Source organism: Stigmatopora nigra, chromosome 2 (assembly GCF_051989575.1).
Source record: "Stigmatopora nigra isolate UIUO_SnigA chromosome 2, RoL_Snig_1.1, whole genome shotgun sequence".
Classification (NCBI taxonomy): domain Eukaryota; kingdom Metazoa; phylum Chordata; class Actinopteri; order Syngnathiformes; family Syngnathidae; genus Stigmatopora; species Stigmatopora nigra.
The window spans coordinates 15,051,487-15,190,049 of NC_135509.1; the positions used below are offsets into that span (position 1 = coordinate 15,051,487).

At 40.0% G+C, this 138,563-nt stretch overlaps 16 protein-coding genes, 1 non-coding gene and 1 pseudogene across 29 annotated transcripts in view; 7 read left to right on the top strand and 11 right to left on the bottom strand.

Annotated features, from left to right (window-relative positions):
* Nucleotides 1–1,498: 1,498 nt before the first annotated feature.
* Nucleotides 1,499–7,116, top strand: LOC144186758 (chemokine-like protein TAFA-5). 2 transcript variants are annotated; one of them, XM_077710572.1, is made up of 4 exons: nt 1,499–1,775; nt 4,964–5,113; nt 5,835–5,962; nt 6,938–7,116. In XM_077710572.1, exons 1-4 carry the CDS (start codon nt 1,634–1,636, stop codon nt 6,944–6,946), a joined length of 429 nt encoding a protein of 142 aa, XP_077566698.1. In that variant the 5' UTR covers nt 1,499–1,633; the 3' UTR covers nt 6,947–7,116. The 2 variants fall into 2 exon arrangements, with proteins under 2 accessions (XP_077566698.1, XP_077566699.1); XM_077710573.1 differs by having other exon boundaries at nt 1,499–1,724.
* A 7,683-nt stretch (nt 7,117–14,799) lies between these two features.
* Nucleotides 14,800–18,926, bottom strand: LOC144184759 (PC-esterase domain-containing protein 1A-like). Of its 3 annotated transcripts, none has more exons than XM_077710429.1 (12): nt 18,885–18,926; nt 18,682–18,747; nt 18,372–18,450; nt 18,110–18,189; nt 17,810–18,042; nt 17,500–17,650; nt 17,151–17,391; nt 17,026–17,082; nt 16,294–16,428; nt 15,796–15,894; nt 15,556–15,714; nt 14,800–15,474 (listed from the first exon to the last, which is right to left on the bottom strand). In XM_077710429.1, exons 2-12 carry the CDS (start codon nt 18,682–18,684, stop codon nt 15,353–15,355), a joined length of 1,359 nt encoding a protein of 452 aa, XP_077566555.1. In that variant the 5' UTR covers nt 18,685–18,747; nt 18,885–18,926; the 3' UTR covers nt 14,800–15,352. The 3 variants fall into 3 exon arrangements, with proteins under 3 accessions (XP_077566555.1, XP_077566553.1, XP_077566554.1); XM_077710427.1 differs by having other exon boundaries at nt 16,294–16,431; XM_077710428.1 differs by lacking the exon at nt 18,885–18,926 and having other exon boundaries at nt 16,294–16,431; nt 18,682–18,878.
* A 368-nt stretch (nt 18,927–19,294) lies between these two features.
* On the bottom strand, nt 19,295–28,750 carry LOC144213589 (protein fantom-like). The gene is made up of 31 exons (XM_077742132.1): nt 28,592–28,750; nt 28,295–28,418; nt 28,160–28,213; nt 27,980–28,097; nt 26,719–26,924; nt 26,498–26,600; nt 26,296–26,430; nt 26,005–26,110; nt 25,911–25,934; nt 25,684–25,830; nt 25,545–25,618; nt 25,265–25,467; nt 24,264–24,349; nt 24,135–24,185; nt 23,899–24,072; nt 23,708–23,825; nt 23,465–23,628; nt 23,041–23,380; nt 22,777–22,934; nt 22,473–22,705; nt 22,282–22,397; nt 22,020–22,186; nt 21,901–21,957; nt 21,722–21,828; nt 21,022–21,088; nt 20,868–20,949; nt 20,709–20,776; nt 20,438–20,627; nt 20,266–20,350; nt 20,057–20,184; nt 19,295–19,986 (listed from the first exon to the last, which is right to left on the bottom strand). Exons 2-31 carry the CDS (start codon nt 28,380–28,382, stop codon nt 19,760–19,762), a joined length of 3,876 nt encoding a protein of 1,291 aa, XP_077598258.1. The 5' UTR covers nt 28,383–28,418; nt 28,592–28,750; the 3' UTR covers nt 19,295–19,759.
* A 1,061-nt stretch (nt 28,751–29,811) lies between these two features.
* On the bottom strand, nt 29,812–41,521 carry LOC144213565 (bromodomain-containing protein 1-like). Of its 2 annotated transcripts, XM_077742097.1 has the most exons (12): nt 41,219–41,521; nt 36,906–38,280; nt 36,540–36,699; nt 36,328–36,456; nt 35,945–36,073; nt 35,453–35,765; nt 34,600–35,295; nt 33,829–33,958; nt 33,503–33,633; nt 32,342–32,436; nt 31,921–32,081; nt 29,812–31,057 (listed from the first exon to the last, which is right to left on the bottom strand). In XM_077742097.1, the coding sequence occupies exons 2-12, from the start codon at nt 38,267–38,269 to the stop codon at nt 30,868–30,870; spliced, it is 3,498 nt and encodes a 1,165-aa protein (XP_077598223.1). In that variant the 5' UTR covers nt 38,270–38,280; nt 41,219–41,521; the 3' UTR covers nt 29,812–30,867. The 2 variants fall into 2 exon arrangements, with proteins under 2 accessions (XP_077598223.1, XP_077598231.1); XM_077742105.1 differs by lacking the exon at nt 32,342–32,436 and having other exon boundaries at nt 30,900–31,057.
* A 184-nt stretch (nt 41,522–41,705) lies between these two features.
* Nucleotides 41,706–45,812, bottom strand: LOC144213578 (tRNA (cytidine(32)/guanosine(34)-2'-O)-methyltransferase-like). Of its 2 annotated transcripts, none has more exons than XM_077742124.1 (11): nt 45,668–45,812; nt 45,256–45,387; nt 44,372–44,441; nt 44,164–44,275; nt 43,916–43,994; nt 43,776–43,828; nt 43,638–43,691; nt 43,142–43,244; nt 42,971–43,054; nt 42,328–42,431; nt 41,706–42,258 (listed from the first exon to the last, which is right to left on the bottom strand). In XM_077742124.1, exons 2-11 carry the CDS (start codon nt 45,374–45,376, stop codon nt 42,097–42,099), a joined length of 942 nt encoding a protein of 313 aa, XP_077598250.1. In that variant the 5' UTR covers nt 45,377–45,387; nt 45,668–45,812; the 3' UTR covers nt 41,706–42,096. The 2 variants fall into 2 exon arrangements, with proteins under 2 accessions (XP_077598250.1, XP_077598243.1); XM_077742117.1 differs by having other exon boundaries at nt 45,587–45,682.
* A 335-nt stretch (nt 45,813–46,147) lies between these two features.
* Nucleotides 46,148–49,704, bottom strand: LOC144193325 (serine/threonine-protein kinase pim-3-like). Of its 4 annotated transcripts, none has more exons than XM_077712155.1 (7): nt 49,507–49,704; nt 48,505–48,576; nt 48,233–48,342; nt 47,811–47,861; nt 47,139–47,502; nt 46,899–47,075; nt 46,148–46,687 (listed from the first exon to the last, which is right to left on the bottom strand). In XM_077712155.1, the coding sequence occupies exons 2-7, from the start codon at nt 48,563–48,565 to the stop codon at nt 46,524–46,526; spliced, it is 927 nt and encodes a 308-aa protein (XP_077568281.1). In that variant the 5' UTR covers nt 48,566–48,576; nt 49,507–49,704; the 3' UTR covers nt 46,148–46,523. The 4 variants fall into 4 exon arrangements, with proteins under 4 accessions (XP_077568281.1, XP_077568279.1, XP_077568278.1 ...); XM_077712153.1 differs by having other exon boundaries at nt 48,505–48,580; XM_077712152.1 differs by having other exon boundaries at nt 48,505–48,611.
* Nucleotides 49,705–49,781: 77 nt separating this feature from the next.
* Nucleotides 49,782–49,855, bottom strand: trnan-guu (transfer RNA asparagine (anticodon GUU)). The gene has a single exon. It is a non-coding gene; the product is annotated as a tRNA-Asn (tRNA).
* Nucleotides 49,856–51,037: 1,182 nt separating this feature from the next.
* LOC144209485 (kelch repeat and BTB domain-containing protein 13-like) lies at nt 51,038–52,552 on the top strand. Its single transcript, XM_077735822.1, has one exon. The coding sequence runs from the start codon at nt 51,038–51,040 to the stop codon at nt 52,436–52,438; it is 1,401 nt and encodes a 466-aa protein (XP_077591948.1). The 3' UTR covers nt 52,439–52,552.
* Nucleotides 52,553–52,805: 253 nt separating this feature from the next.
* Nucleotides 52,806–57,777, top strand: LOC144214479 (peroxisomal succinyl-coenzyme A thioesterase-like). Of its 2 annotated transcripts, none has more exons than XM_077742865.1 (11): nt 52,806–53,114; nt 53,901–54,102; nt 54,506–54,605; nt 54,823–55,010; nt 55,328–55,497; nt 55,695–55,814; nt 55,881–55,963; nt 56,051–56,144; nt 56,682–56,762; nt 56,849–56,990; nt 57,487–57,777. In XM_077742865.1, exons 1-11 carry the CDS (start codon nt 53,112–53,114, stop codon nt 57,585–57,587), a joined length of 1,284 nt encoding a protein of 427 aa, XP_077598991.1. In that variant the 5' UTR covers nt 52,806–53,111; the 3' UTR covers nt 57,588–57,777. The 2 variants fall into 2 exon arrangements, with proteins under 2 accessions (XP_077598991.1, XP_077598999.1); XM_077742873.1 differs by lacking the exon at nt 52,806–53,114 and adding an exon at nt 53,510–53,703.
* LOC144214489 (uncharacterized) lies at nt 56,545–61,186 on the bottom strand. 2 transcript variants are annotated; one of them, XM_077742899.1, is made up of 4 exons: nt 60,934–61,185; nt 59,900–60,053; nt 59,346–59,492; nt 56,545–56,969 (listed from the first exon to the last, which is right to left on the bottom strand). In XM_077742899.1, the coding sequence occupies exons 1-4, from the start codon at nt 61,086–61,088 to the stop codon at nt 56,964–56,966; spliced, it is 462 nt and encodes a 153-aa protein (XP_077599025.1). In that variant the 5' UTR covers nt 61,089–61,185; the 3' UTR covers nt 56,545–56,963. The 2 variants fall into 2 exon arrangements, with proteins under 2 accessions (XP_077599025.1, XP_077599014.1); XM_077742888.1 differs by lacking the exon at nt 56,545–56,969 and adding an exon at nt 58,217–58,937 and having other exon boundaries at nt 60,934–61,186.
* Nucleotides 61,187–62,655: 1,469 nt separating this feature from the next.
* On the top strand, nt 62,656–84,901 carry LOC144214470 (metabotropic glutamate receptor 8-like). Its single transcript, XM_077742854.1, has 11 exons — nt 62,656–62,860; nt 64,940–65,612; nt 69,681–69,897; nt 77,954–78,089; nt 78,710–78,864; nt 78,952–79,089; nt 79,734–79,934; nt 81,856–81,995; nt 82,569–83,507; nt 84,056–84,302; nt 84,497–84,901. Exons 2-11 carry the CDS (start codon nt 65,106–65,108, stop codon nt 84,544–84,546), a joined length of 2,730 nt encoding a protein of 909 aa, XP_077598980.1. The 5' UTR covers nt 62,656–62,860; nt 64,940–65,105; the 3' UTR covers nt 84,547–84,901.
* On the top strand, nt 72,703–74,869 carry LOC144193331 (homeodomain-interacting protein kinase 1 pseudogene; annotated as a pseudogene). The gene is made up of 3 exons (XR_013325728.1): nt 72,703–72,827; nt 73,242–74,308; nt 74,864–74,869. The product of XR_013325728.1 is annotated as a homeodomain-interacting protein kinase 1 pseudogene (transcript).
* A 9,287-nt stretch (nt 84,902–94,188) lies between the features above and the next one.
* Nucleotides 94,189–111,266, top strand: LOC144192402 (protection of telomeres protein 1-like). Its single transcript, XM_077711490.1, has 19 exons — nt 94,189–94,287; nt 97,413–97,535; nt 97,650–97,722; nt 98,091–98,182; nt 98,863–98,970; nt 99,987–100,061; nt 100,242–100,359; nt 102,106–102,236; nt 102,313–102,606; nt 103,800–103,955; nt 108,222–108,406; nt 108,515–108,618; nt 108,788–108,817; nt 109,454–109,610; nt 109,727–109,941; nt 110,114–110,252; nt 110,354–110,439; nt 110,644–110,738; nt 110,819–111,266. Exons 2-19 carry the CDS (start codon nt 97,428–97,430, stop codon nt 111,029–111,031), a joined length of 2,379 nt encoding a protein of 792 aa, XP_077567616.1. The 5' UTR covers nt 94,189–94,287; nt 97,413–97,427; the 3' UTR covers nt 111,032–111,266.
* A 148-nt stretch (nt 111,267–111,414) lies between these two features.
* Nucleotides 111,415–114,459, top strand: LOC144192412 (prosaposin receptor GPR37-like). The gene is made up of 2 exons (XM_077711501.1): nt 111,415–112,296; nt 113,334–114,459. Exons 1-2 carry the CDS (start codon nt 111,622–111,624, stop codon nt 114,171–114,173), a joined length of 1,515 nt encoding a protein of 504 aa, XP_077567627.1. The 5' UTR covers nt 111,415–111,621; the 3' UTR covers nt 114,174–114,459.
* Nucleotides 114,460–117,846: 3,387 nt separating this feature from the next.
* On the bottom strand, nt 117,847–123,619 carry LOC144192216 (hyaluronidase-5-like). The gene is made up of 6 exons (XM_077711295.1): nt 123,564–123,619; nt 122,744–122,896; nt 120,078–120,732; nt 119,199–119,468; nt 119,045–119,134; nt 117,847–118,317 (listed from the first exon to the last, which is right to left on the bottom strand). Exons 3-6 carry the CDS (start codon nt 120,723–120,725, stop codon nt 117,889–117,891), a joined length of 1,437 nt encoding a protein of 478 aa, XP_077567421.1. The 5' UTR covers nt 120,726–120,732; nt 122,744–122,896; nt 123,564–123,619; the 3' UTR covers nt 117,847–117,888.
* A 1,354-nt stretch (nt 123,620–124,973) lies between these two features.
* LOC144192225 (hyaluronidase-5-like) lies at nt 124,974–129,151 on the bottom strand. Of its 2 annotated transcripts, none has more exons than XM_077711316.1 (6): nt 128,957–129,151; nt 128,450–128,562; nt 127,216–127,870; nt 126,274–126,543; nt 126,121–126,210; nt 124,974–125,405 (listed from the first exon to the last, which is right to left on the bottom strand). In XM_077711316.1, exons 3-6 carry the CDS (start codon nt 127,861–127,863, stop codon nt 125,073–125,075), a joined length of 1,341 nt encoding a protein of 446 aa, XP_077567442.1. In that variant the 5' UTR covers nt 127,864–127,870; nt 128,450–128,562; nt 128,957–129,151; the 3' UTR covers nt 124,974–125,072. The 2 variants fall into 2 exon arrangements, with proteins under 2 accessions (XP_077567442.1, XP_077567432.1); XM_077711306.1 differs by having other exon boundaries at nt 128,450–128,600.
* Nucleotides 129,152–129,927: 776 nt separating this feature from the next.
* On the bottom strand, nt 129,928–133,692 carry LOC144193351 (hyaluronidase PH-20-like). Its single transcript, XM_077712186.1, has 5 exons — nt 133,619–133,692; nt 133,072–133,256; nt 131,509–132,243; nt 131,298–131,387; nt 129,928–130,257 (listed from the first exon to the last, which is right to left on the bottom strand). The coding sequence occupies exons 2-5, from the start codon at nt 133,240–133,242 to the stop codon at nt 129,928–129,930; spliced, it is 1,326 nt and encodes a 441-aa protein (XP_077568312.1). The 5' UTR covers nt 133,243–133,256; nt 133,619–133,692.
* Nucleotides 133,693–134,915: 1,223 nt separating this feature from the next.
* The window catches only part of LOC144193350 (hyaluronidase-4-like), a 4,340-nt gene continuing 692 nt past the window's right edge, over nt 134,916–138,563 (bottom strand). Inside the window, exons 2-4 of the mRNA XM_077712185.1 lie at nt 137,901–138,308; nt 137,312–137,401; nt 134,916–136,528 (exon numbers count right to left, since the gene is read on the bottom strand). Of these exons, the coding sequence (XP_077568311.1) occupies nt 135,989–136,528; nt 137,312–137,401; nt 137,901–138,308 (1,038 nt within the window). The 3' untranslated portion in view covers nt 134,916–135,988. The remainder of the gene's footprint in view (nt 136,529–137,311; nt 137,402–137,900; nt 138,309–138,563) is intronic.

Here is a 138,563-nt window from a genome sequence, read left to right on the forward strand (position 1 = left end):
CTGGGAGGGGCTGGCAGTGAATGGTGATTTGAACTGGCAGGGGCTAGGCTAGACATCTATATCCAAACAATGACTTAATGTGAAAGGTGGAAAACCACCTGATAAACACATAAGCAGTATACATCAGGAAAAACTGCAGTGGTTACAACATTTACTAGTCTAAAGTGACCAATTGCTCTATGGCTGAATGGACCTTTCCGTAATTGTTATATAGCAATATCTCTCTGAATTTTGAAGAACACTTGCATATCAAGTGTCACCATTCAGCTTCACTTCACCCTAATGCACACTGACGTGGGCGTTCCCTAACATGCCAGTTAGGAGACTGCACATAAGGAACAGGCTAAAAGTATCCTATGGAAAGTTTAAATAATTGATTCCTTTATGTGAAGCCATGAGTAATTAGAGCAGAATGGAGAAAGTGTCACAACAAAAACAGAGATTACAAAAGTAATATAAAAAGTCCTTTAACCCTCAGAACTGTGAGGGAGACCGGTTAACCAATTTCCACCGTTCCACTACAATTGGATGTCAAATGGGGGTCCCATAAAATGTTCCTGATGCCACAATTGGCCAATGCACTGCAAGTTTGAGACTCGTGTCCAATATGTCAGTAATAATAAAGAGGGGTTAAGCATATGTGTGCATGAAAGGGCCAATTTAAAGTTCTAGCCCTAAATGTATTATTTAAAAAAATACTGTATTGGCCCGAATATAAGACGACCCCTTTCTTTTTCAAGACTCAAGTTTGAAAAAAAAAAACATCTTTTGAACACCAAATTCTTGAAACAAACGAGTATAACAATATATTATAATAGACCTGTGCTACTTGTGTATATCTCATCATTTCTATGCTGTTTTCTGGTGTTTTGTCCTGTATAGTCTTCAACCTGCACAAAGGACTAAATATGGAAAATAGCCTCTGGCTATAATCTTACATATTTACATAAACATGTTCATTAACATGAACATGTTTATGTTGATAATATGTATTGTCCCTTGAATTAACAAATCAAACTGCGTAGCTCTTTTTGGAATACTGAGATAGCAAAAAAATATTTCCATCAGCGAACAGAATATCATTTACATATATATACATATATATCATACACATCATGTATTTCTACTTATTTTTAGACAATTGGTTACCTAATTCCTTTGTACAGTATGAAGTCGTTCTTCCTCTGGCCAAGTTGCACCCTCCCATTCCTGTGCATGCATGCGCACTACTGTGGTACCCAAAAGGAGAAAAACAGAGAGAGAGAGTGAGAGAGAGGGAATGAGAGAAAGGCTGCTGCTGCTCCATTTTCTCACTCAAAAAGCTCAGGCGTCTTACTCACCTCTACCCACTCGCTCATCCTGCGCTGACCGGTCTTGGGTCCACCGGAAAAATGCCCGTGGCGGGACTTCGGACTGGTTTTTGTTCCTCTGGGATTTGGGGGGAAAATGTCTAGGAAAAATAAAAGTTGACACGTTTTTGTGCGTGGGTTAGGGTTAACTTTTAAAAAAGTGGACTTAGAGTGTGGCATGCCGGTCACACATACCTCCAACGGAGCGGACCTGGCGTCCAGTTGGTAAGCCGCACTGTGGATTTCGGACGCCGGTGTCCTTTCTCCTCCGACCCCGGGCCTCCATGCAGCTCTACCGGCTCCTGTTACCTCTGAGTGCCGCGGGGGTCTGCTGGTTCCTCCTTTGCGCGCTCCACGGCCACGGCATCCGCCAAGGTACGGCGAGCTCACGGGCACATGCACGCGCACACGGCAGGGAGTCAACAGGTACCGCACAATTCTGAATTTGACTCACTTTACAAAACAACTCTTCACCTCACTTTATGGAAAAACTCTTCACATGGACGTACAAGTTTGATTCAATCGACCACGCAAGTAAATGTGCTTTAGCATTTTTAAGTTCTTCATTTTTTAGAAAACTGGGTTATTAATGGTAGGAAAAAATAAGTTATTTTAATAAATCCACTTTAGATTGTTATTCATTCTCTCTCACCTTCACTTTCTAGTCCCTGCAGTTTACTAACTCACACAACCAAATACACACTGGGGGTACTGGAGCCTATCCCAGCTAACTGAGTGTTCAACTGGCCTACCAGTACCCAGAGAAAACCCATGCAAGCCCGGGCAGACCATGCAAAGGGTGAAGGCCCATCTAAGCTCAAATGCTTGACCCCAGAACTGTGAGGCCAACGTCCTAACTCTTTGGCCAATGGGCCAACTTGAACTATTAGACGTGACCTTTTTCAAAAGTAGTTGTCAATCAATTGTTCGCTTTCATGTAATAGCAATAATATTTTTGTGGCCCAGAAAAAAAAGGGAGTTTGACACAAATGTTAGAAAGTATTGACAATTACAGTAGATTCATAGTGTGTCTGTTGTTAAGTGCAATGTGTGTCTAAAAGCACTTCATTGGATCATACGGTCAACTTCATGTTTCCAGCGGTCTTTATGAGTAAGTGCATTCAAGTATTGATCAGACTCTTGAACTCTGCCTGGCAACAAGTGAGCACTAGAAGGGAAACAATGTCAACAACAACTTACATACAAGATAGTACGTCCGTAAATGTAGTTAAATCATAATGTAGTTACTTCAAGATTTAATACAGATTTGCCCATCAATTGCCTTTTACAAGATCAGAACTTGCAAAATTGTCACTTTTCCAGCATGAAGAAAAAAATAAAATATTCTTCCCCACAAAAAACGATTTATATATTTTCTAAAGAAAACTCATTTATCTTTATCTGAATCTATCTTTTTGAACAGATTTTACATTTGAAAAGTTAAAGGGGAACCTTTACCCCAGTCCGCAAAAATCTTGTTTATTAAATTGAAAACTCTCACTGTGTAGAGTTTGCATGTCCTAGCCTGGCTTGCGTGGTTTCACTCTGGGTACACATGCCAAAAACATGCATGGTAAATTGCCCTTAGGTATGAGTGTGAGCCTGAATTTTCATTTATACAAGGTGTTGAGTTACACTCTGAAATATAACAACATGACATTAAATATTTGATAATGACAATAATGCGTTTTGTCAAATTACATTATTTGACAATGAGAAGACAAAAGCGTAATCCTGCTATAATTCCTGCAAAATTAAGATTAGAAATAATAAACAAATCTCAAGTCTTTTTTCGTACGAAAATCGCATTGGCCTTCGTACATCAACCAATAAAACTTGACTTGTGCGTTAAAACTCAACTTAAAAAATACACTAAAAAAGCGATTATTCTGCAGTTTTTTTCCCAAATCAACTGCAAACATGACATAAAGCTCTCACATGGGAAAGTACGAGCCCTTTTGCTCGATTACCTGCTGTAAAACGCTTTACTGTTGACCCTGACGCCAGCATGGCAACTACATGTTCAATGTATCCTTGAATGAATGGCTGCCACGCATGTGTGTGTGTGTACAAGCAGAACACCAGCAGTAGCCATCGTCGTCTTACTATTTAATGAGCGCTCTGAAATATGAACGAGCCACACGCTGTCACCTGCGACCGATCCTCTTTGTTTCCTGCTAGAGACCGCGAAACGCTGCAGGTCAGAAAATGACACCCCAGCTGAATTATTGCACGACAACCCTCGTGCTTTACGATGCTGTCGTTGTAATGAATTATAAAACACCCCCAAAAAGATCACATTTCGACTAACAAAAGCGTCACAGTGAGGTTCGCCTCAAACATTCAGCCTGGTTGTTTTAAATACGAGTTTTGGGGTTTGAAATATGCTTTTAGGCTCGTATTAAGGATTTGAATGAGTTATAAGTAAGGTCAGGGGATTAAAGTAGGTTTCAAGTTCATAGGTTAGGGTTTCAAATGATAGTTTCTTTAGTTTTTTATTAAAGATAGAGTTTCTGATTGGGGTTCAGGTCTTTCATAAAATAGATATGAAGGTAAAATAAGGTATCAAGTGAAGTTCACGGTTTAAGGCCACAGTTAATGTCACATAAGGTTTTTCAAGTTTCAAATAAAGACTTCTTTTACTTCTTAGTTGAAATACTATGGTTAGGGCTTTGTGCTAGAATAAGTGTTATAAACAAAGACTTTACAGCTAAAGTGTAAAAAAATAAATAAATAAACTGTTTGTAATGACATGAGATCCAATCATGTTGATTGAAGGCTTCTTAATACTTTGCAGAATATACAAGTATACTAATCTAGGGCTAGAAATCATTAATCAAGGATTAACATTGTATTTATTTTCAAAAACTGCAAGCACTCACGTAACATCTATGACCAGTTGTTCTTATATGTTCTTATATACAGCAAGACTGTGCTCACCTGAAGCTGTCAAAGTGTTTGCAACCTTAAAATAAATGCCAAATTTAGTAGTGCTTTGACATTAGATAAGCAAAGGACAATTTGTCTTTCTGCTTGAAAAATACGCAGGCAGGAATGTTGCACTTTAATTGTTATTTGTACCAAGATAATCCCTATTTTGCTAGGATACCATACTAAAGGTGATATTTGTGAAGATTTATTTTGTTTTTTACATTTTCTGAAGTTTTTTTTATTAAATACTGGCTCATCAATAGGGTTAGTTTGCTTCCTATGGACCAACCAAATCATAATTGTACTGTTATGAAGATGGCGTCTTTGTATGGAATTGCAATCCAAATATTTCCATCATTGGGTGTGTATTAAATTTGTCTTATGCCAAAAAAAATCCCAATCTGAAGGACTTTCAAGTCATCATGCTTTGGTTTTGTTTTCACATACGCGTTAGGGTTTTAAACCACTATTAACATTCTATATTGGCAGTGTTTAAAATCAATGTTCACAGATAAAAAATGTTAATGGATGGTCAAAATGTAAAAACAGATCACTTTTAGAGTAATTTTGCTATGTCTGTGAATGCAAATTGTACCAAATAAGCTAGAATTTCAGTCCAGTTTTTTTGCCAACATGAGAAATAGTCCAAAATTATAATTGGTATTTTGTATATACGTGTCGAGGTCACCTGTGGACGGGTAACTGCGAAATCGTCACACTGGAGCATTACGGCAGCCGGCCCAGACGAAACGTCGCCCGCCAGACGGCTCGTTGTGCCTGCGTCGAGGGCCAGACGGCCGGCACCACCCGAGGACGCCCAGCCTGTGTTCGCGGTGAGACACTAGCACCCCCGTGTACCCACACAAAATAAAACTTGGAGATTTATGAGTTTGTCAAGTTGGCTAGCTTGTACAGATCGGGACATTGAAATGTTTGGGCCCAAGCGGCAGTGTATGAAAGCCATTAGTGTCACCCATGAGATGATTTTCAAGAGCTATGTATATGTCACGTGACATGGCGGAATATTCTTGTTGGTCATGTGAAGGGCAGGATGAGAAATGGTGGTAAATACAAACATATATGACCTTTTCCACAAAGCTACTTTGGTATTTATGTCACTAGAGATTTACTCGGCTAAAGTACAGCAACACAAATATATTAAGAAAGCATTTTTACTTTTGTAGGTGCACTCATCTCTGGAAAATTGGCCATGAACATCTACTAGTGTTTTAATACTTTTATTTTACACAAGCAAAGAGGCTCAGCTTCGAAATAGTAATATCTATAGATTATTTTTTTCTCCTATTCTCTTTCTTTCAATATTTTTGTCACTTTTCATCGATATTTTGGTGCAAATGTCCGCTTTTAAAGCCTCTTTTGTTCCCAAATTTGTATTCTAGTTTTATTTAAATGGCATTTTTGCTGTGACTACCACAAAATGAGCATTTAGACACAGGAAAAACTACCCATCTTGCGTACATTTAGATTTTGGTCATAGTAATCCTCAGCAGAAATAATAATGTCAATGATTGGTCTCCCTTTCTGCCCCCTCAGCGGACATCATACTGAATCGTCAATGGTGTGAGATGAGTCCGTGTTTGGATGACGAGGGATGTGACCTGCTTGTCAACCAGTCAGGATGGACTTGCACGCAACCGGGGGGACGAGTCAAGACCACCACGGTAAAACCACTTCAACTTTAGTTTCCCAAATGAAAGCCATCAAAGTCCATATTTATTCACTAAGTGACACAGAGTCGTAAAGGTGTCTGTCCTAGGTTTGGCAGAGTTTTGCAATATGTTGATTTGTATTAAGCAATTTATTTTATTTCACCTTTATGAAATAAAAGTATAATTTACAATAAAGTCCACTGGGCTCTGTTATAGGTTTGCTTGTTGATTTTATCATCATGTTATTATTATTTAAAGTCATAAAATCACCAAGTCCAGTGCATGAATGCAATTTCTATTCTTTATTTACCTTGACTTTCTATGATATTTTCAGACTATAAGGAATCTTCAAACCCCTTAAGTTTCCCCCAAAATTGACGGTGAATACTCATCGTACAAATTTAACTTTTATCAAATGGCTAAAATTAAAGTATACAGTTACAAATACACAGAACATTTATCTATTAATACAAATAAGAATTATGGTAAAGCTGTAGAACTAGTTTAGGTAGTGTTTCATAAACATGCACTTGTTAAAGCAAAAGAATAAATAAAAACTCAATAAAATAACTATGCTAAAAAATCAATTTAAAAAAAAGATGAGCAGTGCACTGATGCACTCACGCACTTTAAAATCTGAATATAAAGTATACATCATGGTTGGTGTCCGTCAGGGAAATATGATCGTTCATTTTGTCTTCATAAAAGATAAAATTGATGAGCATAAAGTTGCTAGCAAAGTAGCAAAGAAAAAAAAAGCCATAAAAACAAATCATGCCTTTATTTTGACCCTCATCTTAATAAAAAGTTGGGTGTATTTATTAATTACTATCTTTCATTTTAAACTGTCTACACAAATCAGAGCTATATGATGAACAGGAGATCCCTCAAAAGACTACAATAGATTCCATTCATCTTCATTTTTATGGGTAACAGGCACATTTTGAATTTGTTTTTAATGACCTATCGATTGGTCATGTCTGGCAGGTCTCCTGACAGAGGTGATGGGACCCAAGACTCCCATCATGCATCTCTAGAACTGAGCCAAAACATTGAAAACCACACAAACCGGCGAAAGCAAGTTGTCTTACTGGACCTTACGATACTTTTCTGGAGATTTTTTTTTTGACAACGACTCCAGAAGACCACTGAACACCTGCGCCAATACTTTCACTCCCTTCCAATCAAAAGAGATCTTGCCATCATCCCTTACGATACTTTTCTGGAGATTTTTTTTTTGACAACGACTCCAGAAGACCACTGAACACCTGCGCCAATACTTTCAATACTCCCTTCCAATCAAAAGAGATCTTGCCATCATCCCTTATCAAATGATGGCATGTCAACAGTCTCAATATGGCCAAGCACGACCGGACTTCACAAGAGAACAAGAACGGATTCAATTCTTTCCTATTTCGAACCACAATAAGTATGTTTTTATACGGTCCTGCAAACAGACCTTTGCGTGGGATCACAAACATTGTGAATTAATCATCCTTCAATAACCGAGTCACTGCGATGCAGGAAAAACACCAAGGGATAATTATAAACCTTGATCACATCTTTCAGCCAACCACCATGTACTAACTATAAAAGATCTCTCTTCATGGTGAGAATAGAATTTAGAGACCCGTCCCACTACCTGACCGCCATGACTGTGCCTAAAAAGGGATCAAACTATTTTAAATGACGCATTCCTGTATCGAACTCAACATTGATTCACGTATTTGTAAATTACATCCACAAGAAATGTCCAAGGAGTTGAATATTGTTTGGGCTGCGTCTCAATTGCAGGCCCACTGAAGTCCCCATAAACCAGCGTTGGACTAAAAGGACACTTTTTGTTCTGGCCACGATTCAAAAGACAAAGCGATGTTATTCCCAGCTTTGCGCAGTGTGGTCTGACAAATTTAAAAACACGAGGCGTGACGGACTTTCACTCAAATCTATTTGGAGTCCATTTTTACACAAGACAGCAATCTGGCAATATAAAGTCATGATAAAGATGCAGTGACATTGTATCTGGAACATAAGTGAATAAATAACAGTCATGCCAACACCATTATTGATTATTATTACACATGCGTCATGTGGACGATGACTCTGCAGCCCAAACGTGTAGAGTAATGCTTTTTTTTACTGTTTACAGAAAAAGATAATGCAGTAAACGCAGTAAGAATGGAGATGAAAATGGATCTGCCATGAAAAATGCAGCAGTTAGCTTTGAAAGAGCTTGAGAATGCAGTGTGTAGTATTAACATGATAAGATGCAGAATATATACACAAATGTGCACTTCATCAAAGACATACCGGCAGCAGAAAACACTTTTCCATTAGGCGGAAAGATGCTGCATTCTATGTACGGTATGAATGTGTGTGTGTGTGTGTGTGTGTGTGTGTGTGTGTGTGTGTGTGTGTGTGTGGTGTGTGTGTGTGTGAGAATAAACAAACATGCATCATATCCTGCAGACACGGCAGAGCTTCAACTCAATTATTCAAAAGGGAATTTCCTCCACTAACATGCACACATAATTAAAATTACTACCATAAAAAGTAAGGCATTATGCCGGTTGAAACAAGAGAGCCATAAATCCCCTCAAAAGCTGTGCAATTTAAAACAAGAATATGTAAAAGACTCCAACGTTGTGTAGGCTAAAGACAGACTACTTAAAAACTAAACAAACAAACAAAAGTAGATGTCTAAACTGTTTGAATGGGAGGAGCGAATGAAGGAATGTTCATTCCTCCATTTCCAATCAAAATGAATTACATTTTGACCACACCCTCTTCAATGGCAAACAATGGGTTAAATGAGTGGCCAAAAATGTTAAAAAATACTAAAATAAAACACTATCCAAGCATGAATGGGTTTAACTTACTTTTTTTTACTTCTGATATGTTACTCACTGATAAGAAAATAAAGATTTACTATGGATAAAAAGATGTTTTGAGCTTAATTTAGACTTTTGACTGAAGAATTTTCACAATGTCATTTGCTTTGGGCTTCCAGCTATTCATATAGTATGTTAACCAGTTTAAGCTAAGAGGTAGAGTATAAGGTATTTTGATTTCTTACAGTTAAAAGATGACTAACCTTAACTTTCTAACTAACTAATTGGTAGTATTTTGACGGTGCAACAGGTAATATTTTTTTGTTTTAATCAATAATTGATTGATTGTATAAAAAAGTTGTCTTTAGATATGATATCCAGTAGAAAGAGTAAGAATTTGAATTGGAAATTAGGCGCTGTTTTATTTTTGTCCAGAAATAGTTGGAAATTTGGAGCATTTTTGCGACAATCTCAACAACCAAAAAGTTTGTCAGATCAACATGGAAAGAAGGTAGAATGCCACCAAATGATACCAATTTAATAAAATAATAATAAAAAATCGAAAAATATGAAAAATAATTTAAAAAATGTTAGTTGAAAAAGCCAAAGTTGCATTTTGCTTTTATCAGATCGCCGTTTAATTTCTCTGGAGGTCCAATTAGCTCCATGATGGCGAGAAATGAAGCGAATGGCCAGTTGAGAGCTGCCAACACCTTGGCGGAGTGTAAAAAATAAAAAACAACTTCTAAAAGACGCTAAAAATAAAATGTTTCATGGTAACCGCGCAGCCAAATAAAGCTGGAAAAACTTTTAAAGTTTTGTCACACCGGCACGAGATCGTAATGTGACAACACACCATTTTTTCCAAAGCCACAGAATGCACTTCTATCGATTTTTTTTTTACACAGGTGGCCAAGCGGCGACCATATGGCGACTTCACGGTGAACGACCATTTGCTGCTACGACTCGCTTATGTCATCAAAGTATTTTTCTCATCGCACATACTGAAAGCCGGATGGGCCAATGTCCCCTAGCCAAAGAAAATGTCTGAAAAAATCTAAAAACAATCGTAAATGGATAAAAATAAAATGGGATATTCATTGCTACTGGCAAAATTGTACTTTGCATCAAGTTTAATTGGGGTGTTGCTACATTCAAAAACTTTTACAAGTCTTACTAAAAGTGTTTTCAAAATATTCCAGGTCAAGCGTTCTGTTTCAAGGCCTTCAAGAGTGAAAATTTCAAGCCTCCTTCATGGTTTCAAGACAAGGTCAAGGTTTAAAGTAGATTTTGAATTATGGTTTCAAGACCGTATCAGATTAGAGTTTCAAGCCAAGCGTAATGTTTCAATCAAAAATTGGGGTTGCAAGCCATGGCTAGGGTTTTAGGTTAACTCACTCACTGACACTGACATGATGACAAAAGAAGTCAAAATCCATTCTTACCTGAATGATCACTATCAGCTCTACAAGCCCCGATTAAAGTTTTCGCTTGAAAAGTTGTGTTTGCAACGAAAAAAAAAGTTTGGACTTCATACCTAGCTTTCAGTTTTAAGCAAAAATAAAGACTCAAAGCCTTGTTAAGAATTTAAAAAATGCACATATTAGTCAGATCGATTTTTGTTCATCGATCTCACGCTACAGCTTTAGAATGAGCCGCATTAAGTAGCAATTAATACCAGGAAGACCTTGTTAGCAAATCCATAGCAAAAAACAAACTCACTACTTATTGAGCTAACATTTACTTTGTCAAATTCTAATATGTTTGTACTCCTAGCTAATGAGATACCAGGCTTTCTTGTTACACAGACTCCATTTATCAATATATAGTATGCTGTCTAATACACATGAGACTGAAAATGTTAGTGGTGTTTCTAATTGGCATAAGTAAACTACAGTCCGTGCTATTTTGCCTCTCCCTCTGTGAACTTTAAACCCTTTCATTCATCCTTGCTGTGCTCAAAAAGAATTGCCAGGCAACCGGTAGTGAATAGCAATAAAAAGGAACCGTCTTGTATGGTAAAAGCTCCCGTTCTTATGGACTTAATTCTTCCTATAATCCCCTTTCAAGTTCGTATTCCAACTCATCACACGATGAACACAACGAGTCTACTTGTCTACTTATACTCGCTTTCCATCAAGTCATATGAACTCTGCCACAATCGCAGCCTCTCAACTATGCAGAGACAATCCGTTAAATAAATTATTTCAAGTTATGCATCTGTCTTGATAATTTATTTTGGAATATTCTTAGACAAGACTGTATCATTTAATTGGTGTGTAAAATGAGAGTGGGACTTTAAAAAATGTCTAACCTGTCAACAACTATCCACTGTAGTGAAAATGCCAATTAGGAAAGCAAGTCAAGTTAAAGTTTTTTTCCTGTAAAAAGTTGATTACTGGCAGAGCAGATTTGGGTAAGTTCCATCTAGGAGGCCATTTGCTGCATTAATTATAAGCTTACGCAGTTTTTAATTGGCTAAGCCCGACTGACTCTTGGAGGTTAGAGCACATATGTGTGCAACGTATTGCAGAAACAAACCATTCCCAATGGCTACCCCCATTGGGAACGCTCTGACCCCAAACTTGTTATGGACACTTCCTATTCACATTTTTTACATAGATTACCGTATTTTCAAGTCTATAAAGCGCACTTAAAAGTCTTAAATTTTCTCCAAAATAGACAGTGCCCCTTATAATTCAGTGCGCCTTATATATGGAAAAAACAGAAAACCAAAAACCACCATTGTCGGATATTAAAAAACACAAACGCCTGAACTGAAACAATACTGTTAAATATGCAGATGCCATCTTAGTTTACAACATCTTCCATCATATAGCTCCTCCCCCACTGCAAGATTTTATACACAAAAAATCCAAAACCTCAACAATGGCTGGCTCTAGAGGTGACTGTGTAATGAGTGCTTCATACCTGGAAGTCTAGCAATTACCGTATTTTCACGACTATAAGGCGCACTTAAAAGTCTTAAATTTTCTCCAAAATAGACAGTGCGCCTTATAATACAGTGCGCCTTATAATACAGTGCGCCTTATAATACAGTGCGCCTTATAATACAGTGCGCCTTATAAGGTAGTGTGCCTTATATATGGAAAAAATGTCATTCATTGAGGGTGCGCCTTATAATGCCGTGCACCTTATAGTCGTGGAAATAAGGTACTTCTAACATCTTGCAAACGAGGGTTTTAAAATCAGGGTTGTGGACAAAGAGTGGACGTTTTGAACCAGAAAGGATATCATGCTAATGTAAAAATTTGAAGTCGAAATGATTGCATGATCACCAACATCCCTTGACCACAAACAATTGAGATGGCAAGGTCAACTACGCCAAGTACTAACATAGCTGCTAACTTAGTCAAAATGCAATAATGGCGCCAAGTGACAACCTGCTTAGCATTTTTGTGCTCAGGCAGCATGAATAGGAGGCAATAACGGGGCCGACATCCTCGCGATCTGCCATACTTCTCCGCGCAAATGGAATCCGATGTGGCTAACGTGGGAATTCAATTACACACCTCACTGGTGGCCAATCTTCATAACCTCGCTCTTAATTTTTGCTTGCAACGGCAGAACCCTTGCAACCGCTATGTGGCACGTAGAAGGACAGCTCATTCGTCACGCCACCATAGATACGTAGGGCTAATAGGTGGAGCAAGACCCCATCTATTAACCGCAGACGCTAAGGCTAACATGCTATGTGATCGAAAAAGAAAGAACAAGGCCTTGTTGGAATTGTACACAGAACTGTGAAGCCGACGCACTAACCACTCAGCCGCCGGGCCGCCATATTGTATATTACATTATTTTGTTCAGTGATGTTCAGTGATTCAGTATGTTATAACATACTATGATTCAAATTGTAATGTACCGTATTTTCACGACTATAAGGCGCACTGCATTATAAGGCGCACCCTCAATTAATGACATTTTCCCATATATAAGGCGCACTGGATTATAAGGCGCACCCTCAATGAATGGCACATTTTATTTTTTTCCATATATAAGGCGCACTGGGTTATAAGGCGCCCTGTCTATTTTGGAGAAAAATCTAAGACTTAAGTGTGCCTTATTGTCGTGAAAATACAGTACTTTTTTTGGATTTTTTTATTTTGCGTGGAGGCCACTATTGGTTGAAGTACTATTGTTTATTCGATATATATTTTTTGGCATTTATCAGTGTCAGTACAGATTTTGTTGTTTTCCAGCCTCATTCTATTTCAAACTTGACTGTAGAAGCTAAATACCGTATTTTCCATATATAAGGCGCACCACATTATAAGGCGCATCGCATTATGAGGCGCACCCTCAACGAAGGGCACATTTTATTTTTTCCATATATAAGGCGCACTGGATTATAGGGCGCCCTGTCTATTTTGGAGAAAATGTAAGACTTTTAAGTGCGCTTTATAGTCGTGAAAATACGGTAATTGACTTTCACATTTTGGTTCAAAACCGAAAACGGAAAAAAATATTTACCCTACTTTTTGTGGCCTGTTTGTCCTAAATATTCTGAAGTGTAATTTTGACTTTAATATGGAGTTGAGAGATTTAAGAAGGGTGGATACTCATTAAAGACAACTGGTAAAATCATGGATTGTATAAAATATTCATAAAAACCCTGTTTGTTTAATTGCAAGTTTTGTTTTGAGTTTACATGGAGTTAGTTTTCAGATTCCATTTGGTAAGCAGAATTTGACATTTAAAAAGAGGAGTAATGATGTATATTAGCATAAAAGGTCATAAGAGCCTATTTTTTTTATACATGGTTGTTATAATAATGCCCTACTCAGAAAAAACTAAAGTACGACGTGAACCTGTGATAAATGTCCATTTAATAACCTTTGATAGGCATTCTTTGCTGAATGATGTGTGAGGTGGAAAAATGTTCTGCACGTCGATGTTCATGAGGAACGTTCGGCGGGACTCACCCAGCCAAACCCCTCCAACCACCATAGCCCCATTCCCTTTGAGCCCCTTCCTGTGTGCAGCAGATTAAAGATCAACGAGGTGTGAAATGGTCGAGATGATTGCTCAGAGGCATCCACTCCATTCTCGAACCCGTCAACTCCCTAATAAAGGCGGAGATTACACTCCACACCCAATATGCTGTCAACTCAAGGAACATGCTGCCACAAAAAATGTATACTGTACTGGTATTTACCTGCCAAGTTTTCCTTTAGAGTATCTTCAATAGCACTTCATTGCAAGTGTCACTTTTTTTAAATTTTCTAAAATTATGTTTCATTTCTTTAGCCATTTTAAGACACTCAATTAAAATTGCAGATACAAAAGTGAGGAGAATGTGAAGCGAATTTGAAACAAAAATACTTGCACCACATATAGCTATAAATGGAAAATGCCAGAGTGGTCACAAAAACATCCTCAATATGACAAAAACTGTTATTCAGGCATTCACTTTTGTTCCCAGACGGGTAGCAACACTTGAAAACAACAAGCCAAATAAGTCAGGCACGGCTTGCCTAGAGGATGAGCAGCTTGTCTTATTAGCGGCCTCATCATCTAAGCCAGCTAATTCATTAGCACGAGGTCGGAACTTGCCAAGGAGTTCCTGATTGGTTAATTAGCTTTCTGTCAAGTCCCATCATAATTGTGATTAATTTAAAAATGGTCACGTGACTATTATTCAAATATTGATTCTTAGCATTAACACTGGCATACAAACCAATTAATAGAAATGTCAATTAGTTCTTATAGGCAAAAATGTGTACATTTCTAAAGTATGAATATCACTAAAAACATTATATTTGTTGTATTTAATTTTCATTCATTATCCAATCTGTTTATCCTTACAAGCCAATTGCAGGGTCATATAAATTTTAAATTATAAAATGATCCCCAATATCAAAAAGGGCAAAAAATTATATTAATTTAGAATTAAAATGAATATTATTTGAAAAAAGTAGAGTATATCCAACACCAATTAGTGTCTACATAACTAATCCCTGGAGAGAGAAAAAACTACAATTTGTAATATCAAGTATAAACTTTAATTAATCACATTCAAAATGCAATTATACATTCTTTAATGAGGAAAAGCATATCAGAAAGTGATATACTTTATTTTGAATATTGTCTAACACTATGTAGCTAAGCGATTTTAGAATTTTTAAAGTTAATTTATACTCTCCCATTGTTTGTAGTATTACTATTTTAACACATAATTGGGACTCTTGACTGAAGAATTGATTTTTTGGAACAACCAACCTTAAATGATCACAGTCAAAATATTTTTAATTTCGAGTTTAAATTACTATTTAGCACCAAATACATTACCTTTGTTTGTACAAGTTAAGAATAATAGATATGATTTGAACCTGCTTTTTTTGGGCCTCATTTTAAAAGAAGTTGTAATTGAAAACATTATTCACACAAGTAATTAATTACCTTGCTGCTTGCATGATATATTTTTAAATGTAAAAAGTATATCAACAGGTGATAGACAATATTCAAAATGAACATTTTATAAAATGAAGCAACAATTTGCACAAAAAATGCCCAAGCCCAGTAGCTTTAAGTGTGTCTCAAAAGACATTTAGTGATGCGGGCAGTGCCAGTGTTGAATATAAGGTGGGTAGGGCCAGTGTTGAGTATATGGCATGTACTTGTGTCTGGTGTGCCTTGTTCTAACCACGTGTGGGTGCATCATGGTATGACCTGCAACATGAAAATGCCAGGCTGTAGAATGGATAAACAGTGGCCTTCTAGAAGGCAGTAGCCGTATCAGGCAGAACTCACCATTTGAAAGAGGGTCATGATTGCAGACATGCGCGTGAAACACAGCATCTCTGTAGTGATTTGGTGGTGCTTTGGCAACCATGGTTCCATGCCAGGGAAGATTAGGGTTCATTTCTGTTCTTACTGTCCTAACCACGAGTGGGTGCATCATGGTATGACCTGCAATATGAAGATACCAAGCTGTAGAATGGATGCACAGTTGCCGCCCAGCAGACAGTAGCTGTATTAGGCAGAATTTACCATTTGAATGAGGGTCATGATTACAGACATGCGCGTGAAACGCAACATCTCTGTAGTGATTTCCATGCCAGGGAAGATTAGGGTTCATTTCTGGTCTTACTGTGGAATACAAGAGAATAAAAAAATGTGAGGTCGCAATATTTATAGGGCGAGACTTCATTACCGGCTAAGGAGAGGCACATTTCAGTAAGATTTGAAGGGGAGTTAATGACTTGAGTAACTTGCAATGGTACCAAGAAATTTAGACTCCCAAATTAGCACAATTTAGCTGTTATTAACTGCTGTTTGGAAACTGGCAACATAAGGATAAAGAGGGAAGATATGTCTGATAGCAATGGCAGTAATGTGGAGAACACAGAATTAGGGCACCTGTAAGCATTTATGATTCCATAATCACTTGATTGGTATCTTTAAGCTGATAGGACTTTTGTTAATTCTACTGCTAAATATGTAAACACACAGACTGTCATCTATTGGAGGAACTTATGCAAAATATACCATTCCAAAGTGGGTAAGGATTTATCCCAGGAGTCTGGAAAGCAGCATCCCTTTGCCAATGTTGTGGCTCTGCATCAGCTTCCATGTTTAATATGTTGTTAAAGGAAGGAGACAAGATGATTCTTTTAGGCATCACTGCTGAACACAAGAGGAATAAAATCAAGCATGTTATTATTTCAACCATATTTTTCCAATTTTTAAATCATTGTAGGCGGCCTGGCGGCTGAGTGGTTAGCGCGTCGGCCTCACAGTGGGGGACCTGGGTTCAAATCCAGGTCAGTCCACTTGTGTGGAGTTTCCGTGTTCTCCCCTGGCCTGTGTGGGTTTTCTCTGGGTACTCCACTTTCCTCCCATATTCCAAAGACAGGCATGGTAAACTGATTGCATACTCTAGGTTGTCAATAGGTACGAGTGTGAGCATGAATGGTTGTTTGTCTCATTGCGCCCTGCGATTGGCTCGCCACCGATTCGGGGTGTGCCCTGCCTCTGTCCCAAAGTCAGCTGGGATAGCCTCCAGCACCCCCAGCGACCCTAGTGAGGATAAAGTTCAGAAAATAAGAGGAGATGAGATGAATTCATTGTCTATTCCAATTCAAGCTGAGTTTGGGTGAGTACAAAAGTACATTAACAGTACAAAACCCCCCAAAATGATTATTTTTATGAGTCATCATAGAGTTTTCATTACTCATACTCAAATGAAATATTGATCACACTTCTAAACGTTCCTCTTACCAGCTTGACTGGGATCTCTCTCCGGGGTTGGTGGTGGATGTGCCACAGTTATATTTTCTAGAAGAACAAAGCAGAGTGAGTAAACATGAATAAAAGCAACCATATTGGCGATGTGTCTTCATCACCGCAAGCAGCAAGTGGCAGCTCCACGCCCCAGGCGTCTGCCACATGCAGAGACAGCAGCGTGCTTATCCGGCGGTGAGCTAGAGCGTTCCAGTGGACGCCGTCTTTGGCGCGATGCTTCAGGGAGAAGCGAAAGTGGAAGTGGAGGTCCAGCACGTCCAAATTGTAAGCGGCTGCAAGGGTTCCGCTGTAGAAATTGGCTTCGATTACGTCGTGACGAAGATGGGGAGCCTTGTGAGAGATCTGTTGGAACAGAGTGACAACAACACTGAAAAAAACTCAAGGAACACACTGTTTAAAAAATATATATATGTATAAATAATTTAATACATTATGAGGACTATGCTATACCTCAGGAACCAGGAATCCCCCCTTGATTCTCTCTCCTAAGGGCATGGTGATGTTCCATATGACTAAGCTTTCTTCTGGAAGAATCCCTTTGAGTTCCTCAAAGAATGTAATAAGGTTTTCCCTGTATGTGTTCAGCCATTTGTAATCGTACCTACAAGGAAGTGAAGCTAATGCTTAAGATTCCTCAATAGTTGTGAAATAATTGCAAAGAGGGGCAAGAGGACCATTTACATGATTGATAAGTCATTCAACTACAAGTGATTGCATCATTTTTTTTTTCATTTTTGTGAACATATGATACACAACTTACCTTGAAATGTCCCACACACATGAGTTGACTATGACTAAATCTGGTTTCAACCCATGTCGGAGTTGCTCCAGGATAGTTTTCATATAGTCAGAGTATATACGCGTCACAAAATAGAAGCGGACCAGGTGATGGTCAGACTGGTATTGCCGGACCTCGCGGTAATTTGTTCCATTGTGCATTGGGCTTAAGCAACCTCCTTCCACTAGATGGTCCATTTCAAAGCTCATCTCACCCTACAGAAAGACTCATGTAAGTAATGAACTGTAACTAGTACACCACTTATAATTCATCGTCACTTACCCTTGTTCTAAGCTGTCCTATACGAAGGTATCTATCATACTGTAAGAGCAGGACAAGGTCTTTGTAGACGGACCTCTGGACTGATGATATAGAGAGTATATATGTATTAAATAGGACAATTAAATAGGACAATAAGGTACAATATATAATAGTAGTCATCAAGTAGGCCTCTCGGCTTTTTCAGGGTTTTTTTTTATAATCAGATATCAACTCATTTTCACAGAAGATGGAAAATTTGTAAAAACATTTGTAGAATACTTACTAGAGTCTCCCAGAACCACGATGAATTTGTTGTGAAACAGTTGGCTGGCGTGCAGATGGCTCACACTATTAATTTTATCCTACTCATAAAATACAAATATATATAATTTGAAAGGGGAAAAAACACTGTCTCTCAATAACTTAATTCTAACATCAATGCGTAAGCGGATCATTAGCGGGGACAAAACTTGCAGAATGGACCGTCAATAGTTAATGGAAGATTGTACCGTCAATAGTTAATGGAAGATTGTACCGTCAATAGTTAATGGAAGATTGTACCGTTAACTTGCTATTAGACAATGCATACGTACCATTGTTTAAGAGAAAAGCGAACTTCAGCGTCATTCAAAGTTTTCTGTTAGTCTATTTGCCTTTAGCTGCAATTCATAAAATAAGGATTTGTTGTGTTATCACCGCAAAAGTGGGCTTGATTAATCTGAGAATGTCAATTCTGCAGCACTGAAACTCCAATGTAGCTCATCTTGATAATTCAAAAATCAACGCCACAGGTTACCTGATTGGCTGAGAGGCGTTCATGGGTCACTGGGAAAAGATATCATCCACGCTCACACTCATACCAAGGGACAATTTATAGTGTCCAATCAGCCTATCATGCATGTTTTTGGAATGTGGGAGGAAACCGCAGTACCCGGAGGAAACCCACCCAGGCCCGGGGAGAGCATGCAAACTCCACACAGGTGGACCAACCTGGATTTGAATCCAGGTCCCCCACTGTGAGGCAGACACGCTAACCACTTAACCACCGGGCCGCCCCATAAAATATTATTAAAATATTAGGTGAAAAATTATTAGACAGCTAACGCCGTCATTTGCAGCCCATGGGTTAAGTACTCGCTTATACTGAGCACAATAACTCAATGCCAATAAATCTATTTAATATATAAAAACCAGTTATAATTTAAACCAATATTGTTGAACATTTTATAACATTTCATATATATTCATTTATAATTCTTAACTATACCACATTTAACAACAGGAGCAATTTGCTTTTAGTTCATTACCCTTATATAAAAGGTAACAATAAAATAACGTTAAAATGTGGGCTTTTCAATAACATGTCCACTGGCCTGAAGGAGTCTTTGACCACATTTATCTATAAATTATTATCCTCCAAGAATTTCCCCCTTTATAATTAGAGACAGGTGCTAAAACACTCATTTCAGAAACAAATCTGTGCACCACCACAGCATTTCTAGCTACTACTTATTTCCAACGGCCATCTATAGAATGACTTCAAAGTGTTAAAATAAGATAAACTAATGCAAATACAACAAGAGGACAGATACACACAGCATCCCTATGCAGGACAAGGTCATAGGCCTGGTTGTTAGTCAACCATTTTTTTAGGTTTAATTTTAATCCCATTTATGTTTGTTCCTCCTCCTCCTCCTCCTCCTCCTCTTCTTCTCCTTCTTCTTCTTCTCCTTCTTCTTCTTCTCCTTCCTCATGTTCTTCTTCCTCCTTGTCGTCATTGTCATCTTCAGTATCATCAATGTGGTGAAACTCCTTATAAATACCGCTCAGAGTTTTTGCAGCCTCCAGTGACACTTTCAGGAATCCAATCACCTCCTGATCTTCGTCCACACGCACAACTAAACAAAACAAGCAAGAAAATGTTCACTTGAGCACTTCGACAGCTAGAACCGTTGAAAAAACACCTACTGTCAATTTGCCGTTCAAAGACATCATTTCCCGTCTGTAGCAGCTCCTGCAGATCCAGAGAAGCATATCCAACATCCGCGCATTCTTCCGAGTCATCCATTGGCTCGCTGACAATTGTAAACTTCAACCTGAATGAAGATATAGAATGATAGAATAAAGCTACAGGAAGGAAATAAACAATGCTTTTTAGATTATATAGGAGACTTTACCAGCGCTTGTTGGGGTCATTGCTCTCCAACATGGCGTACAGATACTGTCTGAGTGGAGCTGACAGCGAACCATCCACGTAGATGACTTGTATGACAAGGGAAAGGCATGACCGTTCAGCAAAAAAAGCAAACTTTTAAACCATGCCCCCTCTTGATTCTTCTCTGCTCTCACCTCGAGTGAAGTTGTAGTGAATCTCTTCACCCTTGGTGGGCTTACGGAGGGACATGGGCGTTTCGGTAGTTTCCATGGGGACGCCGAGCAGACGATATTCCACGTATACACGTTGAACCGAGTCATCCATGGCCACACAAGAGGAGGGTTCGAACGTCAAGGATAGGATCTCCACCCGAAGTTTATTGCCCTGGGCATTGTTTACAAATGAAGGAGAGAAATGGGATTTACCATACGGTGCTTTTGACATGTAGACATAAAATCGATGTACCATTTTTGTCCTTCGTTTGGATGGGATGATGAGGAAGTCGCTTGTTGAAGTATCTGAAGACTCTGAGCCTTTTTCATAGTAAATGAAAAAATTAAATATGTATTATTATCCCTAGTTGTTTCAATGAAATGAAAGACCGATCGATAAAATAAGTTTTACCACTTTTGCGTCCATTCTCTTTTTTCTCTTGCTCCATCTCTTCTACATCATCCACCGACATCACATCCACAGAAGGAATGCTCTAAAAAAAATCACAAAACAATGTATATCATTTCTTAGATTATCATTTGAGAGATTTTTCAAGGATTCTTACAAGAATACCAGCCTCAGTAGCGGAGCTTTTTCTCGGGGATGACTCTCTGCAGGAGGTTTCTGAAGATCTACAGAAATCAATGTAAGGTAGGAGTTGTGTTTTGTTGAAATGTCTATCTCAGTGTTTCCCTACCGTTTTTGAGCTGCAGGACACTTTTTGCATTGAAAAAAATCACAAGGCAAACCACCATCTGAAAATCTTATCATTCTATGTCACATATTGTAACGATTTAAAGTCGTTCTCATCAATATTCTATCAACGGGAATCAAATAAACCCCCAAAATTATTCCAAGATCTAATTTTTCACACCAATCTAATGTCATCAAAAGTTGATGTCTGCGAAAAACTTCCAGTTCGAGTGATGTAAAAATAAGTAGTGTACTATTTTTAATCTCATAATTTTATGACATTTTCTCCAAATATTACTTAAATTTCCTAATATTATGCATAATATTATACTATATAAAAATAATTAACGAAATGACTGTTTTATGATTTGAATCTTTTCATAGTACATATAATCTACGATTTAATGATCATCTTTCTACTTCAACCTCGTAATTGTTCAATTTGAATCTTGTAATATTACAATTTCTCTCTCGCAATATTACAATATATGACTACCTGCACATAGTGGTTGGGAAACACTGTTCTATACAATGTATTTATCCCATGTTTATTTCCTATAGCCTTTACTCACTTTGTTGGTGACTCAGTAGACCTAATTCGGGGTCCCTTGTTATAAAAACCAGCTGACCTCTCGTTGGAACTTTTGGTCTTGGCTGTTTTCGTGTAGTGGGATGTCGGCTATAAAAAGAGGATTCAGAAGTGAGCATTATTCTGATAGCGTAGCATAATTATGTGCTTCTAAAACCTCACGCCAGTGTTTGCTTTCTTCTGTCTCTGTTTGGGCTCTCCTGGCACAAGTTGTTGTGGCTAGTGGATAATAAAGTATGTGAAGAGACACGCCGATTGGTTAATGCCAATGTGGCAAATACCTTGACTCTCGGCTTTGCTATGGGCCTCTGTGACACTTTTGCTTCATCTCGCCTCCTCTCTCTGCTTCCCATTGCATCTGCCAGTGGTTGAAACGGGTATTTCCATTTAATCAGCACTCTTATCGTCCCCCGTGGCCCTCCGGCTGGATCGCGCAGTACATAGTCGCCTAGAGAGGTAGAAATTTATTGACCCCAAAAGCAGTGTAATTATAATAAAGAAAAGTATCATTTGGTTTCTGCCAAATTGTAGTCTTTCCAGCACCTGTGATGTCCTTCCCCGTCGCCAATGCTCTCAGTGGAATGGGTGTTTTAGCCAAGTAGGCTGGTGGGATTTGATCGTCGCTATCGTCGAACACGTACACCCAAAGACTGCTTGACCTGAACAAGTGAATGTATATTTTTAGCCATTGCCAAAAGCCACCTTTTCTCAGAAATGTTGTTTTCCCTGCATACCGCAGATAACGCAACACATCTGAAGTGACTGCCAATGGATAATTGGCAGTGTCATGGAATACCGGGTCCGTTCCCCGGACAGTTTTGGACACGTGCGGCTGCAAATCGTAGAGTCTGTAGGTCAGGTATGCATCTGGAAGTAACCCGGGCCATCGCCCGCTGAGGCCTTCGCAGTGCTCCAGTAACAGAAGCACCTCATTGGGCACTCCACTGCCATAGTCGTACAATTCCCGCTGCGGGTAAAAAACTGACAAATCAGAGACGGGTGGGTGTCATATTGTCAAAGTGAAAAGATCATATTTACCGTGTGGTTCCCTTCGTGCCAGCCCAGAGAGAAGTGAGTCGGCATCATCTTGGTTGCTGTAATTGCTTGGCTATCTCTCGCCATGTGCTCTTTGGGCTCAGCAGGTGGGAACAAGCGCACACAGAAATCCACAACGCCAACAATTTGCCCTTCAGAGCCTTGAAAAGAGACGGAAGTGTACAAATGTAAACTTTTGGGTATTCACAGGACGTAATGGGTCACTTTTTTAAAGCTCTGTCTCCTCAGATAATACCAATCCTGCACCTGTGATGTTGACAGAGTCATTTGTGCGTTCTCCTATCCTGTCCATGGCACCTACGAGGGACAAGTGGCCTCTTCCGTGGGTCACAAAACGGACACCCCCCAACGCCTGGTGGAGCTCTACTCTTATCCTTGAACCTTGGACCCGAAGCCTGGCTAAATCGTGGACTGACAAAGCGTAATGGGAGTTGAAGTCATACTTGGGTTGGCTTCCCGCAACCAGAGGCGTGGAATGAACTTCAAAGTCTAAAAGGCTGTAAGTACAGAAGGTCACTATGTCCTCCTCCTTGGCTCCTTGAAAATTGCCCATAATCTCAAGGCCACCTGGGGTAAAGGTGGCAGCCTAAAGTGAAAAAAAAGCAAATTCTGAACTCAAGATACATAACTCACGGCTTCCACTTAAACATTAATCCATGGATTATTTTACCTTAATGTGAAGTTCCAAGAGGGATTCACCAAGCCTCAGTGGAGCACACGAAATGTCATCTTCAAAGGCCTGGACTACTTCCTGGTCTCCTGCTGGCCACGTGTACTGTACTGGCATGGTCCTTTTGTGGTTCTTGGTACGATAAGCAAACGCCTTCAATTGGGCTTGATGACAGAAAATAGGAGCGTTAAAATCAATTTTCCATGAATGTAAAGCTTAAGCATGACATTTAATGGTTCCTACCTTGTAAAGCGTTGATCTGGAGCGCTCTTTTGGATATAATTCTGTCTTTCTCTTCCAGTGACATCCTGACCTCTTTCCGTTCTAGTTCCACTCTTTTTTTGACAGTGTCCAACTCTCCCTTTGAGTAGAAATACATTTGGTTTAAAGGGAGAAACCATAGAGACTTTGTGAGATAGAGGTCGTGAAGGCACCTGAAGGTCTTTACTGATGTGGTGCTCCAGCAAAAGAAGTCTCCTGGTCTTCTGCAACTCCAACAAGGTCTCAGCATGCGATGCCTGGATATTTGCCAGCGTGGGGTCCACATTCCCGCCATCAGGCCCAATGAAACGTAAACCCTCCCTGTTCTCCTGCTGCATTCGGAACGCCTTAAAGTAGAAAAGTATCAGTAAAGATCCTACGTTGAAGGAATAGAGATTTTCTTACGCACCTTAATTTGTATGAGTGTTTCACTGAGTTCTTCATCGGTCAAGTCAAACTCCTTAACAGTGAGACAAAGAGCCAATGTATTGTTTTCAAAGAGGCAACACAATGTGTCAGTGTTGTGTTGTGTATTAACCTTAGTGACAGAATCCAGTCTGGTCTGCAGGCCTGATATCTGTCCTTTGTACTGGAGAACCTCTTCTTCCAGGTGGTGTAGTTTGGCTTAACAAAGAAATAATATATTAAACCCTTATAGGGCACCTATTTAGCTCATTAAATCTGCCATCGACAGCCGAAGACATCGAATACTTTTTGGACATTTAGCACCGTCAGTGGCATTGAAAGATGGGATTTCACTGCCAGTCCTCAGATTCTATCATTTTAACGGCATCCATTTAGTTAAATGCGATGAAATTAAATCAATCAATCAATTAGTATTAGAGTGCCATCGGAGTCAATCATTATTTGGATGATTTTATATCGGGATTTGATTATTTTAATTTGATTAATTTAGTTTTTATTCACATTTATTCATTCATTGACATAGTATGGGTACTGAAGATATTCTGAAACCAGTCACATGCAATTGTATTTATGTACACACAAAATAACAACAACAAAAATACTGTTAATTTAAAAAAAACCTTCATAATTTAGACCTGGCATTCACATACATTGTCTTCACATTTTGAGTCAAGTAACACAAAATGTGTGGCATATAAAGTTAACATACGTGCGCGCCAGATCTTAATGGGGTTAATTTAATACTTTTTGTAATGACCAAACACAAGTCCCCTCCACCAGAAAGAATTAGTACATTGGGTTTATTTATTTATTTGTTTTCTGAACCGCTTTAGCCTCACTAGAGTGGCAGGGGGTGCTGGAGCCCATCCCAACTGACTCCGGGCCAGAGGCAGGGCACACCCTGAATGTTATTGGGGAATGTGGGAGGAAACCGAAGTTCCTGGAAAAAAACTACGCAGGCCCAGGGAGAACATGCAAACTCCACATAGGTGAGACGTGACCTAGATTTGAACCCAGAACCCCAGACCTGTGAAACCGACATGCTAACCACTCGCTCCACCGGGCCATGTCAGGTTTATTAATAAGGAGAAAATCTGTAACAGCTCACTTTACCATTGTGATGATCCTCCAGCATCTTCTTCTCTATTATGAGCATCTCCATCTCTGCTTGTAGTCTGCTTTTCTCCTCTCTCTCAGTTTGCAGCATTCTGGCCAGATCGTGGCTCTCCTCCTCGCAGACATCCTTCTCCGGATCCTCTTCCACGTCCTTGTGTTCTTCGATGTGGTTGTCACAGTGTTGGAAATTGGACAAAGTACTAGGATAGAGGAAGAAATACACTAGTAATGCAGATGAAGCATTATCAAGTGTGTTGAATATATTTTAATGTCTTACCTTTCAAGCAGGGTGTCGTAGTTTTCTTTTATCCGATCCCTCTCTCCCTCCAGCTCTTTTATGTGCTCTTGTAACTATAAGGGTGTAAAAGCCTCGTTATTGAATAGCTTTTCTAGTGAAATACTGGGTAACTCCAGACCTCGTCCAGGTTTTGTAATGGCAGGTTGGCGGTCGTATTCTGAGTCTCCAGTTTAAGTGCTCTGTCCCTTTCCTGCTTCAACTGATCACTCAGTTCTTCCACTTTCTCCAGAAGAAGTGTCTGACTTTCCCTCAGGGGCCTCTGACTCTGGAACACACACAAAAAAGACAGCAAATGTTTAAATTACAAATGTTAGGGTGATGCATTAATCAAGTGTATTCATTTACCTCCTCTAGCTGGTTCTCATAGGCCTGAAAAGAGAAAAAGTGCAAATTGTTTGTATTATTACATGTTCTAACGTCCTCGGCCATTTTATCGGACCTGTTGTAGATCAGCAAACTTCTCCTGTGTGACCCTCAGACTGGCGCTCTTCTCCGATAGCTGCTTTTGTAGACTAATGGCATCCACATTTTCTCTTATGTGTGTCCTAGTGAGATAAATAAATGCCATTTTTTGCTATCCAATTTGTTGGAGATCTTCAATAACGCAGGTCAGGGAGGTCGGCTAAGGTTCAATACTAAATTATAAGTTTGCTTCCATAAACTTCACAGCTAAATGTGTAGACCTGACCTTTGTAAATTCTTAATATCAGCATGGTACAGCAGTCATCACCTGTGCCTTTCCGCCTGTTGCCTTTTAATCTCTCTAACAGTTCCCTCCATCTCTCTCTCTTTATCTCGGAGTGTGTCCCGTAGGCTCTGAGCGGTCAACTCGAGCTCCATCACCCTCATCTGCTCGCCCGCACTGCTAGGGGAAGGCCAGATGAGCCAAAGATGAATAGAAATGAATGGGTCTTATGATCCTTCTCACTCACAATTTGTCCGTGACTCCTTTGGTGTCCTCCATTGTGGGACAGTAGCGGGGTGGTGCTGTGTGGGTCGCTCTTCGGGCTCCCCCATCTACGTCTGTACTTTTACCTTAATAGGAGGAGATAAAAAGGCAGTAGAGTCAAAAAAAGTGAGATTGTCTTAACATATTTACATTGTATTAAACCATGTGACCCATTGGGTCAATCAAGGATAATGAAGAGTGTACCTTTGCTGAACTTATAAGGAGTGCGAGCCCCCAGGTCCAAAATTTGTTGCTTGGCCAAGCTGAGTTTGTTGTGTAAAGCTGCTTTCTGGCTCTCCAGCGTGGCCACACGGGTTTCCAGCTCCTGTAGTGTGTCCTCCATGTCCTTTTCCTTGGCACTGCTGGAACTGGGGTAAGTCTGACGCAGACGTATAAGTCTGGTGGACATCCTTTATGAAAAAATGCAGAGATGTTTTTTTTCCATATATCAATGGAAACAATATATTCTTTGGAGGTTTTCAACACATTAACATCTTTCCGGGACAGTTGTCACCGCAATAAACAGCTATTAAAAAGTTGTCACTGAGGAACTTTAACCATCTAAAGGCAAAGTGGGCACATTTGGACCTTGAAAAATAACTATTAGCAATGTTATGTATTTAGTAATATTTAATTCATTCATTTTCGGAGCCATCTATCCTTACGATGGTCGCGCGGGGGGGTTGGGGGGAGCCTATCCATGCTAACTAGGGCATTAGGTGAGGTACACCCTGAATTGTTTGCTAGCCAATCACAGGGAACAATGAGACAGAAAAAAACTCCATGCTGAGACATAGGAGCAATTTAGAGTGTTAAACCAGGCTATTACAAATGTTTCTGGGAAATGGGAGGAAAACAGGCCCGGCTAGACCATGAAAAACTCAAACCAGGGATTGGACCATTGATCTAAAAACTATAAAATGGATGTGCTCACCGCTATTCCACCGTGCTGTCCTGATTATTCGAATTTCTCTATGTTATTGGTATATAACTTTAAATGCATGTAAAAATTGTTGCAATGTTAATAAAAGCTAAATTAAGGAATTCAAAATGAATAAAAACATAAATATAGCCCCTAACACTTCCTCCAATGTATTGTACTCAGTAAACGCTCATATTTCAGCACCATGGACAGTGTCAGACGTCCACTCTTTTAACTACAAAACTAAATTCTCCCCTATTAGTCTAAAGGATTGGATATCTAGAATTGCTAATGGCAGCTAATGAGTTAAATGACAGAGGAAGTAAAAACAATCATAATTCCTGCATGAAAAGTTAATGTAAAAAACTTTGAAGATAATTCATCAGCTACTTTTCCTGCTGTTGTTCACAATTTCCCAGTTAAATAATGCAAAGAACTCAGAAAAATGTATAAAAAAAACAATTAGATTGGACAATTAAATTGAAGACTCATTATTTGGTGCTTTTTGATTACAAAAAAAGATGAGATGTGATTTTTGATCACCTGCGCATCTTCTGTTCTTGTGCTCGTGAGTGCTTTCTCAGAACGACATTCTCTTCTTGCACGTGGAGGCAAAGATCTTCCAGGTGCTCCCTGGGGATGCGAAATACCCTCTGTGGATCTGACAAGAATGTGCGTTAAAATATTATTTTTTAAATCAACAACAACAAGAAGTGGTCTCACCTTTTGTAATCATAATGTGATGCTTTTTCCATGGCCTCACTTCACTTAGGGCAGCTGTTCAAACAAGACTAAGACCTGTTAATATCTGCTGCAGTAATGGCATTTTTTCTTACCTCGGTTAACCTCAAAACAAACCTGGAAGAGTGGGCATAAGTCCACATCTCATGAGACCCACATCTCGGACTGGGAGATCCCCTGCAGTTTCATCCACCATTGGCGACATCACATCAGTGATACCCAATCAGCCAGTTTAAAGAAGCTTAATGGGGTATTAAAAGACAAAAATACACAGTAAAGTCAAGTAGAATAAATACAATCCATAACTAAATGCTAATAGATGCAGTGTTTGTGTCATGGAATTCAATTAAATGTGAAACACTCTTCTTAATCTCCAAAAAAAAAAAAAACAAAGTGGATATGTGGGAAACTCACCCAACTTTGTGAACAATTCCAAGATGATTTTCCTCTTCTGTTTTATTCTGACGACGTTAGCATATTACGTTTGGACCATGTGCGTTTTTAATCCATCTTCATCTTGCTCTCATTGGCTCAGAGGAAACCTGGAGACCACCTCATCGGTCCATCTGCTTCTCAGGGTAATCCTGCCTGCCTCTACGCTAATCTGATTACATTTCTGTGCTCTCGGATCAGTTTAGTGGCAGCCAGGGGATGCATTTTTTCAAGTTGTGCTGGTCTTGGGTCTGTGTTCAAGGTGAGTTTCTTGCAAGAGTTTCAATAAAGCAAACACAGGAAATGGCCACATAGAAAAGGAGGCTGAAATGGTTTAGACTAAAAATCATAATGAAAAATACACACCAAAATAACATTCAGTGATAATCATTGTAAACAACATTATATTGTATTTTCTGGATATAAATTGCGTGGCGTGCGACTAATACCAAAAAAAGTGTAATGTATATTTCTCTCTCTGAACACTAAAAGGCAGTTTTTATTTTAAAGGCCACAGTTATCTAAATAACAAAAAAAAATACCATTTAACCTGTTTTTCATCATTTTACTTCTTACTTTAACATGTTAGTTCTTAGTTTCTCATCAAAGAAATATTGCCCTTTTCATTTTACAATATCATTTTTTTGTTGTTGAAAGCATTGGTTGCACAAACGGCCAACAAAGGACTGTTAGTATTTAAAAAAGTGAATTAAAATCAATTACTAGCTTGCTTTTTTTTAATTGTTTTGAAGAGAAAAGGCTTCAGCACCCCCTGCGACCCTTGTGAGGTTAAGCAGTTCAGAAAATGAATGAATAAATATACTTACCAGTCGGAAACTTGTGACAATTGTTAACATGGTGCACCACCAAAGTGACAAATGGACGTATTGGAGTGGAAATCTCAATTCTAAATAGTGAGATAGATCACTATCGCCCTCTGGTAGTCAAAAGTAGACATCAATCTTTTTTTTCCCCAATACATTTTGTCATTCCTTCGAGCAAGGATTAGCATTTAATAAAATTGTAATACATTGCCTCATATTTTCAATTGTTGTGATTGTACACCTGGCCCAGCAGGTGGTTTCATTGGCACTTATTGGCACAAAATTTAAAACTTGCTGTTAAATGTAAATACTTCGATGCTCACTGGAAGGGTTAATTTATGTGATTGGTGAAAACAGCTATTAAAATATAAGACACAATTAGTGATTCAATACAGGCTTTAATTTTTCAGTGTTTAGTATAAAAAAAATTGTCAGCACGATGGCTGGTTTCCACTCCCGTTGGTTATAATGACTTTGTTGTGTTTAATTCCCAAAGCTAAAGTACCAAAAATATTTACACACGCACTCAGGGGTGGAGAAAACAGTCAATTGACCCGCCCAGCGCTCTACCCTGTCAAAACAAAAGCCAGCAAGCTACCGAGCGCCTAGTTTGAAATGTTTCTTACTATCCTCTATAAAGTCATTCTTAGACATTTCCATTTATATATGATCTTCTTTACAATAAATAAGCACAGCCACATTCTGCTGCCTCCTATAGTTCTAAAAGACACACACACACACACACCAAGGCCCAAAAAAAAAATGACAGAGAAACAAAAGTACAAAAATAGTGGAGAAGAAATTATAAGGAGGCTGGAGAGCTTTTGAGGGATGAGAGGAGGCGTTAATTCATACAACAAACGCGTCCTTATAGATCTGATATAAATATGTACAAAGTATTCCTGTAAAAGCATATTTCAAAAAACAAAAAAAAATAATGCCAAAGATGTCATAGCTTGAGAAGTCAATAACTTAAAAAAGTAAAAAAAAAGATACAGTATGAATGAAATAGCACCACAAGATGGCGGCTGTCGTCGCCTTAGAGTGTCGGATTAGGACGAGAAAAAAAAACAAATAAATTAGTGTCGGGCATGACTGTATTTACACCAGTTGATACACACATGGGTTGAATGTATGAAGACCCTTTCACACACGGATGCGTGCACGCACACACACACACACAAGCACACGGTCGTGGCAGTAAACTAGTTGCAGCACATGTGAGGCGGTCTTATGGGCACAATCGTTCGATCAGTCTTTCTCCCGTCAGGAAAAAAAAGGGGTCACGGCGTTGCATAGCTCTTGGGACAAAACAACATGGCCGCCGCAAGCTACAGTATATCAGACGTTTGTGCGTAAAAGGAGGCAGGCGCGGTTTTCCTGGCGGCGAAAACAAACCAAAACCGGGCGAGCGGTGACGTCAGGCGGCCTTGGTTAGTGTTCAGTTGCCGACACGCCCTCCCGCTGGCCGCTGGCGGCGCCGTCTTTGAGGTGCTTCATGGCCCGTTCGAAGGCTCGCCGCACTGACTTTTGCAGGTGAGAGCGGCCAGACTCCAGCAGCTTGATACGGTCCAGATTGCGGTCTACACCGAATGGAGACATCTTGGATTTAGGAAGCCATTGCCTGAATGATGATGACAGGGGTCAGAATCAAATGTGTATAAAAACATACAGTCTATTAAGCTCATCTTAGGTACACTGTAGAGAAATGTTTCATTTTTTTTGGATATGATATGTTTTTACAGAATGGTCCTACAATGGTCTATGTTGTTATGATTTAACTTTAAAGAGGAACTGAGTGACCAATTTCATTTGAAAGTCACTCACTATTGTCAAAAGAATAGCGTTTCTGGACTTGATGGATGACTTTACCCACAAAAATAGAAAAATGTTGTTGTTTTTTTTTGTTCCAATTGGGGAAAAAATAAATATGGGTGTCTATTTCATCTTCTTATGAATGGATAAAAATATTTCTAAAGCATTTCTCTGGTGACTTGAATATATGTTAGCGTGTAATTCTTTTAGAAAAAGAAAACATTTTAAAATGTTTGTGATATAATACTATATTAATAATCATTTCAATATTTTCTACTTTAGTAAACAGTACATTAAAATTTTTGTTATGCTTGTTACAAGTAACTAATATTGGACTTTTTTCGACACTATTGGCTATTCACAAGACTATAGTTCATTTTCATCTCCACAATATTTGGCTAAATATTTTGCGGCTGATGGTGTCAGTCTAAAATTGGACAGTTCTATATATACAAACTATTTGCATTTTTTTTTTAGATATAGACCATTTAATCGCCTACAATTTAATCATTATTTGCCGACATACAAATTTACCAGCACAATAAGAATTCATTCCAACTTGAGGACAACAGGATTCAGTCGTGTTTAAATAAAAATCAAGATGAAATTAAAGTTAAAACAACTAATGAATGAAAGACCAAGAGCATAAATGCCGGCCATTTTGTGTCTCACCAGCTGCGCTTGCTGTCGAAGAAGTGGACGAGGAAGAGTTTCTCGGCGGACCTGAACTGCATCCGCTCGCCGGTTCGTAGCACGTCCAGCGGCGGGAGGGGAAGTTCCACCGCCCCGTGGTGGTACCGCCTCCTCCTCCTCGGTGCTCGAGGGTCCATGATCTGCACAAAAGCAAAACAACACCCCAAAACATTAACACGGCGAAACATGCGAGGCAGAAAGTCGAAAGTCCAAGTCTGGAGTCACATGCACGCAAAGAAACGCCGGGTGAGCCAAGAGTCACCAGCACGACTCCCGCCCGGCTGAGGGTGACCAATCACAAGCACGCACGATGGCACGGTGGTTGGTATGGTTATGGCAAGGGGGATCTGATGGGTAATGAGACAGGGCGAGCGGGCAGGTGGCTTGGCAAGTCACTCACCAGGGCGGGATAGGAGGGATATCCACTACACTTAGCCCAAACTAGCTTAAGAGGCTCCACAACAAAGGGGAAGATGGCCGAGGGCTTCCACGCCTCTACAGGAACAACACATGTCAATTACGAACCAATACAAAACACGCTCACAGGCGCACACAGACACACAATGATACACAACTCTTTTTTTTTTTTATCCAACCCACTAAGCATTAATATTGTAAATAAATGATTATTCTAGAGGGGAAACAATTAATCAGTTAATCACCTAATCGATTATCAAATTAATCCACAACTGTTAGATGAGCTCATTCAAGACCACATTTGACTTAAATTTGCAGGAATTTAAAAGCCTCTCAACAGTAACTCCCCTGACTGTTGTAAACACCTGCCTTAAATGAGCAAAACAATGCTTGATCAAAAAACAGTAACTGAAATTAACAATTGTGTAATGAGTTCATTTTCTGCATAGCCAATTTGAAGTTGTTAAAATACAAAAATAGATTGCAAAATGAGCAAATAACCAAAATTTCAATGTTATTATAATGCCTTTCATAGGAATTTGCCACATCCAATATGGACGACATACAGGCAAGTCAGTTAGCTGACCTGCTACATTCCACTCATTACAGTCCCGGGCTGCCTTACATCTCTTCCTGTGATAAGTAACATCATTCAACATCTCAACAGCTACAGGTAGGCAAAGCAGAGGGATGAAAGAGCTACATGTTGTTTCAGAGAAGATGAGATGCCAACCCCTGGTGCATTCTATATAAAACTGCTTTTTTAAATGAAAAATAATAATGGTCATACTTAAAAGAAAAAAAATCTACAACGTAATACAACAATATTTTTACCATCTGTGAAATACTCTAAATGAGTGCAGATTTTTAATTATTAAAAGGAGGTTTCGTTTCTATTAAACGTGGCCCAACTTGCTTATTTTGCAGGCTTCCATGAAATTGTCTTATTTCACTTTGATTTTGAATTTTAAAATGTTCCCTTCAAAAAGGAGACAAAAATAAACCTACTCCGGACTAAAGGTAAATCTGTCTTGGCAAGGAAGAAAAAAATTATACCAATGGATGGAGGAGTCAAAATGAGAGACCAACGTAGTTGATGTTTTAGTAAGGAAAAGGGATGAGGACAAACAATTTGACTGATTACCTGACGACATATTGACAGCATGGCTGAGATCGCCATTCTCAGCGCAGGACGTTAGAGCACTTTTCTCATCCACCGTGTTGCGTCGGGGTGCCGCCGGTCGCCCTTTGCCGCTTTTCGAGGCCCCCGCAGTACTAAAAGTGGGGAAAATGTGTGGCTGATTGGTTGTATTCACAATGTATTGTCCATATCCACTGTAAATCTGATACACTATCCACTTTTCATTCAAAATTGAGTGATATCCTATTCCAAGATTATTTTTTTTAATGACTGGTCCTCCAGTATAATGGATGCAAAGTACAAACAATAAAGTAGTTAAAGATGTTAACCTGGCGCCAGACAGGACACTGCCTCCCGAAGAGATACTGGACTCAGATGCGCAGCGGCGTCGAGGTTCTAGTAATCGAGGCAGCGAGGTTTCCTCCTCCTCTTCCTCAACCACAAAACCATTGGTAATCCCTGCCAGGATGAACAAGAGGAAGATGATTCAGAAAAGTACATTAAGGCAAAACAAATGTATAAAAAATCCCCAAATCAAACACATTGGCTGCAGCAATTGAAGCGAGCGAATAACTCAACATTTATTTACTGTAAGACCTGCCAGTTCAAATGGAAGTAAGGAAGTCGTTTGAAATTGTCAACAGAAAGAGACATTTAAATCTCTATCTTGATCAATTGCACTGAAGGAGTTAAGCACCTGCACTGAATGTAAATATGCTCTTAGTCATTTGTCCCTTTGTTGGCCATGGGTCGTATTTCATTCATGTATTTTCCCTTCTGGACGTGCCAACCACTCAACCACCATATCAGCACAGACTGTATTCCAATTTATGAATTTGAAATGTTAGGTATATTGCTGACAAATAACATATATTAAAATTAAATAAGTACAGGCATATATCTGCTTTCGAATGCCTCTAGGTAAATTTTTTTTATATGGAAATGAGATAAGAAAAGAATCCCCAATCTCTTGCCCCCATCTGGCTGACAAACATGGGTATTACGTCTCCCATAATAGTGTTCCTGGAGGGAACCCTTTTCGTAAACATATTGATATTTGTTCCACTTCTCTGCAATAATTCCATCCTATGAAAACACACCTGTTCCCAGACGCTTGATGGGCGACTCCTCATCGTCGTCACCGTCGACACTGCTACTCCTCGGCCGCTTCTTGGGCAGCAAGAGGGTCTCCAGTCGAGGGATGACCACTGAAAGGAAGGTTTTGGTGCCCAACGGCGAGGGCGGGGACTGCGAGGGGGCGGCGGAAACCTCCTTGGCTTTGGGTGGGTTCTGCGGGCTGACGCTCTTGGATGTGCACAATAGGACATTGTTCTGTTCCTCGGCTTCGTCGCCATTGGGGAGGTGCCCATTGAGCTTAGGGCAAGTTACTGAGGTAGCTGAGGTGCAAGTGATGTCGCCTGGCTTGGTGAGGGTGTGCTCCACCGGCTTCAAGGATGGTGGTCCCAAGTCAGGTGGTGGCGACGGCACATCTGATTGCATCAATTCCAGCGGCGCTTCTAACGTCGGAGGAGTGGAAGCGTTCACCTCCAGAGCTGGGACAGACTCCGAAGGTTCAGGAGGGGGTCTCTCTCCGGCCGGTTCTGTCGGCAGTAGAGATTTTTTGAGGCCCATCTCACTTCGGACCTCCATGATGGACTTCTTGAGGAGCTTGAGCCTCTTGCTACGAGACGGACTGTTCTTCATGGCCGTGCTGAGGTCCAGCTTTTCCAGGAGTTCCTTTAACTGATCCTCCAGTGGCGTCAGGCGACGGTAGGAGGGGGTCAGCAGATGGTCCACTGGGGGAGAGAAAAACAAAGCCATCAGTACAAATACTCTAGTCTTATACACTGCTACATTCAAGTATTTCAGTTATCCCCTAGGTTTATATCATGTTAGAGTCTCAATAAAAGGGGCGGAGCAAGCCAATAAAGTAGTTCCTGGAGAATGACTGACCTTCCTCCCAAGTGAAGGGGGAAGGCACCTCCACTTTGGGGGCGTCAGCAAGCAACAGGCCGCTAGGGAAGTCGAAGCCAATCCTTTCAATCTCCTTGCGGGCACGGCGCAAGATTACTCCTCCATGGTCCTGCATCCTCTGGGCCACCTTGTAGAAGAAAGTCTCCTTGGCGTTGTACTTCATGCAGTTGGCAATGACCAGATCAAAGTCAGCCTCAAAGTCATCCAGGTTGCGGTAGGCATGGTTGTCGATGCGTGACCTCATGGTGGAGAAGTCCATTGGATGCTCGATGTGGTCCATGTAGTCTGGGACCTTAGTGAGAAGAAAATGATTGGTTTCAAATGGCCGGGAAAACAGTCAGGCCTTGAAGAAATTGCCAAAAATATGACAATTACAATTGGTTGATAACAATCCCTTTATGTCAAATTAATCAGACTGATTTGTTTAAAGCCATCTCAACTAGCACCGGTCACTTTTGTGTTCTGACTGACCTCCTTGGGGCTGACAGGCTGGGCAAAGACATTGTAGTGGTCCTTCTGCTGCAGCTGGCTAAGCACAGCCCTCAGCAAGATGTTGAAGGGCGTTAACTGCACCTCTAGCGCCGATTGCTGCAGCTTCATCTGGTGAAACAGGCTGGCATGAATAACTATCTTTTAATCTTGAATTTGCTCTGAATACACCTGGATGCCAGCTATACAGAATGTAGAATGTATGGAGGTGGTTGTTATGTTGGAACTGGTAACAACTCCATAGATCTTTTCCAATATATGTATATATAATCAGCACCTTTGTCTTACCATAGAGTTTCTCAGCATTTTGCAATGATATTGAACAGGCTATATCCCCCATCTCTAGCATTGGCGCTACTACCTACCTCCTCCCTCTTGAGCTTCTCTCTCTTCCTGATGAGCTCCAGCAGCAATCGCGCTCGCTCCAGGTCATGTCTGAGTCGGTGCCACTCCTTTAGCTGCTCTTTAAGCTCTTTGTTGGTCTCCGCGCGTTCCTAAAGAAACAATTGTTGACCAAAAATATAAAACACAATCGACAATAATGTGCAGAGAGCTGATTGGTTGGTAGCCCCCTCACCGTTGACGAGGATTTAGGGGTTTGAGGTGGATTGGCCTGCAGGCGACGAATGAGTGGCACATTGTTCCTGGATTGCCGCTTTAGCACCCAGTAGCTGAGAACACGTTCCACAAATGGACGTTTCCTCTGGACTGCCACTTGGTTCAGGATCGTGTCCAAACTGAAATGGAAGTTTTAAAACATATTTTGGTGGTAATTCTGACTTAACACAATCTGTCAACCACTTTTTATATTTTATAATTGTACTTGCAATATATTATTGTAATCATAACGAAGTACCGGAATCCAAGGAATCAATATCATATCGTCATCAAATCGGTCACCCGAAACCTTTGTAAAAATGTCCCTACAAAGATTTTGGTCTACCTGGAGGCTGTGATACTGGGTCCAGAGCTGCCGGGGCCCCCTGGCTCAGGTTGGGGTTCGGGCGGGGGCTCCGCCCGCTTGCTGCGCTTCTTGTACCAAGCCTTGGCACGAGCCCTGCCGCGCCGTTCCGTGCGTTTGTGGCAGGCGCCGTTCTTGGGGTGGTGCTCCTTATAAACGTTGAGTGGGCGTCGGTCGCAGCCGTCTGGCGTGTGGCTGCAGCAGTATGCCGTTTTCTTGACAGAGAAGGTGCCCGGGGGTGTCTCTTCTTTGATGGGTTCCATTTTCATAAAGAGGCCTGCCTTCTGAGCACAGCTGACATGAAAGGCGGCATAGCAGTTCACGCGGTCACACTGGATGCAGGCGCCCACCCCTTTCTCCTTACAGAGGTAGCACGTTAACTTCCAGCGGGCAGGTGGGATGTTGCAGACGCCGTCAATGGGCTCAATAAACACAGTGTCTGAAAAGCCCACCTCAGGTACCCACAGGGCGCAGGCCACGTGGCCCCATCGACCGTCGTCCGTCTTCTTGAGGGCGCCTCCGCGGTTGGGGCAGAAAACACAGTCAGCAGGCCGCGCCGGGCGTTGTAGACAATGTCGGCATAGCCACTGGCCCTCGGGGATGTAGGGGACGCCATAGCACTCCTGGTGCACGGCGATGTTGCAGGAGTCACAGAAGAGGATGACGTTGCTGTCGGCGCCGTCGCCGTCCATGCACACGCAACACACGGCGTCCTCGTCCACCAGCGACTGCGCTTCGCTCTGACCCTGAGTGGTAGCATACGACTCCTTCTCGAAGCGGTCCATGAGGAACTCGAACAGGTTACTGGACACTTGGCTGATGCCCTCGCTCCGGCGCTTCTCGTTGAGCAGCTCCAGCCAGGCGTAGTCCTCCTCGTCCATGTCGTACTCCACTTCCTCATCCAGGTCCTCCTCTGCCCGCTCTGTATATGTATAGTATGCAGCTGGCCTCTTGGGTACCACAGGCAAATTGTACTCCACTGTCCTCACATTAGGTTCCAGCAGGGCGGCGGGGGTGTGCGCGGTGCCTTGCGGGGGCGCCAGTGCAGCGTTCTTCTTGCGCTGGCTGTTTTTGAGGCGCACCGAGCGCACCAAGACCTGCTGGGGCTTCTCGCTGTTCTCCTTATTGCTGTTACACTCCAGGATCTCCTGCGCTGTCGGGTCGTCGTCGGTGATGACGTCCAGCTTGTCGAAGATGCTCAGCCGGTGCACGCGGCCGTCCACTTCCAGCTCCACCATACGTTGGGCCTGCGCGTATGTCAACGTCTCCCGGTTGGGTGACGGCTTGATCGGTGACGATTCCCTTTTTAGCGCCGCCGGGCGCTGGTAGCGGGCTTTTTTCTTCATGCTGCCAGATGCTGAAAAACGGAAGTGGGAAAAAACTGGTGAATGTGTTGGCTCATTATGAGATTTCAATACGGAAAAAATGGTTATTACATCTAAGAGACACTTGCACCTGTTTAAATCTCTGATATAGACATTGTGGAAAAATATCTTTCACCTTCTACCCTAAAAATGTTCTCTAGCGATATGGCCTTACAATTTGGTCATTATATTTTAAGGAAATTTACAATGAAGATGTATGGAAACAAAAATAATGAACAATAACTGCCTATTCACTTCATGGTGATGTGGTGCTAAACTGAAGAGGAGAACGCCCCAATTCCCATGAATATTTTCCACATTACTTTTTAACATTAGCTTGAAAAAACAAGACGTGGCCCATCTAGTCTAGGCTGAAACCACAATATAGCGTGTGCATGTTGTTGGTAACAGGTTAACTTAATTGGGACATAATGTCCATTGTGGAACTGGAGACCTGAGATGTGTCAATGAGGAAGGCCAACAGGCAAAGAATAGGGGGAGGGGGTCGTCATAGGAACTGTTGTTCGGCTGCTTTCAACACAGAGTGCAGTGGCTCTGACTCCTGGAGGACAAGTATCATAAATTCCAACCCCTGGCCTTTCCTGGGTGGAACAGGAAACTCTGGCTAAAGCCACAACTTCAACTCCTTTCTTTGCAGTCTTTTTTTTTTAAAACCTACATATTACATTCACTTCTCTCGGTCCGATTTGTTTGTGTATTTGTACACTTCAGTGTGTTACATCGTTGGGTTTCGACACCTGAAAGCACCACACGACGTGTCGCAAAAAGATTTTGTGTCAAAACTCAGAAATACAAGCTAGCCAAAAGAGAGAGAAATACATGCCAAATTTTGGAATAGGGTTTGTTAAGATATGGGTAGAGCTGCTTAAATGATAGTTTCCACTGTGCTGGCATAATACCGACATTGGATCGGCAATACTTGCTCAGTAGCCCTAATTTGATTAAACAGGGGGAGAGAGAATGCAATTTATTAATTTATTGTGATCAACAAAATAAAATTGCACCAATTTATAGATTGAACGGCGACTCATAAACACTATCATTGATTGCAACATCTTATTTCCACATATCTATAAACAAGAAACAAGCCACCAGCCGGATGTGACTCAAGTTATCCATCAATATTTCTTTAATAAACGTATATTTTTGCAACATGGTGTAAGCTATTCTGTCAGAGCTGCGCCATTTTTTTCATAATATTTATATTTTCAACTACCAACTGTGAGGTCTACTACCACACACATAATACCTCTGTTTGCGTGTTAGGTAACAAAACTTGTCAGACTTGCAGTTCTCTCCCTAACTGTTCGGCCTGAAGGCGTTTTTACACTAGCGACAGAGCAGTGTGAAAAAGTCCAGAGGTGGTGGCGGGAAAAATGACGGCAACGCAAAGCAGTGAATTGGCTGTAAAGAGAGGACACTCCAATTCCAAGAACACAAGAATGTCTTGACTTTTTGTCATTTTAAGGAGGTAAGGGGAGATTATAGCAGCCATAAAAGGGGGCAAATTAGTTTTAGTGGGAACATGACGAGTTTGTCATTCAAAAATTAGATGACGGGGACCTTCTGCCACTCATAATTAATATTTTGGTTGATTTATTCCCACAGACTAGCATCTGAGTATTGTTCTGTGCTGGTTTATGTGTTGAAGAAATTAGCATTTCCTTAAAAGATGTACAACTTCTATAAGACATGTTTATTTCCTGTCTAATGTTAAAAAAATATAAACAATGTTTGATGTTTTATTTTTTTTCCTGTTTCCATCTTATGATTTGCATCATCTTAAAAGAGATACATAAACAGTACTATCTCACACTATAAAGTACATTGATTAAAGGATGTATTGATGACTGCCTTTTATGTAGTTGTGCGAACAACTTTTATGCTTTTTTAGTGTTGCCATACAATAACCTCCCATATTTTGACCACAATTGAGATGGAATTGATGGCCTAGGAGTTCTTTAAAAAGGTGTTAACATCTCTTTTAGTAAGCTTACATTTGTTGAATAGTTAAAGCAAAAAACAACAACATTTTTTTGGAATTCAAGTTTGTGGATTTCAGCCATGGAGCGGGACCGCCATAAACAAATTATCGGATACATCACTAAGATGATTACAAGTTTACTGGGTCATGAGTCTGCTTCCTCACTTGGCATCTTGAGTGTTGTGAAGGCAGTAACAACAAATTCTAATCTTAATACTTCAAATATGGCCATAATAACCCTCACAATTCCCATACCCATGTATTCACAACAAGCACTCACTTCCAACAAGTTGCAGGACTACATTTATTAACAAGCCTGCTGTCTCTCCAAATGCTATCAGCATTTTTTTTCCTTTTTATAACGCAATGTATAGTAGAAATATTAGATGATTGTGTTTCTTCAAAGAAATATCTTGCATGCAGTAAGCTACTAGAATATGTGAGTAAAGAGGGAGGCGTTAACGCATTGCCCGGATGAATGAAAGGAGGCGGGGAGCTCGGCACCTCCATGCCGACCCCAGCGAGTCGATTCGGGCAGCGGGTCGCCCCCACCCCCGATCGACTATGGACAAGCAACTGCTCCCAGAAGCAGCTAAGATACGGCGTTTTGTGACGAAATGCTCCATACGAACGGTGTTTCAATAAAGCCTAACCAGGAGGTGCTTGTTTTTTGCTTTTGTTATGCAAAAGGGAAGGTGCAACGATTTGGATAAACGTCTAAAAACACAGTTCACATCACGAGCATTTTTAAAGGAACAGAGGGGGAGGAAATATGGCGACTAACACAACAAGAAAACCCACGGGGGCTTTAAAAAAGTTGTCCTTTCCTAGCAGCCTTGGGTTCTTTTGTTGTGGTAACCACAAATGTTAAGAGTCAGGGTGCTGTTTTGAAGGGAGGTACGCGGGGGGAAAAGGGCCAAACCTACCTTGGATTTCTCAAGAATTCAGCTTTTGGAGAAGCGGAGGAATATGCAATAGCAATGGCGGCGGCGGTGAGGCCTGCGGAGACCAAGCGGTGGATAGGTTAAGTTAACATCCAACCGTTGCTTGGTGGTGATCCAAACGAGGCACGATTGAGGGCGCCGAGGATCCAGGGCGACCGAAGGCCCTGATCGGGGGGCTACAAATTCGATAGCGGTGCTGCCGATCGCTCTCGGTCGCTGCAGTACTCGGGCTGAGCCGACTAGCTGAGCTGCTTCTCTTCCCCCAACAACAATGCGGCTGTGAGTCCCGTGCGTCATGACGTCACGCGTACGAATCCAAACCAGGAAGCGCACTGACTGAGTCAGTTCGACAATGTAAACCTGTATAGGCCCGACTTTTAATTAAATCACTTTTTTTTCATCCAGATGATAAATAGATCATCAGAATTTATAATACAACTCCCAGCCTTTAAACAATTTCCATTGCAGGTTGGGTTTGTCAATTTTGTATTTTTTTCATAAATGATTTTAAAAACAAAATCACATTACACAGTAACAACATATTATTGTGTGAATGTTTGCACTTTATAAACACAATTTAATCACCCATTATATTTATGACATCAGTGCCCTTTTTAGGAAACCCAACATAATGTCTCTGTTCCTGTCAGGGAACAAAATTGTGAGCAATTGAGAGAGTCTTCAATGAACGGAATTTAAATCTGCAAAAGACCAGAGATGCTTGCAAACTCTGCAAAGGAATGACAGGATTTGATCTAAGACTTTTAAAACTGTCAATGGAATCCACGTCTACTATGCAGGCGATATTAAAAAAATATTAAAACAATGTCATTTTACAGATAATAATAAAACTTGCGGCATTAATCAGTCTTGGTCTGGTCTCCGCTCTGCTGTGATCCCGAGATGGACGATTCTTCTTTGGAAAGCAGGTTATTTTTGCGGAGGTGACAGGCCTCCTGGTAAGGGGGGCTGATGGGCGGCTGGGTAGGCGGCGTGTACTGGTACTCCTTTCCTGCTTCCAGCTGAAGAAATGAAACAAAATTCAATTTGAATAGGAACTAACAGATTATTTTAATGAAGTTTAATTTTACCTGCAGAGGGTAGGTTCTATCTGAGTCAAAAGCACTCAGGTCTCCGCATGCCAGGAAAGGCACGATGATCCGGTTCGGGCCTTCTAACTGGTTGAAATCGACATCTGTTTAAAAAACAACAACAATGGAGCGTTTTTAATTTAAAGGCATTTTTTAAAAGTCAGTTCTAGATCTATTCCAAACTTAATATTTAGGGCTTTTATTCAGTTCTTTCAATCCGATTTTATTTTAAATATCTAAATATTACATCTATTTTTTTTCTTTTCCCCCTTTTATCTTCCCTGTAAATAAACAGATTTTTAAAAATGCAATATTTACTCTTTTGTCTTTTTAAATAAAAAACAAAAGGTTAAAACATGATCGATTTAATATATGCCTTTTTTTCCTAATCACATTTTTTAAATATATTTTGAAAATCCCTTATAAAAGAATAATTATTATTAAGATGCTCAAAGAGGAAATTTGTACTCATTTTAATGTCCAAAAACGATCCGAAAAGCTGGCATTCATAAATTGATTAATTTTGGCAACCTATAATTGGAAGACAAAATGGCAAAAGGCGTACAAAAAATGAGTTGGACACCGCTTCAATAGAGCCACACATATCAGTATATCTATTTTTGTATATATCAAAATGACCTACCATAGGAGTGATCCAGGAGAGGGTTGGACATGTTGGGCACGTAACCTTCTGGAGGATGGTAGTTCTGACACACCACAAAGGCTTCTGCAAGCAGAGAGAACATGTATTCAATTATAGATTAAAACAGATGCATATATATCTTGGAAAAAGTTGACAAAGGTGGCAACTAACCAATGCTGGAGTTGCGGCTGCTACGAGGCTTGGCGCATGTCACACCGCTGAAAAAGATCTTAAGCTGCGAGTACAGCAGCGTCACATCTTTGCCCCGGAAAATCTGACAAAAAGAAGGAAGAAAATCATGTTACTTAAATATGTACATTAATATATTTTATAGAGTAAAGTGATCTTAATTTGGCGTTGTCTTTTTGCTATAGTGCAAAGCTTGGCTTGATCTATCAACATGGCTGCAAATAGATAAGAACAAGCTGAATTCATGCACACTTGAGCTTCTAGGAGAATGTACTATAGATAGAGAAAAAAAAAGTACAAAACATTACAACTTAAAAGATCCGAAGGTTGTGTGCTTTTGTTTTCACAGAAAGACAGAGAGACTGGGACTTGATTGATTACTCAAAATGCCCTCAAAGAGCTGACAAAATGGAAAACTCATCTGTGAAAACAGCTGAAAGTCAATGAGTCAACAGTAGATGGATATTAGCTTACTAACCTTGGCCACAAATGTTCCACCTGGTTTAAGTACATGAGTAGTGATATTCAGCGCCTGAGGTAAAACAAACAAAACTAGTTCAAATCACCAAACTCAGTCCTCTTTCTTGCTTCAAACAAACCCTAGTTAGTGACTTACAGCTAGTAGAAGCTGAGCCTGGATGTATTCGTCCACATCATGGAGGCCCGTAACTATGACAGCAAAAAAAATAAAAATAAATAACACGTGAACAATGCATAATTTGTGGCAATGGCGGTGGACGTAGCTGAGGGTCTCACCATCAGGCGCGCCGTCACACACCACCAAGTCGGCCGGGTGACCCTCAAAGTGGCGCACAATCTCCTCGGCTGTCGACACCTAAAACACCAGGGGAAGATGATGTCATTTCAGTCATGTGACCCTTGTGAGTTTATCACGTGATCAAAAATAACACTAAATGCATAGAAACACATTCACTATTTGAATTGTTATTATATTTGTTAAGATCTTGACAAACCATATACAGTACATATAGTTTAAATGGCACCTTGGTGATATCTCCTTGAATCTGAGTGACTCCTGGAAGAGGAGCCATTGCCTGCAGGTCCACTGCCACAATCTTCACCTCTTCGCCACTCTCAGACTTATCGCCACGGCATCTTAACAACAAACCGCATTCAATGACAACCTAAGCCAATGTTCAAGGGTGACCAACATTCTCTATCAATTCACAATGAGAGTCAAACTCTGCCTACCTGAGTTTCCGACTGAGAACTTGACTCCAACTGCCAGGAGCAGCACAGAGATCCACAGCTCTGTTCACTCCTAACATCGGGAAAAACATTGCAACAGAAATAAGAAAATTATGACATTTTAGATAGGACATAATCTAGCCTGGACCAAAAAACTTAACAAAATGCTATTTTCTTCATATATGTATTTATATTTTGCATCTATAAAAAAAATGTAAAAAAAATATGGACTTCCAAATGGCAGGTTTCCTAATATCTTATTTTAAATTAGGAAGAAGCACTTTAATCTATATTCCGGAACACTGATCCTCACTGGTGACCTGGTGGGGCGAGTGTTCTCCAGGCACTCCGGTTTCCTCCCACATTGCAAAAATATGCACGATAGGCTGATTGGACACTCTAAATTGCCCCTACATATGGGTGTGAGTGTGCATGGGTGTCTCCTTGTGCCTTGTGATTGGCTGGCCACCAATTCGGGGTGTGCCCACCTCTGGCCAGGAGACAGCTGGGATCATCTCAAGCACCCCCACAAACCAAATTATATTAAAGCAGTTCAGAAAAGGAGAGAGCGACTGATCCTCCCAAGAGTCGCGGGGGTGCCTGAGCCAATCCTAGCAAACTGTGAACAGCAGGTGGAGGACACCCTGAATTGGTTGCCAGCCAATCACAGTGCACAATGAGACAACCACCTCTACTCATACAATTAAGTGTTGAACCGGCCTTTCCAGGCATGTTTTGGAGATGTGGGAGGTAAATTGAAGACTGAATATCAACCAAATGTGTGAAAGTGTGCAGAACACTACATAATGAAGGCCAACTAAAGCCCATTTAGTTAGGAAAATACCATATACATATACATCCATACAACCATATACATAACATATTACCAGCAAACAAGTTGAATTCCTCGTCCAGCTGTAGTAGCTTGAAAGCGCTTCTCGCTCTCCATCCTTCTTCTTTGGCCAGGCGGTAGTAAATATCACGTTTGTCTTTGGATGAGCGACCCATTATGACCAGATCTGATGAACAACAATTAAGACGCTTAACGGTGTTATGATTTCATTCGGTATATAACATTCTACTTCCAAAGTGGACATAAAGCAGTACAATTCGACTCGATACGATACAACAGCCAATACAACGATTTAGTATTTTGTTTTTGAATGTAGTTTTGTCTTTCAAAAATTTTCTGTTATCAATAAACACATTAAAACCTACCCAGACGTATATAATACAGCAATGCTAGTTTGCATATTACACTTCTATTCCTCTAAACACATTTCGAAAAATGTTACTTACAAAAACCACAATGGCATTAGTTCTCCTGTATAGGTGTCCCACACGAGCCTGTTCAAAAAGGACAAAGTAGCAACGATATCGCCTAGCTAAAATTCATCATTTTTATATTTATAAACCCAGAAACAAAATACAAGCAGATTAGACTATCTGTCCGAAATTGAAAGTATGTGACCTAAATTGAAATGTAAAAAAATTACAAGACATACTATAACATTCTCCTCCTGTAGTAACTCACTATGACCACGTGGTGACACTGCATTGTGGAGTTGCTGCACAATCAATCGATTTGTGGCTGTCAAGCGGCAAATTTCCACTTTTAAGGTTTAATTTATTGTGTAAAAATTGTTTCATAAAAAAATATGCATATTATTTTAAAGTGTACCACTCCTTATATTGAACGTGGGAAGAACAATAAACTGATTGGTCTGTGAACTGTCCAGGTTGATGTGTCAAAATATCAAAGAGAAAACGAAAATGTGATTACTTTTTATACAAAAGATTTAATTGTAAAAAAATGAATGTTTAAAACAACAACATTGCACATAAAACAGAAAGTAATTTCAAAAATCCAAAAGACAGCCAGGTCAGCAAGAGTAAAAAAAAAATTAAAAAAAATCAGTGTAACTTGAAACTCTTTTAGAAAAGTAAAAAGAGTATAAATAAAGAATGTGGAATATTCTCTCTTTAAATACAACAAATGTACAAAATAGAAATGCATAAAAAAAGCAAATACATACAGTAAATACACAAGTTTATCTTTGCATTGACTGTGCATGAACATCTGAGAATTGCTACAAAATTAAAAAATTTAAAAAGCCCTGAGAACTCCAGCCTCCACTTCCTGGCTATAATGCTATCAGAGACTTTCCTGGGATGAACCTTCTTGTGTGACACTTCCATCCTCTTCTTCCTCATTGGTGCTACTATTATACGTCACCCATGGGTGCAGGAAGATTTGCTCAAGGGTTGGACGGTCGCATGGCTCCAGGCTAAGGCACCAGTCAATTAGCTGCTGGCAATCTGTTACAAGACAAGAGCAAAGTCTATGAATGGCATAACTAGAAAATAAAAACTAACAATCTTTTGCCTTCAAAAAAAAAAAAAAACATCAAATATTTGCAAATATAGTCTTTGATGCTTAAACCCACATTTTTTTTATTTTTTACATTTACGTCCCTAATAGCTCAGTACAACTTCTCAATGTGACACTTTGTGTAGTGGTGGTAAATACCTCCAGAAACATTTGGGCTGAAGCATAGTCGCCTACTGACGATGTCATGATCATGCTCAAAGGGGATGTCACCGCAGACCATGTCGTACAGAAGTATCCCCAAAGACCACACGGTGGCAGAGCGGCCATGGTAGCGACGCAGACGTATCCACTCCGGAGGACTGTACACACGAGTACCTAGACACAAAATAAGCATTTATTTGTATGAACAATTTCTAAACATAACTATAGCAAGCTCACCATCAAAGTCAGTGTAAATCCCATCTCGCAGCAGGGCACCCGATCCAAAGTCGATGAGTTTGATCTGGCCGGTGCGCAAATCCACCACTATGTTCTCGTCCTTGATGTCACGGTGGACGACACCGCATGCGTAGCAATGGCGCACTGCCTCTAGCACTTGGCGAAAGAAGCCACGCGCCACTGCCTCATCAAGCGCCCCACGCTCCGTGATGTAGTCAAACAAATCCTGGCCTGACTCAGGACGCTCCAGCACCATCAACCAGCCATCGACAAGTTCCTGCCAGTCCAGAAGTCGCGCTACACCACTGAACGCTTCTCCCACTTTCTTCAGAAGGACGATCTCCAGCGGAACCACATTGCCACACTGGCAGATTTATAGGGGTCACAAATAAAATAATTAAAATTAAAAGATAAAAAGCATTCTACAAATCAGTCACAGCTGCTTGGGTTCATGCTTATATTTCTGGCAAAAAGAAATGTGCAATATGCTAGAAGATTTATGGTCATTTGAAAGCACCAAAACCAATGAAATTACATATATTAAACTTCAATAAACGTGTGCTTATATTTCTGTAAAAAAACAAATGTTGCTAAATACGACTAGATGATTTACGGTAATTTGCAAGCATTGAAACTAATGAACAGGCATTCTTTAAACTTCATTACACTTACCAAAGTGCCCCACTCAACCACTCTGTCTCTGGCAACGTGTTTCACTGCCACCTGCAATAATGCAACAAAATAAAAACAAAAGTTAAAAATGACGGCATCCGAAATGTGTGTTAACCATTGTCAATGTTTGTATAATTTGCTCCTTTATGATCTTGGCAGCAGGCCCCACCGGAAACAACCGAGCCTTCAAGATAAAAGCAAAACGTCGTATAGTGACGACACCACTACCCTTTTCCAGCCACGACTTGTAATTCTTTTTTAAAACTTGTAGAAAACATGACATGACCATAAGCAGGCCACCATTAATAGTGAGTTTTGGAGACGCGGCGATGTTGTTATTGTAATCCGGAAATGTTGTCGCTAGCCGCCTCGTGTATCATCGAATCCCACGTGCTCCGCATCAAAACAAAAGCAGCACCTACCGGCACGCCGTCTGCCACGCGGACGGCCGAGTAGACTGTCCCGAATCCGCCGCTTCCAAGCACCGTGTCCAGTCGGTACACTTTCTCGAACGGTGGCACGTCCTCTTTAACTGAGGAATACATAAAATTACAAAAAACAACTTTTAATACATAATTAGTGGCTAACAAATTTGAGAAAATACGGACACACAACAATGTATGCGTCCAGAAAAAGCATTTCAAAGCAAATTGTATATTAGTATTAACACGGCGAAGGAGAAATGTTATGTTACCTTGTTTTACCGGCGTCAGGTCCACGCTACACGCCGCCGAGCTCAGTGTGGAGAGCATCATAATTCCTCGTCCTCTCTCCAAACCATGTGCAACAAATCAAACTCTCCTTTTATAAGAGGCAAAAGACTCGCGTAGTAGTTAAATAAAAGCAAGTTATTATTTATAATTCGTGTAAAGCGCGCCACCAGTGTAACCACGGCGACCCGCAAGGGTGGAGGACTTTCAAAATTATCAATGCATTGTTTACAACCAAAATATCCCTCCGCTACAACACGCGCGCGGGACATCAATACTCATGACTATTTCTTACATGAAAATGTGATGTAAAAAGATAAAACAACGAGGAAAAATATGATTATTGTCTTGGTTGTTTTTAATCCAAACTGACTCTTAGTCGACAGTGAGTAATTTAAACGGAGCAACCGAACTACTTTTCTGGACTAGGATAAACGGAGGGATGGCGGAGGCAAGTGATGGGTTTCGTCCGGACATTTAAAAAATGTACTGTCCATATCGAAACTGAAACCAATCAATAAAATGAACATAAAACAAGCAATTGGATTAACCATAAAGAAAAAGTGTGGTTTATTTAAAAAAACTACAACAATACGACTTTTAATACGGTAATTGTAAATAAAGCAGACGATAATTTGGCAGACCACAGGGCCAATTGCGTTTGGTGATGTAGCATGGATTGACCAATGACGTTGCTTTTCTTACAGCAGTGTGACGTTTGACCAATCACAGGCATCTACTTGGACTCGCGCACTCTGAATACGAAAATAATGGAACATGGGTAGCGGGTTTAATCCTGCTAAACAAATCTCACGTTGTAGGAAGTATCTGATTGAACATTTAATCTCCTAACAGACTGTCCTAATGGATACAAATGATCTGTAATTTAATCAAATCACGTTATAAATATGTTATTAGAGAGATGACGACACTCCTCTCTTAGTATTTCGCTCGTTCGTTGCTTTAAAACAGCGGCTGAGACTTACTTGATTTAATGCACTTGTGCCCAAACTTTAAAAGGAAAAATATAGGTGCATTGGTCCTCAAAGCAAATTAAATGTCCAAATGATCCCTTAAATCTTGATAAAATTATTATCATATATTACTGGATTTGTAGGTGACAGACTAGCCTTTGAAAGCTGGATAATCGTTGATTGACTTTCAGCACCCCACAAAATGACCGAATGAAAAAAGGCATTGAATATGTCATAAAGCTTGCTTTGAAAGCGAATCGTCATAAATAGCAACATTAAAAATCGAACGTCCCTGGGTGGGCTCGAACCACCAACCTTTCGGTTAACAGCCGAACGCGCTAACCGATTGCGCCACAGAGACATACAGATATTAGCCAGATATTTGTTTTATGTATTTTAATTAACGTTCATTTCATGATCATTTGATGCTTGGCCTGTCAATTGCTATGGATTTGAAAATTAACAGAATTTGAATTTACGTACTACTTTGTTAGCTGTTCCTATACTGATGTTTGAATATCTCATCACCTTTGTTACGTATTTAATGTATACTTTTACTCATCTATAAGTCGTTTGACTTTACTCAATGAATGTATCTTTTTTGTATTATAACTCAAATCATTTATGTGTTCACACTTTTATTCTAATGCCTAATCTTTGTAGCTGCTTTTTAACACAGTGTTCCTTTGCTCGACAAATTCAACCTTGTACTTTAGGACTCATAATTATTCGTTTGGCGGCCCAGTGCAGTGAATGGTTAGTAGCACGTCGGCCTCAAAACTTTGGGGTCCTGTGCTCAAATCCAGGACAGTCAACCTGTGTGGAGTTTGCATGTTCTCCCCAGAGCTGTGTGGGTTTTCTTTAGGTGCTCTGGTTTCCTCCCACATTTCAAAAACATGCATGTAGGCTGATTGGACACTCTAAATTGCCCCTTGGTTGTCCATCTCCATCGGTTCAGGGTCACCCCCATGTCTAGCCCGAAGTGAACTGGGATGGGCTCCAACACCCTCCGTGACCCTGGTGAAGATAAAGCGCTTCAGTAAATGAATGAATAAACGGATGAATTAATTGTTTGGAGTTCTGGTTATCTCAAGCTTGAGATAAGGATGGAGCATGGCACATAATGATTAAAAGAGGTTTTCCCATACTAAGAAAAAAAGCTAAAATAAACACATTTTTAGATCTATATAAAATGGAATGTTCTGGGCTTTTGATTTAGTTCTTTGAATCCGATTTTAAAAACAATATCTAAATATTATATCTAAAATGGTCCGGCCCACATGAAATTGAGTTGACGTTAATGCGGCCCGCGAACTAACCCGAGTCTGATGCCCTTGCCCTAAGTGAAAGGACATGTTGTCAGAGCGGCGACAATGTGACCTGATTGTGTTGTAAATGTGACTCTGCTCAGTTGTTGACTTCTATGTTTAGCCACTCTATTTTCAAATGGAGTCTCCTGTCAGAGTAAAGCCACTCTTCTCTGGCCCCTCAACAGCATATCGACGAGCCATCCACGTAGCTCGATCCTTTTGCGGATATCTCAATGGCGTTAAACGAGAGTGAATTCGATGGCAACAACCGGTGCATCAATTCTGGCGGCGATCACCTAACAGTGGTGGTGGAGGACATTCGTTTTTTTGAGAAGAAGGCACTGCTTGTCAAGAGCTGTGACTACTTTGGTGCCCTCTATCGCTCCGGGATGAGGGAGTGTCACCAGGAAGAGATCCGACTCCAGTGCTTGCGTGCTCGCGGTTTCTGTATCGCCTTGGCTGTTATGCGGGGTGAAGTGCCTGGTTTAGATGCTGACAACATAGTAGAGGCCATCGAGTGCGCTGCTTTCCTCCAAGCGATGCCACTCACCAGGCACTTGGTGGAGCTCGTAGACTCAGACAACTGCTTCCTGATGTTCCACACCGCAGCAACTTTTGGCCTCCAGGAGCTATACTACGCTGCAGCGCTGTACATTCGGAATATGTACGCAGACATGGAGGCGGAAGTTAAACAGATTTTACCGTCCGAGCTTGTTTCCTTTGTGGAATCGCTGAACCCAAGTGTTTTCATGGCCGTTGGCGCCCACGTCACCTGTGTAACGACTGAAAGCGTGCATGCTGCTTCCAGGACTGTCTGCTACTTGGATGAAACCGTGAACATATGGAAAACTTTGACTGACCTCCCCCTTCAGGCAAGTACATCCATGGCGGGTGTGACCGTCCTGGACAACAAACTTTACATTGTTGGTGGTGTCCGTGGTATCCACCAAGGTGTAGTTGATGCCAGCTTCTGCTACGATGTTAACAAGAACATCTGGACAGAATTGGCTGGTCCAGCCCAGCTACGGTTCAACCTCAGTCTAATAGGACACGATGCCCACCTCTACGCAATTGGAGGTGAGTTTGAGGGTACAGTGATGTCGTCTGTGGAAATACTGAATGTTCAGACTGGGAGGTGGAAGTTTGCCGCGCAACTGCCACGGCCAGCGGCGGGCATTGCATGCGCCAAAGCTACTGGAAGGATTTTTGTGTGCTTGTGGAAACCGTTGGAAACCACCGAGATCTTCGAGTATATCCCAAGTAAGGACAAATGGCGTCTGGTCACCAGTCTTATACGACGCCAGAGCTACGGCCACAGTATGGTGGGCCACAGGGACGATCTGTACGTGATGCGCAATGGGCCATCTGATGACTTCCTGCGGTGTATGATGGACTGTTATAACCTGAGCACAGGCCAGTGGACCGCTCTCCCCGGACACTTTGACAACAGCAAGGGCTCTCTCTTCACAGCGGTAGTTCGAAGCGACTCAGTCTTCACACTCAACAGGAGTGCCACACTGGAGTACGTCATCCATGCAAAGAACTGGAAACCCCGACGCCAGATGAAAGGTTTCCCCCGCAGTGGATCAGTGTGGACTTTCTTACTCAGGTTGCCTGTACAGAATCCAGAATAAACGTTCAGCTATCCAAAGTAACTAATACCCCTTTTCCACTCGATGGGAAAAGCTGGATGTGACACATAACTGGCCAGCAGATGACATCTGGAGTTCTGGAATCCTCGGGCCTGGACAGCTTTGTCTTCTAACTTGTTGTAAAAGGTAGAGAACGCCATGGCCTGGTCACTTGTCTCATCCACGGAGCACTACTCTTCTTCAAGGGAAGAACTAAATATTGTTGATAATAATGCATAGTGGCAGCCTGGCGGCTTGAGTGGTTAGCGCGTTGGTTGGCCTCACTGCTCTGTTCATTGTTTTCTCTGTGTTCTTCTTGTTTGTCCCAGCTGACTTGCCGTTCTGTGGGTGCAGATGCACGTCATTGAGAACTTGTTCCTGTTTTGTCTATTTAAAGCCCACATGTTTTGGCAATGTCGGATCATTTGATTTGTTTGTACCTTGCCATGACATCCCATGCTCCCTGTTCAATGTTCTATCTTCCTCATTTCCCCCATGTCTTCCTGTCAGGTTTGATTTTGTGATTTCATTCCTAAGTTGTGGTTATTTTCAAAAGATCCAGCCTAAGTTATCAAAGTTTTTGTTGAAGTACTACTTCCCTCTCTTGGCCTGCTTCCCTGCAATTGGGTCCTACTCTGTGTTTCCTTGCCTCCACATCGACAAAAAGAAGTAACGCATGGTAGGCCTATTGGACATAGATAATCAATATATAGTAATGATACATAAATAATTACTAAATAGTAATAGATAAACAAGTGGTTCACATAATAAATAAGTAGTATAAGTAGTAGTAATACGTCTTTATAAAGTCCTAGGTGCAGAACTCGTGTTGAGCATGCAGTACACATGGAGCAAATTTACTTCCAATTTCAAATTTAATCTGTGTAATTGCATAATTTTGAGTACAAGAGTAATAAGAGATATCCACAATGTAGTGAAGCTGCAATATTCGAGGGATTACTGTATATATATGCATATATGTATATATGTATATATATATTTATATACTACAAAAAGTTCAATAAAAATTCAAATAAGCCTTGTGGCCCATCCCTCCACACTCACCTTTTACAGGAAAAGTGGACTTCAGTCTGTCTGTTAAACATAAACTTGCCTGTTTGCCTGCATTGAACTTGGTACAACAAGCAAGATGAGTCTTACTTTTTCAAACTTTATCCATCAAATAATATTTTACCTGGTGTCAATCTAAATCCTACGAATCAGTGACATCTGGTCATTGCAACTTTAGCCAAGGACAAGCAGTAGCCGTAAGTTTTTAGTCTTTCATCGCAAACTCAAAGCTTTACCAAATACTTTTTTCCCCTAACAAGATCTTTTAGTCTTGAAAATATTTACACCACCCATTCACGAGACTATTTTCCTTCTATCAAAAAGAAAAGTTATTTTTGTAAGACACTTCTTAATTCTAGTATTGTTTTCAAAATTTGCCTTGGTCCTGTGGCAGGTCATTATGTCATTTGGGCATTGCAACGTCAAGCTGTCGGTTACTCCATGCAGAGGGCTAGTGGACGAGAAGTTGGTCATTTTGGTCCAGAGTACGCTTCCTGGAGCCAGGCTTACTCTCCGTGCCTTCCACCGCTGTGACGACGGACATGAATGGGAGGCGTTCGCTCACTACCTGACCAATGCTACAGGCTGCCTTGACAGTATGTCGGACCATTTGACGTTTTTTTTCAATTTATAGGAAGATACAAGTCATTTGAAAGAAATTAAGGGACCATTAGAATATTGCTAGTTCATTCATTCATTTTGCATACAGCTTATCCTCACAAGGGTCGCAGGGTTGCTGGAGGCTATTCCAGCCTACTGGGGGCAGTAAGTGGAGAAGATCCTTAAATGGTTGCCAGCCAATCCCAAGGCACAAGACGAACAACCATTCACACACAAACACATAATAACAGCTATGGATAATTTTGAGTGCTAAACCGGTCCACCATGGATGTTTTTGGGTTGCGGGAGGAAACCGGAGTACCTGGAAAAACCCCAAGCAGGCACATTTATGCGCTAATGGTTCCAGGTACGTTTTACAGAAAACTTACTGTCTTTCAGTATCTGAAGAACCCAGCCTGGGAGGCACATACTATGGGGTGGAGCCGATGGGTCTTCTTTGGAGCATTAGACCAGTTCTTGGCAGCAAACCTGGACTCAGGTACTCTACCACCTGCAAGACCAAAATTTAAACACACGTTCACATAAACATACTTAAAACTTCCAATGTCAGAGTAGATATAGAGCTCTGGTTCTCTGGAAATTTGTGTTTCCTTCCACCATTACTTTTGCACAAAACCATTATATAGCAAAATAATGGAACAAATTGTGATTTGACAAGCAAAGTGAAAAGGCCTAACCATGAGTGTCATCACTAGGATGAGGAAGATGAATGTGGAGACCCCTATGGAGTTTACAATCTCCGTCTATCAGGACCACCTAACGGAATTCAAGGAGAAGGCTGTTTTGGCATCCCAACTAGTGGAGCGCTGGTACATGGCACCTGGCGTCCTAAGGACCCCCATCATGGAACACGGACTCACGGCGACCCTCTTCCTGCCCTCAGGTATTCACCCCACGCTCAAATCTCTTAAACTCTGAATGCTGCTTTCGAGGTGTTACTTAATGGTCGAAAAATGGATGACCACCATTTCCTGAATAAAACAAATATGACGTCCTTTCCATGTAAAAGAGGTGCTATTAACCTTGAGGAAATGACTAAGAAAAATCCCCTTTTTAGAAGCCTCTCAATCCTGAAACCCAACATAATGTCCCAGTTGATTGATCGTTAAACTTGTTTCATAATTGAATTGTCATTGCATACGTAGCTCAGTACACTATGTTGATGTTAGTATGAACAAAATCAAATGGGGGTAAAAATAGGTCCTGGACCATTCCCTGCTATCTTGGACCTGTGGGGTGGCGGAGGCCAGCTGGTGGAGTACCGAGCATCTCTGTTGGCCTCACATGGCTTTGCCTCGCTTGCTCTTGACTACATAACTCCAAAGATCAGTGTGGAGACTGGAAAGCCAGTGGACAACACTTATTTTGAGGTGAGGTCTTGTCCATGTCCTGATTGTTTTCTTGGTGGTGGTTCGAAAACATTTCTTAAATCTAAAATTCTTGTTGTAGCATGGTGGTAGTATTATTATAGTAAATCCGTGAAAGAATACATGTTTTGGTCCTGGTCCATACCATACAGGCATACACCTAGTCCTTATTATTATTATATCACATTCTATGCACACAGAATGCCTTCACATTCCTGCAGCAGCACCCTAGGGTGATGGGCGAGCGCGTGGCCATGTTGGGTCTCTCTTTTGGAGTCAGTTTCACCCTCAAGATGGCCGCTTACTCCCACGTCCTAAAGGTCAGGTGACCTTTAGTCTCATGGATGAGCATTGGATGAGCATATATGTGTGTGTACGTTTTACAGCCTAAGTGTGCAGTGTGCATCAGTGGAAGCCACGTGCAGCCCACGGAAGGAACTATGGCGGACATTTTATCTTACTTTGATCGGTATTACAGTCACCATTGGAATTTATGTCATTTTGTTAAGAAAATATTTTGTGATTATTAATATTATTTGTTTTTTTGGCCAATAAGAAATGGACACAAGGCTCAACTGAATGACAAGAACGAAGTCATCATGAGAAATTTGCTACTGCCTATCCCTGCTGACCCTGCCTACAAAGTCGATGTAAGTTCTTGGTAAATTTAATGGTCTTATTTATAGCATTGTTTCTAATCCAATGCCACCTGTTTTCTTATTCCTTATTTTCGCTGTGGTTCTGGTTCCTGCCCAAAACCTGAATCTATTGTGTTCTGATGCTATTTTTATTTCTTTCCTGAGCTGTTCTTTTCTTCTTTTGGTATATACCTTGGTTTTAGTTTCAATGTTTGTCACAGTTTATGGGCTTGTTCTGTTCCATTCCTGGTAATTATCCTGGTTTTCGTCCATGTCCTGATTCTTGACTTGACCCTCATCTTGTAGTGGTCGTCAACCAGGTGCCTTTCTTGGTCAGGGTCAATTTATATTTTTGAATGTGGTCTTAATCAATGCTTTGATACTGATATTGATCATGATTAAAGTTGGTGTCTTTGTCCTGATTCAGGTCTAGGCCATGTCCTCAATATAGTTCAACAGTTCCATGTTCTTGTCCATATCTTGATTCTGATGAAATTGTATTTTTGTAGCAATTTGGTGATTTTGTGTACATTTTTTTTGTTTAATAAGATGGGACGTGTGAAATGTCCTCTGTTGTTGGTTATGGGTGAGGATGACCAGAACTGGCCCGCGTGTGAGTCTGCAGCAGACGTAAGGAGAACAAGTTCAAGGATGGCATTCAAAATTGATAGTGTTGTTGTTAATATGGACAAACAACAACTCCATTTGTGTTACAGATGAAGGAGATGATGGAGCGTGCTGGAAACCTCCACCTGCTGACCATTCTGTCTTATCCTAATGCAGGACACTTGCTTGAGCCTCCCTACTCACCACACACCAGGGTCAGCTCATTCAGATCTGTAGGAACACGGGAAAAGGGTAAGTTCTCAGGAAAACTCAGCAATTGTACTCCATAGCCAGTTGTTGTCTTGTTACTGAAATCATATACTTTGGTTCATGCCCTTAAATGTTGTATAACATCAGAGTGATTTGTCCTGATTCAGGTCTTTATGTATTTTGTTTATGTATCTGTTTTGATCAATGCCTTTGACCATGTTCTTGTACATATACGTATATATTTCCTGGTAGTTGTTCTCATGTCCATTTCTTAGTTTATGTTCTAATTTATTTCTTAGTCCATTTCTCCGGCCCTGTTATTTTCTTTCTAAAACACTATCTTGGGCCATGTCTTATGCCTGCTCAAGATCCCCAATCTTGTCCTGGTCTGTCTTGACTCGAATCTCTATTGCAAGTTTCCAACCTTAAGTAGCCTGACACCTACGAAAGAAGACAGCAACATAACAGTCTCCCAATCTAGTTTGTGTTATGTATTTTATAAATTGGAAGTTATAATGGAGTTATGCTGTGTTTGCAGTCACAGCTCTGTGGGGAGGTGAGTGTGCAGCACATGCAGTGGCTCAGGAGGATGCCTGGAAAAAGACCTTGGAATTTCTACGCCACAATTTGTATGCCTGAAGACCGAACACAAACAATGTGTGTACTTGAGGCATTTAACTAAATTAAGTGGACTGTCCATGATAACCCCAAAAACCTACACATTGACCAATATGTACTTTTTAACTCACTGGAACAAAAACTGATCATTATGAGGTAATGTGCATTAGAACATTTTGTTGCAAAATAAATGCTTTCAGATTAAAGATAACACTGCATTTTTTTTCTTGAAAAAGAAGCAAAAATACATGCATTCAGTCTTTCATCTCTATCCAAAGATGAGAGATTTTACCACAAGGTAAAATCATTGCAACTTTTGGCTTTCAAATCATTCCATTGCAAATCTTACAACTAAATGAAATATTCACTATTGTTTTACATCCCCCACGAATTATCTTCTGTGGGTTTTCCATTGTGGGTATAATAAGGGGGTAAATAGCTAGGTGCCTACAGTACCACTCGAGATTTCCCAACTAGCCTTGTGCATGAAGTTGGATAAAAAGCAAAAGATCAAACACAATCAAAATAGTCCAACCAATTGTGATCCATGATAAACACTGCCTGAGAATGACATAACTGTGAAAAAAAAATAGTATTTAGTGAGAATATCACTTTCCTAAAAATAGTTAAGTCAATGAATATTCCCTGAGTCCATACTAGACACTTTTAATGCAAAAAAATTGACTTAGTCAGTGCCTGTGTTTTTAATACTTCTTACAATTACATTTGCATACAGGCATCAATCAACTGGTCTTTTAATTGGCCAAATAAGGATGAAGAGAGGAAAGTTTGGAAAACTTTTTTACCCCAGGAATTGGGAATAACTGGATAGTGTTTATACAGAAGCAAGAGAAGTAGCAAGTTAGAGTGCTGTTAAAAAGAACAAAAAAGTTAGTGTTCTGTACAATAAATGATATTTCTACTCATGGTAAACTGGTTAGTTCTAAATAAAATTACAAATTAAAAGATCTTAATCTTTCGAATTATTTATTTCTGCATATTATACTAGTAGTATACAAAGGAACAAATTTGAAAAAGTGAAGTATATTGAACACTTTTTTAAAGTTCTGTATTACATATAAACAAATATATTTTAATGATTCAAAGTGGCTTGATAAGCACACCATAGGGTCGAATGGCTTTCTCCACCAACTTTTGCTCCTCATACGCAGACATATCATCAGGGACAGGCAACAACCAATACGTGTCCCCATTGTGTTTTTGACGGTATACTGGGTTGACACGATTCTGCATCACCACAAGGTACGTCTTGCCTGTAGACTTGGACTGGAATGTTTCCGCGTAGTCTGCTGCATACTCCAGTTTTGGTGTTGAATACACACCACGACCATATTTTTGTCCAGGACCAGGCTGACAATCAAACAAATGTTTTTAACTACTAATCCAAATAGGTTAATTCACCACAAAGAAAAATATATTGAACAAACAGGGAGAGGACTTTAAAGATACGTTTTTTTGTTCTTGAATTTCATTCATAGACATCAAAATTAATTTTGTTTAGCCTTTTATCTGTTTTTCTTTTCTCTATTTTTAAGTAAATGAAGTATCCGCCACATTGTCTTGCATTTATGGCGTTTCATCTTTATTATCTTGCAGTTTTGTGCATGTGGAGTCTAATTTATGCACATATAAGCCATACCCTGGACTCCGTCATTTTTTTTAGCAACAAATACGGCTTATATGTGAAAAAATACGGTATTTGTGCACAAAAACAAAATCATGGGTTCTCACACAATGTGTCTAAGAAGGTTAGCTAACCTTGTAATTGGTGACAATGATGGCTCTGGCTCCGTCATCGGAGGTGCCGTGATAGGAAACAGGCCACTCTCCATGTTTGGAGTACTTGGTGGTGCAATGGCCACGATTTCCCAGCCACGCGTTGCCATCCGGATATTTATCCCACACCTGTAAAGTTATAAAAGAATGTAGTCCAGAAGGTGTATTATAAGAGCCAGATTTTTTAAAAATAATAATAATTTTATCCAACTAATCCAAGTTTGATCCTCCCATTAACAAATGAAAGTGGAGGGATTTCATGTCTTTTGAAAGCAGCCCTCAGAAAAATAGGTTTGGAAACACAGTCACTACAGACTGCGTAATAAATATTCTGTATTCCACATCCTGTTACACTCAAAGACGGAAGCACACCCGAACGAGCATGCTTCGCTCAACTAAATTCCAAACCAAGCAGTTACAGAGGACAAACAGATTTAAAGAAACATTGACAAGTGTTTCTCTCAATCTCAAGTCACACATTGAGATGCATATATATACCTCAGACATGCACTCATACTGAGGTTGAGTGAAATCACCTTGAGAGCAAAACGCAGCCACCCGCAGGGTCGTTGGTAGACTTCTCCTCCTCGGAAGTAAGTACAACAGTCCTTTACCCCGCTGAAGTCGAAATCGTACGCTTTGTCGAAGAACTCCTCCTCGTCAATCACCAGGCCATTTCCGTCAGCACCGCTGCACCCAAAGAAAAATATTCTTAAAAATATTTTCACTCTGTTTCAGCCTCTCATTCAATGCTAGTCAATCATCACTCATAACTGATAGAAAAAGTTTGTATTTCCCACTGAAAAAGAATACTTATAAGTGGACGCCAGGCCCTTATAGTCCAAAAATGTAACATTGTGGTCTTTGACAACAAAAATGTAATGTCCAAACATGTGGACACGAGGTCAAATGATCTTAAACTGATAACAAAGCATTGTTGTTGCATTGTTTTTGTTTAAATAACCATTTTGATGACTGTCATGGTATTGGGTATATACCATTTTTGAGGTGACAAATTTGCATTTTTATACAGAAATACAACTTTGGGAATTTCAATCTTGTGTAGGGCTCACAGATTAGTGCAGAACCATCTATAAAAATGTAATCTCTATAATTTAAAAATTATTGTTGGTACAGTAGAGTTCCTTAAGCAACATTTTAAAATGTGAAAAAATGACTTGGATATGATTTTTTTCTATTTCCAAGTCCACTTTCTGCACAATCCTGGGTTTGCACACCTTATAAGAAATGTACTCTTCTTTAAAAAAAAGAAACAAAAATCATAGGCCTCCTGACTCTCAAAAGCCATCATCTCACCTTTGTGTTGACCACCATTTACCAATCATCTCGTCCCTTTACTATTGACAAAAATACACAAAGATTCTCTCTAAATTCCCTCCAGTCTTCAATTGGGAAAGCGTTGATATAATCAGAACATTTGTCTCCAACTATTATATCATATCTTTACTGCCAGCCATCTTTTTGGGTTAGAGTTTCAGCCCTATTGACAATGGCTTTTAATGTATTTAAAATTTTGTGTTTATATTTGGTCCACAGTTATAGTACTAACCTGTGGCCCATGGCTGCAGATACAAAGCCAAACACGGACATGGGACGCGCAGACACCAGTTGCAGGCCACTGCCCGACCCTTGAGCCTGGCAGGATGTAACTTGAGTGTTACATAGTGCAGACAGGGCCTCCAGGCGAACGTCACTGTTGATCATCTTGTTCTTGATCTCTGCTGAGGATTTTTAGGTCAGTCCTCATTAACAGTTGGGCTTCTTGCATTAAAAGGAAATTTGTAGATTTTCAAAAACACACGTGTGTTTGTTCAGATAATGAGCACTCATTATCTCCATTAACAAAACCTGAAAGGGGCAGTGTGATTACGAGTGTGATTGGTTGTCTGTCTGTGTGTGTGTCTCTGCCCAATGACTAACTGGCAACCAGTTTAGGGTGGAGTCACCTTTGGCCTGATTGAATGGTTTTCCTTGATTAAAGTCAATTACAATCTCAGTCAAGTTCTTACCATCAAAATATATATTTTCAATATGTGTCTTTTTTAATCAATGGATTAATTATTTGCCCGCCATGCTACTTTTCCTAACAAGGCTCAGTGGAGCCATCTCACTTGATTATGAGCAGAAATAGGGGATATATCATGAACAAAGATACAATCAACAATTCATTATATTAGGACATTCAATCAGAATAACTGGAGAAAATCTCACAGGCATGAAGTGAACATACTAATCCCACCTAGGAAGGTCAATTGATTATAATTAAAATTCATTTAAAAAAAATATTGTCATTTTTCTATTTAAACAAAAAAAATTTAAAACTGTCACACCAGTTTCTAATATTTTTTTATTTTTTTGTATGTATGTATATCTATATCCTGATCACACCAGCAGAGGACAGCAGCTACATATCTAATGCCCTCCAAAGGGTTGCAAATGTAACTCCTAGAAAATGTATTTGTGTTCTCCATTTAAATATGACAAACTAAACATAGGGATTAAAGAATATTTCATGTTAAATAACAAAACAAAATCAGTTCAGAAGACATGTCATTATTATGCTTATTTGGTTTCAAGTATGATATATACATTGAATACAGCAGACATTTTCAATAAATATAATTGGAAGTATTATTATTATCAATATTTGTTAGTATGATTATTGTTATTCTTATTAGTAGTATTTTGATGATGATGATGATGATGATGATGAAGATGATGATGATTATTATATTAGATCATATCATGAGCTGGCATAACTAAATGAGTAACCATTGGATGTAAGCAAATTATAATCAATTTATATAGGGAAAACAAAAAAAATTATATGGCAATTCTGGTATCGAAGGTTCACTACCAGGTGAGTCCTCACTGCGTGTAGTTTGAATGTTCTCCCTGCTCTTGTGTGGGTTTTCTCCGGGTGCTCCAGTGTCAAAAACATGCATGGTAGGCTGGTTGAACAATTAAATTGCCCTTTGCTATGAGTGTGAATGGTTCTGAATGGTCTTGTTCCACCAATTCAGGGTGTCCCCCACCTGGTGCACATATCTGGGATAGGCTCCAGCACCCCTGGCCACCCTTGTGAGGATAAACAGTTCAGAAAATGAATGAATGACTTGGGAATATATATACATTGTATTCAAATTAGAACGTGGATGAATGAGGCGAAATGTCATTGTCCTCCCTCTGGGGGTCGCCAGTCACGGGGGATTTTCCTTTCAAGAAAACGTTTTTTCAACCCACCTGTGCACGCGCGCGTCACTTTCAATGCTCGCGCCCACTCACGATCTCATACCACCCCTTCAACGCGCAGTCCGGGTCCGTGGAGGTGTCCGAACCGACTTTAGTGACCTCATTTTTATTTGTTTGCTATACCAAAGTCTTTCATTTGTGTGTGATTGTGAGGAGTGGCGACGGAAGAAATATACGTGGATAATAGCAGAAGATGCACTGGAAAGTCTCACAGGGGACAAGAGGTACGTGAACACTCATTTAACTATCTCACTTTCAGTTAATTCATCAGCATGCATAATCAAATCTCATTTCTCATTTCATTTTCTCAACCGCTTTACCCTCATTGGGGTTGCAGGGGGTGCTGGAGCCTATCCCAGCTGACTCCGGGCCAGAGGCAGGGGACACCCTGGATCGGTGGACAACCATGCACGCTCACACTCATACCTAGGGGCAATTAAGAGTGTCCAATCAGGCTATTATGCATGTTTTTGGAATGTGGGTGGAAGCCGGAGTACCAAGAGAAAACTCATGCAGGCACATGCAAATTCCACACGGGTGGACATGACCTGGATTTGAACCCAGATCCCCAGAGTGAGTGGCCAATTTATTAGACACACCTGTCCATCCATCTGGTCCGCAACGCAAATTTCTAATTGGCCAATCAAGTGCATTTTGACTTGGAGACATGGTCAAGATTTGCAGCATTTCAAACTGGGCATCAGTATAAGGAAGAACAAATGGTCGTTTCAATGACTTCAAACGTCGTATGGCTGTATGTCTGAGTATTTCAGAGACTGCCGATCTAGTGGAGTTCTCATGCATTGCTAGGGCTTGCAGAGAATGGCCCGACAAGACAATTTAAAAATGACTTGTTGATGTATCATTATAACCCTAAATGAATACAGTTACTAACCATGTCCATCACTTAATGACCACCTAATTCCATGTCATGAAACCCAAAACCTCTTAGATGCGGTTCTTGAACATGAAAGAGCTGACTGTACTCAAATGCCCCCCCACATCAACAAATCTCAATCCAATGGAGCACCTTTGGAATGTGATAGAAAATAATTGCATCATTAAGATGTAGCCGACAAATCTGCATCTGTTGTGGGATCCTGCCATGTTAAAATGGATCAAAATTCAGCAAAATGTCTGCAGTAACTCCTTGAATCCATGTCACAAAGGAATAAAAATGTCTGAAGGTAAACAAGGGTCCATCTCTCGATAAGCAAAGTATACCTAATATAGTGGCCGACCAGTGTGGGTCTATTGTTTTTAATTTAAAGACTTTTCACTTGAAATCTTTTGATTGAAATTTGAAACACTATAAAATAATAGTATGGTTAGATTGTATGCTAGATTTGAATGGAAAAAATGCCATGTGCCACATATATACAGTAAGGACCAATAGAGCATGCCCTCTTTAAGTGGACAAATAGCCTATTAACTAACAGCATGCAGTAGTGGTCGAACTGGGCCACATTATTATGAATGAGTAAATAACCATTGCGGTCAATGGCCACAATTGGAAGAGTCAATTGCTTTATATTGGAAATTTTGCACCAGGGTTCCCAGTGCAGAAAGACAGCCTCCAACTAAAAAAAACAAAAATATTACACTAATTAAAAAAAAAAACACCCCAAATTCAAATTTCATTTCAAGATAAGACATTTTCCTGATAAACTTCAAACTGTATTTTGATATTATTACCAGAAAGAAAAACAGTCGGAGACTTATTGTAGAGCAACACTCCCCAACCTTTTTCTCACTGCGGACTGGTAAAGCTCCTTCAATTTTCCCGTGGGTAAAATACTTCTATTGAAATTGCCGTTAAATCCACCTGTCACAAGGAGTGGATTTAAAAGGATATATGCATCAAGTTCATTTTAATGTTACGTCATTTTTAATGCAATTTGGTTGAATTTACCTACACACCTACAAATTACCTGTAGTGCACAGCTACATGCACTGTGAGGTGCTAAAATGCCAGATATTTAGACTGAAGTTGTTCCTGTGACAAAAAAGGTAGTAGCTAAACTTCAAGGTGTAGATTTGCAACTTTAATTGTTTTAACTCATCAAAACCATTCCTTCCAAAACTTCCAAATCTTATAAAAAGTAGCTCAAATTTGACCAATCGGCCCAAAGTATTTAATGCAGACATGCCCAAACAAAAAAGTAAACAAAAGGCCTTTTTTTTGCGTTTTTGCATGGTTTCCGTTTAAACTTGGCCTCATAATTATTCACTAAAATTCTTAGTTTTGATTCAAATAAAATTATTGTAACCCAAAAACTGATTTTCTCCCCCCTCTGTTTCAGGAAGTATGTGAAGCAGGTTCCACAAAATGTGCACCAAGAGAACCAGAACTTCAGAAGAACACAGAGCTCCCAGTTTTTAGGTGTGAGACCCCCATTCTAGATCCTCGAGGGGGGAGGGGGCAGCTCCCATGGTCCCTCTGGCTTCGTGCCCACTGACTACGCTGAGATGGCCCTTAACAGGCATTTCTTCCTGTCTTTACTGATAATAAAGAGCTGCCTCTTGCTGGGTTCCACCGCCCCCTCCCCAAACACGGACCTTCAGCAGGAGTATGCGCACTCCATTCGCTTAGATGGGGACATCATCTTAGGTGGCCTGTTCCCAGTGCACGCCCGGGGTGAGCGAGGGCTGCCTTGCGGGGAACTGAAAAAGGAGAAGGGCATCCACCGTCTGGAGGCCATGTTGTTTGCCATTGACCTTGTCAACAAAGACCCCGAGCTTCTCCCCAATGTCACTCTGGGTGCGCGTGTCCTGGACACGTGTTCGCGAGACACTCACGCCCTAGAGCAGTCACTCACCTTCGTACAGGCTCTCATTGAAAGGGATGCGGGTGACGTACGCTGCACCAATGGACAGACGCCCATATTTGTCAAACCGGACAAGGTGGTGGGCGTCATTGGGGCAGCGGCCAGCTCTGTCTCCATCATGGTGGCCAACATCCTTCGCCTCTTCAAGGTAGGAACACTGTAAAAAAAGAAGTCAAACTTCTTGTTTGTCAGACCAATGATCTAGTTTCCAAATTGTCCCGAATATAAGACAGTGTTTTTTTGCATTAAAAGAGAAAGAAAAAGTGTTGTTTGTCTTATATTTGGGTTAGGGTTATTTTACATATTTAAATGTTGAGATACAGTAATACCTTGACATATGAGTGCCCCGACATACGAGGAATTTGAGTAAAATCAACATACGAGCTCAGCCCTGGAACGCATTAAGCTCGTATCTCAAGGTATTAGTTTTATACGACATTTATGTGGCTGTTTTGATAGTGCATATGATTTGCACCTAACCTGTGAGTTAAAATATGGAAACTGGTATTGAGAGAGCTGATTCCCGAAAGCACCAATATGAACATTATGACCTCTAGCACTTTTTAAACCATAACTTCATTTTCATTACATTACTCCATGCATACTCTTGTTGGTTAGCAATGGTATGAAAATGTTTTCAAAAGAATTCATAGACTTGTGGTGGAAAGTGGATAAATCACTAAACAATGCACACATTTTCATATATTTTTACTTTTAAATTATGAGTATGGTTCTCAATGAATAATATTTCAAAATATGAATTGTTTATTGTTTATGGCTGACTCTGTCCTGATCCCACCAGTAAGCCAATATATATATAGTATGTATCATATCCTACATATAGTGACATTATTGCATCCAAAATTAGCAGGAGTAGTTAGCAGGCTGGGTGTGGAAAATGACTCGATTCTGCTGATGTTTGCTCCCTAGCTTTCTTGAAAATGTGTTTGTTCCCCTCGAAAAAAAGTTAGTGTTGTTATAAGTGTCGCTAGCACTCATCGGGTGAAAATGAGTTGCAATGTTCACGCATCTTTGCAGTGTGAGAAGATCTGCTTCCCGCAATAAATTCTCATCTTCTCTCTGTTGGTATTGTGAACAAGGAAAAAGAATGCATAATCTTCAATGGATTGCTTTTTAAACACATTTTAATCACAAACATCTTTTCATGACTTTGATAGTCAGATTTTTGGCCCATGATTTGTAAGACTTGAAAATTGTATGACTTAAGATGTTCCTGCTATTGTTACTGTATGTACTCCTTGTAAAATGCTGTATAGAATATGTATATAATAATTTGATTGAATAATAGCCTTTCATAATAACAAGGCTTCTCAAACATTTTAATTGAAAATCTTTAAGAAAAATATTTGTTCATTCAAGTGCTACCACCCAACAAATTGATCATCAATTATTGCTCCAAAACCATTGGGATTGGCAAAAAAAAAAAGACTTAGCATAGCTGAGGAATGCTCAATATCAGCTGTGTGAAACATTTCTCAGGAGGGTTGACAGGAAGCAGAGGCATGCCATGACTGAGTAATAAAGGAACACCCACCCCTAAAGGGTTCAGTTGCTCATAAGCAAGGATGTGATGATGAAATTCTAATTTTTATGAACAAATGCGTGGGAACATAGTCAAACAGTTAAAATCATTTCTTAATACACAGTTGGAAGGATTTTATGGATGTTCTCATCTACTCTCCATAATACCATAAAACAATTCAGAGAATCTGCATATATATATATATATATATATATATATATATATATATATATATATATATATATATATATATATATATATATATATATATATATATATATATATATATATATATATATATATATATATATATATATATATATATATATATATATATATATATATATATATATATATATATATATATATATATATATATATATTCATTCATTTTCTGAATTGCTTAACCTTGCTCTAGTTGTGTTTTCATTCATTCATTTATTCAATTATCCTCACTAGGGTCTCAGGGATGCTGGGATTGCCTCCAGCACCCCCGTGACCCTAGTGAGGATAATTGGATAAATGAATGAATTAAAACACAACTAGAGCTTTTTTTTCTCCTCAAATTGAGGGCAATTTGGAATAATTGATTCTACCTTCAAAACAAAATGTGTTTACCCTGAGATATTAACATCAACATACAAAAGAAGTAATTATGAAGCCATTCAGAGATATTTGTTGGAGAATACATATTAAGGAATAGGAGAAATTCATTATTTCATTTAACTTTGTTTGCGACACATAACAGAAAATACATTGTGGCATTCAAAGTGTAAAATAACTTGAGTTTGAGGCAAATGTTTCCATTTAGAAAGAATTATTGCTCAATGTAAATGCAATTGAGCAGTCAGCTGTCACATTAATGATATAACAAAGCGTAAAGGAAGTGATTTAAGCCAACTGTCTTGGACACAAGCTCCGATGGACATGAAATAACACAAACTTTTTTAACATCTATTTTGTTTGACAGTTGTATTTTGTTTAGAATTTTCTACTTGAATGCCTGAATGGCTCATTGTTTGACCACAGACGCCAATCGGTTGCAATGAATTCCAGATCCAATTACACTTATTAGCTGCATTGATACATTCCTTACCCTTCATGCACACCCCCTTAACACTGGCGACTTATCTGCTCCTCTAGCAGCGTTGCATAACACATTAAGTTTAATGTCAGCGTATTTTTAATTTTTAAACGAGATCACTCTTTTGCACAAATGCTTATTTCAAAGAGTGCTCGAATGTGTAAGCCTTTGAAGGGAAGCAATGGTTAACTTTTCTTTTATTTTCTGAATCGCTTATCCTCATAAAGTTTGTGGGGGTGCTGGAGCCTATCCCAGCTAACTTCGGGCCAGAGGCGGGTCGGGCACCCTGAATTGGTGGCCAGCCAATTGCAAGGCACAAGGAGACGGACAACCTTTTATGCTCAAACTCATACCAAGATGAGTCCTTCAACCAGCTTACCCTGCATGTTTTGGGGACATGGGAGGAATTCGGAGTACCCTGAGAAAACCCACGTAAGCCCGGGAGAATAAGCAAACTCCACACAGTGAAGACAGACCAGGGATTGAACCCTTGACCCCAGAACTGTGGGGCCGACATGCCAACCACTGGACCGCCCAGTTCAATTTTCAGGTCATAAAAATTGGAAGTGAAAAAAGTTTGTGTATTGGGTTTATCCATCATTTGGGTTTCTTATTGTTGTTCTTTCACATCTACATATTGCGTTGTGTTTTGTAAGCACACTTCACGCTTGATTTGCTTGCCGCCTTCGCCGCCCACATATGTTGCGGCCGTCACATCTCAGCGTGTCATTCTTCACTGTGGCCGCGGGGTGGGTGGAAAGGTTTCCCCTCGATGCCCGCGCCTTCATCCCTGTTGTGTAGAGTTCTGACATTAGCTTATCGCAAACGCTAACTGAGACGGTTGCCTCTCGTAACTCAGTCTGTCCCGGCGGTTGAATCACGGGAGCGACGACGGCCGGGTGTCAGCAGGCGCCTGTCAGTTGCCATCATGTCCCATCCTCCTGCAGCTTAACCCTAAAATGTCAGAGTGACTCACATCGACTTGTCATGGAACATGCCGCCTCTGTGATGATGTCATTGAACTCTCAGCCTCCTCCTGCTATGATGTCATCACCACATAAGATGTAGGCTAAAAAGCCAACTGTACAAGGATGTGGAAGATGGTTAAAAAGTCAGTCAATACGACTGGTGGTGGAACAACTGTAGCCTAGTAGGCTAAGTCTCTTGCTCGAGCCAGCAAAAATACTTGCTAAAAGTAATTGAATTAAATTGAATGCTTATATTGTCATTATACAAGTATAATGAAATTTAAAGCTTCACCATAAAGTGCACAAATAAATAATCAATTAAAAAAAATTATAAATAGACAATAAATAAATCATCAATAAATAAGTCATAAATAAATGCATAGTCAACATGAATAAGTGGTAACATAAATAAGTACTAAAAATGACTGAAGTGGTCAGCAGTCTATGGAGTTTTAGTGCAAGTACCCGAGTCTTGATTAGATCCTCCCAGGTGCAGAACTCGAGTTGAGTATGCAGTAGTTTACAATAGCACTGCAAAGTGACTGAAAACTCAATACATAATAGGTATGAAATGATTTTGAAACTCAGAAAGTATGTCAAGTTATTGCTTGTCTCCCCCAGATTCCCCAGATCAGCTACGCGTCAACAGCCCCAGAGCTGAGTGACAACACTCGCTACGACTTCTTCTCACGTGTGGTTCCTCCAGACTCATACCAGGCTCAGGCTATGATGGACATTGTCACAGCAATGGGTTGGAACTACGTCTCCACTTTGGCCTCCGAGGGCAACTACGGGGAAAGCGGTGTAGAGGCCTTTGTGCAAATCTCCAGAGAGTCGGGTAAGAACACAATGCTTAATACTTTTCGGCCATCTTCATTGTCTTGTTAACACTATTTTCTTAATTTTTTATGTTTTTGAGTGTATCTGCCAATAGCCTTATCGCACATCATTTTCAAAATGCGAGACATGATTTTATGTAGTAAAAAAACATGATGGTGAACCGTTGAGAAGCATTTGAACACCTGAAGACTGCATGTCATGTATAAATCTTGCCTAATTCCATTTGAGAATTCTGGTTTTACCAGGTTTCTGTAGCATATGTTGTGAATAAATGTGTTCAGCATTTGCAAGTTACCTGTACTGGTGCAATTTTAGTTGTGAGCTGAGAAAAACTGAAAAAAAATGTATACCAATCTTAAGTCACAAATTTTGGGTGCGCCTTATACACGGGTGCGCGTTATAGTCAAATAAATACGATGTTAACTGGCCTCTTTTGGTTAGCACTGATGGTGGGTAGGATCTGCTTGCTGAGGTCGTCGTTTACATTTTGTGCGTCAGCCTCAAACCTTTTGAATTCAACAGCATTGTGACAAATCATTGTAATTTCTACCCTTTCATGTCTACAAAACAATAGGCACTTGCTGTCTTGCAGTGTGAGAAGCAGCCCCATGTTATTTGGATAATGGTCCTAAAGTCAAAATCAGTCTTTCAGTTGTTTTCCATCTTACAGTTGTTAAAACTCAGGAGGACTTTAGTTGTCGTATAGCATTATAGGTCTTGGGATTATCTAGCAGTCTGGTCGTCTTTTGGTCTTTTGCCATTCACTATTAATGTACTGGGTCTCACCTTTTAGTTTAAAAAATATATTTTATGTTATCTCACTTCAAAAGTGGTTCATTCCGCGGTGAACGGAGCCGATCGGTACAATATTCTGTAAAGATCAACCTTCATATGTGACCCATATGGAAGTTAAAGTCTGCAGAGAGTCCCCGCAGAAATGGATACCATCACTGAGATGTCAGTCCTCACCCGACGAGCACATCACCATGGTGACAACTGGCCAGGTCTCCAGGAAAACCCGCTGTGACCTCCTCTCAAGCCTTTAGCACAGCTTGGTGACAGCCGGCAGATGGATGTAGCAACCCGGGGTGGCAATCTTAATAGCTGGCACGGATGTCATTATACTATGATCAACTGAAATAATGTGTAGTATACACTGGTTTCTAGCTGATGACAGTATACATGCAAATGTGCAATTGGGAGGCAACAGCGTGTAAATATGGGAAAGTGATTATTCATTAATTAATTTTCCGAACCACTTATCCTCATTAGGGTCGTGGGCCTATCCTAGCTAGGCACCAGGCAGGGGACACCCTAAATCGGTGGCCAGCCAATCACAAAGCACAAGGAGACAGACAAATATTCCAGCTTGCACTCATGCCTATGGAGAATTTAGTGTTCAACCAGCCAACCCTGCATGTTTTTTGGATGTGGGAGGAAACTGGAGAACCCGGAGAAAACCCACACAAACCCAAGGAGAACTTGCAAGCTCCACCCCCAACCTCAGAACTGTGAGGCTGACGGACTAACCAAGGATGGGCAAACCGGTCTTTGAGGGCCGTTTTGGGTGTAGGTTTTTGTTCCAACCGATATAGCAATGACAGTTTAACCAATGAGATTTCTGCAGAAAACAAAAAGCACCTGTCTGCAATGCACTGATTGCACTTGTAGGACAACAGATTGGTGAAAAGGTGCCCTCTCAATGGGTTGGAATAAAAACCCGCACCCACTGCGGCCCTTTGTGAAATAGTTTGCCCACACCCGTAAAGTGATTAGCAATATTCTGTTTTGAATCAGACGAAATGAATAATTTTTTATATTTAGGGATAGTTACTTGCCATGCAGGAATATCTCTAACATGGATTTGTTGTTATGGTAATCAGAAATTGGTTATGAAGTGAAACTGTGCAGAAGTTAATCAATAAAGCCCGACTCAGCAGGATGTCTATGCTTCTAATTGAAGCTTCTTCAAGCAATGGCGCTTAGAAGCCAATTGGTTTACACATGGTTCAAAGATACCCAGTGGTTTAGAAATCTAAGGGGTGTCAACACTGTTGAGAATTCTAGGGTTGTTTGAGAAAATTATATTTATGTGCTTGTGTTACAATGTAAACAAAATGCAACACATGTTATAGGAATATTTACTCATATTTATTAACAAATAATAGTTTTCATCCAGTCTTTACTTTAAAAGATTTTCTGTTTTTGGGGAAAATATTTTGCCAGCTTTTGAAATTATTCTTTCACAGTCTGTTCACAAACTGTGAGTTGGCAGGCGATCGCCGTTGCATTATGCTGCTGCTTTTTTCTGTACTCTGTACAAAGTGAGGCTTCACATGTCATCATTTCATCATAATTTAAGAATTATTTTAAGTATCAAGTCTATTTTTAGACTGACAACATGGATTACACATGGAGTATGTCACCTACAGTCATTCTGAGGAGGCTACCCGAAGGTTTGATCCCAGTTTCTGACTGCAGTTGGTAAATGGATGAATGGATTCTGATAACGTCAAAAAATAGTGGTTGAGGTTACTGTGTCTGTATATTTGCTCCGAATGTTTTATTTCAATGAAATTGCACATGGACATTGTTGGTCAAAATAATGTATTAGTTGACTGATTTGCTCATGGTGGCCTCTAGAACTGCATCTGTCAAAAACTTTGCAGTGACTTCATTGCTACATTTCAGTTGTAAACTCCCTCATTCTTTGATGCCTAATAATGCGCTTTAGAAAGTGATGTCACAGAGAAACAATGATGGTTGTCACTTAGTCTTCTTTGAGGAGCTAGTGAGTTCGAGCCATTACATGATGACAACAACAAAAACAACAAGACAACAATGTACATTACGTCAGTCTTTCAGCCTGACCTCATCACGTCAAACTTGGCTCGGCCAGCAGCAAAAAGCCCGACATGAATCAGACGGGTAGGTGTTGCCATAATTTGAAATATTAAATGCATGTGCACAATGTCAAGAGATGCAAAACCAATAGTGCATTTAGTAATTTATGATAATATTAGGCAAATTTGACCATTTGTTGGCAGTAAACCATTCAAATTAATATGGATATAGTTGCAATGCGCCTGAAAGTAAAGAAACTGGAAAAAAAAAACAGTCTCAACGTCCATAGCTTGATGTTTTTTTCAAAATTATACGACAAAGGAGGAGGTCTAGTTTTACTTTGAGAGACACCCTAGTTGTCTTAAACATTCTCTAACATTTTGTATGTCTAGCTAATATTAATGATCATTAGTATGGTTTTAAAAATACTTGAAATTGACAAATATACCCCACAAAATCTGTAGATCATTAACATATTTCCACTCTTTGTCCATGCAGATGACTTAAAGATGTACAAAGGGGTGACACTGGGTGGAGTGCATACCGTGGAGGATGTACTTGGCGAGGGTACCTTTGGTGTGGTGGTCAAATGTCGCAATACAGAGACAGACACTATGGTGGCCATCAAGGTTTTTAAGAACAAACAGAACTCTGTCAATGATGCCAAGGAAGAAATCTCCATCCTGAAGCAACTGTGGAGTCTCGATCCTGATAAGTGCAACATTGTCCGATGGGACGGCTTTTTCTTCCACAAGGAGAACATCTGCCTGAATTTTGAACTCTTGGATCAGAACCTGAGGGAGTTCATGCAAAATCACAGTGCACTCTCAGTTGAACAACTGAGGCCCGTTGTCCACCAATTGGCTACGGCACTCTCTCACATGAGCAAGATGGGGCTCGTCCACGCTGACATCAAACCTGAGAACATCATGGTGGTGGATCGCCATCTCCAGCCTCTCAAAGTCAAGCTTGCCGACTTTGGCTTGGCCAAAAATGTGTTGGACATTGCACCAGGAGATTGCGTGCAGACATTGTGGTACCGAGCACCCGAAGTCATTCTGGGGATTCCATTCAACGAGACAGTGGACGTGTGGTCGTTGGGACTGGTTGCCGTGGAGCTTGCCACGGGCCAGCCGTTATATCCCGGGAGGACAGAGTACGAAATTTTGAACTTTGTCACCAACACTCAGGGACAGCCGGCGGATTCCGTGCTGGACCGCGGAAAGGAAGTGACCCAATATTTCCACAAAGAGTGTAATGGGGTACAGAGGTGGAGGCTCAAATCACCCGAGCAGTTTGCCAAGGACACAGGATGTCAGCCCAAAGGTGGGCGATCACTCATACTCACCTCCCTGGATGAGTTGAAACTGGTTATGGTGGATGTCGTAGGACAAAAACGTACCGAGCAGCTCTTTGTCCGCCTTGTGAAAAAGATGTTGGACCTGGATCCTAATCTGAGAGTCAACTCCCAGAAGGTTCTGCTGCACCCATTTTTTCATTGCTGCCTTTCTTGCAGTTGCCATTCTGACAACTCCACGGACATAGTGTCTGATGCAGAGACCCAAGTAAACCCACAAGGGCAATCATCCGTGAGACACTCCTTTCTTCCCGAAACACCCCTGACCCAAAATGATCTAGCCTCGTCGGAGGATTTGAGGGACAATCCGGTTGGGTCTAAAACACATGAAAAAAAGGGGTCTTGCCTGGGAAGGTTGTCCAAAAAGATTGTAGCAGCCTTACGGAAGATCACTTCAGTTTTTACAAAGATCAAACTCTTTAACAACACGAACATTTCCTAACCATAAATTGTCATTTAGCAGAGTAATATTACAACAAAAACACAAATATGGCTTAGTGGCTTTTGGTGAAGTTATAGTTTCTGCAGGTAGTGGACAAATGTGGCCAACTGACATGCATGATCACAATAACTATAAGTTTGGGTCCCACTGGGAGGTCTTCGCTGTTAGTTGTCTGACAATCTTGAAGATTTTATGCCACCTGAGTCCATGTTTTTTTTTTAACCCGACAGTCTCACATGTGGTCTCAAGAATGGAAAGTTATTTTTACATGCCTTTGTCGGCCATTGTTTAGTCGTGTCTCTTGTTCATTTTGCCGAACAGTGGTGATGTAGTTCATTCGTTGATAACATACAGCTTGCATTTTTAGGGATTTGCCTTTATACTGCAGAGACATTGGATAAGTCTACAATTTTTATTTATGTAAGAATGAATCTAGGTCGGATTTGAAAAATCAGTTCATACTTCATGAAAAAAAACAGGTTTCCATTAGAACTGTTGACTAGGAAACTATAATTGGCTCGTGCGAACATAGCTTTAGATCCCTGCTTCATGATTATTACCAATTGTCAATGAATATTGATTCATTTTTTTGCAGGTAGCTTTTGATCATTGACAGTTTGACTGATTACCAGTATTTCCATAAACGCATTTGTTGGGCTACAACAAGCGCAATATGTGGGGGCAAAAATGAATAAATTAAATAAAAAGAATGAGCAAAGACTTTTTCCAGGCACTGTATAAAGAAGCTGGTGACAGTAAATGGTTGGATTTCAGTTGATGAATATAAATGCCCAGCACTGAATTAATCCCTACCTATATATAAGCCTGTATGCCTTTAATGTAAGGAAGTGCAGTGAGAACAGTGTTTAAATAATGACAAGGCACGATAGGATTTTAATGAGCCACGGCGTGAAAATATATTTTTTTGAAAGTGTTAAGCAAAATGAAGATGGAGAATGAGAAATCACTTGAACTCAGTGCTGTCATGTCATATTTGCACCTGAAGATTCAGAAGCGAGCCCGACGTCCCCGAGGGAGGGAAACTGATAAGGAAATCCTAAAAGTAGAAGGATTTTCTTTAAGCTCCACAGCAAAAGAGAGCAAATGAAGGGTGGGGGATGGTACAGAGCAGGCAATTTACAATTGAGCTCTCTCATCTTTCTTTACAGAAAAGGAAAAAGTCAGTTAATCTTCTAAAGGAATATTCAACATTCCTCCACTAGTTCCCGCAAAACAATGCCCATTTTTTTAACATATACCACACAAAATGCTTACGTTAACACTAAAAAGTATTTTCTCAGTCTTGTTTGGTATTGTGACAATCAAAATACTTTATATATTTGGATCTCGGTAAAGAATGTCCACCTTTAGTTAAGAATTTAGCTGCCTTTTCTTTTCAGAGCATGTATTGGCTCTCTGTAAGACAAAGCTCTCAAGAGTTAGAAGAACTTGTTAAGAACCATGACAATGACATGATGTAACTTTTCAATTAGTCCAAGCGGATGTTTTCCTAGCATGGACCAAAATGGTACATGCTGAGAACGTTAAAAGGCAGGCCTTTCAATTGATGTATGACTTCAGACACTGGAATTTATCATCACGTAGCAGTGAAGGACACCAATCGTTTCTGTTTTGTTGATGCAGCAGGAGCTTGAAAAGTTTCCCAGGTAACGGCAGCACCATTGCCTTGACATGGCAAAGCGCAGAACAAGTCAAGTGTAGTCTTTTCATACAGCTCTGAATCACCAAAACATCTTAAAGGGCTTTACAACATATGTTTGACATTGAAATATAAAATAATTATATATATTTTTTCAATTCATTCGCAACATAAGTGGACCAGTTCCAATCAAAGGGACCAAGCCTTGCGAAATTACAACTTGGACACAAGAAGTAGTTGTTGAAATAAAGGTTGGAATTTCATAGTATTTTCAATACTACATTGACTTAATTGTTCCATTTATGACAGAGCTTGTTGCTTTTTTCCAATTTTCCTGTTTTTAAACTATGAACTATACATATTTCATAGTTTGGCTGGGCCTGTGAGTTCTACTTAAATGCTTCTTATGTCAGAATTTTTTCATTGTGATACCCAAACCACTTAAAATGTTGTTTTTCAGGTTATAGTTATCCCCAAAACTGTCAATATGTTACTTTAAAGTCTGTTGTTCTGTTTTACTGTCACTACAATTCATAAAAAAAAAGCCCCCAAAATTGTGACTTATACTCGAGTGCGACTTATACTCAGAAAATATGTATTAAAGTACTAGAGTTAATCCATCGCAGTGGCAGTAAAATATTACATTAACACCACGAAAGATTAGTTCGGATATAAGTTTGTGTAAGTCAATTTTGTTTAGAATTTTAAACATGCAAAATTTAGATATGTGGTGTATATTTTCATTGCAATACAAATTACACATGCATCATAAAACCGTTAGATTGAATATTCGTAACCACATTTGATGCTGGCATTTGCAAAAATACAAGTTTGTGCTTAGCCATGATAACAAAGCTGACTTGTCTTCTTATTGATGATGAAGCAGAAGGGTTTTATCTTTTTTTTTTCTATTAACGACAAACAAACAGGACGAGATGTTAAATCTTCTTGTTGACGATTAAGTGAGAAAGCAAGTGCAAAATGCCGATTGGTGCGTTTTGCCGCCTGAAAGCTGAGAAGTTAAGAAGGTTGAGACTCAGCCAGTTTCCAAATGAGATTCTTTTTTTCCGCTACTTTGTTCCTGCTATTTTGTTCCTTTGAGAATCAGCGGTAGGCGAACAAAGACGTTTCTCAGAGCCAATTAGCTCGGAACGGTCACCGCTCCGATTTACCCCAGACTTGACATATGCCGCTGGTCTTCATGTGCTCTTTCACGCTTGATTTTCTTTCATGTCCTCAAAAAGTTGTTTTGGTTTTACATGTCTTTGTTAAATTAAAAGTGGCTTCTGAGTTTAGGACTCAAATGTACATTTTAATGAAGTTACTGCAAAATAAAGATGGAAATATCAATCTACTATTTTAAATTTCAAAGTAATCTTAAAGTCTAGTTTCATTTTATCTTATTTGTCTATTTTTTTTTAAATTTTGATAGTAGATCACTTAAACCACTAAATTTCTTTGATCTTTTCAAAAGAAAATTCTACAGTGCCATTGAATTATATGATTTGAAATGATTCTATATCACAAATTTTACACAGGATTTTTTTTAACAACGAGGACATTTAGGCTTTGTTTTCACATAGTGAACATAACCTTTGGTTCCTCATATGAATTTGATTGAATCCAAAGACTTCAAAAGTACTTTTTTTCTTCAAGTGTGAGCCTCTGATGTGTTTAGGGAACGTGAAGAAAGTGAAGTAGTATTTTCCGCTTTGTATAAACCTGTGTATTTGTGTGTTCTACTGCATCAGGTGACGTGTGCATCGCTCAGTCACTGAAGATTCCCCGTGAGCCCAAACCAGGCGAGTTTGACAAGATGCTCCTACGTCTGCTAGAGACGCCCAACGCCCGTGCCGTCATCACCTTCGCCAATGAGGACGATATACGGTATGACTCCCCGCCACACATGTGCAGTCACACACACTTTAAAATTAGTCACACTCTTCTAAAATCAGATGTGTTTCAGTGCATAGTGCTATTTTATTATATTTGACCTGTGAACGACTATTTAAAAAATACTTGAAAATATGAGGTATTTATTAAAATATAACTAAAAATAAATGTATTTATTCTATTTACATCTTTTCATCAAAAGTTGTTTGTAGCCGTTAACTCTATTCATCAATATATAAATAGTAAATGGTAATAAATAATATGGCATAATTCTTTCCAGAAGTGATATTGTTACTTCAACTCCTGCCTATCATGCTAATTTCAAAACAAATTACAGGCGGCTACAAACGTATTAATGTTTGGGCAATGTTTGAATTTGTGAGATTTCATATTTTTAATTCGTTTCCTATCCCGAGCCAAAATTTTCCAATTGAGATGTTTTGTTTCCTAAATATTTCACATTCACAGTTCATAAGTAGAGGTTTTACTGTATTCTTTTTTTAGTTTGATTAAAATTTGTATTACAGTTTATTTTTTTGTCATACTTTGATTCACTTGAAAAAAATATCCCCAAAAGTGACGTCTGATTAGCTGTCCGTCTCTGTCCCCACTAGTCGCATCCTGGGCGCGGCTAAGCGAAACAACCTTACGGGTCACTTCCTATGGGTGGGCTCCGACAGCTGGGGCTCCAAAATCTCACCGGTACTGCACCAGGAGGTCGTGGCCGAGGGTGCCGTCACCATCCTGCCTAAGCGTGCATCTGTCGATGGTTAGGACAAAAACTACTAAATACCACGAAAAATCTGAAAAGAACGGTCACCCCGGTGATGACACTCCCATTTTATTTTCATCACAGCGTTTGATCGATACTTCAAGAGCCGCTCACTGGCCAACAATCGGCGAAACGTTTGGTTCGCCGAATTCTGGGAGGAAAATTTTGCCTGCAAATTGGGGACGCATGGCAAAAGAACAGGAGCACCCAAAAAGTGTACAGGTGAGTGAACACATCAGTTGATCCCTCACATGGCCTTAGGAAATACAATTGTCAACAATGGGGCAAAAAATTCTGAATGAAATGTTTTTAAAATTTCCAAATACATACAAAACATTGGAAAAGTACACTTGGAAAAAAAGAAAATAAACATTAACAGAAAAAAAGGAATAAAGAAATACATCGGCAAATAAAATAATTTAGTGGTCATTTTGACTGTTATATACTGTATTTTCGCGACTATAAGGCGCCCTTAAAAGTCTTAAATTTTCTCCAAAATAGACAGGGGGCCTTATAATCCACAGTGCTTTATATATGGAAAAAAAATAAAATGTGTCATTCATTGAGGATGCGCCTTATAATGCAGTGCGCCTTATAGTCGTGAAAATACGGTAATTGTGCTATTTCAATGTATAGTATGGTGAAAATAGCATTAAAAACATGATTTGCCTTGAAACATGCAAAAAGAGGCCCACTAATTATGCGATCAATTAGTTACTATCATATTTAAATTGCTCTGTTTTTGAATTCCATCTCTTCAATTTCATTATCTTACTTTTGCTGCCTTTTGATGGAATTTGTTTAGGCTTCTTGTGCTTGAATTGTGCGGGGTGGAGAAAAATTGTCCGTCAACTTTCTTCCAACAGGCCTGGAGAAAGTGGGTCGCGACTCTGCATATGAGCAGGAGGGAAAAGTCCAGTTTGTGATGGACGCCGTGTACGCCATGGCGCATGCTCTGGACCGTCTTCAGCGGCAGCTTTGTGCCGGCCACCCGGGTCTCTGTCCACGGATGGCTAACGTTGATGGCAAGGAGCTGCTGGCGCACATTCGTGCTGTCAATTTCAATGGTAAGACACCAGTACACATTATTTTCAGGAGAATAGCCTTATGTTCGTAGAATCTACCATGTCAGCTTATCCCAAAAGTTGTTAAAGCTGATCGAAGGTCTTGCGTTGATTGTTAAAGTATCATCCTTGATACCTGCGCAATGTGTATCTCATGCAATTATTGCATCCAGAGAGAAAGCAACACATTTGTACTCCCATGAATATGGAGGTAAAAATTGTCAATCAGTGGGCGGCTTATACGCGAGAAATTGTAAAAATCCAATGATTTTTTTTTAACCAATTTTAAAACTGCGGCTTATACGCAGGGGCGACTTATATGCGGGTAAATACGGTGTTCATTTTTTATAAGTGTTTTTCTATCGCCAATAATCAAAACATTCAAACAGCACATTTAAGGCTTCCCCAGCGTTGCATGGCTGGCGAGGGTTCGTCAAAGCGTTGAAGCGAACTAGAGCGAACGTTCCTCTTCTGTGTCACTAGACTGGACGCGCTACTTACCCATCATGCTTTGCAAACAAACTAACAGAGGGACGCCTGACGCTAATGGGTAATTGCTACTTCATCCATGCTGCTCGCCCATGTGTTTATTTCTAGAGAGGCATGTAGGGGTGTGCTCCAGTTGACCGCTAATGTTCGCACATTAGTTTGCGGTCGAGTTCCACGATGTGATTGTTTTGGACAGCTAACCGGGAGGCGGTAAAACGAAGAATCGTCTTTTTTTTTCCTGTTCACCAGGGACAAGAAATCCAAGCATAAATGCATACATTTGAGCACATTGCTAAGGAAGCAGGAAACGCCCACTAACGTTCAAATTTTTGGCCAAAATTGTTTTTGGGGAGTTTGTGAAAGAAATGAGAATATTTCTCATTTTTTACCTTCGCAATCCAGGAAAATTCTATCATATATCGTACCACTTAGTTTTTAAATACAGCGCAAATAAAGATGTCAAATTTGCGACATAGACGCTCTTTAATGTGTTATTTATTGTCCCTTTATTAAATAAATCAAACTCAAATTACTGCAGCTTATTTAGCGAAATTGTATTTATATTTATTTTTTTACTCTTGCCCAGTGCAAAAGATTGTTTTTCCACTTGGTAAGTATCCCACCCTGCAGCTCCCTCGAGAGCATCCTCTCAGCATTTTAATGGCAAAAGCTCAAGTTTATTTTTTGACCTTATGGTTGACCAGAATGCTTGACAATGTTGTGTATGAATGAATTATTGTGCTCCGATGTTTAATGCAACATCCAATGTACATGACCTGACATATACCACAGGTTGAACACATTAAAGTTCACCCACGCTGCGCATATGACTTTAACATTAACAAAGGCACCTTCGAGGTCAATGGAGTAGGTTTGAGTTATTTATAAATTAAATGAGGTTTTCCATTTTGCCTTTTAACAATGCCCAGTTTGCATCTCAACAGCTTTGTCTTTCCACATATTTTGCCTTGTATTTGTGAGAAAATCTGCTTGTGTTTGCTTGTTACTGCTCAACAATACCAGTCACTTGACTTCCTTGATCTCCATGACCTTCCCTGATTTTGGTGTATGTAATGCCAACTGCACTTTTGATTTAAAGCAATGTTGAGGTCTTTATGGCCAAATTTGTTGAGGAGGAGCAAAATGACTTTTCTGTATGTAAATGTCCAAGTGTGTGCCTGCCTTGGAACTCATGTGCATCCAATATATATCAACTATGGTAGATTGGGAGTTTTCATTTATTTTCTGAACTGTTTATCCTTTTTTTGGTGTACATGCACACAAGACACTGATGACTTTGCCCTTTCCAGCTTGGTCTTTGTAGGCCTCTGAGTTCAAAGATGTCGTGTTTTCCATTTCCCATCGCTCACGTTCACTGCTTTAAAATACTGTTCTTTTTTGGTCATCTGTTCTAATTAACTCCCTGTCACGACAGGAAGTGCTGGCACACCGGTGATGTTCAATGAGAATGGAGACGCTCCCGGGCGCTATGATATTTTCCAGTACCAGATCAGTGAGAACTCGGGGCCAGAATATAAGGTCATCGGGCAGTGGACCAATCAACTGCACCTCAATGTAAGATCTGTCTTTTTTTTAATCACCATTATCCAGTTATTCAATATATTTTTGGGAGCAAAATAATTTTAAATTTGAACTTTGTCTCTCTCTTTACAAAATCCTGTGATATAGCAAAAATTCATTCATTTTCTTAACTGCTTATCCTCACAAGAATCGCAAAGGGTGCTGGAGGCTATCCCAGTTGACACCCTAAATCGTGAAGAAGGACAACCATTCACACTCACACTCATACCTAGGGGCAATTTAGAGTGTCCAATCAGCCTACCTTGCATGTTTTTGGAATGAGGGAGGAAACCGTAGTACCTGGATAAAACCCACGCAGGCCAGGGAAAAACATGCAAACTCCACACAGATGGAGTGACCTGGATTTGAACCCTGGACCCCTAGAACTGCAGCCAACACACGAAACACTCATTCACTGGGCTGCCGATATTGCAAAAATGCACTATAAAATTAGCTGTGAAGTCAACAGGGGACAAATTCATTCACACAATTGAGTTTTCATAAGACATCTTGACAGGGTGGGATCTCTTGTATGGCTTAGTAGTAACATTGTCGCTCCCCCGACAGATATCTGCGCTGAAGTTTGACTCAGTGGGCAGTGTCTCAACCCCTGCTTCGTCGTGCAGCGTGCCATGTGGGCCAGGCGAGCGCAAGAAAATCGTGAAGGGCGTTCCGTGCTGCTGGCACTGTGAGCGCTGCGAGGGCTACCATTTCCTTGCTAGCCAGTTCTCCTGCCAGCTTTGCCCATACGAACAGCGGCCCAACTGGAACAGTAGCAGTTGTCAGCCAATCCCAGTCATTCAGCTGGAGTGGTACTCGCCCTGGGCACTGGTGCCCGTCCTCATTGCCGTGCTGGGTATCTCCGCCACTGCCTTCGTGATGGCTACCTTCATACGTTACAATGACACACCCATTGTACGGGCGTCTGGGCGGGAGATGAGCTACGTGCTCCTGACGGGCATCTTTTTGTGCTACGTGGCCACCTTCCCAATGATGGCCCCTCCAGGTGTCGCCGTGTGCTCCCTGCGCCGGGTTTTCCTGGGTCTTGGCTTGTGCTTCAGTTACGCGGCTCTGCTTACCAAAACAAACCGCATCCACCGTATCTTCGCCCAGGGCAAGACGGCAGTGGCCGCACCTCGTTTCATCTCACCCACCTCGCAACTGGTTATCACATTTTCCTTGGTGGGTGTGCAGCTGGTAGGAGTCCTGGCGTGGTTCGCGGCCGAGCCGCCGCACGCCCTGGTGGACTACAGCGAGCAGCGTACGGCCGACCCCCAGCATGCAAGGGGGGTGCTCAAGTGTGACATTTCGGACCTGGCACTCATCTGCTCACTGGGCTACAGCATTCTGCTGATGGTCACGTGCACAGTGTATGCCATCAAGACACGAGGCGTCCCGGAGACGTTCAATGAGGCCAAACCCATCGGCTTTACCATGTACACGACCTGCATCATCTGGCTCGCCTTCATACCCATTTTCTTCGGCACAGCGCAGTCGGCTGAGCGGGTGAGTGTAGTAAAGTGTAAGTAAAGAAAAACCTTTAATGGAACATAATAATATTTAAGATGAAAAATGATTTGAAAAGACTCAGTGGGTGAAAAAAAGTGATTCAAACTAACTCAGTATGAAGAAAAAAAATGTCTCAAAACTTTCATTGCTGGTGTATTTATCCATCTAGACATTGATACAGCTGCCTATACCTCCAGTGATTGATCCAGATAGTATTCCACATATCTGGGGATTCATCCATTATTCATTCATCTAGTGAATGTTCCATCTTGTGATACATGTACCAAGTGATCCATCCATTCATCCACACATTTTGTGATCCATAAATCCATGCATTCACCCATTCATTGTGGATGTTCCAGCATTACACTCAACATTTACCCATTAGTGGATGCAACACTTGACCTTCATCCATCAATCGACCTGGCTTGTGCATGTAGTATTCAGTAATTAATTCATCCATCCACTCAGTTATCCAGTGATACATTTGTCAAATGTAAAGGCATAAGGTCCTAACATGACCCGTTACACGCCCCCTTTCACAGATGTACATCCAGACGGCCACACTGACCGTGTCCCTTAGCCTGAGTGCCTCTGTGTCGCTGGGAATGCTCTACGTGCCGAAGGTCTACATCATCATCTTCCACCCGGAGCAGAACGTTCCCAAGCGCAAACGCAGCTTCAAAGCCGTCGTTACCGCGGCCACAATGACCAATAAACTGTCACAGTTGGCAGCTGAACGACCCAATGGAGAAGTGAAGACCGAGCTGTTTCAAGGCGTTGAGGCAGGAGGTTAGTAAGAGTTCTCATCTGGTATCAATTACTTCTTATTTTAGGAAAATAAATACAAAAAGATTGTTTTAAGAACAGAATGTTCAGAGTGGACTCGGCGTAGTTAATGTTCTTCTCAATAGCAACAGTTTCACATTGCAGTTTTACAGCCATCATTTGCTTGAAGTTGTTTCTTGCCTTTTTTCTTTCTGCAGTCTTACCAACAAAAACCACCTACGTCAGCTACACCAACCACGACATCTGAACCAAACTCAAATAAAATTAATGGGACCATCTCCAGAATACGGAAAGTTACCATAACTTAAGTTTACTGTGAAAAGCGAAAACAAACACGAGTCAAAATCCAGGGGAGTCACAAGAGAAATTTGTCTGAGAAGATTAAAAAAGGAGAATAACTTTTGGAGACCAATTGTATTTGATGTTATGGTCATTGTGAGTGGAAAAATTGTGTTATTAGATCTTGGAATCTTGTCCTACTTCTTCTCTGTATGTTCTGATGAGTCTGTTGCTGTTGTGGAACATGTACAAATGGAAATGAAGTGAAGCATGCTGAGTTTTCTACAAATGATTTCTATTTCTGATTAAAAGGGAAAATACAACATTTGTTTCTGACTTCGATTCAACCACCCTAAAGTGAACCAGTTTCTCACTCCAAGCACGGACAGAGCAATTAACATTATGTTCCCCAGCCTCGCGCATCTAAGGAAAGTATTCATGTAATGATGTGATCTTGTCTACAAATGATCAAAATGTTATAAAAAGCAAGCTCTGCAGAAGCATGACAACCATCCTGATTCTTTGACTCAGGCATGTTGGAGGATGAAGACCTAGAAAACAGACTGGATATGTCCCCTTGAGGCCTGCACCTCTGATTTAAATCAAGCCGGCAAGGTGGTCGACTGAAGTCGCTCGTAGAAACTGAGGAACATGAGACGATCAACATTGAAACCGTAGGAATTGAAATGCAAATACAATTTTCTGTTAAGGCAGAGTGTTATCGTAACAAACGGCAAGAGTTGTTGTCCCTGTATAATACTTCAGAATGAGATGTGTCCTCCTCATAAAAAGTGATCAAATCAGTGTCAGCAGCACAATTGCGGTGAAGGTTGATATTCCTCTTCACCATCCAGGGAGTGATCAATTTCTTCCTTCAATGGTCCTAACAGTAATCAATCCACCCATTGTGCTTTCAGGGACTTATCATCCCTCAGTTGATGGATCAAGTTTTCCATTTATCAGTGAATTATCAGTGTAGTATATCACCGTCTAGCCAGTCACACACAATTTCCTGTGAACAGCATTATCGGATAGCTATTCGGTCCTCATGCCATCAAATGATCTACTCCCCAAGTGATCCACCCAGCAAGAATTCTAGACAGAGATCCACTTCAGTTTAAAGATAATGACTTTACATCCCAACAGCGAGAGCGGCAAGCAGCTGGGGTTGACCTTAAACAGAGCCAGCGGGAGGTTGTGTGTGCTGCGGGTCCCATTACAGATGAGGAGGAGTGACCAATCTATACGGTCGATTTTGGTGGTGGAACAGGAGCACCAGATCAATACACTCTCCCAGCGCGAGCTCTCAATGCTTGTAATGAATATTTCTGCATCTCCTGGCAGCATTGATGAAGCTTTGCTTCTTCCTGACTTGATTTCCCCAGACTCGGCTCCCATTGCTCGTACCGGGGGAAAAAAAGCTCTTGCAGCCATGGAAGTGAAACCACATTCTAGACACAAGAAAGTTGTAAGTGAAGAAGTGCAGAGTTAATGGTTATCTTGGTTGAGATGTTCTTTCTTAAAGATATTGTCAAGTGTACTCAGAGCTAAATGCATCAAACAGTAGCTGTTTGAGTTTGACTTATATCATAAGCGACAGCACATATTAATGGCCATTCATATTCATCTTAACATGAACATATATATGGAAATATGTAAGATTGTAGCCGAGAGCTAATTTCCATCTTTAGTCCCTTGTCCAAGTGGAAGGTAAAGATGACACACACACACACACACACACACACACACACACACACACACACACACACACACACACACACACACACACACACACACACACACACACACAGACAGACACACACACACAAATAGCACAGTTTTAGACAATGTTGTGATCGCAATTTTTCTAACAGCCAAGCTTTAGGATGATTGTCAAAGTGGGAATTCACATATGGTAATTGGTATTGAGTTCCGGGTATACAAGGCATGGACAGAGAAGATTCTTTGGCTGAATGCACTCTTTTTTAAGGGAACTACACAGTCACCTCTAGAGCCAGCCCTTGTTGATATGTTGGATTTTTTTTTACAAAATCTGGCAGTGGAGGAGGAGCTTTATGATGGAAGATTTTGTAAACTAAGGTGGAATCTTCATATTTAACAGTATTGTCTGAGTTCAGGTGTACGTGTTTTTGTAAAAAGTTGCTGTAACGTGTTTTTGAAAATAGTTGCTGAACACAAGTAGGAATGAGAACTTTGTAGTACACAGGTAGGGAGATAATAGCCCTTAAATGTTTTCAAAAGACCCTAAAAAATCTAATTTAAATGTGTTCAAAGATTCCATCATTTTGTCGGCGCTTAAAACATATCGTATCAGATGTTCTGAAGGAAAAGACTAAATATTTTCTTTGTTGATGTCGCAACGACAAGAACACTAAGGTTTATGACTTGAGATACCACAACGCCACATTGGATCAGGCTTCACCCAGCATTTGGGGATTCGTTGCATTCTTAATTTTATGGCACTATCTAAAATTTAAAAGCTGAGTTGCTGCTTATTGAGGGACAGGATGTTCTCAGTCAAAGTGAATTAGCTGACAGTTATCAGCAAAACTGCAAACTATGAATAACCAAGCCTTGGTGGCATTATATATCTCTATCATCTCCAAAGGTGATATGACATGTTTTATATTATGAAAAAAATCACTTTCTTATTTCAGCATTGTATTTCTATTTAACTTGGAATTATTCAACTTCTATACCATTCATCCTTTATGTATACACACATGTTTCACTATACCATAAAGGTCTATCTTTTTTTGTACTTATCAGGTGGTAACAATGTGTGTGGGAGCTATCTTGGGAGAGCTTTCAGCTTGTGTGTGACTATTCTTAATTGGGCCATGGGCTCGGGCCTCAGGAGGGCTTCAGGCTTCAGACATGGTGGCTGTCTGTCTCACAGTTCAGCGGACTCCTAGTGCGAGAAGAAAGGGGCCCCTTTCACACATTTCAGTCTTTTTTTAGACACATTATCTTTACACACATACACCTGTATATACTCTATGCATACAGTGGTGCCTTTCCTGCGCAACTGATGACATACAAATGCTGTTCTGTTCAATTATTTAGTGTGTGTGGGGGTTTGTGTTTGTGAGCACGTGTTTAAAACTGAACTGTGTAAAAACTGACACATAAAATTAACAGAGTGGCTCTTGTTTGATTTGAAAAAAAAACATATTTAAGATTTTTTTGCTTGAAAAGAAGGGAGAGGTAGAAAGAGTATAATTGTAATATTTTTGATGAAAACATCTTTTTTTTTATTTGTTGAAAAATAAATCAATATAATGGATTTGCTGGTTAATAGTGGAGAAAAAAAAAAACAATAAAGAGCAAATTTACAAGAAATGTGCAACATTGTTTTAAGCAGCAATTTGAAATGCCAGAAGTGTTTCAGTCAATCAGATGCGAGTATCTCAGCCCGCATCGCTCGTGACGTCAGATGATGCCAAATGTAACCAATGTTTCTCACGCTATTTTAATGGCAATGCTGTTTGCCATACTTTGATTTGTGTGGCCATCTGCCGCTTGTGGTCTGTTGCTCTACAGCTGTTCTACCACTCAGTTGTGTAGTGTAACGTAATTGTTTTATGCACAGATTCTATTTGGAAAAATGACAAAAAATGGAGAAGGCAGTTTTAATAAAGCTTGTAGCTGGACCATTGTAAATACATTACAAGGAAGGCAACGTGCAGAAGGAAAAGTGATCTAGAATGGAAAAATGAAGGTGCCACCAGAAAAGATATTGTATCTTTACTCAGTGGTTTACATGGTCATTTATACACAAATATTACTGTTTTTTTTTCAAGGCAAAAGGAAAATGTTTTCCAAGAAGGAATTACAACAGTGTTGATTTATATCTCATGAAATATTCTATGGGTGTTTCCCCAAAATGTATGCAGAGAGAGGAAAAAGGTACTTATGTGGGCGTTTTCTCCAGAAAATTGACTTATTTCTTTACTTTAAATAAATGGGTGTGTGTTTATATGCATGTGTGTATGAGAGAGGGGAGAAAGAGAGAGCACATGGGTGTGTGAAATAAGCAGATGGTGACACAGTCTGTTCCCAAGAAAGTTTTCAAACGTTCCATCATTTTGGAACGAAGCAATGATTAGGAGGATGTCTGAGGCCAGAAACTTCTTCTATCACATTCTTTTTTTCTTGTTTTTTCCTATTATAAACATCTTTTTTTGTTAGTACATTTTTGGTGTCCGTACATTTATCTTGTCTGCCATCTTTTACAATCATTTCATTCTTACGCCTTCTCTTGTCACCCCTTGTCTATTTTTCCTTTTACATTGTTTGCCTTAGCATATTTATATATTTATATATATATATATATATATATATATATATATATATATATATATATATATATATATATATATATATATATATATATATATATATATATATATATATATATATATATATATATATATATATATATATATATCAAATTTTACCACATTCTTTGTGAATCAGAAAAAATAACCCCTGTCAAAGAATTTTTATTGTTTGACTGTCCAAACATGGCTTTATTTCTTTCCGTGGCTACTTGCTAGTCCAGTCCTCACAAGAGCCGTGGGGGGGTGCTGGAGCCTATCCCAGCTAAATACAGCCACCAGGCGGGGGTCACCCTAAATCGGTGGTCAGCCAATTGTAGGGCACAAGGAGACGGACATCCATTCACGCTCACACTTGGAGCAATTTCGAGTGTTCAGCTTGCCTACCCTGCATATTTTTAGAATGTGGGAGGAAACCGGGTTCCCCAGAGAAAACCCACACAAGTCCGGGTAAAACATGCAAACTCCCCACAGTGAGGATTGAATGGTGTGAATGGTCTTTTGTCTTATTTTGCCTTGCGATTGGCTGGTAACTGATTCAGGGTGATCCCCGCCTACTACCGAAGTTGACTAGGGTAGGCTCTGGCACCCTCGCCATCCTCATGAGGATAAGTGGCTGAGAAAATGAATGAATTGTAGTCCATGGAAAGGTATTAGTTAACTCTGGGTCACTAATGTCTTGATTTTATAGTACTTAGAAGTCCCCCTTTTTGATTTTGGCTGTTTTTCTACATATTTTGGGTCATTTCAAGGTATAGCCTTTATTATTAATTAATTATCTTGTGCTATCAGTTTTACTATCATACTATTATAATTATTATTATTATTTTTGCTGTGTTCTTTTTATTTCTGCCTTTTTTATTATTGAGTTGCCATTATGAAGATGCTTGTGCCTCGCAAACACCCGGGAACTTTTCATGCCAGCTTGACAAATGTGTTCAATTTACAGATATTGTGTCAAATTTGTCTGGTGGCTGGGAGTGGGCGGTGGCTGCTTGCAAAGCATCGTGATGCAAATGCAGATCTTCCCACGCTAATACTGCTTAACAGGTGCAGGGGGAAAAAAAACAAAACATGGAGAAAAAAATTATAAAAAGTGAAATACTGCTGTGTTTGGTCTCTTTGATTATTGGCTTTATATTATATATTATTATATTATATTGTTATATTGTGGCACCTTTCAGATAAGTATCCTTATTATGCGTGGTATAACAATATAAAGGTGCAATTGTCAATTTGTCTTATTTTTAGGGTCCGTCACTATGCCACTTATTTTGTTTGTCTTCTTTTTTTAGGAAGGTTAGAATTCAGTTACTGGAAAATTCCATCTCAATAACATGAATTCTCCTTAGAAATATGTAGTAAATTTTGAAGGAATGAGCAACATTAACTGTTTTCTACTCATAAAAATGCAAGATATTGTCAATCTTTTTAGGAACAGCTCCAAATTAGCAGTTTGTCACCATTTTAGAGAAGTGGAACATCAATAGTTTATTTTGTGAATAACAGCTATCACTTTTTGTCTTTCTGGTAAGAGCCTCAAACTCAAACTGTTCAAAGTGATAAAGGACCAATCATCACATTTCTAAGGATGCTATTGTTTTCTTTAATCACAGTCGTGTGACAACTTGACAGTTTCCGCCACTGTCCAATACGACCATTTTCGTCAACGTCTTATTATGTTTGCCATCATTATTATTAAGGGCGCCTGCCAAACAGCTGATGATTTTATATATATCTTTACAGCAGCCAGCTATATAATTTTTCTGCCTTTATATTTCGCCACCATCTATTTTATCTTAAACTTTGTTAAACTGACCTGTTTTGAGTGTTATAACTTCTCCTGACAGTCAGGAAAGTGAAAAATTGCAATAATGTATAACTGGGGAATAAACAGATCTCATTAGCCTGAAAAATAATAAATCTTGTTGTCATGTTTTTGTTGCTGTTTATTAGTCAGCCTTGTCAAATGTACCTTTGCACATTGGGAAGTGTGTTGAGTTCCTGCAAAGGACATCTGGGTGGATATAGGAGCCTCATTTAATCCACAATGACAGATTTGGAACGGTGGCATTCTTCTTCTTCCTACAGTAAATCTTTCTGTTTGTCAACATGCAAGTTAGGTTGGAAAAAGGCTTGAATTATTCTTTGATGTTTAGAAAATGAATGTCTTCAAACACTCGTTTGTTTTGGATGTTTATGTCCTATTAAACACATAGATTAGGTCTATTTGCACTTGTCCTCTGCTTGATTGAAGGAGAATGTTGTTTACTTAGTGGGTGTTTGACGTAAACTTGCCTAAAATGCGGATTTGAAACTATATTTTTGTGGGGGGAGGATGACATACTAATTTAGAGAGAACAATTCAAAAGCCAGGATGATTACTATTTTTTTTAATGAAATACTATACATATACTACTATACTATTTTTTGAAAGAAGCTTTTTGGGGTAAAGTAACAGAGAACCTTGAGGGACGACTGAGGTGATGAAATTTATATTGCAGTACCCCAAAAATAGACGTTGTTTAATAATAAACAAGGTAGAATGCTTGATGCACCCTTATTACAGCAGTCTACTACTTTCCCTTTTCCCCACATTAAGAAATATTTTAATGACTAAGCATAAAAAAGTTGAAAAATTGACTAATCATTATCCCTTTATTGGGAATTCATATGTTGCAATGGACGGCACTGGATGTCCAATCCATTTTGACTTGGAGGCTGGCAGTAAATTATCAAATTATTTAACTTGAATTTTTAAACACTCAAGTCAGATTATGACTTTTACTTTATCTTTACAGGACACCAACAATGTAATTTTGGGACTTATTGCTTTTTGATTCTATTCATTTAGCATTGATTTACATTCAATTAACTTACAAATGTTGCTAGGGCTATTTATACATTGTATACACCAACAATTGCTTTTATTCTAGGTTCTTTAATGATTAGAAATAGTAATTTATAAAGGGCAAAGGTGTCAACCTTTGAATACCCTTCAATAGGGAGTGAACACATAGTCTCTGAATTGTTCACAAAAATCTGAGAGTTCCTTGTTGTTATTGTTTTTCTCCTCGCAATAAACTGGCTACACTGAATAGTCTCTGATGTAAAACGCTGCTCTTTCGTCGATCTTTCTCTCCTACCATGTTGGTTTTCCTCTGGGAAATGTTGAGGAGTGTCTCATCAGATGTAAAACTTTGCTGATGCAGTCACCGATCATTCCAGGGACTCAGATTCCAGCACTATCAATTATTAATCATGTTGGAATTAGAGACTGTCGTCAGACTTTTTCTTTTTTAGGGATTACGAACAGAAATAAAGGAGCAGCCAGCCTTCTGACTGACAGACAGAAAAAAAATCACCAGTGCTTTTATTTTTTTGCACCTTGAGGCCTTGACACTGCATGCACTTGCACTTGATGCAAGCGCGTACATCCCACCTCTGTGCTCTAGTTATATACGCACCACTTGTCATATCAAGACCTGGCTTGTGTCAGCCCGCGGCTTTACGCTTGTCACTAGGCTGAGGAACACAATTTAGCATCAAGAAAGCAGTAAAGTGTGCAGCCTTTTTTTCACCTGGATAAAAAAACTGAATTTCCCTCCCCCTCCTCTTTGTGTCTGAATCAATTGTGTCGTGTGTATGCTTCAAATGATTAACTATTTATCCTCAGAAGGGTCACGGGGGTGCTGGAGCTCATCCCAACCAACTGGTGGGCACTCAATCGCAGGGCACAAGGAGACAAAAAAAAAACTATTGATGGTCAGATTCATACCTGTGGACAATTTAAAGTGTTCAATAAGCCTAACATGCATGCTTTTGGGATGTTGGAGGAGACCTGAGTACCCAGAGAAAACCCATGTAACCCTGGGGAGAACATGCAAACTCTATACATGAAGGTCCGAACCCCCTGGGATTCAACCCACAATCTCAGAACTGTGAGGCGTGCTCACCACTCTATCACCGGGCCAGTGGAGGAGGAGCTTTGTGATGGAAGATTTTGTAAACCAACCATTCCATTGGCATATTTAACATTGTTGTCCCAGTTAAAGCGTTTGTTTTTTCTTTCCAATACTGTCGGAGCGCGGCCCTTTGGTGTGAGTTGTAAGCACCCCGGCCTCATAGCTCTGGGATTCTGGGTTCAAATCCAGGTCACGTCCACCTGTGTGGGGTTTGCATGTTCTCCCGGGCCTGCGTGGGATTCCTCCGGGCAATCTGGTTTCCTCCCACATTCCAAAAACATGCATGGTAGGCTGATTGGACACTCTAAATTGCCCCTAGGTATGGGTGTGAGTGTGCATGGTTGTCCGTCTCCTTGTTCCCTGCGATTGGCTGGCCATCGATTCAGAGTGTCCCCCGCCTCTGGCCCGGACTTAGCTGGGATAGGCTCCAGCACCCCCGCAAACTTAGTGATGATTAAGCAGTTCAAAAATGAGATGAGATATATAAATATATATTTATAATCACGATCAAACACCGTTTTTTTTTTTGCGTAACTACAGTGTATGTCTCTGCATGTAAGCAGTAAGAGGTTCTGTATGATGAAAATACTGCTTCTTCCTCTGTCTCTTGTCCAGCACACTATAGTAGACAACTGATTCCCCTGCCCAAAATGGAACCGATTTTAAATGATGTTTTTTCTCCTTCACGTCACCTCTGCATTTTATTGGCGACATTCTTCATGGTGGCCCAGCAGGCACTGCTGGGCGAGAGTTGCTGCTGCGATGGGATAAAGTCATTAATGCTGTCTGCTGATTGACGATGAGCTCTCACTAACCCACCGATGCGCTCCATCACCCCCTTCAGAAAGTGTTGCGGTGTTTGGAAGCATAATGAAACACTTATGTCTTGCAGTTATGGCTTTGTAAACTCTCCAACATTCATTACCACGAAAATGACAGGACAATTTAAAATAAAATCTGGTTTTGCCGATGAGAAGATACAAAAGATGACATTTTCTTATATATATATATATATATATATATATATATATATATATATATATATATATATATATATATATATATATATATATATATATATATATATATATATATATATATATATATATATATATATATATATATATATATATATATATATATATATATATATATATATATATATATATATATATATATATATATATAGAGAGAGAGAGAGAGAGAGAGAGAGAGAGAGAGAGAGGGAGAGAGAGAGAGAGAGAGAGAGGGGGGGGGGGGGGGGCTGTTTTTTTTTATGCGCATGAGCTTTTCAGCAGCTTCCGCATATGATTGCACATGCGCAAACATCTCTGAAGACTGCCTGTTTGTTTGAAAACAAAGCAGGGGAAACAAGCTTTAAAGGTCAGTTTTATCATTAAAATATTTTAACACATTCAAACGATCCGCGTTTTACGTATAGTGCATAGCAAATATTGTCAATCATGTCTTTATTTTGTCCACAGATGAGAAAGCATGCATGCTAAAGTTAGCGCCAAACTTCATCCAAAATGTGCTTTCCATTTTGCTGAGAAAATGTTGTTGTTAAAAGCAAACGGATCTAAATGTTTTTCGTGGTTCAAGAATCACAATAAAAGCCACAGGAAGTAATAGAACCACTTTGTGCGTCTTTTGAGTGTCACGGCTAACTGAATAACATAAAACCTATTGCTAACTGTATGTTATAGCTGGCAGTTAAGAACAACATTTCCCCATGACTGTGCTGTGGGGAATCCTCTGACAAAAATTAATATTCTGAAGGGAAAATTCTAACCCTTACTCTAAATTCTAACCCTAACCCTAAATTATAACCCTAACCCTACATTCTAACCCCAACACTACATCCTAACCCTACATTCTAACCCTACATCCTAACCCTACATCCTAACCCTACATCCTAACCCTACATCCTAACCCTACATCCTAACCCTACATCCTAACCCTACATCCTAACCCTACATTCTAACCCTACATTCTAACCCTACACTCTAACCCTACACTCTAACCCTAAATTCTAACCCTACATTATAACTCTTACTATAACCCTAACCCTAAATTCTAACCCTACACTCTAACCCTAACCCTACATTCTAACTCTTACTCTAACCCTAACCCTACATTCTAACTCTTACTCTAACCCTAACCCTACATTCTAACTCTTACTCCAACCCTAACCATACAATTGTAATCCTAACCTTAAATTCTAAACATAACCATAAATTGTAACCCTAACCCTAACCATACATTCCAACCCTACCCATGCATTGTAATCCTAACCCAAACCATACATTCTAACCCTCACCCTAAATAGAAACCCTAAATTCAAACCTGATATACTAACCCAGTGGTTCTTAATCTTGTTGGAGCTACCAAACCGAACCCTACTTAGGTGTAAAATATAATATGATTTTTTTTCTTTGAATTCCACTCAGCATGATATTTATCATTTAGTAGCCGTTTTAGATTATGTGGACAACAGATGTCCCGCTCTCCACCAATCAGCCAATTATGAGATCAGGCATTTGCTACATAAACCAGGTTTGCTACAATTCATCGTCTACTAACGGAGCAAAATAATCTTCCGAATATCAAATATATACATTGGAAATAACTCCAATTGATGTAAATAACTTGAAAATAATTGACGAGTTGTACGCCTTCACCTGGACAGGTGGTCTTGATTCAACTTTAAATTCATTGTGTTAGTCAATGAGGTACTTGTGGAAAAACAAGTGTTGTCCTTACTCAAATTTATCATTTAAAATGAATGAATCACGCAACTCTAGCTTGATGTCTTTGTGATTTTCCTTTTTTCGTGGCAAACTGAGCGGAGAGGGTGACTCTTAGCATCCGGAAGGTCAAAGGTCGGGAACAACGCTGCCAGCGCACCAATGACTCCTTCCTTCTCTTAATTCAGCCTCTCGGCTATTCTCCCGCACTGCAAAGCACCAATGTTTATCCCATTAATTCATTTCTCTGCCCTGGCTTTTCCGCTCAAGTGAGTCAGCGTGGTGTCGGCCTCGCAGGCTGTTCCTGCCGCACGCCCCTCAACTTGAGTGACTGTGACAGGTTGCCACTCGCTACCTGCCGGGACCACTTTTCCGGGTTATTCTCCCAATTTCTCTGACACACCCCCACTTCCCTGTGATGTTCTTCTCAACCTCTTTCCTTTAAAGACGCTTCTGTAATGCCAAGACGCCTGGAAAAAAAGGCTTGTCTGTTTTCATTCGCAGTGGTTCAGGTGATGAAAATCTCTAAAGGTTGAATGGAGGCAAACCCTTTTTGTTTGTTGAAGATTTTTTTTTACCAACCTCTGCCCTCCAAGAAACTGCTCTGCTTATGTTATGTGATCTCTGGTAATCGGCTGATATTTGGATATTTGACAGATATCAGTATCGGCCTTTTTAAAATTCGACTGGCCGATATGATCAATTATAAAACTAGGTTATTTTGGCTCTAATCCACCTGCTCTTCTCTCTTTTTGCTTGGCTCAAAAATAATGAGCAGCTGCTCTTTAAGTTGAGGGCTTTGATGTTGTTGCGACTACTATTATCCATTTCGCATTACGCTTGATTGGTAATAAACACACACCAGCCACAATGCAAATTTAAGCCCGTAACCTTCTGTTGCCTTGTTGCCATCCAAATAATGTTTAATTTAATTGTACATATATGTGTATATATGTATATATGTATATATGTATATGTGTATATGTATATATGTATATATGTATATATGTATATATGTATATATGTATATATGTATATATGTATATATGTATATATGTATATATGAATATATGTATATATGTATGTATATATATATATATATATATATATATATATATATATATATATATATATATATATATATATATATATATATATATATATATATATATATATATATATATATATATATATATATATATATATATATATATATATATATATATATATATATATATATATATATATATATATATATATATATATATATATATATATATATATATATATATATATATATATATATATATATATATATATATATATATATATATATATATATATATATATATATATATATATATATATATATATATATATATATATATATATATATATATATATATATATATATATATATATATATATATATATATATATATATATATATATATATATATATATATATATATATATATATATATATATATATATATATATATATATATATATATATATATATATATATATATATATATATATATATATATATATATATATATATATATATATATATATATATTTACACATATATGAGTGTGATTTTTGACATTTTAAGTCTTGAAAGCTGTACACAAAACATCAATTAAACATGAGACATGATGTAGATTAGAAGATTCTATGTTTGTGTGTGCTGTAATGATAATAATATAAGAAATATTTCTCTTCACATGATGAAGTTGTTGTCGTTTTATCTTTTAGTTTGATACCGCAACCATGCCTGTCTTCATAATGCTGAAAAAGCCTTTGACAGGCATCCAACCAGACATCATTCCAATCTCCCAGATCAGCTCAGGCAAAAACCATGGCCACCGCTCGGTCGAAGTGAGTTCTTCGCTCTCAAATGTCGTGTTCTCACAAATATAACACCTCAATGTATTACACAAACCCAAAGAATATCGAGTTTATTCTAAAACATGGCTCCTTTTTTTCATTTAGGGCAGAGTGGTACACAAAGGACCTCTTGTGTCGTCACCAAATTACCACTTCATCCTGAAGGCTGTCATTGAAGGTACAAAAATGGAATTTATCTTCGACATCGTCTTGAAATACAGCAATTCCTCGTTTCTCAGGGTTAATAGGTTACAAGATCTGCTGCAATAGGTGCATAACTGCAATGTAGGGGCACTGTTTTTATGTTTTTTATTTTTATATTATTTGAACTTTTAAACCCTCCCTGTACTGAAGGTAGAGACTGCATGCTAGTGGCCATTGAACTACTCTCAAATTGTGCCCCTCCCCACCATTTCATTGTTGTGTTAGTGTTCCTACACTATAAATGTTTCCAATATATTTGGCAGCTCCAATCAGTGATTTGGCGATACCCCGATAATTGTGGCGAGACATTACTGTAAGTTTTTTTTTCATTTTTCTCTTCAGAAGACAACTCCAAGCCCGAGGAGAGATCGTCCATCAATATCATCATGATGGGCATGCTGGCCAAAGAGTTCTCTGACGCTGTCAAAGTATGGGTACGTGTAGTTCACAGCTCAGCAAAGTACGGCTTGCAAGTCATATCTGGCTCTTTTGATAAGTGCATCTCTGAAAATTATGTATGAAACTGGCTTGTCTAACATGAATTCAGCAACTAGGTCATTCAATTGATTCATAGTTTGTTTATACAGGCAATTGGAAGGTTCATAGTGCTTTTTTTTACTGACCGATGCACTCCAACCTATTTCAGTGGCTTTCTCTGTCCACTTGGAATTTGTAGCTAATGAGAAAATGTCTTGTAAATTGTAGTATTTCTATTGTGACCACTTTTGACACTACTTCTCAAACTAATATTTAAGTTATTCAAGGCTTCTCCCATTACCCTTCAATTATTGACAATGATTTCAAAATATAGTGTCTTTTTAATTGGCATCAATGGTGACTGATGTAACAAAGTCAATATCCAAGCATGTTATCACCCTTTTAGCCGATTGCTCATTCTTTTATGTACACGTGCCCGTGGCTAAATGAGACTTGACTGTTTGCGGCAGCTTATCAGCGATGCCTTGTTCTGGAGTGTTTCGTCAAACCTTTCAGAGTATCACATCTGCCACTTCAATCTACCCTCCTGCAGCGAAAGGAGGAAGCGTGTTTATCTCCCTGCGATCGTTTGCTTTTAATCCACACAATCCTTTCTCTATTTTGTGCTTCACATCAGGACCTTGTGGTGGCCTCAGGCTTCACGGTGGGCAAATCTCCTACGGCGCGCCAAGACAAACGGCACGTGTGCAACCTGATGCTGTCGGGTGACAAAGCCATAATTCACGTGAGGACTTTAATTATGTCGATTATTCACGTCGCCGTTGGTGTTCGAAATGGCATCAAGCATTACCAACAAGGAGATTGAGGAGGATCACAGAGCTGTTTTACTGCAGCTATTATTAACGACACAATAATCCAATTAACAGTGATTGCCCTAATTAGCCTTCAAAAAACAGTCTTTAACTCTCAAATCTTTAATTCATCATTGTTTTTAATAGTAGTTAGTATTGAATCCAAAATATAAGTGGCTCTTAAAGTATCAAAGCACAAAGTATATTTGAGGAAAGAAAGAATTGACTCATTTATACTATATTTAATAATATAGTAATACATAAATACCAGAAAGTGGATACATGAATTGATGAGCAATGCTGAGGTCTTGGCCATGAATGAAGAATAAACAATTTACAGTGTTTTATAAAATAAGGAATAATACAAATAGATGACAATAAAAAAAATAAAACAAAATGGTACAGATGAAAGCAGATATCAGAAAAATAATACAAAACATTTCAAAAATAAATTGTCAGTATTTCAAAGTGATATAAATGCCACGAATAAACACAAAATGTTTTGTAAGTATTGTAAACTCATACATAATAATATCAGAAAAAAATATATAAAAATTTGATTTTGATTTGACCAAAATATGAACATTTAGATAATTTGACAAAATTCTAGATTTTAGGACAAAGCCAGACACTGGATGGAAAATAGACATATTTAAAAAATAACCTATATTCAAAATGCTGATATATTGCACAGAGATGAAAAAAAGCTCTATTTTACAAAAAAAGAAAAAAATTAGACTGAATTGAAAAATTAGTTGTTAAAAAATATTTTCCAAAAACTACAGAATTATGAGATAAAACATGATGCATAAATAGACACATTAACTCACACACTATTGCTTAGAAAGACTAATTTAAACATAGCATGTACTTTTTGATCACCAGCTTCTTGTCATGATAGTACTGTGAAATTGAGCCATAACAAATACCACTAACTTTTGTGCTTCAGGTTTTTCGGCATTCCCCCTGTGACCTCCCACCTCCAAGCAGAGCCGAAATGAAAAAACATTCGCTTGCTCCTATGGTAAGAAAGACCAAATTCTTACAAGGAAAATTATTCATTAATAAATGACTTAAGCCATCATTTCAGGGAGGGAACAAAAATTGAATGTGTCGTGGGCAACATTTTACTAGAAAACTTAAATGTAATGAATCCCTGCACCATAATGGTGTTATTATATTACAATGGTGCTTTTCCCCACAGGTTCTAACTACTCCTAAGTACACATACACCAAACTCAGTGACTTAGTAGAAGGACAGCTCTTCAATGTGTACGGCGTGGTGTTGTTCTTCAAACCGCCCTTCAAGAGTCGCGGCACAGGTCTGTATTTTAATTTGTGTTTCAATCGTGTATCATTGGTGAAACCATGATTTCATAATTGAAATGAATGTTATCATCCTCCTCGGTAAATGTAGTGTATTGTAGTTGTATTTAAAAAAGAATACATTATGTATATCATACCATCACGATCAATGCAACTTAAAGTGTAAATAGGCCTCGGGGGAGGGGGGAAATCAAATAACTTATCGAAAAAAAGTCAATTGTCTGGTTACGTTTTAAAAGCATATTGGCAGCTCTTACAGGTGAATATTGGTACTACATGTTCAGTGTATAATAAATCAACTTAGGTTATTGCAGTGTATCTCAAATAGTGGGACATGAAAATACCTGGGAGCATCTGACTTAGAAAAACATAACTTTTCTTTTACTAGAATAAAGTGAAATTGCACATTCACTCGGTGGATGGAAGTGGCGCGTTCACTGTCAGTGTTGGTTATTTTAATAATGATACAATATTATGAAGGAGTGGACATGGAATTTTAAACTAAAACTATACTATTTACAGTAATGGTAGAGAATTGCGGGGCGCAATTTTTTTATTCTTCCTGGCGTGAGGGTGCAACAGATAATAAATGAGAAGCACTGGGTTATTGTAAATTTTAATGTCTTACACAATTCCCGTTTTTTTATTGACTGAGTGACAGAGATTCAAACTAGGTGTGGAAGAGTCATACGGATAATGAAATTAATATGACTAGATATTTTTATTATTTAACCAGACTAATTATATTCTTTATTGACAATTGATTCGTGTGTTACAGAAGTTAAAATAATCGTACAAGATAAATGATTACTTTTAAACATAAATGTATTTCTTGAAAAAATATGTGAAAGGTAATGAAGCGGGATTTAGAAATAACATCATACACATCTGAGAGAAAATCTGTACGGATATCAGCAATGAAGATGCTTTTTTAAATCTGACTCAAGCAGATGTTTGCCTGGATGTAAATCATCATCGCCTGTGAAGTGGTGAGGCTTTGGGGGTACGCTGTTATGGCAAGATGTATTTGCAATCTAATTATGAACGTGTGTGTGTGTGTGTGTGTGTGTTAACAAGCCGCTCGCTTGGCATTCACAGATCCTGCTCCTCTTTCTCACACAGTAAAAATAATCTTATCTCATAAACCCGGCTGAGTTTTCCCCCCGCGGTGACTTTAATCAGGTTCTTTGTTCACATTAGGGCAAATGAAGTTCAGTCTTTGTAAACTATTTGATGGCCTTGGAATATCTGAGTAATTTGTGTTTTGACATATGAAGGAAGGGACACTTGTTGGCAATAGTCATTCATGTTTGGCAATAGTCATTCATGTTTATTCATCATGACATCGGTATTAATGTAATCCGTTCCATTGCCTTGAATTTTCATCCAAATCCAAACAGTATCAAAGGCGGGCTGGCATTATCTTAAGTGAAATATAATATTGTGTTTATGTCTGTTATGGACTTCATGCAAATGTGAGGAATATCTGAAAAGGCTAAAAAGTTGCAAACCCTAAAAAAATTGAAATAAAGGCCTTCAAATGCGTGAAAATTCATTGGATTCACTGATTTGTTGCCCCAACATCAGCAAAGACAAGGATCTAAAATTGAGGGATTTTTTAAATTCTGCTTTTTTAGACCCCAATATACTATCCCTTCCCTTTGTGAACAATACTTTCTTGTTGGTGTTACAAAGCAACAAAACAACCCCATCTTACCAAACCCATTCTATCTTCTTTCCAGATATTTCCTCCAGTCTGAGGATCATTGATCAGTCTGGGCAAAAGATCCGCTGCACCCTTTTCTCTAATAAAATGGAAACACACCCTCAAATCTACCAGGCCGGCGACATTGTACGCTTACACAGAGTCAAGGTGATACATCGTTTTTTTTTTGATTCATTGAAAGCCTAATGGCTCATTTCCATTTAACCGAAATTTCTATCCACAGGCTCAATCTTTTAATGGTTACTTATCACTGATAAACACCTTTGGCTTTTCTGCATTGACCTTTGACGGGACTATGGATACTGACAAGGAGCCTCGAACCTCTAGCAAAACTTTTCATTATACTGAGGAGGACCGCCGTACGGTGACAGAGTTGCGCTCCTGGGCAGCAAGCCAGAATCTGGTATCCCAAGATCTTGGCATCCGTCTTGCTAACGCCCAACCCAAAATGTATTTCAACCTTACGTGCCAGCTGCTTGCCAAAGCACCTATTGACGTCACCTGCAGTCTACTCAGGGTAAGTACTCTGGGTTTTTTGTTTCATTTTTAAATGGCTTGCAAAGGTTAATCATATTCCTTTATGAATCTTTAGCAGTTTTTTTGTATGTACACTGTTATAATCCACAAGAAGGTTTTTTTAGAGTTGTGTTTAAAAGGCTTGGTCATTTCTGAACATCTTCCACTGTGAAACTATGCTGAAATTCTGCCTTGTATTTGAACCCCGACCCTTAGAGTTGGAACGTTCTAGTAATCAGGGCCATCAACTGTAATAAAACAGAAAAGATGTGTAAGGTCAGAACGTGGTGCTCGGACGTTTGGTCGTTGGTCTTTTGGTCGCCGGTCTTTTAGTCGCCGTTAGGGTTAGGGTTGTCAAATTTACTTTGATATTAAACCATAACCCTAACGGCGACCAACGGGGACCAAAAGACCGGCGACCAAAAGACCGGCGACCAAAAGACCGGCGACCAAAAGACCATCGACCAAACGTCCGGTCACGCTCAACATAATTGGAAAGCTGTCTCAACGGTCGTTCTCCTTGCAAGTATAAATTCCAGAAGACTGTCTTTTCATCTTTATTTGTGCCTGAATTTGGGAATGTCTAATGGTGAACCTGAAAATGGGAAAGCTGAAATTCCCAAACTCGACAAAATTGTGTCGGGTTATGAATATACTCATCGAACTTTTGACTTTTATTTCTTTATTTATTTTACTGATTTCTCTTTCCTTCTAAATTTCAAATGTAATTTTCTTGGTATCATTTGGTATTAATGAATAGACTTATCACTAACGATGAGGCAAATCTGTAGGTTTCACATAACTATTGTAAACAAATCAAAATGCTAATGAGGATTATCAGTGTTTGTCCCCCCCCCCTAGTATACCTACTGTGATATAGGAATCAAATTCTTATTTTGTCTCCATATTGTTCTTTGAGTAAAAAAAAAAAAAACTAAACACAATGTGTTGGAAATTCCACTTTCATAGTAGGTGACTCTGCATTTTCATCATTGAAGTTAATAGATAAAGTCAAATATTACCTTTCAGTGATCACCACTAAAATTTGACCATGCCTGGAGCCCTACTGTGGGTGCTGATTTTTTAAATTTTTTTTAAACGGCTGATATTTCTTTCCGGACTTTTTCTACGTCGTCATAATTCTGTCATCTGTCATAACATACCTCAATGATTGTTTTGGTTTCTTTTTTGCAGGTGTGGGATGGCACGCAGTGTCCTCACGCTCTGCTAAAGGTAACGGTAGATGCCAACATCATTGAAGGCATAACCTCCTTCTCCGAGGAACGTGAGAAGCTCATCGCTAACGTGCTGGTGTTTGACAACCATGTACAGTCCACAGAGCATCTCAAGGTTAGAATTCTAAGAGTTCAACCTCCGGTTACTCAGATGTATGATTATGTGTAGTCGTAAAAGAGATACATTTTTACACCATTCAAAATATTTGTAAAAAGGGTTTCATAACATGTCAATGATATTCCTAGCTGAAAATACCTCAAAGATTGAGAAGTGAAACACTCATTTACAAGAATAGAAAAATATATATATACACAAGTAGAGGAAAAAAAGACCTAAAAACTGCTCATTGACGTTTCCCCATTCGTGCATGTGTAGCATGTGTGAGTGGTAATAAGTGTGGTAGCGTGTCAATATTTGTTAAGATCTCGTAAGTGTAAATGACTTGCTCGATGTTGCAAAGTCACATTCACAATAGAGACACATGAAAATAGTTTATTACAATACCGCTGCTGTGTTAAACCGCTCGTACCTGGGATTATATCTACAATTGGTTTTGACCTAGATTCAATCAATTCAGTGTCTACTTTGTGGCATCCCTTCTCGTTCCTCCTCCTCCCTCCATCACACCAAAGTTGGAAGTGCAAATTAGCAAATGTGTTCCATGCTCATTAGGTTTTACAACAGCTCAATCTTCTCAAAAGAAGCGTACAGATTTCATGATTTGTAATTTATTCATCCAACTTCCAAATTTCAATTAGATATCAACCATTGGTGTGGGAACTAACAGGTACAAGTCGGATGGATCATTCAGTCTTAAGAATATTAGACAGATGAATCAATTCTTAAAATATTTTTTAGTTACAGACCAGGTTCTAGTATTTATTTACCCTATTCTGCTAACCAAAATTATAATATCAATTCCTGTCAGATGAGTATCGATTTGAAAATGTCCACTGCATTATCCTGAGACCTGTTCCCAAAGAATGGGGATCTTTCTCTTATCTGACTCACATTGGCCCTTCGGCTCTCATTCATTATCTCCTGTTTAGCACTCATGCTTGATTGGAGCGTACTTTGTGTTTCTGTGTCATTGAATGCTTTTGGGCTAACATTGTTTTTCCCAAGTATTTCCGCTAAGATAAAGTGGTACACCCCCTCTTGTTTTTTGTGTTGCAAGTGCAGTTTAAGATAAATGAGATTTTATGTTCAGCCTCCCGGTACAATTATTAGCCGGACAATAAAAACAGCCAACAATAATGAGGTGACACCAAATGATACGAACCGCCTGTGTTGAGGTTAATGGCATCATGAAGTTACTACATGTTTGAAAACCATTATGAAGCTGCTGGAGACTCTAATTAATGCATTCAAAGCAAAAAAATGCTATTGACGAATTTATTCATTAATAGCAGTGAACGTTTCAATTGGAAAAGAACTAAATTAAACTTAATGGCAATGATGTTTGGTTCAACCTTTATTATGCAAATCCCATAAATGTAAGGATCATTCCATTGGAGTATATATTATTCTCCAGGATTGCAATTTCTGGAGATCACATATTAGAAGCATTCACTCTATACTGGTTGGTCCACAGGATTTGTCGGCAATTGTAAGTTCACGTTTAGTCACGGTTAAATATGAAAATGGTTTGTTGGCCTCAAGCAAGGCATTTTTCCGTCCAGCTCATCCCACCGTCCCTAAACTCTTCCCCGGGGTGCTAATCTGCTCATTATAAGTAAGCGTGGTCCCCACTGAACCTTCTTTATTGGCCTTAAATCTCAGAACCAGCCTAGGTAAAGCACTTAACATGCTGCCCCGTTGTTGGGTTGCCATGGAGATGCTCCGGTGACACTGCAACACCCCCATACTCTTTTTTAAAAAGATGTTCTTAATCCCTCACAGGCGGGAAGGGGAAATATGCAACAAAAAAGTAGGACATACATAACACATTTTACTGCATATTACAGCAGAAGAAAGATGGTTGGAATGGAAGTCATTTTTGATCAAGTGCATTCCCGAAAAAAAATTCTTTAAGATTTTTTTAAAAATCAGAAGTGCATTTTTCTAATGTGTAATTGCAGAGAAAAATGTCAAAAGGCCACTATTTCTAGGAAGTAGTCAACATTTCTGTGAATAGCTATTTTTGAAAGCCAGAAGTGTTAAACCCAATCAAATCTGAGTATTTTAGATAGTGCTTTATCCTCACAAGGGTTACTGGGGGTGCTGGAGCCTATCCCAGGTGACGTTCACAGTGATACCTAAAGGCAATTTAGAGTGTCCAATCAGCCTACCATGTATGTTTTTGGAATGTGGGAAAAAACTGGAGTACCCGGGGAAAACCCACCCAGGCAAACTCCACACAGGTGGATCGATTTGAGATTTGAGCCCGAAAGGCTAACCACTCGAGCCACTGGGCCCTTTCCCTGCAGTAATGTTCATAAATAATAAACATTGAATCATTCATACAATCTAAAAATATTTTATCTGAAATAAGAGGCTACAATAAAAGTGAATTAAAATGTAAACATCTTAAACTCATCTTCATTGACTGTCAATATAGTTTGGTTTTAGGGGGAATATAGTATCAATAGTTTCTTAGTTATGTGGAATGTTTATCAAGTTTGTCACCGTGGTAGGAATGTGCAATAGGTTTTTAAGGCAAGTGTTATGTTTGTTTTATTTTAATGATTATTTTGAGAACATTTTCCTTGGATGCGCTTGTCGTTTTCTGACAGGTGTTCTCAGACATTTCCTAAGCACTCTTAATACGCCCAACTCAGCGTGTGCATGCTGGAAGCTGACAATCAAATACATTCAGTCTATATTTGTCTTCCCCCTCTGTATTTAGTTTCTGTGTATGCCTCCTGAGGAAACAAAAAAAAAAGCTTTTCTGGTGCTTTTCTCTCTATCACTAGCTGCCTAAACACTTGAGCTCTCCAGAGATGGCTCGGGAAACACACACACACACACAAAAATGGATTAGCAAACTAAAATTGTGTCTTCACATCCCAACTGTCTTGGCTGTGATAGTGATGAAGGTACCGAATTCTGCTCCCCTTCACTGCTTTCTAGGCTTTGAAACGCCCACGTTTTTTTTATGGGGGTTACGGCATTAACAGCAGTATTCAGGCTTTTGTCCCTTTGGGCGACAAGGCCGGCCTCCAGCCTTGATGTGGGGAACATACATGACGCTTGGTTGAAGATGACTCACTTTTTCTCTTATTCTGCTGCTCCTCGGCTCTGATGCAATTACACTTCCAAGTTTGTGCCTCACTTGAGCATGTTAAGCAAAAAGCCGAAGAATGGCAAAGACAGTGTTTTATTCTTTCTGACAGCCAACATGATGCTTTAAATCTTCACAATGATGATGGGGAGGAGGAAGACATGTTTCTGTCATCTTCATCTTTTCGTGACAAATATTTGAAGGGGGGGAAGCAAGTGCTCTCCGGGCATCTGACTCACTCGGCACGATGCTCTGTTTGATGCAACAGTGCAGTCTGCTGGGGGCCGTAATAACAGCAGAAAGAAGTGATGAGCTTTCTGTAGTAGTACATCAATTTACACAACTGATTGCACTTTTCAAAGTGGGACATTTTCAAACAAGAAAACCAACCTTTGAATTGACAACATACTGTAAAGTGCAAAATGTTGGAGTTGAAAAGGAGACTATTTTTACATTGTCGTCTTATAAAAGAAACGTCTATTTTTACTCTTTAAAAAAACTGAACGAGAGAAACAGTATTTAACTAAGATAAGACGTCCATTTGTGCCTTTTTTCATTTTCTGTGAATTGAAATGAGTTTTTCAGTAGTAGACGTCCAATCCATGTGAATTAAAATAGAATGGCAACCAATGAGTTGAATATCCGAAAACAGAGACAAAATTATTAATTTTCCCCAATATGACAAGAGGTTAATTTTGCACTCTCCTAAAAAAATGGGTGAAAAGTATTTTTATTTCACTTTCTTCAAAAGAGGAATTAGTCAGTGTTCATTTTCATTAAAAAAAAAAAGAAAATCTATTATTGATCACCTTCCTGAAACAAAGTCACGCTAATAATTCACTCTTCAAAGTACAATGACCCAATTATTTTAAACTAAAATCTGTGTAGAAACAAGGCAGATGTTTCAATTTCTTACTAAAGAAAAGTAAAATATTAACATTTTCTGAAAAGAAAACAAACTTGGAAGTAGCAATCTCCTAATTAGAATAGGAGCTTCTTAATGATTAAGAAGATGAGTTTGAACTACACTATTAATAAGATGAATTTGAACTACACTATGAAGAAGATGAATTTGAACTACACTATTAAAAATGAAGGTAAAGTGAGTAAACATTCCTATAAATGACCGTATATTTTTCTTGGTTGTCTTCCCCTAGCCCGGAGACTTCTTGAGAATATTCAACGTGCGAGCAGTCCCTGGTTCCATCAAGCATCCCAGGCTAAACAGCAACCAGGTGGAACAGAGCCACCATCTTTCCTTCCACCTGCACGGCGGTACGACGTACGGCAGGGGCATACGCGTTCTGCCCGACAACTGCCCGGACGTTCAAGAGCTCAGAAGGTGAATTTTCTAAATCCCTGACAGTAGTTGACTATAATTCCTATGAAGAGCCGAGTCGATGATCCGTAGATGGAGACAATCTTTGCTGACTTTCTGCATTCTATGCAGGATAATGGATGTTGTCCACGAATCCATAGAGGTAAACGAGCCTGAAATCAACGACTCAGTTTTGTGGCACGCATGGAACACGCCTCCACAATCTCCAAATATGGGTAATGAACACATTTATTTAAATTTAAATATTAAATTTGTATTTCAAATCATTAATATGATTGGCCAAAAGCTAAACATTGTCAGTGTATGAGTAATTTTGCAGATGTCAATTCTCTGGACTGAGCAACCACCATAAATGCTCTTTTTTTTTGTTCCTTCTCTTTTTAGTGAACGAGGTTTCAGTGGGCTTCAAAACAGGTATCAAACTAATCTTTTTATTTTAATTAGTTATTGGAGTTTATTTGTCTGGGTGAATTAGGTGGTGTATTGAGGATTAGAAATATTACTCCAAAAAGCCTACAGCAGCTCTAAAAAAATGATTTGGTGGCCAGCCAAAGGGCACAAGGAGAAAAACAACCATTCACATCCACACTCGTACCTATGGGCAGTTTAGTGTCAATCATACTTGTCTTTGGAATGTGGGAGTAAACTGGAGTACCCGGAGAAAACCCAGGCAGCCCCAGCGAGAACATGCAAACTCCACACAGGTAGACTGACCTGGATTTGAACCCAGATCTCCCTTTGTAAGGCTGACACACTAACCACTTGCGTACACAAAATAGATGAATAAAATGCTTGTAAACACATTTTTAAGGAAAAATTAATTTTGTAGAAAACAAACTATTGCTCATTTGATTTTTTTCAATAAGCAAACACTAATAGATAAAAATAACTCGAGATTAAACGAAAGACTTAGCCCTCATTAACATGAATATGTTCATTAATATGTGCTGTCCCTCATTAAAAAATAAAAAATCCAACTCAAAACGCTTGGAGACACACACTTTATTTACATTTTTTTTGGTTTCTGTCTGTGTTTGCATGACCATCCAGAAAGAACGTGTGATCATGGACTCAAGCTTGTGTCCCTAAGCCAACTGAAGGTTGCCAAGCCAGGTGGTTACCATCATGTCAAAGCGCAGCTACAATCCTATGAACCAGCGAGACTGCACCGAGCGCTCAAACTTTTCTGCAGCAAGTGCAAATCTATGTATGAAAAACTACTTTGTATCATTTCAATCATTGGATCATTTCAATTCAAGTCATTTGTTTGCATGAAGTCATTTCAAAACAATTCTTAACACTCCTACTCGTGTCGTACTGTAGGCAGGACGTCCCCGACAACAGGCTTGTGACAAACGTGTTTTCCGACGCTTCAAAGGATCCAAGTCCTCTCTCTAAACCGCCGCCGTGGTCCCTCTCCGGAAAGGTTCACTTGCCAGGGTTCCTTCAGCCGGGTGGAGACAGTCGCACGCTTAACGTCCACCTATCTGCACAACTTGTGTCCGAGGGAAGGACCAAAGAGCTCATTTTTCTCACAGGTAAATGATGTCAAATGTCACAAAACGTGCAGGGAGACAGATTTGTAGTTGCGCTGCCATTTAAAGAAAACAAGAAAATGGTCGTCTGTCAGTGTCAGGCTGTGTCCAGACATGGTAGACCGATCGCTAGTCCTATTTCTGCAGTAGACTCGGCATTTCTATTGTTTTTCAGGTTGCACGCCAGATGAAGCTTGTCACTTAGCCGCCACGTACGCCAACGTGATTCCCGTCAGGCCGTTGCCTGGCGATCAGCTAGATTTTCTTGACCTGAGGGTGCCGTTCCTTTTCCGAGGCAGCAAGCGGTACTACGGGTCAGTGGTTCCTACATGACATCACTCCCGTTACATCCTCACAGGAAATTGTCATACGGTGAACTAACAGGGTTCTTTCTCTGTTTTTCTACGGGTATCAGATGTAAGCAGTGTTCTAAAGGAGCTGTTGTCAGAGAACCAAAAACAAATGGAGACGAAGCCTTAGATGAGGAGAAAATCGCTGAAGGTCAAATTGCTATCTTTACAACACTAACCGACACTCTCTTTTTGTAGATTTACACTTTTGATCAAAACAGTTGCATTTATCAATCCTCCATATGTCCCAATTACTTTTTCACCTATTGTAATTGTCCCAATACTATCACATTTTCTTCACCTTTTACAGTAAGTTGATGTCCCAACATGTTCCTATGTCTTCTGTCATATATAGTATTTGGCATTCACCTCCTGAAGTTTGTGATGCTACTGACGTTCCACCTGCAAGATGCCAGTGGCCTGCTGAAGGTCTTCCTGTTGAGAGAGGCGGTGAGTTTAAACAAATGGGGACATTGGAGGCATCGTCGCAACTCACGACGTGTCCGTTAACCATTGTGTCTTTTGATCAGGAGGAATTCTTCAATGTGTCTGCGGAAGAGGCCGCGACCCAACAGGAAGCTCAAGATCGAATCACTCGAACGTTGAATGCCTTTTGCCCAGCAGAGGGCAGACCAAGCCAACGGCCATGGCTAGACCTTTGTTTGGCAGCATACAGAACCAATGCGGACAATCAACATCAAGACTACTATCAGATTACAAACACAAGCACACGTGAACTATGACCCAACATCGTTCAATGTATATGACCTGTACATTTTGGGGTATGAGAATGTTGAAAGTTCCTTTTTAAAAACATTCCAGATTTTTCTACTTATACAATAACAACTGATTAGGAATTGGGGTTTTTTATGTGTGTGGTTTATTATACCCTGGATAATACATTTTTACAAATGTCAGATTCAACAATGTTTTGATATGATAGTCACATGTACAGTAAATAAAGGAATTATGACTATAGCAACAATTGTATTGAAATTAGAATGAAAACCAATCGGAAGTAACACTGATCTCAATTAACACCCCCCACCACCACCACTACTGAACCTCACCCTCTGTAGTCCGCCCCCAATGTGCCCCTCCATTTCACCAGTCTTTTCCATCTCGCCACACCGATCTGCGAGCGCCTCTAACCGGCTGCGCCTGCTGACATCCCCCGCCTCCGGTTCACTTATTTCATAGGTGCAAATTTAATAACGGATACCATGAACTTTTTTCAATTGATGATTTAAGACAACTCTCCTGATATAAAGTTAACATGGATCGCGCGTCGTGGGACTCGCAACGCCGGTTTTGGCTTTAACGGAACCACGCCATGGTGCCCCTCCTAACCCGGCTGATATGCGTGTGGATCTGCGCCGAGGTCGTGGCCACATATTCGGCTCCACACAATCCACGATCTCGGGATGTCTTCGAATCCGTACCAGAGGCGTCCAAAGCCACTGTGGTCCTTCTATCGACCCCAGTGCGTCCTCCTGTTGGACAACCAGCTTTACGCGAGGATGTGGCGGTGCCCAAGAAGCCGAGATGTAAGCGACTCCGCCGGCGAGCTGCCGCCGTTGCCTCGCCTTCCATCATGGCACAGGAGCAAGATCCTGAAGTTCTCGGGACCACCAATGCTAGTGACTACGACGACTACCAGCGGCTGGGGTCGACTGATGCTCCGCCGTTCGATCCGGGAACCCCGCGGAGCAAAGTGAAGCGGGTGATGAACCCCTTTTACCCCCTGGATGCTGCGGCTTGCGGGGCCTACGCTTTGTTGGTAGCCGCCTTGGTGGTGGTTTGTGTGGGCGTGCTGGGCAACGTGTCGCTGATGTGCATGGTGTGTCACAACTACTACATGAGGAGCATCTCCAACTCGCTACTGGCTAACATGGCCCTGTGGGACTTTTTGGTGCTTTTCTTGTGCCTGCCGCTGGTCCTCTTTCACGCCCTCACTGACAACTGGATGTTGGGGGAAACTGCATGCAGGCTCGTCCCCTACCTGGAGGTGAGCACCTCGCCCGGCTAATTTTGAGGGAGAACAAATGCAGTTATTTCATCTTATCTCATCTAATTTTCTGAACCGCTTTCTCCTCATTAATGGGGGTGCTGGAGCCAATCCCAGCCGTCTCCGGGCCAGAGGCGGGGACACCCTGAATTGGTGGTTAACCGAATGCAGGGTACAAGGAGACTGACAACTATGCACACCCACACCCATACCTAGGGGCAATTTAGAAGGTCCAATCAGCTTAACCATGCATGATTTTTGGAATGTGGGAGGAAACCGGAGTACCCGGAGGAAACTCACGGAGGCCCAGGGAGAACATGTAAATTCCACACAGATGGACGTGACCTGGATTTGAACCCAGGACCCTAGAGCTGTGAGGATCTGACACACCTGTGCACAAGACTACCACTGTGTTTTGTGTTTAACATGATTTTATTAAGCCTACCAGAGGCAGTCAAAGGAAAACAAATGATTTACATACTTCAGATAATTAATGATAGGATGCATTTCTGCATTCAGTTTAATATATGACATTTTTCAAAATTCCCAAGGCAAAATATTTTTTTGTGATCATTATTCTGACTTTTCTTGATCACAAAACCACTAAATTTGGCTAGGATGCTCCTCTTTTCTTTTAGTGGGATGTTAATCCCCCCTGTTAAACAAGCATTAAGGCAACAATATTATTGTGGCCATTGCAACATGGCAGACAGCATTAAAGCAGATTTCCCTGATTAATCTGATCAACATGAGGATAAGTAAAGCGCACACCTGCTATCATGTGATGCTCTTCTGGCCATTCACAACACAGATATCAATTAATGAGAAGCGCACAGAAAACAATCCACTCAGATGTATTTTTTTTGGTCTTTGTCTTTTAATCCTTCAAACCAATCTTAAGTATTAAATATTTGTTTTATTATGCAACATGTCCTGTTGAGATGAACATTTAAGACTATTTATTGTTATATATGTAACACATTTTGTGGATTTCTGGCCTTTTTGTCCTTTGTCTGATTTGTGATCCTCTTCCCCAGGTGGCATCTCTTGGGGTGACGACATTCACTCTGTGTGCACTATGCATCGACCGCTTCCGAGCTGCCGCCAATGTGCGTTCATATTACGAGATGACGGACAACTGGGCGTCCACCACTGCCAAACTGGCCGTCATCTGGGTGGGCGCCCTGCTGCTCGCTCTACCCGAACTTCTCATCCGCCAGCTGGTGACAGAAGAAACCGACACCTCCGACGACGGCGTCAGGGCGGTATTTGAACGCTGCGTAGTGCGAGTGTCCACCCACCTGCCGGACACACTTTACGTACTGGGTCTAACGTACGGTGGCGCTCGCCTGTGGTGGTTCTTCGGCTGCTACTTTTGCCTCCCCACGCTATTCACCATATTCTGCTCGCTAGCCACCGCACACAAGATTCGTAGAGCCGAACGGTCGGAAGCGCCCACTCGCGGCACCAAGAAGCAGATACGACTGGAGAGCCAAATGAACTGCACAGTGGTGGCGCTTGCCATCCTCTATGGCTTCTGTCTAATTCCCGAGAATGTGTGCAATGTGATTGTGGCCTACATGGCAGCGGGGGTCCCGCCTAGGACACTGGACATCCTGCATCTGCTGAGCCAGCTATTATTGTTCTGCAAGTCGGCCGCCGCCCCTCTGCTGGTCCTATGCTTGTGCGAGCCTTTTCGACGGGCGTTCTTAGACTGCTGCTGCTGTTGCTGCCGAGAGTGTGCCAGTCCAAGCCCTGGGTCCAACGCGAATGCTGGTGGTGACACCAACAATGCGCTGGAATTAACGAACTGTGATGCCACCCCCAATGATGGGGAGACGTCCACCACCTATGCAACTGTGGGGACACACTGCTGAGAGACATATAGGTTCACCTTGATAGATCATACAATTTTTCCTTGATGTTATTTGACAAATTAGTTTGTTTACACGTGAAACAGAAAGCATCCATTTCTCTAGTTGATAACGTTGCCATATGTTAGGACTTGGAAACTGGTAGTTAAACGCGGGCATAAAGTCAGAAGTCACGTATCGTAGCAGTCAGTCATTTTACAAGTCACTACTGTGGATCTGCAATCGCCAAAAGAGCAATTTTGACCTGTTTCACTCAAGCAAATTTACTTGCAGCTATATAAATGATATTCATTAACTAAAATTGTCCCTTTGTGTTTGTTTATATTTGTGGTTTATCTAATTACAACCAGACACAAATGAGTTAAAGGGGAGAGACAGAACAAAGTAGAGAATAGGAATAAACGCTACATGAAAATAGGCAGTCTGACAGATGTATGACACATAGTAGTCATAACTTTAAATTATGGAGCAGATTACCAGTGAAGAAGTTGGACTCCAGCCATTGACCAGACTGATCCAAAAGGTATTCACACCACTTCACTTTAACCACATTTTTTGTTTTGTTTACAGCCTTATTCCAAATGGATTTGCGGACACACCGGCTTGATCTTCTTAGTTATGTATTTTTTTATTTATATTTTGGGTAGGGTGAGGGGTGCCAGGTCACCTCGTCACTGCTTGGACCATTTTTTAACTCCACCCAGCTGGCAGTGTGAATACAAGGCCCACTATTGTCCTTATGGCCCGCCCGCCACCGTGTGAACGAGCCCACAGAGCTCTGACACTGATGTATTGTGTTCCTTCTGGATGGCAAACAAGCACCAAAATATCCCAAACAAGCATTAGTTGGCATTGAAATTGCAGCACTCCATGTACAAAATGTCTGTGCTGTGACTCACATAGAACACATTCACATGTTGAAAAGTTATTGTTATCATGTTACTTGGTTAATCATTATTTAATGGCATAAAATTCCATTGAGAGCCATTGTTGTGACTTTGGCAAGCCTGTGTGGTTCGTGTTTGAGTCTTTGTGGTTCTGGCTAGTGGCCCCCACCCCTGCTCCAGCAATTAGACAGGCCCCATTTATTGGTTTCAATGAGGTGCCAGCGACAGCACTTGTTGCTCATACATTGCCATAACCACATGGAGGTCCTAGTAAGTACAGTGGGTTGTGGTCTGAGAGAGGGTTCACAGCTATGGGGCCCTGGGTTCATATCAAGGTCAGTCCATCTGTGTGGGTTTTCTCCAGGTACTCCGGTTTCCTCCCACATTCCGAAAACATAGATGGTAGGCTGATTGGACATGTTAAATTGCCCTTAGGTATGAGTTTGACAATGAATGGTTGTCCATCTCCTGCGATCGGCTTGCCACCCTAGTGAGGATAAAGCGGTTCAGAAAATGAATGAGTGCCAAAACGAGCTATGCACCACAAGCTCAGTTTTTCCATTATTATTATTATTATCATTATTCTTATTGTTGTTGTTTTTATTCCACATATGTACTTGAACTTCATAGGTGCTAATAATGGCGAGGCTGATATTAAGCCTTGAAGAGAACGTTCCTGTTGTTTTCACAATACATAATTTTAATAAGCCCCAGCACCGCTCACAATGCCCCTCCCGCCATGACAAGCGGTTCAGAAAATGAATGAACGAATATATATATATATATGAAATAATGTCACAATAAACCCAAAATGTACTGTCCTTAAACATTGGCAACTGAAAATGATTAAAGGGGTATAATGGGTAAAGATATATTAGGCTATTTCTAAACCAGCAACCTGTTGCCATGTTTGATTCCCAAACCAGCATCCTGCCAAAATACTTGCACATGTACATGTCAAAGCTGCAATATTGCAATCACTGCCTCTTCTTTGAGCAACATAATCAAACACCTTCCTTCCCCCTGACCCACCCTGCTCCCCCTCCAGTGCTGCATCGAGGCGTAAATCAGTTTTTGTGCGAAATATCTGTGGGAAATTTTCCGACGGTCCAATTAGCACATGAAAGAAACTTGCAAGGAACAATGGTCACTAGTGTATTGGCTAGTCCTTTGCTTGTGTTCTTCTGGATTCATGATGGTGCCACCCCTCTCTAATGGTACAAGTGGTTAATGATGGGGGTTGGGAGGTAAATTCCCTTAGTGGCGCATCACTTTGGGCAGCTGGTGACCTAGAAAGCTTACCGCCAAAGAAGAATGGGGACAATTAAGCTCTTCTAGAGCCCCAACGACCCCATCATCTTCTCAGAAGAGATTACCCACAATTGATAGATTTAAATAACACGGCTTTTAATAGAGGCATTCATGAAATAAATATTGTAGTCAATGGATAAGATGTTCTCTGATAAACAAAAGTTTGACTGTTGTGGACTTTTAGGTTTGCTAACTATTTAAATAAGAACAAGAGAGAAAAAGTCAAGTGTTCTGTGGAATGTCATCTTCATGCTCTCGAACAAAGACTGTGTTTCATGACAGTTCATACATTCTATAAAGCAAACCCTTTGTTTTTGTCTGCGGTTACCCCACCATCTTTTGGGAGAAAAAAAATCTAACAAGTTGCATAAGAAAGGAAGCGTTCATTTACTCTTTGATAAAAGCTTATACAAACATAAGAAGTTACTGCTGGGATGAAGCTCTGTTTCCCGCTAGTGGACATAAATCTCCATTACAAGCTCTGGTTTCTTCTAGCAGAACTTTGACAGACAAATAAAAAAACTGTGGCCAACGTGTCATACATGCTCAGAATACATTTCATTTTCTGAATGTCTTATGTGAGTAAATATGTGCTGTAATGTAAAGTTTTGTATTGCTTAAAAAGGGAAATTGCAATCATTAATAAGTGGAGCAATTGGCCGAAATTGAGTGTTTACTACCTCTATCAAAAGGCCCTGCCGTTGGTACAGTGGTTTTTCACCTGACACAGCGAGGGATCGATTCCCTTTGTTGGCAGGTGAGGATGTTAGTCTCTCTGTGTGTGCCATACAACTGACTGGTGAGCAGTTTAGGGTGTAGTCTGTAGTTTTGACTCATGTTTTTAATACTAATGTATACCAAACCAAAGGAGAAAATATATTATAATAAATAAATATTGCCTGATAGCTAGACACCAAACACGGGTTGTTGCATTTTTTTTTTTTTTAATGATTGTACTGGCAGAGGGTGTGGTTCTTTGACTGTTTTTGGCTCGGTGTCTAACGTGTTCCCCACCCTTGGCATAATGTGAACATACAAAGAGATAATAGTGGGAAGTTATCAAAGGATGCATTCTTTAGCCTGCACATAAATCAGTGGTGTCAGTGAACATTAAGGTTTTACAACTAAGAGACAGGCTTTTTGTTCATTCATACAGAATAAAATGTTTTTATTTGGGGTCATTATAAAACAGAAATCGAGTTTCTTACCTCTTCTACAGAGATTAGATTACATCATTGTTCAGATTTTGAGATCAAACTCATGTACAATTAAGTGCCTTTTTGATAGGATAGAACATTGCTGCACATACAACATAATTATCCTTAACAACCATACTACCAATAAAACAAAGGCCAAGTTCAAAGCCATACATAAATATTTCTAAATATGCTTCAAAATAAAACACTGGACACATAAATTATTAAAATTTGAGCATCATAGAGACCCTTTTAGGATGCAGAGAAATAAGAGAGGCCAGATAGGGTGAATTTGCAAAATAAGCAGAAACTAAAAAAAAAGTATTATCCCAACAGATGTTGGACCCAAAGCGTAGCAGCGACAATCAGGATGAAGTGAGGCTCTACGACTGGAAGACACGACCTTGAGTGACTTCCGGCATAGAAGTTGTCATGGATGGCATTCAGAATCTTGGGGGAATAGCACGGCAACTCATTGTAGCACATGCAGTCAAAATGATGACGGAACCAGTCCACGTCATCTTGGGACAAACCACCGCCGCTGACTGTAAGCGGGCCAAGACGGTGCCTTCGCTCGATGCGGTGGCGGCGCGGGTCCAGGTGGAGGTAGACGTTCTCGTCCCAGCGTTTACGCACGCAGCGGCCACGACTCTGGCATAGTGCTTCACTGCACAGCCTGGTCGCCGTGGTGACGTTGAGGATGTACGGGTTCATCACGTTCTGCAAGTGGCGACGGGCATCAAAGCACGAGTCCTGCGAGAGCAAACAAAATGGTGTCAACTCAAGGTAAAGGATTGTAAGAATGGTTGCTTTTCAACTTGCTGCCTTGCTATCTGTGTTAATCTGTTAGTCATGTGGCATGAGCTGTGTGGCCTTGAGGTTTAATTTATTTATATCTCCCAAACAGTCCCATTAAGTCCCACCTTCCTCCACCAATCAAGAGAATGAGACTGTCCAATCTTCCTTAGTGAGAACTAACTGTATCTGTTATTTTTTTGTAGTAGTAAACATAACATTTAAGGTTCTTAAATCAAGGGTCACTAACTCTGGTCCTCAATGGCACTTATCCAGTCTGTTTTCCATATCTCCTCTTATCTGGCTTCTGGGAAATAATGGTGAATTGGTCCTTTGATTCAGGTGAGTTTGAGGAGGGGAAACATGGGAAAACAGGGCATGCCCTCAAGAACTGGAGTTGGTGAGCCATCTTAGATAATAGTGATTACAACTAATTCGGGTCAAAAAAATCTCACTGGAACTCTTTTTACCCGTCTGTGCTCAGATCCTGTTTGCTTTCCATTTGCAGAAAAAAACATGGTTAGCTAAGTGCATCGAAAAGGGTTATAAATCTAAGGTATTGTCACCGAGTGAATCACAACCACACCTGACACCCACCTGTGGAGGTAGATTCAATCACACTTTTGAAACTAATCCAATATTTGCTTTGTAGACATCCGATAGGAAACATTATTCAACGTAATACCTCGCTTTCTGGGACGTCCATGTCTCCCCAGGAAACCACGCCAGCGGCGCCTAGAGCGGCCGCCTCACCGATGGTGTTCACCAAGTCCATCTAACAAGGAAATAAAAACCAATGAAATGGGATAGCCAACCAACATTTTTAGCAACACACCAACCTCTGACATGTATATGTCTGTGCTGTCCTTGTAGACAGGACGAATGTAGGGATAAACAGGAATAGAATACGAGTGGTTTGCGAGCATTGAAACCCGGACTGCTTCGGCCAGACGATGGCGCACAAATTGTCGTGCTTGAACCGAGTCTCTCAGGGCCAACTCCAGGTAGATAGATGGGTACAGGGCAGTGGATTCGCCCCAGAGCCACAACAGCTCATCGTTGCGCTCCTTCTCAATTTCGGGACACTCGCCACTGAACTCTGTCATGTCCTGTTTGTAAGTAGGGGAAGAAGTTACTGATTTCATGCCTTTGCCATGACAAATCCTTGCACAATGATACAATCTTTTTTAATATTACAATGTGACACAAAGTTATTTTTAATTCCTCAATAAGATACAATTTCGACCTTTGTTAAGCAATTCTTTCAATCCAGGTGGATGCATTCTTAAATTTACACTAAATTTCGCATTACTATTGTGTTTAAATACTAGCAATATGATTTTCATCACAATTTGATCCTTCTACTCTATTAATAGACAATTGTGATTTTTGTAGATGATCAAATTAGACAAAAGCATAGATATCAAATAATTACTAAAACTTTATTTGACACTAAAGTAAAAAAAATGTTTTAGTTTTGAACATATAACTTGTGTGCAAATAATCTTTTGTCCACACCTTTAATTCCAAGTATGAATTGATGCATTAAAAAAAAAAAAATTATTCAAGTTAGAACCATCTATTGTTTACTTTGATCAAAAATACCAGAGTTTTCAGATCAATTTGGACTCCACATAAGAATAGTGCAATGCATCACAGAATCAACTTTTTAAAACCACTTACTAAAACTACTTACATATGAAGAGTACTGTCCTTACCTGGTTGTAGTCGTAGTTGTAGCAGTCGGGATAAAGGTAGTAACCCCACAGCCGTTTGGGCCTCAAACGTTTCCCAATAAGCAGTGAACGCAAAAAGTAGCGCTTGGCAGCACGCTCAAACAACATCTTGGCCCGGTCCTCTGCTTGATCATCTGTCAAGCTGGGATTTCTGGCCTTAACCCTGTCGATGGAGATTTCCCTATAGATGTCTTTGCTGCCCCAGTTGCGAATCCACTGGGGGCGCCACTCCTCCAAGTCCAGCACGGCCAGACCCGGATTGTCATCCGGGATGTAGAAGTCAATATCGTCCTCAGCCAGCTCGCGGTGCTCTTTGAGATCCACCAACTGGGGCAAGCCCTCGTCCACAAATTCACCAGTGTCTTCGTCTACGTACGGGACAATCCCAAAGCGGTCGGTGTAGAAGATGGAGACACTCTGGTTGGTGGCGGATTTGAGCGTGCTGCTCACTAGGTGGAAGTGCGACAGGTCGAGCGGTAGACCGAAGCGACTCTCGCATAACTCGGTGGGTGCGTTCCACGTGAACAAGAACGGGTGGTTGGACTTGAGGGGCGGAGATGTCCATGGAGAAGCACCACAGGAGCCCAGGAAACAACACATTGCGAGCACAACAGCCAAATTTGGCTGCATTGTCAAGCTGTACAAAAATAACACATTTTAGTTCTTGAAAGCCTCTAGGTTGCCTTTTTAATCAATTACTTTTTGTCCAACTGGATAACAATTTCCTATACAAAGTTAGACTTGTACATTACCTTAGAAATGATTAACATATTTGTGGAAGGATTCTTGCCCCATCTATTTTTAATAACTTTTAATAAAAGATATGTCCCAGAAAACCCCAAATTGTGTAAATAATAAATCTTAAAAATAAACATCCAAGGCCAGAATTGATTAGCAGATTAGTAGTTACTTTCCATCATGAAATTCTTTTCATTTTATTTTTGTATTTTTTTTTTTAAATTGGTTATTTATTTATTAGTTATTGTTATTATTCATGAATCATTCATTTGTTTGTTGTTATATTGTGCACTTTAAGGTGAGGCTTTAAATCTCATTCTACTTCTATAATGACAATAAAAGCATTCCATTTAATTCAATCGTATTCATTGATTCTAAGGGAGAAAAACATTGAATGACTGACTTGTAAAAGCAAGTTTTTCTATTCACCACTTTAATTGTAACCATTACTCACTAATGAATATTGAGTAATTGGTGCCACACACAAAGAAAAAATATCAGCCCATGGATGTTCCCTAAGTCGGCACTTTTGTTGTACATGTCTGAACATAAGAGCTCACATTTATTTCATACTTTTTGCCTCTGGCAGTGTATGACAGTTAGTCGTAGAAATCCTCCCATGTGTATTGCCCAACAAAGACAATAAATGTGAGCCCTGTGGAATAAAAAGTAGCTATACAAGTTGAGTTAGCGGAAAAACACTTAAGTATTGCAATCAATGCTTGAGTGACTTCAAAGCGGAAGTCGTAAATATGCAGTATTTTTTTCCTGCGGACTAAACAAGACTATACATGGCGGAATTACTAATGAATTTTTAAATTAAAAAGCAATGTATTTCTAGTTATTTTTCCATTTTAGTGTACTTGCACAAAACTTTAGTTTCTTGTAAAACTTATTTAGTGGGAAAACACTTTGTGGAGTAGCACCACCAATTTTGTTATACACAGCTGTGTGTGACAACAATAAAGGATTTTGATTTGATTTAATTTGCGCACTAGATTATAGTCACATTATTTTTGAATGCCAATTTTTGAGAACTTTTTTCTCTCATTTTAGACAAGTTAGATTTGACTGAATTTCATCAAAAATAAGAGCTTATGACTTAAATTGGCAACACACTGATTTCTTTTGTTTTTTTTTTATTAATTCAAAACACTTTAATACCCTTAATATTTGAGCACTCCATCGTTTAAGTTTTAAAATTCATTTTGCTCAAGTTTTAATTGCTTTGAGCTTTTGGTGCTATTCAGAGGCATTTCAATTAACTCATCACTTAATCTTTGTTATTTGGGTATATTTTTTAATTGCAATTAGATTTCTTTTACAATGTTGAGATTTATTAAAAGTTTTTCACATTAGAAATAGCCCAATACAACAGTTACACTATTGCTGATGAAAACATTTATGAATTTGTCAATTTTTTTCTCCCACAAGCCAACCTTTTCTTTTTTTTTTAAATTGTTTTCTCTTCCCAATGTTAAAATGTCCAATAAACTTCAATGCATTATTCTATTCTGTTCAATTTTATTCCATTTTTGCCGGATGTTTATCAAACAATATTCAATTATTTTTACTGGATGGCATTTTGATTAAAATGAACCCTTTTATTGTACCCCAAAATAGAACTTTTATTGCTCTACACTTGTAATTGAATGCGAATCAGACTGCTGTCCGAATCTCATTTTAAATTATGGAACGATATTTCCGACCATTCTATGGCAATAAACATTCATGCTATGAAGCAATTGCATATCTTGACATTTTAGGGGTGTTTACAAGGTCATGGGATAGGCCCCGTAACAGGAGCGATCAGGTCTCTATGCAGATAACCAACCCCCCCAGACCCCCACTCTTAAGTTAACTTCAGCTAATTAACCATTCTGGACTTAATCAAAGAAGTCATTGCTAACCTGCTGTTGGTCTCACGCAGAGAATCTCACAGGCTTGGAAGTCCTCACCGAGTGAACAGTTGCACTTCAAGACAGTTCTTAGTTCTTTGGCTAGAATGTCCTTGACGCGCTCCCCCTCAAAAAAGTGAGACGAGATCAAGCCTTCCTCGAGCTCTGCGGGAGGAGGATGTTGAAAAGATGAGCTCCCACAGGACACAAATTGTGTGGACACATCAATACGTTTGTCCGGACACGTTAGGAATGTTAGGAAAGTTTGGTCAATACCAGTAAGAAACAGGAAGTGGGGAGAAAAAAAAGAGGAAAATAAACATCTCTATTCAATTTTAAAGAAGAAAGAAAAGGGGAAAGAACACTAATTTCCAAATAAAAGTCTGTCAAAAATCAGAATGAGAAGTAAAGAGATATATTCAATTTATTTTAGTTTCAAATGTATATCTAAAATTTCTGAAAATTCAACATTTTAAACAATTTTAGAAAAATTGTGAATTTATTTTAATTTCAAGTGGCCATGAGTATTCTTAGACTACTCAAAATTCAGCATTTGAAACTTTTTTCATTCATCCTCCATACCATTTATACCATCTAATATGCATTTTAATAGGATGTCTGTCATAAAAAGAACTCCCAAAAGATCCCCAAATGTCAGGCATCAACAGACAAGAAATTAATCAAGGAGCTTTAGGTTCAGTTATCAATGACATTTTCAACATTGTTCAGGTTAATAAAAAATTAAGGGCAAATAATATTTGTTTCAGAATTATCAGTCAGGCTTACTTAATCATTCAAACAAAAGCATAAAACCCTCAACATATCTCCTTACCTCCACTGCAGCAGGCTCAGCTGTTGTGCATCTGACTGATTGAGGACTTGGACAAGTGATTTGCCAATAGCTCAAATTACCAGTTTATCTAATCAATTTCCATGGAAATGCCACATGAACCCCTGAAAAAAAACTATAATTTTCTTAGAACTATTTAATGAAGGAAATACTCGAAATTTATTGCATGAACATAATAAAAAACAAACTATATTGGGTGTTCAAACCTTTTTTTGCTGAAGGGCTATTTTTTGAAGGAGGCAACCATCCCTTACATGACATCTCGGCTCCCGACACGCTGGTTCTTGTCACCATGACAACAACCCAGTCATTGTTATGAAAAACAAAAAAAGATGAAAAAGCACCGTGCTTTGGACTGTGCATAAAGAAAATATTGTTTGACCGTGGTATTAAAATGATGGAGAAATGTGGTTCCTAAGGACATGCAAAAACTGCATGCAGGTCATTATTTTGTTGACCAATAGGGAGAAATCTCGAATAAAATGTAGACATGCAGTAATTGTACTTAGACGCACGGTGGCGCTGTTTAACAGCTCAAGTTCTACATCAAAATTTACTACACTGATTCAATAAGGGCATCAAATTTTACTGTCATGTGATCTCTTGGTGATGCATCTTGTAAATCGCGATCAGCATATTGTCCACCCCTGTTCTAGATTATGACAACACTACTTTTGTCTCAATTAACTTCAATTAAAATGGTCTCTTTTTGCCACAGACACATTGGAATGCTTTAACTCCTTGTGTGCCAACAACATTTCCACCAATAACAATTACATAAAAACTGCATCATATGGAGTTTTGTTTATGTACTGCACTACAGGTCACTATTTTTGTGAATAAATCTCTTCATCACTTGTACCTCTCTAAAGAATACCTTTGTACTACTTCTACAATGGGTTTCCCAGTGTATGAGTGGTCAGTATGTTGGCCTCACAGTTCTAGGGGACCATACAACTGACTGGTGAGCAGTTTAGGGTTTACTTTGTAGTCTTAACTCGTTTTTAAAACTACTTCGTACCAAACAAAACTAGAAAATACAAATATTGCCTGACGGCTAGACACCAGGCCAAGATCTACTCCACCCCACGCCCAGGGTTAACTACAATATGATCTACAATTTGGTATAGTACAAGGGTGGCGAACATGTGGCTCTAGGGTCATTTGAAAACTTGAATGCATTTTTTTATGATGCTACTGACATAGGGTGTGGCTCTTTGACTGTTTAAAGTTATGGCACTGTGTCTAACTTGTTTCCCACCCTTGGCATAATGTGAACATACAAAGAGATGGTAGCAGGAAGTTACCAAATGATCAATTCTTAAGTCTGCACATAATTCAAGCAGTGGTGTAAACACACCAAGGTTTTCTATCCAAGAGATGGGCTTTGGGTCTTTCAAACAGAATAAAATGCTTTTATTTGGGGACAGAGAGTCATAAAACAGAAATAGAGTACTACAGAAATTAGAAAACATCATTGCAGTTCAGCTTTTAGAAGTTGTTATGGATGACATTCAGAATCTTGGGAGAAAAGCATGGCAACTCATTGTAGCACATGCAGTCAAAATGGCGACGGAACCAGTCCACGTCATCTTGGGACAAGCCACCGCCGCTGACTGTAAGCGGGCCAAGGCGGTGCCGTTGCTCGATGCGGTAGCGGCGCGGGTCCAGGTGGAGGTAGACGTTCTCGTCCCAACGCTTACGCACACAGCGGCCACAACTCTGGCATAGTGCTTCACTACACAGCCTGGTCGCCGTGGTGACGTTGAGGATGTACGGGTTCATCACGTTGTCCAAGTGACGACGAGCGTCAAAGCAAGAGTCCTGCGAGGGCAAGGAAATGGTGTCAACTCAAGTTATAGGATGGTTAGTTGTTTTTCAACTTGCTGCCTTGCTTTCTGTGTTAATCTGTTCGGCATGTGTCGTGCCTGAGGTTTGCTTGTTTACGTATTCATTTATTCATAACAGCCAAATAGTCCCATGAAGTCCACCTTCCTCCGCCAATCAAGAGAATGAGATGGTCCAATCTTCCATAGTCAGAAATACCTGCGTCTTTTTCTCTTTTGTTCCAGTAAACATATTTAAAGCTCTTAAATCAAGGGTCACCAACTCTGGTCCCCAAGGGCTCTTATCCAGACTATTTTCCATGTCTCTTCTTATCTGGAAAAAAATATTGAATTGGTCCTTTGATTCAGGCAAGTTTAAGGAGGGGAAACATGGAAAACAGGGCGTGCCGTGGAGAACCGGAGTTGGTGAGCCATCTTCGATAATAGCAATTACAACAAATTTGGAACTCTTTTGACCTGAACCTGCTCACATCCTGTTAGTTTTCCATTTGCAGAAAAAAAAGCCATGAAAAATGTGTTTGATGGTTTGCCAAGTGCATCAAAAAGGGTCATAAATCTGAGGTACTGTCACTTTGAGTGAATCACAACCGCACCCAACACTCACCTGTGGAGGTAGATTCGCCCACACTTTTGAACCTAATACAGTATTTGCTTTGTAGACATCCGATAGGAAACATTATTCAACGTAATACCTCGCTTTCAGGGACGTCCATGTCTCCCCAGGAAACCACGCCAGCGGCGCCTAGAGCGGCCGCCTCACCGATGGTGTTCACCAAGTCCATCTGACAATGAAATAAAACCAATGAAATGGAATGGCCAACCAACATTTTTGGCAACGCACTAACCTCTGACATGTATATGTCTGTGGTGTCCTTGTAGACGGGACGAATGTAGGGATAAACAGGAATGGAATACGAGGGCTTTGCAAGCGTCGACACCCGAACCGCTTCGGCCAGACGATGGCGCACAAATTGTCGTGCTTGAACCGAGTCTCTCAGGGCCAACTCCAGGTAGATAGACGGGTAGAGGGCAGTGGATTCGCCCCAGAGCCACAACAGCTCATCGTTGCGCTCCTTCTCAATTTCGGGACACTCGCCGCTGAACTCTGTCATGTCCTGTTTGTAAGCAGGGGAAAAAGTAACTCATAACATACCATTGCCCTGAAAAAAACCTTGCACAATGATAATCTTTTTGATATTGCAGTGTAATACAATGTTGCCTTTAATACAATCTTGACCTTGGTTAAGCAGTTCATATTTCAATCCAGATAGACGCATTGTTACATTTATACTAAAATCATCATTACTATTGCGTTTTTGGATATTAGATAAATACTAGAGTTGTGTATTGACTCATTTCTGGTGACATAATTCTCATCACAATTTGATCCTTTATACTATATTTTTAAGACAATTATTGTGATTTTTGTATATCACCTTGGGAAAAAAATGATCAAAATGGACTTAAAAGCACAGATAGTTTTTCTAATACTTTATTTGGCATTGTAGTAAAAAAAAAGTTTTTTTGGGGCTATTTTGTGCATATAATCTTTTGTCCTAACCTGCTTAAATTCCAATTATGAAAGAATGCATTAAAACGCAAAAGTTATTCAAGTTAGAACTTTGCAAAAATGCTGAAGTAGAAGTAGAGCCATCTATTGTTTACTTCAACCAAAATTACACAGAGTTTTCAGATCAATAAAATCAATACAAGAATTGTGCAATGTAATATCACAGAATCAACCATTTAAAACCACCTTTAGTACATTCTGAATGTACTTTCCTTACCTGGTTGTAGTCGTAGTTATAGCAGTCAGGGTAAAGGTAGTAACCCCACAGCCGTTTGGGCCTCAAGCGCTTCCCGATAAGCAGTGAACGCAAAAAGTAGCGCTTGGCAGCACTCTCGAACAACATCCTGGCCCGGTCCTCTGCCTGCTCATCTGTCAAGCTGGGATTTCTGGCCTTAACCCTGTCGATGGAGATTTCCCTATAGATGTCTTTGCTGCCCCAGTTGCGAATCCACTGCGGGCGCCACTCCTCCAAATCCAGCACAGCCAGACCCGGATAGTCATTCGGAATGTAGAAGTCAATATCGTCTTCAGCCAGCTCACGGTGCTCTTTGAGGTCCACCAACTGGGGCAAGCCCTCGTCCACAAATTCACCAGTGTCTTCGTCCACGTACGGGACGATCCCGAAGCGGTCGGTGTAGAAGATGGAGACACTCTGATTGGTGGCAGATTTGAGGGTGCTGCTCACCAGGTGGAAGTGCGACAGGTCGAGCGGTAGACCGAAGCGACTCTCGCATAACTCGGTGGGTGCATTCCACGTGAACAAGAACGGGTGGTTGGGCTTGAGGGGCGGAGATGTCCATGGAGAAGCATCACTCGAGCCCAGGAAACAACATATTGCGAGCAGAACAGCCAAATTTGGCTGCATTGTCAAGCTGCACAAAAATAACACATTTTAATTCTTGAAAGCCTCTAGGTTGCCTTTTTAATCAATTACTTTTTGTCCAACTGGATAACAATTTCCTACAAAGTTAGACTTGTACATTACCTTAGAAATGATTAACATATCTGTGGAAGTATTCTTGCCCCATCTATTTTGAAATATTTTAAATACAAATGTTCCAAGTACAATTTATAGCTTTAAATCTCTTTCTACTCGTATAATGACAATAAAAGCATTCCATTTAATTCAATTGTATTCATTGATTCTAAGGCAAAAAAACATGAGTCAAATGACTGACTTGTAAAACCAAGTTTTTCTATTCACCAATTGTAAATGTAACCATTACCCACTCAAATGAATGAGTAATTGGTGCAACATAAAGAAAAAGATTAGGCCACGGATGTTCCATGTCTGACAAAAGACTTTAGTGTTTTTTACAAGGTCATGGGATAGGCCCCGTAACAGGAGTGGTCATTTCTCTAGGTAGATAACCAGACCCCCAAGCCCTAATTCTTAAATTAACTTCAACTAATTAATCAATCTGGACTTAATCAAAGAAGTCATTACTAACCTGCTGTTGGGCTCACGCAGAGAATCTCACAGGCTTGGAAGTCCTCACGGAGTGAATACTTGCGTCAAGACAGTTGTTCGTTCTTAAACTAGAATGTCCTTGATGCTCTCCCCCTCAAAAAAGTGATACAAGATCAAGCCTTCCTCGTACTCTGCGGGAGGAGGATGTTGAAAAGATGAGCTCGCACAGGATACAAATTTTGTGGATACATCAACACATTTGTCTGGACACATTAGGAATGTGAGGAAAGTTTGGTCAGGTTTTTTTTCCCCATTCATTTATTCATCCTCCATACCATTTATCCCATTTAACAGGCACTTTAAAAGGGCCCGTGAGTCATTAAAAGCCCCCCCAAAGATCCCCAAAAGCCAGGCATCAACAGACAGTTCAGTTATCAATGACATTTTCATCATTATACAGATTAATGAAAATCAAAGACAAAGAATATTAATACTTAATAATTAGTCATTCAAACAAACGATCAAAATTCTCAACATATCTTCTTACCTCAGGCTCAGCTGTTGTGGATATGACTGACTGAGGACTTGGATGTTTATAAGGCTGATAAGCTTTTTTGAACTCAAGCTTTGTGATAACACAAATAGTAATATAAAGACATACAAAAACTATACTAATTTTGCATCGTGGCATCCATCATTGGTCATGAACACCAAACATAACAATTTGTGCTCACAATCACAATAATGCATGTCATTGCTTTTCATAACCTTTCTTATCAGGCCTCTGTGTGTGTGTGTGTGTCCAAATTGTGAGCAGGTGGGAGAATGGTGATTGGTTGACTCGCCCTGATTGCCATCAAATTATTGGTCAGAACAACAACGAGGAAATCCTGGCTGTGGGGCGTCTTTCCAATCTTTTCTTTTCAACTGTGTCTTATTCCAACAGGCAGGTTTATCATGTTTTTTAGTTGCACTTGGGTTTCTCAGAGAATCTCCCAAACCTGGTCATTGTAATAAAAAACAATGTAACAGAATGAAAGAGCACATTGCTTTTAGACTGTGCATACAGAACATGCATTGTTTGACTGTGGTATCAAAATGATGGTAAAACGTGGTTCCTAAGAACATGCAAAACTGCATGCAGGTCATTATTTTGTTGACCAATAGGAGGTAATCTCAAATAATGTGTGGTCATGCAATAAGTGTAATTAGACTCACGGTAGCGCTGTTTAACAACTCAAGCTCTACATCAAAATTTACTATATACACTGATTCAATGGGGGCATCAAATTTTACTATCATGTGACCTCTTGGTGATGCATTTTGTAAACCGTGATCAACATATTTACCACCCCTGTTCTACTTTTGTCTAAATTAACAATTAAAATGGTCCCTCCTTGCCACAGGCGCATTGTTGGAATGCTCAGTGTGTGTCAATGACATTTACGACAATAACGATTGGGGCCGTTTGTTCTTATGTTGTTTATTTCATCTTGCTAAGCACATTTATTTCCAACTTCAGACTTTGATAACCTGGATGCCAGTGGGTGGAATAAGATTCGGCGTGCATTCTTGCCTGGCGTAGCACTGACACGTGAAGTTTTGGGCCCAGGCATCCAGGTTTTGGGCAGAAGGGAGTCCCACTGCCATATACTTCCTGTCTGCCCGCAAGATGCTGAAGCGGCTGGCATCCAGGTGAAGATAGACAGAAGAGCTGGAATAACGCCGCACGCAACGGCCACGCCCTTGACACAAGGCCTGGCTGCACAACATGGCCGCTGCTGTCACGTTGACCAGGTACGGGTTGAGTGTGGACGTTAGGTAGTTGGACAGTGACTCGCAGGAAGCCTGGATGAGGCCCAGAGAGAAAAGTAGAGAAGTTACATTGAATGCAATTTGAGATTCATCATGAAATTTGACCTGAAAGCCTCATTTGACACATTTTCCAGGTCAGGGATGTGAAACTCCTTTTTTGTCTTAGTGTCGATTTCATCTAGAGGTTGATTATGTCTTCAAAATAGCCTTCATCATAAAAAAAAAAAATGGAACTCATCTTTTACTTTTTCGGGCCATATACAATGCTGCAGCGGACCAGATTTGGCCCGCGGGGCCACCACTTTGACACCAGGGTTCTAGTTCATGTCACAGTAGTGACAGATGACTAGCTTGTTGCCACATAAAGACAAAAAAACAACCCATCACCAGTCTATAAGACCAGGGCACATCTGGATGAACAACAGACTGGTCGCCAGTCGACACCCGCGGTCTCTAAACTTCTAGCCAGGGGTGTATATTAGGGAGGTGACCACCAGTTGAAAGCTGACGAACATCGACTACTTGATGGACAATTGCCGAGACAAATGGTGGTGCAGTTGCCTCTCAAATCACTCAGAATAAAAGTTTTTTCAGCAATTAAAAACAGGAAGAGATGGTCTAGACCAGGGGAGCCCATAAGGTACTATAGGTAGATCGCACAACAATTACATTTTAATCCCTCTTCTAATGTCAATTTCCTTAGTTAGGCTCTTATGAATTTGGTTGTGTCCGCAGTAAGATTTAGTTTGAATTGCTAAAGCTCCCATACATGTTGATAGAGTCTAATGCGAGGTATGTCATTATATAATTGCTGAGCTTAGTCAGTGGCCTGTCAAAAAGATAGATCGTTGAAAGTTGACTTCTTGAAACGTAGATAGAAAAGGAGCAAAAAAGTTGGAATACCCGTGGTCTAGACTGTAGAATAGACGAGTGCAGTACTTGTGCATGATTGCATCTGAGGTCTTTCATTTTGTTTTGTCTTGCGTATTGCGAACGATAAATATCTCAGTCATTTTTGTTTAGCTGGTTGTCAAGTGGTTGTAGTTGTTGTTGTTTTTTAAAATGATGGTTACCTTATTATTGTAGTCTTTCCTTCCACCCCACATGACCACACCAGCAGCCCCCAGGGCGGCTGACTCACCAACTGTGCTCACCAGGTCCGTCTGGAAAGTCAGTCACATACTACTGTTACTAACTACCATCTAAACCAGAAAGTTAAAGCATTACCAGAATATTGCCGTAGATAACAAGCTGTGTCAAAGTATTTAAAGCATTGAGACTTACCAGTGTCTCAAAATATTGATTCTGGCCTCGATATAGGGGTCTAGAGTAGACATAGGTAGGCACTACAGACGACCGCTTGGTTAGCGCCGCCATCTTCAGGGCTTCGCGGACGCGATACCGCACGTAGAGTGCCGCCTGGGGGGAGTTTTTCAAGGCTGGGTGCAGGTAGATTGATGGGAATAGTGCAGTGCTGTGCTCCCAGAGCCACATTAGATCCTGGTTCTGCTTTCGGCTTTTAGTCGAGCACCGTCCTGTATAATTGGGCCGGTCCCAGTCATAGTTGTGGCAAATGGGGAATAAGTAGAACCCCCAGTGACGACTTGGACGCTCCTTCACTCCGAGCTCAATGGTCTTCTCCATAAAGTTTCTCCCGGCCCTCTGGAACTGATCCGCAGCTTGCAGGGAAATCTTCTTTAGGGATGAGAATGGGGAGTCATGCAAAGCATTGGCGATTGACAGCTTTTGATAGACTCGCTTGGATCCCCAGTTTTGGGTCCAGAGAGGGCGCCAGGACTCCCAGTCGATGACAGCTAGGCCAGGGGTTTCATCCTCAGCAATGTAACGGTCAATTTGTTGCCTCGCTTTGAGCAGGTGTGCCGTCAGGTTGCCGCTTTGTGGAACACCACCCGCTCGGCAAATACGCCTCACTGGATCGATCTTGGGGTAGAAGCCTAGGCGGCTTTCGTAGAAAATGGTCAGGAACTGACCTGGAACTGCGGCTGGCGTGGTCACTGCCTGGAAGTAGTGATGACCAAAGGGAGATTCATGAAGCGATTAGTGATTTTCAAACTTTTTTGGCCACCGCCCCCTTCACCGCCGGGCCAAAATGCCAACGCCCCCCTCTTTACCCCTTTCCAACGAACGAAGCTTAAATAAATAGAAGACAGGCGCCTCAGATATTATTCGCTAATTTCGTTTCTTTTAATAGACCAATGCGCAGTTCACCTCGAATCATAAAAATTGATAGCTGATGCATTAAGCCGGTCGCTGTGCGCATACGTCTGTGGTTAAGCGTTGCCGGCGCGCTATTGTGTGCTCCTCTGCGGCTGACTGGATGGTGGTGGTTTCCCCAGTCGCCTGCATCGACGATAAACTCGCGACAATTAGTGATATACGGTATATGCGCGCTGCTCGTGAGCGCTCGAGCAGACAACGTTTCTTGTTTCAATAAAGCTTGTTTTTTGTCGACTTTTTATTACAGACAATCAATTTTTCCGGTCTTTCCACAAACACCAACGTCACATTTTACTGTAATTGCTCCATCGCCCCCCATTCGCCTGTTTATTCGTCAGCGCCCCCCTGAAAGTTCACACCACCCCCCGGGGGGCGGTACCGCCCACTTTGAAAACCACTGGATTAAACAGTGTAGTTGGGCAGGTATATAACTGAAAAGTTCTAGAAATAATCAAATTTGTGAGATGTGAAGATGGAACAGTTTCGTTTGGCCATGAAATGTGGAAAAATATTCCACATAATTTTATGAAAAAGCTTTTTTTTTTTTTTATTAACTGTGTTTTGAAAGAGAGTGAATTTGGGAATTTTTCTAAAAGTTCTGTAGTCTACCTGGAAGGCTTCAGTGTCCAGTGGAATGTCCAGCCGCTGGCATGTCGTGGTGGGGGCGTTCCACACTGTGATAAAGGGGTGCTTGGGGATCAGCGGAGGTTCGCTGGGTGGCAAGGTGGCTGCCAAAGGTGTGAAGCTCAGGATTATGTAGGACAGGTATTGAAGGAACATTTTGATTCACCAAGCTGAGTGAAGAAGACAACAATTTTACGTCCTCACATTTGCATGTGGGATGCTGAATATAAATAATTACACAAAAATGCTTTTGGATATATATAATTTTTTTTGATAGATCCGCTTGGATGGCATTACAAGTTCTATAAGTCATTTCCCTTTATTGTATGCATGTAAAAATAGTATAAAACTATACTTTGATCCCATTTTGGAACAAATACAACGTGAAAGCAAGTACAAAAGTCCTTATAAATGACCCCAGTCAATCGGATTTTTTTTTTTAAAAAGCTGTGCTATAAAACTATTAATATTTTGAATAAATCGCCCATCATAATATGTGATTGATTTGGCCGATGCTGAAATGAATTCATACCTGCGTCTCTCCGTTGCATCAATTATGAAGTTTAATCTGGTTCTTTTCTGTTGCCTTTCTTGAAAATCAGGAAACACTAGGCCACTTAGTCATCTAGCCCCAAGTTTGTTTGTTTTTATCAGTTATCGTCCATCTGGTGTTGGTTTAGAATATCTTCCTCTTTTCTTCAACCTAGCCACAACAAGACTGGACACTTGGTACCATTTACATTAAATATGATGACACTTTTTTGTAGATAAAAAACATTTTTAGGTATAATTGCAGACATAGTTTATTTGCAGTGCATTTACATTCATGTGCTGCACGTTATTCTACACAAACATGACATTATAAAAACATAAACAGTTATTGTTGCAGTTGATTCGTCACCACTAGAGATAAAAACCTGTTTAAGATAAAACATCCATGACAATCAAGTGCTATATGTTAAACCAGACAGTTTTTTTGGCTTGTTTTTTTAAGGTTGTTGCTAGCATTTGAGATACAGTAAAAAAAAACTTACTGTACTTCTGTTAGGAAAGTTCTATTTGTTATTTATTGGGATTTTTTAAATTCTCCTTTATTTCTGGCAGTTTACAATTAACTACACAATCCTAAACCCAAAATCCGCAGTTATGTACAGGAATCATTTAATAGTTTCCTATACAATAATGGATTATGTTTGTTGACTATATTAACTTCTGTGGATCTGGAAGATGAATGACTGAATGAAGGAGGAAAAAATAAAAACTTAAGAAAACAAGAATAATGGGTATAATAAAAATATATATTTTTAAATCTAACTAATGGGAAATAATCAGTTGAATATTCTTTTAATATATTGCACTATATTCTCATTAGTCTTCACGACAGATCAAGTTACAATCAATATTTCACCTTGTTCATTACTGCGTAAATACAGAAAAGCATTTTATATCCAGTTTGTTTCTTTGGTAAAAAGACAAAACAATTTCATGCCTATCTAATCAAAGAACATTAATAAACCTTGAGGGGTTCACTGACAGGTTCACATATACTTTTTTTTTTTTACAATTTTTGGAAGAGAGGAAGTCAAACACCACAAAAAAGCATCAAGTCATGACTTGAGTTCAACTATGTGCCTATTTCGACGCCCTTTTCAGTGTTTTTTGCAGCTACATTGACACTAGATATTATATATATATATATATATATATATATATATATATATATATATATATATATATATATATATATATATATATATATATATATATATATATATATATATATATATATATATATATATACACACACAAATATATACATATATGCTGACATAAGTGTTTTGTAAATGTCAAGGTAAAATTAAGAATAGAAATGATGAGAGAGAGATGTTTTGACTGATAGATGTTTTCAGTTTTGTGTGCTTCAAAACCGTTTGCACCACCATCAAATGAATGAAGCTTACATTTTCAAAGATACAAACGTCTATGAGCTAACTCGCCAGTGGGCTCAGTATGCAAGTATTGACAGGAAAGTAAGTACTTCTAACGATACCTCTAATGTGGTACCCCTACTTATAAATGCTCCAACTTACAAATCTTTCAGGTTACGAAATGCTTTCATATGTAAATTATTGTCCCCAAATATGATCATTTGTCCAAGTTATGAAAGACCAAAAGAGGTATAGCATATAAATATAACAAGGGAATTCTGCAATGCATGCCATAGTCAGTGTTCACTTTCTGCAGCCACCATGCAAGCCATAATCACTAGTTCTACCCCTTCTTCCAGCAACACCCACACTAGATAATCTGTATAATGATCTGCACAACACTTTAAAGCCAGGGTGTACACCCATCAGCCTTGGCGCCCTCGAATGCACAACGAGGAGCACCACGTGGCCACCTGGCACCTGAGCCAGGCCAAGTCCTTCAGCATTTTTAGGTATGAACTGAGGGGCTTTTTCAATTTCATTAGTTCGGTGTGCTGTCATCATTTTAATGGGTTAATAAATAGTTTTCTAATATATTCCTCTGTTTTTGCATGCATACATACTTTTGCATACATATTTCATTCAAAATTAGTATCATTTATAATTTTTAAAGGGTTTTTAGTGAACAGTATTAAAGTTGGTGGAACGAGTGAGTGTGCATGGTTGTCTGTCTCATTGTGACCTGCGATTGGCAGGGTGACCCTCACCTCTCAACTGGGATAGGCTCCAGCACCCCCGTGACCCCTATGAGGATAATGCGGTTCAGAGAATGCGATGAGATGAGACGTCTGAGGGAAAATAAGCTTTCTGCAAATGTTTGATTCTCTCTATAAGTTTGGTTCAATCTTCAATGTACTTTGGAGTTAATGTCAACATGATTACATTCTTATGAGCTGTGTCTTGATCTACTAATGTTAGCATGTTAGCATCACTGTTAACATCGCAAGTGTCTCGAGTGATTCTCGAAAGTTCAACAGGAGTATAAAGAGGCTCAAAAGACCATAGGAGCCGAGGGTGGGCATTGCACCGCTACGACCTTCGACAGCCCTTCCATTCTGCTCATCTTCCCACTCATTCCTCATTCGCTCCTTTTGGTTGTCATCCTCGCCACCTCCAGGTGGTCCATCATCATCCTCCTGCACTTTGTTGGCGCTATCGCAATGTTCCCCCTGGTGGCCCTCATAGCAATGGCAACGGAATTCTTTGCCAAGCAATCGAAGGTCTCGAGGGGAGTGCCACCCACTTACAGTGAAGTCTCCGTCGCCCCCAGCAGGGCGAATGCTGTAGGTAGCGGCATTAAGGTGGAGGTAGTGGCGTGCCTCTGGGTCACGGCGAACGCAGCGTCCGTTGTTCTGGCAGAGGAAGTCGCTGCAAAACTCGGCAGCCCGTGTCACGTTGGTGATGTACTGACCCAGACGGTGTTTCAGGAACCAGTGGACCTTTGTGCAGTTATGCTACAGGAAAAACAAGAGAATGAAATATTCATCAAGCTAAATTTAATTCTTTCTTTTTTTGAATGCAGTGACATAGTGAGCAGTCCATTGTTTCATCTCCATCTACCTTCACTGCGACACCCCAGACAATCTAGTCTATTTGTTTCTTAATTGTACCCTAACATAGAATGAAGAATCTTCTATTGTTTTGTGTATACACACCCTGCAATTGTCTGGCGGCTCCATTGTTAGTCCACGGCGGCCCAGACGTTCACTGGTTTAATTTATGTTTATACGGATCACAATATTCACTGGCGACCATTCCATTGTCTATGTATCCTGTCGTTATTTAGCAACTATGCCCAACGTCAACTTGGATAGGTTTCACCTCGTTTGAGACTCATGACTATAAAATACTATTAAAAATGAATGGAAGGTGTAATTATTTAGCAGTTTGATAAACAGTGCTTTCTTTTAAGGTACAGAAGCTTTTCTACAAGATTGACTTATTTACAAAACTTTTTTTTTGATGTACATAAGAAGAAAAAAAATTAAAGATCAGACCATATGAACATGTGTGTTCCTGGCACCGCAAGAAAAGCTGTCAAATAGAAAAATGGCTCTTGGTTGACAAAATGTATGACTAACCAACTAAGACAATGTGCTTTTTATTTCAAGGAACATTGGAACTTCATAAAAAAATGGTTGCGGAATATAAATCTCCTCTAAGGCTCTTTCGCGTTAGCCCTAAAAACACCAAGATGCCAAATTGTAGTGCATTATGGGTATGAGTGCGTTCCTCACCCGTGATGTAGTGAGGTTCAGATCACCCCAGATGACGAATCCTGCAGTTCCCAGCGCTGCACTCTCGCCAATGGTATGAACCAGATCTTTCTGCAGAGAAGATACACCAAGTTCAGGGTTAAATTGAATCTGCAACATCATGCATCTCTTGAGCATTTATCTGACTAGCATTTAGCCAAGTATTTTAGTGTTGTTTAAATTTTTATGGGGGGAAAAAAGAAATAAATTCAACACATCTTACTGTATCACTAGATGGAATGGTCGCAAGTCACGTCTTATTGAATCATTTGGGTTGTAGTTCCCTCACAAAGTCATTTTGTAATTGGATGCAAGAACACCCAAAGAGTAATGATATTTTATGACTAGTTATAATTTTCAACACCCACACTCACAATCATACCTCCACTAGGCAGGAATCAATCCCATGTTTGACTGCCCCCAAGTCAAGCAAGCGAACCACTACACCATCAGGTGGCTGTTTGAAAGCCTAATATCTGTTATATTTCGCTTTTCAAATGCACCCCAAATTTTGAGAAAATTGTGAGGTACAGGGTAAATTGCCCTAGATTGTTGGGTCAAAGGTTATTACCATTGTAAGGAAGGTAAGTGGCTCGTCGCGGTATCCCAGCCTCAAGTAGACATACGTGGGGATATCGTAGTCTTTGGAAGTGAGTGATGCCACACGTAGTGCTTCGCGTATGCGGTGGCGGGCAAATTGCAGGGTGCCCAAGCTGTTGGTGTGTGACTTGCGTATGGCTACCGATGGGTAGAGAGCCGTGCTGCTGTTCCACAGCCAGCGCAGCTCATCGTTCCTCATACTTTCTAGCAGCGGGCAGAGGCCGGTGTAGTCATCCTCGTGGAGGTTGTAGTTGTGGCAGTCGGGGTAGAGGTAGAAGCCCCAGAGGCAGTTGGGGCGCAAATGCGTGCCCAGCTGCAGCGTACGCTGCATGAAGGCTCTGGCGCTTTTCTCGAAGCGGCGCCGTGCTAGCTCCTCTACCTGAATGCATGCAAGAACAATTCATTCTTATTAATTCTTACATCATATTCATGGAAGCGCGGCTCGGTGGACGAGTGTTTAGCGCGTGGGTCTCACAGTTCTGGGATCGAGGGTTCGATCTCAGGTGAGTCACAATGTGGAGTTTGCATGTTCTCCCTGATATTCTCTGAATTTTCTCAGGGTACTCCGATTTCCTTCCACATCCCAAAATCATGCAAGATAGGCTGGTTGGACACTCAAAATTGTCCCTGGATC

Coding starts and splice junctions, on each gene's coding strand:
- LOC144186758 (XM_077710572.1), top strand. CDS start 1,634: ATGCAGCTCTACCGGCTCCTGTTACCTCTGAGTGCCGCGGGGGTCTGC. Junction 1,776..4,963: donor ACACGGCAGGGAGTCAACAG/GTACCGCACAAT, acceptor ATACGTGTCGAG/GTCACCTGTGGACGGGTAAC. Junction 5,114..5,834: donor ACGCCCAGCCTGTGTTCGCG/GTGAGACACTAG, acceptor CTGCCCCCTCAG/CGGACATCATACTGAATCGT.
- LOC144184759 (XM_077710427.1), bottom strand. Junction 16,432..17,025: donor GAGAGATCCCAGTCAAGCTG/GTAAGAGGAACG, acceptor TCTTGTGTTCAG/CAGTGATGCCTAAAAGAATC. Junction 15,475..15,555: donor TCATGACCCTCTTTCAAATG/GTGAGTTCTGCC, acceptor TTCATGTTGCAG/GTCATACCATGATGCACCCA.
- LOC144213589 (XM_077742132.1), bottom strand. CDS start 28,382: ATGTCGCCAATGGTGGATGAAACTGCAGGGGATCTCCCAGTCCGAGAT. Junction 25,468..25,544: donor TACGACACCCTGCTTGAAAG/GTAAGACATTAA, acceptor CCTCTATCCTAG/TACTTTGTCCAATTTCCAAC. Junction 20,950..21,021: donor CTACTGAGGCTGGTATTCTT/GTAAGAATCCTT, acceptor GATTTTTTTTAG/AGCATTCCTTCTGTGGATGT.
- LOC144213565 (XM_077742097.1), bottom strand. CDS start 38,269: ATGAAGAAAAAAGCCCGCTACCAGCGCCCGGCGGCGCTAAAAAGGGAA. Junction 36,074..36,327: donor AGAAGCTCAAGAGGGAGGAG/GTAGGTAGTAGC, acceptor CTGTTTCACCAG/ATGAAGCTGCAGCAATCGGC. Junction 35,766..35,944: donor AGCCTGTCAGCCCCAAGGAG/GTCAGTCAGAAC, acceptor CTTCTCACTAAG/GTCCCAGACTACATGGACCA.
- LOC144213578 (XM_077742124.1), bottom strand. CDS start 45,376: ATGGGTCGCTCATCCAAAGACAAACGTGATATTTACTACCGCCTGGCC. Junction 43,995..44,163: donor TTCAAGGAGATATCACCAAG/GTGCCATTTAAA, acceptor CTGGTGTTTTAG/GTGTCGACAGCCGAGGAGAT. Junction 43,829..43,915: donor GTGTGACGGCGCGCCTGATG/GTGAGACCCTCA, acceptor TTGCTGTCATAG/TTACGGGCCTCCATGATGTG.
- LOC144193325 (XM_077712155.1), bottom strand. CDS start 48,565: ATGATGCTCTCCACACTGAGCTCGGCGGCGTGTAGCGTGGACCTGACG. Junction 47,503..47,810: donor TGGTTGAGTGGGGCACTTTG/GTAAGTGTAATG, acceptor TAAATCTGCCAG/TGTGGCAATGTGGTTCCGCT. Junction 47,076..47,138: donor GATTTACACTGACTTTGATG/GTGAGCTTGCTA, acceptor TTTTGTGTCTAG/GTACTCGTGTGTACAGTCCT.
- LOC144209485 (XM_077735822.1), top strand. CDS start 51,038: ATGGCGTTAAACGAGAGTGAATTCGATGGCAACAACCGGTGCATCAAT.
- LOC144214479 (XM_077742865.1), top strand. Junction 55,498..55,694: donor TGGACAACACTTATTTTGAG/GTGAGGTCTTGT, acceptor CTATGCACACAG/AATGCCTTCACATTCCTGCA. Junction 55,815..55,880: donor CTTACTCCCACGTCCTAAAG/GTCAGGTGACCT, acceptor TACGTTTTACAG/CCTAAGTGTGCAGTGTGCAT.
- LOC144214489 (XM_077742888.1), bottom strand. CDS start 61,088: ATGATCAACAGTGACGTTCGCCTGGAGGCCCTGTCTGCACTATGTAAC. Junction 60,054..60,933: donor TCTGCAGCCATGGGCCACAG/GTTAGTACTATA, acceptor CTTTGGGTGCAG/CGGTGCTGACGGAAATGGCC. Junction 59,493..59,899: donor GGCTGCGTTTTGCTCTCAAG/GTGATTTCACTC, acceptor ATAACTTTACAG/GTGTGGGATAAATATCCGGA.
- LOC144214470 (XM_077742854.1), top strand. CDS start 65,106: ATGGCCCTTAACAGGCATTTCTTCCTGTCTTTACTGATAATAAAGAGC. Junction 69,898..77,953: donor GCAAATCTCCAGAGAGTCGG/GTAAGAACACAA, acceptor CTACTGCATCAG/GTGACGTGTGCATCGCTCAG. Junction 79,935..81,855: donor TCGTGCTGTCAATTTCAATG/GTAAGACACCAG, acceptor CTGTCACGACAG/GAAGTGCTGGCACACCGGTG.
- LOC144192402 (XM_077711490.1), top strand. CDS start 97,428: ATGCCTGTCTTCATAATGCTGAAAAAGCCTTTGACAGGCATCCAACCA. Junction 97,536..97,649: donor ATGGCCACCGCTCGGTCGAA/GTGAGTTCTTCG, acceptor TTTTTCATTTAG/GGCAGAGTGGTACACAAAGG. Junction 109,611..109,726: donor TGCAGCAAGTGCAAATCTAT/GTATGAAAAACT, acceptor GTCGTACTGTAG/GCAGGACGTCCCCGACAACA.
- LOC144192412 (XM_077711501.1), top strand. CDS start 111,622: ATGGTGCCCCTCCTAACCCGGCTGATATGCGTGTGGATCTGCGCCGAG. Junction 112,297..113,333: donor GGCTCGTCCCCTACCTGGAG/GTGAGCACCTCG, acceptor CCTCTTCCCCAG/GTGGCATCTCTTGGGGTGAC.
- LOC144192216 (XM_077711295.1), bottom strand. CDS start 120,725: ATGCAGCCAAATTTGGCTGTTGTGCTCGCAATGTGTTGTTTCCTGGGC. Junction 119,135..119,198: donor CAGACATATACATGTCAGAG/GTTGGTGTGTTG, acceptor TTTCCTTGTTAG/ATGGACTTGGTGAACACCAT. Junction 118,318..119,044: donor TGGACGTCCCAGAAAGCGAG/GTATTACGTTGA, acceptor TTGCTCTCGCAG/GACTCGTGCTTTGATGCCCG.
- LOC144192225 (XM_077711316.1), bottom strand. CDS start 127,863: ATGCAGCCAAATTTGGCTGTTCTGCTCGCAATATGTTGTTTCCTGGGC. Junction 126,544..127,215: donor ATAACTACGACTACAACCAG/GTAAGGAAAGTA, acceptor GCTTACAAACAG/GACATGACAGAGTTCAGCGG. Junction 126,211..126,273: donor CAGACATATACATGTCAGAG/GTTAGTGCGTTG, acceptor TTTCATTGTCAG/ATGGACTTGGTGAACACCAT.
- LOC144193351 (XM_077712186.1), bottom strand. CDS start 133,242: ATGTTCCTTCAATACCTGTCCTACATAATCCTGAGCTTCACACCTTTG. Junction 132,244..133,071: donor TGGACACTGAAGCCTTCCAG/GTAGACTACAGA, acceptor CACTACTTCCAG/GCAGTGACCACGCCAGCCGC. Junction 131,388..131,508: donor ATCAATATTTTGAGACACTG/GTAAGTCTCAAT, acceptor CTGACTTTCCAG/ACGGACCTGGTGAGCACAGT.